General features: G+C 42.7%; 9 protein-coding genes across 10 annotated transcripts; 4 read left to right on the top strand and 5 right to left on the bottom strand.

The window, feature by feature from the left end:
- Positions 1-3,675: 3,675 nt before the first annotated feature.
- mzt1 (mitotic spindle organizing protein 1) lies at positions 3,676-5,140 on the bottom strand. The gene is made up of 3 exons (XM_070977851.1): positions 4,847-5,140; positions 4,531-4,676; positions 3,676-4,217 (listed from the first exon to the last, which is right to left on the bottom strand). Exons 1-3 carry the CDS (start codon positions 4,896-4,898, stop codon positions 4,194-4,196), a joined length of 222 nt encoding a protein of 73 aa, XP_070833952.1. The 5' UTR covers positions 4,899-5,140; the 3' UTR covers positions 3,676-4,193.
- Positions 5,141-5,246: 106 nt separating this feature from the next.
- bora (bora aurora kinase A activator) lies at positions 5,247-9,772 on the top strand. Its single transcript, XM_070977525.1, has 12 exons — positions 5,247-5,318; positions 5,623-5,777; positions 5,877-5,983; positions 6,165-6,210; positions 6,308-6,386; positions 6,498-6,542; positions 6,652-6,708; positions 6,835-7,100; positions 7,295-7,457; positions 7,596-8,179; positions 8,306-8,446; positions 8,649-9,772. The coding sequence occupies exons 2-12, from the start codon at positions 5,628-5,630 to the stop codon at positions 8,667-8,669; spliced, it is 1,659 nt and encodes a 552-aa protein (XP_070833626.1). The 5' UTR covers positions 5,247-5,318; positions 5,623-5,627; the 3' UTR covers positions 8,670-9,772.
- Positions 9,773-9,940: 168 nt separating this feature from the next.
- On the bottom strand, positions 9,941-16,659 carry dis3 (DIS3 exosome endoribonuclease and 3'-5' exoribonuclease). The gene is made up of 21 exons (XM_070977522.1): positions 16,345-16,659; positions 15,956-16,113; positions 15,504-15,700; positions 15,343-15,416; positions 14,997-15,164; positions 14,614-14,778; positions 14,285-14,398; positions 13,982-14,119; positions 13,669-13,815; positions 13,420-13,536; positions 13,235-13,336; positions 13,035-13,099; positions 12,814-12,898; positions 12,527-12,654; positions 12,180-12,266; positions 11,934-12,090; positions 11,398-11,612; positions 11,056-11,224; positions 10,756-10,914; positions 10,549-10,671; positions 9,941-10,311 (listed from the first exon to the last, which is right to left on the bottom strand). Exons 1-21 carry the CDS (start codon positions 16,561-16,563, stop codon positions 10,243-10,245), a joined length of 2,856 nt encoding a protein of 951 aa, XP_070833623.1. The 5' UTR covers positions 16,564-16,659; the 3' UTR covers positions 9,941-10,242.
- A 655-nt stretch (positions 16,660-17,314) lies between these two features.
- On the top strand, positions 17,315-33,143 carry pibf1 (progesterone immunomodulatory binding factor 1). The gene is given in 19 exon segments (XM_070977524.1): positions 17,315-17,728; positions 17,916-18,016; positions 18,085-18,283; positions 18,386-18,505; positions 19,374-19,507; positions 20,012-20,120; positions 20,249-20,368; positions 20,472-20,533; positions 20,665-20,790; positions 21,542-21,555; positions 21,558-21,636; positions 24,964-25,129; positions 26,334-26,484; positions 26,867-26,957; positions 27,520-27,622; positions 29,504-29,634; positions 31,056-31,140; positions 32,384-32,563; positions 32,841-33,143. Coding segments are annotated over 19 exon segments (2,286 nt in total). The 5' UTR covers positions 17,315-17,461; the 3' UTR covers positions 32,889-33,143.
- A 1,253-nt stretch (positions 33,144-34,396) lies between these two features.
- Positions 34,397-43,725, top strand: klf5a (Kruppel like factor 5a). The gene is made up of 4 exons (XM_070978371.1): positions 34,397-34,773; positions 35,852-36,995; positions 38,253-38,312; positions 41,126-43,725. Exons 1-4 carry the CDS (start codon positions 34,612-34,614, stop codon positions 41,302-41,304), a joined length of 1,545 nt encoding a protein of 514 aa, XP_070834472.1. The 5' UTR covers positions 34,397-34,611; the 3' UTR covers positions 41,305-43,725.
- Positions 43,726-57,471: 13,746 nt separating this feature from the next.
- Positions 57,472-81,421, bottom strand: pgbd5 (piggyBac transposable element derived 5). The gene is made up of 7 exons (XM_070977035.1): positions 80,447-81,421; positions 74,084-74,514; positions 70,308-70,442; positions 66,391-66,571; positions 64,080-64,277; positions 62,888-62,993; positions 57,472-62,396 (listed from the first exon to the last, which is right to left on the bottom strand). The coding sequence occupies exons 1-7, from the start codon at positions 80,817-80,819 to the stop codon at positions 62,201-62,203; spliced, it is 1,620 nt and encodes a 539-aa protein (XP_070833136.1). The 5' UTR covers positions 80,820-81,421; the 3' UTR covers positions 57,472-62,200.
- A 1,189-nt stretch (positions 81,422-82,610) lies between these two features.
- Positions 82,611-90,722, top strand: cog2 (component of oligomeric golgi complex 2). Its single transcript, XM_070978236.1, has 18 exons — positions 82,611-82,766; positions 83,169-83,330; positions 83,722-83,787; positions 83,876-83,956; positions 84,120-84,223; positions 84,563-84,671; positions 85,016-85,195; positions 85,276-85,400; positions 85,881-86,007; positions 86,148-86,287; positions 87,255-87,316; positions 87,404-87,555; positions 87,689-87,874; positions 88,026-88,098; positions 88,319-88,461; positions 89,518-89,657; positions 89,853-90,036; positions 90,152-90,722. The coding sequence occupies exons 1-18, from the start codon at positions 82,710-82,712 to the stop codon at positions 90,248-90,250; spliced, it is 2,190 nt and encodes a 729-aa protein (XP_070834337.1). The 5' UTR covers positions 82,611-82,709; the 3' UTR covers positions 90,251-90,722.
- Positions 90,723-92,140: 1,418 nt separating this feature from the next.
- agt (angiotensinogen) lies at positions 92,141-94,506 on the bottom strand. The gene is made up of 6 exons (XM_070978131.1): positions 94,081-94,506; positions 93,571-93,937; positions 93,012-93,136; positions 92,718-92,866; positions 92,401-92,557; positions 92,141-92,317 (listed from the first exon to the last, which is right to left on the bottom strand). Exons 1-6 carry the CDS (start codon positions 94,495-94,497, stop codon positions 92,141-92,143), a joined length of 1,392 nt encoding a protein of 463 aa, XP_070834232.1. The 5' UTR covers positions 94,498-94,506.
- A 25,392-nt stretch (positions 94,507-119,898) lies between these two features.
- Positions 119,899-124,293, bottom strand: ikzf5 (IKAROS family zinc finger 5). 2 transcript variants are annotated; one of them, XM_070978342.1, is made up of 4 exons: positions 123,858-124,293; positions 123,529-123,688; positions 122,636-122,809; positions 119,899-122,558 (listed from the first exon to the last, which is right to left on the bottom strand). In XM_070978342.1, exons 2-4 carry the CDS (start codon positions 123,659-123,661, stop codon positions 121,594-121,596), a joined length of 1,272 nt encoding a protein of 423 aa, XP_070834443.1. In that variant the 5' UTR covers positions 123,662-123,688; positions 123,858-124,293; the 3' UTR covers positions 119,899-121,593. The 2 variants fall into 2 exon arrangements, with proteins under 2 accessions (XP_070834443.1, XP_070834444.1); XM_070978343.1 differs by having other exon boundaries at positions 123,854-124,265.
- Positions 124,294-142,802: the final 18,509 nt, after the last annotated feature.

Here is a 142,802-nt window from a genome sequence, read left to right as displayed (position 1 = left end):
AAGTCACTAAAAGACTTTGGAAGTTTTTTTTTTTTTTTTTAACATATTTTGATTGCCATGCCATTATCCTGTCTAATGATTGTTAACGATCCTTTAAAGAGTTTATGATCCAATTTTCTTGCCATGAATTTAATTGGGATCTAAATAGTATAATCTTACAGTGTAAAAGTGTGGCCTGTATTTAATCAAGGGTGGTGTATTGCAGTCTGCTCTAACAAGGTCACAGAACTCCTCTCAGGGCAAATACAGTCAGTGAAGCTTCATACTGCTGAAGGATGGAGAGATGAGGGCCAGACAGACTTGATCAGTAACACAAATGTTAATTAATCAGTCATTTTAGTGCCAGAATACAGACTTATATATGTATGAGCTTTTCAGGATCTGCACTGCTCTAGGATATAAATAATTGGGTTTCAGGACAAAGAATGTGCTGCTCTTCACTTTGTTATGTCATGTGTTATGAGTGGTATTCAGATTCTTCACATGTAAAAATGGTTCCTTATATGTAAAGCTGTACTATTGAACTTGAATGAAGAAGTAAGAGCTTACAGAGCAGAGCTGCATGGTCTGTTAAAGCCTGCAGAGGTTTTGCTGCTGCAGTCTTAATTGGTCAGGTATGATCTGTATCTTATGGTGGCTCCTGTTCTGATTCTAAAGTGTTGGGACGCTCTGACGTAAATAAAAACAGAACGCACTCATTAGCGAACAAAGTGTGTTCCTGAGCTCATGTATTCATATCCTTTATCCAATCATGTGTTCACAGAGTGGTGAACCTCGCTCCATCCTCGCTTGTGAATGACTGAGCCTTTCCAGGATGCCCCTTACCCAATCATGATACACACCTGTTACCAATAGACCTGTTTACCTGTGGAATGATCCAAACAGGTGTTTTTGGAGCGTTCCACATCTTTCCCAGTCTTTAGCTGCTCCTGTCCCAACTTGTTTGAAACGTGTTGCTGCCCTCACATTCAGAATAAGCAGATATTTACAAAAATCAGTGAAGCTGATGAGGTCAAATGTTAAATATATTGTCCTTTTCTAATGAGTGCATGTCAAAAAGGACAAACAAATGATCATGTTCTGTTTAGTTTATGTTTTACACAGCATCCACACTTTTTTGGAGTCTGGGTTGTATACAAAGGATAAACCTTTTAAAACAAAATGTAAACAGGCCGTAAATAAACGGGGGACATTTTTGTTGTTTTGTGCTTCTGGTACCATTCCACTCCTCACGTTGCCTGACAATGGCCACCATTTAACGAAGGTCACAGTCTTGTTTAAGTTAAAGTATGTCAGTGTTAAAACTTTAAAAAATTAAAAGCAGTCATTATGCAGTCAAAATGGCCTCTGACAGTGCTTCATTATTATACAGTATATTATACTATTGGATCAGTATTGCTGATGCATTAATAAGTGAGCAGCATTTCAATGTCGTAGCCTGCTGCTGTGGAGCTAATTCAGCCCATAGCCCACTGTTGGGTGGTTAAATTTAGTGTAATGAATTATTACACATATTTTACATGTATATTATTGTTTTTAAACTCTTAATCATCACATAAACTATAGCTGTCAGATAAATGTAGTAGAGTAAAGAGTACTAAACAAATAATGATATTACCCTCTAAAATGTAGTGGTGTTAAAGTATAAAGTAATTTACAATTAAAATACTGGATTAAAGTTCCTCTGAATCATACTAAGCACAAGAGCAAATATTTGTTACATTCCCAGCACCTGGATTTATAAGACACAAAAAAACAGTCACAGTAGTGACACATTTTTTGTTTTATAATCATCCAACAAGAAGAATTCATCAGAAATAAAAATCTTCTGACTAAAGATTCTGGCCCTGAAATCATCATACAACGAAAAATAAAGCATGAACTGGACATAAACAAAGTCTTGTTTCTGCAGGGAGACCATTAAAGCTAGCTGTTTATGGCTAATGGTAATTAGTAATCTAAACATAACTGTGCACATAGAGATCTTTGACTTTCGGCTAAACTCTGCTTCACACAAGGCAAGTTGTTTTGGTGAGACAATATGTTTGTGATTTAGGTTTGTACAAACATCAACAGAGCATGTTTCCTTATGCATAAAGAACTTCTAATCAGTCCAGTCTAATTATTTTTGTAACATCCAATGCAAACACCTGGACCGTAATTGCAACACATACATCTTTCACTTTTAAATGAGACTGCCCTCATTTATCAGAAAAATAATCCTCAGCCTGGATAATTATCAGACATACAAACATAAACACCTTTAGAAGTTCTGATGTGAGGACCTGCTAGCCTCTTGAGTTTATACAGTCATGTGACCTGACCAGTGCCCTAGTTGAACACCTCTTAGATGTTTATGCATATATGGACGCTAATCTCTCAGTGAGGACTATGGGATTTGTGAATATTTTGTTTTACAGAGATCAAAGTAGCCGGCTAAGATCAGGAGAAACCCTTCAAACACATCAAACAGAGAGCAATGCATCCTGAATCCCACGCCCACAGTAGCCAATCAAGCCATGCATAACTCTTTTTCTTTGTAAAAGAAACAGATTCTCAATGTGGGTCTCCCTCCATCAACATCTCATGCAGGTCACCCCCCACGGAGGCCGGGGCTGATGGGCCATCGAGCAGAGCCACTGCACAGTATCTGTATGCCTCTCATACTTGGCTAACAAGATGCTGGTATTGAGGAACAGAGGAGATACTGTGTTAAGAGATCAAAGCAGCAGTACAGAGATTTAGACTCACAGCCCCGTCAGTCAAGATGGCGAGACAAAGCAGGAGAAGACAGAAATGCTTACACACACTCTCCTGCTCACTCTCTGGCTGTCTCCGTGGTGCGCCTGTGAGGGGTGAGGCGTTACTGTCAGATGGCTTAGGGGCTACTCATTTGTAGACATCTACAGCACTACATGAACTAAACTGACACACACACACAGAGGGGGACACACACATACATTCAAAAGATACCGATTGGAGCCCTCGCGGAGGAGAGGTCGCTTCTAGGCTGCAGACTGGCCTGTGGAGGAATGTTCTGTGCTCTCAGCATTTTCCCTCATCTCGAAGATGAATAGAGCTATTTTACAGACAGTGGAGAAACAACACAGCGCTGTGTGCTTGGACACATGATGTAGGAGCTTCGTTTCTGCTTGATCAAAGACATGTTTTTTTTGTGTCAAGTTTGCAATACATCTCAAATACTTTCTGTGGCTAGAGTGCGGATATAAAGGGGCAAAGATTTCTTTTCAACAGGACATCCTGCTGCACAGAATGACCCTTGTTAATGTCTTCTCTTTTGTACACGTGGATGTGATCAGCCCTGCGTGGTATGCGTTTGTATTATTGTGAAATGTTCTACCACAATCTTTGTCCCTTTCACCTACTCTGACAGGAAAGATCATTTCCTTTGTTAAATCTGACGGCTGTAAGAATGATATCACTGGGGAAAAATGCTTTCCTACATTCTACAGTTGGATCAAGACAACAGAGAAAAAGACAGCAATTTAATGGTAATAGGGGAAATGAGATTTTAAAAAGAACCTGATAAACTCACAGTATCTATTTGGTCTTAAACATCAGAAAAACTCAAGACAGGAAACTCGCATAGTTTAGAACCCAACACCCAGTGAACACCGATACCTCACATCAGAAGAATGACACAACACCACCTTGTGGCCGTCGACTGTAACATTTTAATTTAGACTTTGATCCATCCTTGACGATTACATGGCAATGGAAATTGCAAAAGGATTAAGATGAAAAATGCATTACGCTAACAAAAAAATTAAGGACAATTCAGGAAAAATTATAGACATTGCAAAACATCAGAACAAAATGTCCTCATGAAAAGTGCAACACAAGCTGTAATTTTACAAATCAGGAATAGGCTCTTAAATTAAGGCAGGACATCAATGCTAAAACCACTCTGACCTTCACAAATCTGTGAGAGACTTGAAGAACAATGGCTGAGCGTGCCCTCGTGTCAGGAGAACACTTGTGTTTTGGAAGAAGACTGAGGCTGAGACCTCAACTCAGAAACTTTGACACGAGTCAAAGCACAGACCAGGAACAGTTAGTCACCAAGGACACGCAGAGGAGAGAGAGCCAACACACAGACAAATCTGACTGGCTGGAGAGCCCATGGTAGGTTCGGAACCAGGAATGGGGCCTGAGCCCAAAAATCCCAAACTTCAGTTTGTGCAGTTTTCAGAGGCCTGAAAAAGAAAATTAAAATACAGTAGTGTTACGTTATCATCATTTATTAAAATCAAATTACAGCCGCTTCATGGGTGGGGTACACCTGTGCACAGGACAAGTTCTCTTTATTGACAGTTGTCTCAACAGTGATTGAAATGTTCCCTCACAAATAAAGATATATTACCACATCTGTGCAAAGAGCATAAAAAATCGTTATCTGCAATGCGGTTGGGACTTAAGCCACGATTTCAACTCCATCAATGCACACCTCCAAAAACATTCTCTGCAACAATATGAACAAGTTCTCTCTCTGGGATCCTGTTCCTGTACCTTGAGGGATTCAGAGGCTTTACGCAGTTCTTTGATGACTGCAGACAAAGCTTCTGGGTTGATGCCCTGCTCACACAGTCTCACACATATGGACAGAGACTCCATGTCCAAACCTGTGTTCAGCAACCTGGAGATCTCCAGCAGCACTGGATGAAGAACATGAGAGGTTACCCAGTTAGTTAGATTTTCTGGTGACATCTGATTACTGCACGTCCTGTGCGATGTTAGCAATACGATTACACACAAGCTGTGAGTTCGCAAAAATAGCCAGCTGATTTGCGACCGAATCAAAGTCATTTTACAAATATATATTTACCATCCATTGTCTCCCGGACTGCGTTTAGGTTTGCATTTGCTGCGCTTGCCATGGCGTAAATTACACTGGACACAGTTAGCCAACGCTTGCTAGCAGGCGGCTAACTAACAGGACTTGAAGAGGACTCTGACGCGAAACAACAGTAAGTTATTGCAACAGCTCAGCCAGACTTTAAACGTTTCGTATTCATTTTAGATAAGGGCTCTTAAAATCTTTAAGGGACAATATTAGCGGCTAGCAGCCTTGCGTGCTAAACTATCACTGCCCAATCCGTACGATACGGGAGGAGGAAGTGACGACATTTGGTCACTGATTGGTTCTCAAGAATTTCCTGCAACATTTCTATTGGCTAGCGGGGCTTGAGGCCGAAATTGAAATAAACGTTTGAACCCTCTCACTGTTGTTTCTTTGCAGACTCTTCAATGAAGATTGGTTTTAGCTGTGCGTTCAAAGTCCTGGCTCGTTAACAGTTGTAAGTACCAACGGCAAAACGTATATAACTAATATTTAAACATTTCATTTTTAAGTAAAGTGGTGCTTTAAGAAAGACGACAGGAGGAAACGTAATGTTTCGCTGTGACCAAATTCCTTCTACATCAATTGGTTCCTTCGAAGGTCGGTTAAGTTAACGCCATGGAAACAGGGAAGTAAAGGAGCTAACGTACCAAACTAACAAACTAAAACGTCGATTCACCGTACTACGACACAGTTTGTGTGAAGTTTTCCTTAGCAATTTTATTTTCCTTTATGCTGACTGCGATATTGTCTGTCGTCAGTTAAGATGGGGGACCATGTTGAGATACAGATCACTCCAGAGACTCCAGGCAGGCCTTCCATTAGAAATCCCTTTGAAAGTCCTAATGACTACCACCACCTCCACGAAGCCCTGGTGCCGAGCCCGTCTGTCTTCAGGTCCAAGGCTTGTAAAGCTGTAAGTTTGAACAACTCTCACCTGCAGCCTTTTAGACCTACTTCTGTGTGACACATCTCTTATTGTAAAGATTCATTTCCTCGTCTCTGTCTCCTGCAGACTCCTCCCAAGTTTAACTGGTCTATTGATGAAATGGCCAGTCTTCTCCCAGTACACATTGACCCGGAGGAAATCCAGAGACAGTCCTTCTACCTCAGCCAGACAAGGTATGCACTAAAACACAGTAGTCGCAGGAGATGGAGGAGATATGTAGGTAATAAGGATGATATTGTGACAAAGTGATAGTGTTGCTTTACTGAACTAAGCCCACCATGATTTATTAAAATCAGAGAGTGAATTAAAAGAGGAAGTTTAAGTGACAAAACTCTTCTCTATTCAAACATGTAGGATGGATACTGACATTGAGGAAAAGCGTCAGAACGCTATCGAGCAGGTATGGGATTCTAATTAAATCTGATCATACTGTATAACGACAGAGAAGTTTTTAGACTCATGATGTAATTATGTTGTTTGTTTGTTTCCCCATAAAGTTTTTCACCAAAGGAACCATTGTGCCTTCCCCGTGGGCAGCACCAGACACCCGTAAATGCCCTCAGATCTATATGAAAAGTAGGTTACTCCTCAAAGTCTTTTACAGTCACGTTTCCCTCTTAAAAACGTAATGTCGTATTCTGGTTTTGGTACATTTCATGTTACTGTACTGTGTCTTTCTACCTGTAGGTTGTGTATCTGCAATGATTGAAGAGGAGCCAGAGAAAATCTCAGGTTAGTGTGTTCCTTGAGTAGGTTTGAAATGACTTTCTACAAACAGTGTCCCATGACGTCTTTTCTCCTTCACAGTCCGCTAATTTGTTTTTGATCTCTCGTTTTCCAGTTGCTTGCCAGACAACTCTTTCCTTACCTTCGGCCTTTGATTTGGAGAAATTACTAGGTAAGCCTCTAATGAATGCCAGCACAATCAAATCAGAGGGTGTTATGAAAGAGTACTCTCCCATCAAGTCATCATGGGTTGTTTTTTTTTTTTTTCTTTGTCTGTCTCTTTCCTCCATGTCCTCAGGGGACTATTACCGCCATGAGGAAGCGTGTGAAGCTGTGCAGGAGAGTCTCAGTTCTTCCTCCTTAAGACGAAAGCTCTTCCTCGATGGCCAGGGCAGTTACAGCGGCTCTGACAGCTCCAGCCCACCAAGCCCAGACAGAAGCCATCCAAGACCGGAGAGGCCTTCTCTAAACCTGGGAGAGGGAGCTGTAGGAGGGCTTGAAGCTATATCGTCTATATTTTCCTCCCCTTTGTCCTGCGGTGTGACGGCTCCAACTCCCTCTACGGTGAGTGATCTGTAGTGTTGAGGATGATGATTACTGCGCCATGCTTTTGATGTGTCAGTTTCACACCACAATATCTGTGTGGATGTGTCTTTAATTTTGATGTTGTAGAATTTTTCTTAGAATATGTCACGCAATGCAATAAATTAACACTCGCACTGTTAACCAAAAATGTATTGGCATTGTCTTAACTACAGGGTCAGTTCTCCTCCAGTCCCATCCAGCATGGCTGCTTCCGCGACTGCAGCCTTGGCAGCATCACCAGTCCACTGTTCCCTGATAGGTCGTCTCCTGCTGGCCTCGTCTCCCCATCAGTCTCTCCTATTGTTGCAAATGTAGCACGCACACCCATAGGCTCAGGTACATGATTCATGATATACAAAGCATAATTGAAAAAAATTACAACAGGGTTTTTCTATATGAGTTTTTTCTTTTTAAATAAACTGTGGTGACGTTAACTAAGTTTCTCTTCACACTGAATCTGTGTTCTTTCTGCAGCTGAGAGGAAGCAGCTGAACAATACGACACCGCATGGTGCCCCCCTTGACAAAGATGTCAATTCCACCAATGAGAGCCCGTTTGTCGAGGGCTGTTCTCCCATTCGTAGCTGCTCCCCACAACGGCTCCACTGCCTCACTGGGCCCCAGCACAATGGCAGACCCAAGCCCCGGTCCAGAGTCCGCTGCTGGGCCTCCCCTCCCCTCATCTCCCCGATCCTCAACCCAAAACTCCAAGACAATCAGGAGGTTGAGGAACAAGTCCCCTGCTCCTCCTCTTCCTCCTCCTCCTCTTCTTCTCTCCCCCCTATGGAGCTAGATCCATCCTCGCCCATGGCCCGTGACGTTCATCCCGCTGACACTGAGAGAGTTAGCCTGGGTCCTATGGAACCTGTGAAAATGGAGGATGACAAGGACACAGGGATAGAACCGAGGTTGGAAGATGAGGAGGATGAGGAAGAAGGAAGGCTTTCAGGACAGCTGACTAGCTCTCGTATGGGCAATGTGTCGGCAACGGAAAGCTCTCAGATGTTTGTATCTCTCCTGGCAGAGGGAAGCAGCATACGCTACGACTCCAGCATGCAGGTTGGTGGAGCTGCTTTGTTCTTTCACCGCATGTTTAACTTACTCTTACATGAATGAGTTCTTGTTGGTCATTACATGTTTGCCTAATGGAATATTTGCATTGGACTGCTTTTTATGTGTGTTCAGGTGGACAGCGGGTACAACACTACCTCAGCAGGCACCGCCAGTCTTATAGATGGCATCGGCTCAGACTGTCACAGCAAAGAGTCCTTCAGTTCAAACCCAGTAGAAGATGTTTTCCAGGTCACTCGACACACTAAAGTAAAGGTACTATTAACCCTTCACACACAAGTACAGGGAACAGTTTGTCTCTTTAGATCTAATACAGTAGCTATTTAAAATACCTGTATAATGCAGACTTTATGACGGTATTGTGCATGCTGCAAGGCTGTATTAGTTTATTTTAGCAACTTAGTTGCTTTTTAATTTTCCTTTTCATCATACTAAAAGTTAGTTTCTTGTGTTCCAGGTATTTTATCCTCAACACTGAGCCATCTGACTGATGCATTCAAATGGACGCCGCTTTCAGTGGGAGCTAAAAATGCTTATTTTGCAATCAAATACAAGAAGTTTTGGGTTTGGGTGAATGCGGTTGCAATGTTAAATGAAATAGGAACAGAACTTTCACAAGTGGTTAAAAGGGCTGCAACTAACTTATTTTTGTTTGTTTTCACAATTAATTGAAGCTGGAACCAGCAAATGTTCGAGTAGCAAAATAGTTGGCAATTTTATTTGGATCTGCTAATTGATTAATTAGCTAATCGTTGCAGCTCTAGTGGTTATTGGTTTTGTTAAGGTTTAAAGTTCAAGTTGTGCTCCACCATAGTGTGTTTTATCACCGGTTATAAGGGAGAAGACTAAAGACACTGAAAAGCTATAAGTGATAAGAGTGGAGAAAAACGTCAATCCTGTATTAAACATGCACAACAGTAAGCTTGAATGCTGGACTGATGCTAATGCCATCATTTCAATTTTATTTGGTGCTCCACCAAATTGATCCTGACTATCAGATGACATCATATTTGTACTGTATTTATGTTTTTATAAAACTGTTTATCATGATGTTTTTATATGATGAGAGCGTTTTCTTTTATTGTGAGTCAGAATTGTTGGAATTCAGGTTACCTGTGGATCTTATTTGGATTGGTAGAGTATTTATTCCTGGCGAAGAGACACTGAATAATGCCACTAAAATTGAGCCATTTGTTTATCATTTTTTTCTGTACTTGAAAGCATGGGCTGGATCGTCGCATTAAATTAACTTGAATTCTTTGTCTGCCTTGAGAGGACAGTTATTTTTGAGTCGGGTGTTTCGACCATGTTTATTTTCAGCACTGAGTATTTTGACTTAATGAAATAAGACGTGATGTTCAGGGTCGAGCTCCAGATAATTCAATAACATTTATTATCACTCTGTAATTGCATTGTGACAGTTCTCATTATTGTGGTTCAGAACACTGTTTAAATTACTTTTGACCAAAATATGTCAATGTGAGATTTCAGTGGAGAATACACAGAATCAAATTTTTCAAAATGATTTTGGTTTACTGAGATTAAATCATTTAATGTTGGATTTTCTTAAATCTTTGCCACATATCGATTGAGAGGATGTTGTGATATTAATTTTATACATAATTCTTTATTCCTGTTGACAGTAACAACTTGTTTCCATCAGTGTTATGAACCATCTTCTGTACAAGTATTTCAGTTTTACAGATGAAGATTCGTAGTGGGTCGACAAAACACACCGAACCAAGTGGGTTAAGAAAAAGAAATCTTTAATGACTGAGTCGACTGCTGCACTGTTATTTGACTTCCAGTCCCTTGCGCCTGTCCTCGTCTGCGTACAAACACGTTTCACATAGTATAAAATGACTACAGGAGAAGCGTAACGTGTGAGGGGTCAGTGCAGCCTCACTGTGGCACATTTATTAAAATAGATACGCTCGCTTGCAGTTGAACAGTTAATTGTGTCAATGCACCAAACAGTCCAAACTCGTTCCTTTATAGACTTCTGGAAGATGAGTCGATGGTTTGGGTGAATTGCTGTGCTGGTTTCTGTGTCAGCGGTCCAGTTTGGCTTTCTTGGCCTGTGGCTCAACATCTGGAGCTGGAACGCTCACACCCAGGATCTGAAAAATCAATCAGAAATCAAAAATCCTGCAGTACCCGGAGGAACTCGGTGCTTGCTGTTAAAACTAAACCAAACTCACGAACAAAGCATTATTTATACTCATTTCACAGCACAAAGGTCCACTTGTGGGGCTAAAACATTAAATATTACAAAAACTGTATTTACAGATTTCGACATAAGGTAGCCATTACGTCATTTCGTCTGACAGTGAATGTTCCGTGTCGTCAGTCCTTACCACAGGCTCAATCAAAGCCATGCGGATCTTCTGGTGCTGAATATTGGAGTCGTCCAGGCTGATGGTGACCTTCACCCTGTCAAACATGCAGAAGGTGTGCTGCTCTACCTTCAGAGTGGGACCCTGAGCACACACAGAAAAGATCTTTTTAACATGACGGTTTCAGCTTAGCACTGCTGATCTTTAAAAAATAACTTGCGTTTATACCTCCTCATCAAAAACAAGGCTTGGGGTCGCCTTGTCTTTCGTGTCGAAGAAGACCATTCCCTCCAGGCCAAACTTCGGGATGAGTACAGTGATTGCGTTCTTCCTCACAAACAGAACATATCCTTCTTCATTCAGTATGCCTCTGCTCTTGAAGAACAGCTGGAAAGAGATCATTTGTGTTAAAAGCGTGATTTTTAGCAGAGGTTCATGGGGTTATCAGTGGACATTGTGCTGATTGTCAAAGTTTGACTTCTGGTCAGTCAAACTTTTTATGATGATGGCTCAGGACAGTGTGTTTACCTGTGTGTGGAAGGCCACAGATGCTCTCTGTGCGTACTGAGCCATTTTATGTCTGTAGTTGAGATTATTGGAGAGGGCTGACTGCTTATGTTTGTCCATCAAATCTGGGTAGGTGCTGTCTGCTCCGATGGCCACGGCCAGCAAACGGTGCACTATAATATCTGCGTACCTGTGGAGGAGAGCAGGTGAGCAGAGAGGAAGGGGGGGAGGTAGAGGTTTAGATAGACATACAGAGGTAAGAAAGAACAGTGATGTGGTAGTTTGCCAATTGTGCACATTTCTTTGTTAAAAAGGCCAAACCCAAGACATTTAGTTAAAATGTGTAGAAATCTGTTTTCATACCTTCTAATAGGTGATGTGAAGTGTGTGTAAATGGGTGAAGCAAGGCCGTAGTGGTGGAAATCGCTGTCCATGCCAGAACAAAAATACACAGCCTGCATCATGCAGCGAGTGGCCAGGATGCGCAGCAGCGTGTTAAAATACGAGAAGTCATCCACTTTTGCCACGTCAAGGGAGTCTGCAAGGGCTTTGGCCGAATCTGTGTGGATCTCCACACCCTGATGACAAAAGGAAACAAAGCGTTGACAGCTTAAAAGCAGAGTAAAGGATAAATGGCTAAAACAGTTGGCTGAAGGGAATGGACAAACGGTTGAAACAGTTAGCTAACAGTGATGGCTAAATGGTTGTAATTAACGGCTGTGATAATGAGGACACTTGAGTTCATTGGACAGAGCTGTGGTGAGGTACCATACTCCTGCCAAGAACTTTGGGAACCACTGGGCTGTTGGGATGTTTGCCTCTGTGTCGGATTTGTTTTGTGCCATCCAGCAATTTGCGAGCATATAACTTGAAAAGCAAAACTTTTTTTCCCCGCTCACCTTGGACTTCGCAGCCTTGAGCAGGATGTCGTAGTTCGACGGTGGTGGTGCTGGATGTTTCCTCAGCATAGCACAGTCTGAAAACTCGTCATAAATCTTCTGGGCAACGGAAATATTGGCCAGCAACATGAACTCCTCCACCATGGAGTTTGTCTCCCTGATAAACAAGACACAGGCTGATTCAACACACAGCATGACACACACAGACAATAGGAAATCAGCTTTCGTGGAGAAAAGGTTACTTACATGAGCTCTTTGGTCTGGAGGTCAATGGGGTCGTGGGTTTCACTGTCAATGTGGAAACGGACCTCTAAGGATGACAGCGTCAACGCCCTGAAGGATCAAATGCAACACAATTCATGTTTAATACAGACAGTTTAAATATTCAGCAGTTAATGGAGTTATGCTTTTGTATTTTAAGTTGCTGGTCAACTAGCAGGCATGTCTCCTGATTTTGAAGGCAACTGAGCCATAGATCTATAAAAAAACTCAAGTCAACAGCATTTTCCACCAATAGCATTAGAGTGCAGTACCATCCTGCATTTTGTAAATCTGTTCTTCTGCCTCTACTGCTCACGACTCCCAGTCCTTACCCTTTCTCTATCCTCTGCCTCTTGAGGATTTTGGCTAGTCTGTTGAGACCTCGTAGGCTCTTGGTGATATCGTCATTCTTGGTGGTGTCATCAATCCTCATCTGGGCCTCAGCGTAGGTCAAAGATGCCTGAACCAGACCAAACAAGGAATCATAAATTAACAAAAATCAAGCTCGACCCTGTAATTCTGTGTCTTACAAAAAGATAGTGAAATCAGGGGGTAGTGTTATTATCCTTTTCTGTAGTATCTGTTTTCTGTCGTCATACATTGTGTGTTGGCACTATACCTTGGAGTTAATGACGCTTTTTGTGAATCGGGTTTTCAGAATTTCAGCCTTGTGGTTCATCTCCCAGATACACGAGAAAGCCAGCCTGGTAAAATGAATGAATGAATGAATGAATGGCGTAAATCTACGAGCACTGATGATACTGATTACTGTGTGAGTGCAGGTACTGTGTGTGTGTGTGTGTGTGTGTGTGTGTGTGTGTGTGTGTCTCTGGTCCTCACCTCTCCACATTGGAGCGTAGAGAACAAAGATTGGAGCTGAGCAGCTCAGGCACCATATCAATCCTCTGATGGAAACACAATGAAACACACCATGTGACTGTAAAACCACAATGCTTCTGGAGTCTTTTGCTTATTTCTAGCTTTTAGGTTTGTAATGATGTTGTGAAAACACTGAAGTGTGTGTGTGTGTTTTTCCTTACTTTGCCACACAAGTAGACGGTGGTGCCGCGGTTCGCAGCCTCTTTGTCCAAAGCGTTGCCAGGTCTGATGAAGTGACTGACATCAGCGATGTGGACGCCCACCTACAGCAAACAAATAACACTCTGTAAAATCTAGACAAAAATAACTGAATACTATTACTACAGTGTGTGTACAATACGTGTACCTCAAGATTTCCATTGTCCAGCTCTCTACAGTGCAGGGCATCATCTATGTCTGTACATCCTGGAGGGTCCACACTGCACACTGTCAGATGCCTCAGGTCCTCTCTCTTTGCCATGTCCTTTACCACATACATCCACATTATGTCTTTACACATGTGCTTTCGCATACTCAGGTTGTCGACTCACTGATAGACCATGAACAAAACAGTGACAAAAATATTACTGTGTGTCTCAAGAACAGCTGCTAATACCTCTGGTGTGATGGCCCACGGCATCTTGGGAAGGAAACTGAGCACGGCCTGAGAGAAGGCCTGGTGGGGGACGTCATGCTCCAGTAGCAGCACCTCCTGCTCTGTGTCCTTCTCCCCTGCAGCTCCCAGACTGCGCACAAAGTGACCCTAACAAAGAGGGGGAAAGAACAACAAGATTTCTCTCCATGCACAGGCTGTTATTGTGCATATTATTACATGTCAATTCAATTTCATGTCACACTTTGGCAGCTGGAGATGTATCCACTCATAGGAGTTCCAAAGATCTGACATTCAAAGAAGACATTCAACTCACATTTGGGTATCTGGAGTGTCTGGGCCAGCCATCAATGGCCACGATGATCCTGTGGCCCGCCAGCGTGGATGACTGACGTGTTTCAATGCGAATGCGAGGGATTCGGCGGTCTGCTGGGGTGAAAAGATGTCGGGTTGACTGAATGAAAAAGGAAAGAAAAGGGACGGTCAGTGCTACGGGTTACAGACACTGAAGTGCTAGCACAGTTTGTACAGAGTACATAGAGAGACAGCTTCAAAATTTCAAAGCAAGCAGAATTAATCTGTATATGACAGACGGTGTTACAGAGCAGCCTACACTTACCTCTTTAATCTGAGAGACATTGAGCATGCCACAGAATGGCCTCCAGCTCCTTTTGATGATTCCCACTACTTTGCCGGTGGGCTTCCTGGCTGCTTCAGCTGCTGATATCCTCAACTGCTCACAAGCACAGGAATACATTAAAAAAAAAAGAAAAGAAAAAAAGTAAAGGCTCTCTGTTTGTGTCGTTAAGCACCCAGATACTGTCTGTCCATGCCAACAGACACCCTGGTGAATTTCATTCTGACTTGAGGAGGGGAAACAACCTACACCTCCTGCAACACTGAGCGGAGACAAAGCCAGTCTGATCAAAATCCAAAACCCGAATTCACCGCTTTTTCCTCGTCCTCTTCTTCAGCGTTATCGTCCTTTGCTAAGCCTTCATCCTGCAGCACGACTGAGGAAGGCGCCACCCACTGATTCCGTGGCAACAGCTGCACGGCAACGACATCCTGGTGCACGGCTCTGTTGAGGTTCTGAAGACCCTGGATGAGAACCTGGCAACAAGCCGAAGGGACAGTACAGAGCGTTTAACGAGTGCAGGCAATTTACTGTTACTGACAGCCAATTAACTTGCAGTAATTCCTCTAAGTAGAAACACACAACATGATGACTTCTGACCCAAACCCAGGTGAGGTCTGGACGATTCTTTCATTTCCAGATTTTGGATAACAGTTGAAACCCTGCACATTTACAAACAAATGTGCACACACACCTCTGTGCTATCTTCCCCCTCTCCCTGGACAAAGACTGTGGCCTCCAGATAGTTGTCCCTGCTAGCCCTAAAGGTGCCCTGGAGGAAGGAGCCACTCTTAAGTCCGGCTTGGATCTTGGACAGAGGGAGGTGCTCTGGGAATAACACCTTACTGCTCGTGATCTCATTCTGAGGGAGGAAAGAAAAAGACATCAATGGAAGGAGAAGGAAGAGAGAACGATGTCCAATAGAGATTAGGCACAAAGCAATGGCAGGGGTGTGAACTGGACTTACAGATACAAATTCTACATACAGTCTATGAATTAGTTTTTTTCTCTTTATGTAATTAATCCAACACCGTGTTTACCTTATCATCATTGGACAAAGCCAGACGATCCACAAGTTCAGGATTCGCGATCAGACCCCGGATGTACTCTTCGCCTGAATGGAAGGGAATGAGTGTTTGTGACAAAGTGACAAATACAACTGATGCCCCATATTTCCTTTCTCTGAAGACTGAACACTAACATTTGTACGCCAGCAGGCCGCTGTCCTCTGCCTTCTGCTTGTTCCCCTGGTCGTTGGTGAGGAGGACAACCTTGAGCCCATCTGTGCCGGACTCGGAAGTCTTCAGGTGCTGGCTGTACCAGGCTGCCGCCACACGGATGGCACGGTCATTGCGGTCATTGGCGCTCTCCCCCTGTTCACGTTCAATGAATGTCTCCCTGGAAGAAGAGACATTTTATGGGTGAATGTGTAACAAACATGAAGGCAAAAAAAATCTTTCAAGAGTACTACAAGCAAATGAATATCATGAGGTCTAATAAGGAGATTATTATGTAAAAATGAATGTAACTTCATATGCAAGTGACCAATATATTTAGTCACTGATTTACTTTCAAGTGTTTTTACATTTTATTACTATTGTGAAATTAAGATGCTGTGATGAAGTAAAAAAAAAGGCAACGGTGTCTTTGTACCTGTGGTGTTCGTTGGTAAAGGCGTAGAAGTGCTTCTCTTTCTCGTGTATGATGTCCTTCAGACGTTTATAGACTGGTGCACTGCGGTGGCGTACCTCCTGCAGCACAGTCTGCAGGATAATCACATTACGAATCACAGGATCTTCCAACACGTCAATCTGCAGGACACAGAAATTGTGAACATTAACATTAACATCAAAACGATCAGAAGACCTGCTAATCATTCAAAAATACATATCATGAAGGTGGTTAACCCCAGTTAAACGTTACAAAGGATACTAAATTAACCTTATACAGAGTATGGTAGACTGTTTGGTGATCAAAAGGCCTCCTTGTTTGAATGCACGTATGATGCTGCGTATCCAGTGGAAGTGGGAAACTCTTTTTACCTGATGCAGCACCACATTCGTGTCAGGAATCAGATAATGTGGATAAGAGCACAGGTTGCTCTCAATACACGCGTCTCTCTGCAGCACCGTGGACTCTTGTTTGCATTCAGTGCAACCTTCGCTTCCGCACCAAATATCATCTCTCAGATAATGTTCGCGTACTATTTTCATCACCCCACCCGACCGGGTCTTCTTAACGAAGGTTTTAGATTTTAACATGACGACGATAAAAGCTTCAAAGTGTTAAATCCCGATGTTTTTATCCCCCAATCTGATAACAACCAGTTAGCTACCCATGTGTAGACTAACTCTCTCGGCCAACAAAACCTTCCCAGAGTTTTGATGAACACGAAAACTAGAATTTCAGGAGTTCGTATTCAAAGGTATGTTTTTCCTTTATGTCAATCTCAATTTAGAAACCATGTTCGAAAATAAAACACAAGTTACGTATCAGGCCACAGCGACATTTTACTGTTTTTGTGTAAAATATTTTACGAGTCCATGTTTAATTTTGGTTGGCCATCTAAAGTCTCTTCAATAACAACAAAGCAGAAGAAGGCAGAAGAGGGACTGGGTGGCTGGTTTAATAAGAGGTAGTTAATTTTACAGCGACCCCTGTGTTTCGGATGAAGTACTGCATGATCTGTGCGTCGCAACGAATTACACACGAGTGGGCGTTGGTTGTATTACACGTTCACTACCATAGAAGGCGCTGTAATCAAGACCAATCCACCCTAGTCGAACAGTTGGCGGTTAGCAGGCGGCTAGGAGCGGGACCCTTGAAAATAAAAAGAGCTCCGAGATGCCACTTTAACGTTGTATTTAGAGTTTACATGTTATTTTCTTGAGTACGATTACATTAGGATTCTGTTTAAAGTATATAGTTAGACTGGTGCTGTGTCGGGTTTTGTTTTCAATTTTCCTTGTAACAAACTAACGTTAAAGTATCACATATGGCGATGTCGGTAAACTCTGAATTAACTAGTTAACTTTCTAATCTCACGTAATCTCTGCTACAGTAAGTGGCTCGAGCTAGCTAACAGCCTCTAGCTCGCCGTGTTAGTTAACGTTAGCTAGCTAAAAAGAGGACACAAACTTCGGACCAAAACAATACAAAATGCCTCCTAAGAAACAACAACTGAGGCCGACAGCAGCCAACGTCTCCAGCTCCTTGGACCTGGAGTCGGAGGACATTAGCCTGGAGACCACTGTACCTACCACAGAGGATGTCTCCTCGTCCGACGAGCGGCGGGACGGCTCCCAGAAGGTGACCCGCCAGCTGATCGAGAGGAAGGAGCTGCTGCACAACGTCCAGCTGCTGAAAATTGAGCTTTCTCAGAAAAACCTGATCATTGACAACATGAAGGCCGACCATATGTCCAAGGTAGAGGGGCAGGAATGTCAGAGATAAGATGGGCAGCGTTACCAACATAATACCATAAACACTGTGCATCTCGTATGCAGTTAGTAACACTATGAGAAGCAGCAACTGGAGATACAGGACCATTATCTGAATTATCATGCAAGAATAACCCTCTGATTGTTTCCATGCATTTGTTCTTATATGTCAGATTGAGGAGCTGGAGGAGAGGCTGAACGATGCTCTACATCAGAAACAAGTGTTTGCCCTGAGACTGGACAGCCAGCTAAAACTAGCTCAAGAGGAAAACAGGTGAGGAACCCGTCATCTAGCTGGTCAGGACGAATGAGAACCATCCTAACAAAGGTTGTCATCACCAGGAAGCAGCAGGTTCTGCGTAAGCAAGAGATGGAGGCCATCCTGCTCAGGCAGCAGCAGCTAGAGGAGACCAACCGTCAGCTGTGCGAGAAGGCTGGAGAGCTGCGGAGGTCTCTACGGGATCTGGACATCTCCCAGGACAGGTACCAGGAGCTCCGCGACCTCCCCGAAGACAAAATCTCCATACAGGAATACGTAGCTGTAAGTGCCGTGTCAAGCCCCACTGATGGTGACCAGATATGATGCAGTACACGATGAGGCTGGCAGTTTCCTGATGACCTTGTTTCTGTGTTGTGTGTTTAGATGCGCTTCTATGAGGTGGTGACTCCTCTGCGGGCTCAGCTGGCTGAGCTCAGTACGAAGAGAGGCAGTTTGACTGAAGAGCTGGATACACACAGAACCCAGATGAAGGCTTTGATGGAGGTACCACACACATACGCACACACACAGGCTTGTACTACACTTCTGTGTTGCTGTTCATTTAGCATTTTATCTGACTTGCATGCATTATTGTATTCTACATGTTTTATATTTTTGCTTTATTTCTCTTTCATCCCTATTCGCATCAAATGCTGTTATCAGTGTAAAGTTCAAATAACTGTTGAACTTGTTAGTGCAGCACATCAACAAGGCACTGCTTTTTTTGCTTGATATTTTCATTGTTTAAACTCACTTTAAGCAAACACTCACGCCCCCGGGCTTTGAGTCATGTGCTTAGAAAGCACAGACATGAAGAACGCAGAAAGGGTCAAGAGGTTCAGTTAGCTTTAAACAGCTAAGTGTGAAAATGGGGAAGACGCGTGGTCTGAGCCACCTGAAATTTGTTCTGTGTCAGTCACAGCACCCCCAGAATGATCTTTTTCACAGCCCGCAGTGCTCAGAATGAGAGTGGCGCGATTCACAAAATAATCCATCCAGTTAATCTAGTCAGCAGTGGCCCTGTAGGCACAAACGACACATTGATGAGATAATGATGCAGCACGCTGAAAGCAGGGTCAGAATTTCGGCAGAAAATAGTATGAATCCAGGCAAGGACTGCTTGAAGCATAATGGATATTTTCTCGGTGAACAGGGGACCATTTGAGACTAAATGAGTGTAATTTGAATACCACAGAGTATCCAGACTTTTTTACTGAGCAGGTGTTTGGCTTTGTTGTCTCAGTTTCTTTCACTTTGATTCATCCAGCAGGTTAAATACTCATCAGCTCAAGATGGTTCCAGGAAAAGGATGTGATGTTTCAGCATGAATATTTTTGGTAATGTAAATGTTGTCTGTTCCGTGCATCCACAGAGCTACGAGGAGGAGCGGCGGCTACGCACTGAGCTGGAGCTGAGGAGCCAGAGACTGACCCTCGAACTAGCCGATACCAAACAGCACATCCAAGAGGGAGACTATCGCAGAGACAACTACCCAAACATCAAACGGTGAGTGTTTATGTGCCTCCTCTGTGGGCCTGCTCATTTGACAAGGAGGGGTCAGCCCACCTTTGACTCCACTGAAAGCTACAGGACTGTTTTGTGGGCTGTGTTCTTTGAAGGAGGTAGTGCTTGAAATGGGACCCAGCTAACATCGAGAGAACAATACATGGAAACAACATACTCACACCACAGGTTTCTCTCTCCTGGATCTGAGACCAGCTGCAGATATGGAGTTTACTTTGCTTTATTTGAAGACCAGATTGTTGTCGTCAAACTATCTGCTACTTGGTGCATTGAGTATCTGAATTAAACTACATAACTATAATATAACATAGCCAACATTTTTGTTTGTTTTGTTATAGTTGTAAAACCTTTACTTTTCATTTTAATTAAATCATTTTTTTTATGAAGACAATAAATGTCATATAATGAATTCTAGATTTCCCCGACATTTAACTTCTGGATATGTAAACTCAAATGTATGTTAACCTTTTACGCTGTGGTTTATAGTGAGCGTGACAACTTTGAAGCAGAACTGAAGGAGCTAACGAGGAGATTTGAGACACTAGACTTGGCTCACACTGCGCTGACCAGAGAAAGGAACACACTCAGCAAAGAGGTGCTTCACACAAAACCAAACACACACGTGCACACGCGATGTTTTGCCCTCATATTACCCATTGACGTCTTTTGGGTGTTCTGTAATCTTACAATGTAATTTTTCATTTTTCTCTTCTTGCCCTCCAGGTGGCGACATTGCAGCAGTCAGTGACTCTTCTGCAGAAGGACAAGGAGTACCTCCACAGGCAGAACATGGAGCTCAGTGTCCGCTGTGCACATGAAGAGGACCGGCTGGAGAGGCTGCAGGTCCATACAGCTGATCAGATAGGAGGCTCATCAAATACAAAGGGTTGTCAGTAACAGGAAGGCCTCATCTAACGTGCGTTCGCTTCTTGTTTCTGTGGTCCAGGTGCATTTAGAAGACACTAAGAAGGCAAGGGAGGACGCCTATGAAAAATATGTAGCATCCAGGTTAGGCTCTGCAACACAGAATATCAGTCTGAGCGCAAACCATCGCTAGTAGAAAGCACCAAATGTTGACACTGATGGTTTCATCTGCCATAACTCTGTTCATGTTTGTTTTCCCCCTTCTTCCACTTCAGAGACCACTATAAGTCAGAGTATGAGACCAAGTTGAGAGAGGAGTTGGAGAACATCAGGTTAAAAACCAGTCACGAGATAGACAACCTGCAGAGAACCTCCAGGGAGATGTATGAGAGGGAGAACAGGTATCACTTTGGTTTTTTTATTTAACTTGTAAGAAACTGTGTGTTGGTAAAAAGTATGAACAAATATCAAGGTGCGCTATTCAAACCGGAGAAGGTTACACATTTTGTTAACACGCCATCACTTTTTAGCTCACCAGTTGTGAATAGAGGAAGAGCTATCACTCCAGATGCAACCCCAATAACAGAAATGTCGGGACACTGTAAAAATAAACATAAGTAAAACAGTAAAGGACAATATATTTAATGTTCTACCTCATTAGCTTCATTGATTTTGTAAAAATCTGCTTATTATTTGATGACAGCAACATGTTTCAACAGTTGGGACATGTTCTAAGACTGGAAGATGTGGACAGGAACTAAAGACTGGGAAAGATGTGGAATGGCTCAACAGCCTGTTTGGAACATTCCAAGGTAAACGGTAGTTCATCGGTAACAGGTGATAGCATCATGATTGGGTATGAAAGGGGCATCCTGGAATGGAAAGGCTCAGTCGTTCACAAGCGAGGATGGAGAGAGGTTCACTGTGGATAGGACTACAGACCGTTGTCAGTGAACAGTTATTTGCAGATGATTGCACTCTATTTCTATCCATGTTTTCCACAGCATCCAAGATTTTTGGATCGGACTGTCCTCTCGTTAAATTAAAGAATGCCAATAAGTGTTCTGCTACTGTACAATGTAACATGACCTGCTGATTCTTGTACAGGCTTAATTGATGGCATCTTTCTGCTTTGTGTGCATGTTTGACCAGGAACTTGCGCGAGGCCATGACAATGCGATGCTGGAGAAGGACAGAGCAGTGGCTGCTGAGAGAGACACTCAGTCAGACTATGACGATGCTGGACAGTGAGTTTTAACAGGAGTTAATCATCTGAACAGCTGAGTTTAATCATCAAAGCTGAAAATCAATGAATCTTATCTATCATAGATAGAAACCGCGAAGAAAGCGTGTTTTTCTGCAACATGGCTTGGCTCTGCAACATCTTCTGCTTCTCAAGAAGGATTACATTATGGGTGGCGTATGGCATGACGATAACATTTTAGCAAACACTGCCATGTTCGTCAGCTGCAGTGGCTCTTTATTGGTTGAACTCTACTTCTCACAACTGTAGCTGCTGCACTTCCTGGATGCCTTGTTAATAAGCATGTATCAGGGAAAGTTAAGGAGCTTCACCTGAGGGCCATTGTTCAGCTGTCATGGAAACTCAGGCCAGTTGGTACAGTTTTTTGGCATCAAGGTTAACCACACCATATTTTGAATTCATTCTTTGTTCTAAATGTGTGCTTTATTAGAACATAAGCTGTACATGCAGCATGAAATGGTCTGTATTTCTCTGAAAGCTTGCTCTGATGCCGATGCGTCAGCCATTGGCAGTCGTTCGGGACAATGTCTGTGGCTGTCGCATGTTTAAACCACAAGTGATTGACTCTGAAGTCATTCATAATTTTTTGTGCTTTTGTGTGCGTGCATGCCAGTGCATAGATCTCTGAGCCCAAACCAGTAGGCCTTAAATATTTGACAGCTAGATGATGATTTCACTCTGAATAATGTTTCCCTCTCATGGTCCTATCGGCTCTGATAAAGTCTGAGACAGCAGAGAAGATGAGAGGAATCAAAAGAAATCAAGAGGACTGACTTGATAGGCTACTGTCAACGATCAAAAAATGATGTAAATTATATGTATTATTGGCAATAATCAGATGGGCTGGCGGCTGCTTATAGTCAGAAAATAGACGTTGAAGGGTAAATAAATGCTTCAGGTTGCAGTTAAGCCTGTGAGACGCAGCTGAGACGTGAGTGTGCACGTCACCGTGTTTTGTAATGGTTCCTGTCCAGATCTGCACGCCTGGCGGACATCTGCACTTTACTGGGTGTACTGTTCTAGTTTTTTTTTCCCTTCTGATTTATGATCCTGTTAACTTTTAGTTTATTTTTATTCATTTCCCTTTTCCAAAGTCACTCTCAGTGATTTGTGTCCAAGTTGCTTGTCCCTGTCTCTGCTCGAGGCAACAAGGCCCATGTCAGTATAGCCTGAAAGGTGCCCCTGGGCCATGGCCTTGTAGGAAGTTTCATATCTTGCTTGGAAATTGCAACAGATATATTGTGAGCCCTCCTTCGCACGCACACACATGCACACACATACTTTGAGCCTGCTTTTTCTGACTGGAGGAGGTTTTCAGTCAGCCTCCTGGACCACTTATCCTGTTTTTCTGCTATGTGAATATATATCTAGTCACACAGAAGTATGCTGACAAATATGTTTCCACAACATGTCTTAGTTACGTCCTTTCAATGCTTGTTAGCTTTTTTAATTTAAAATTTTGTTTTGCAATATTGTATCTGCAGCAGACAGACAGTGACCCAGACACACAAACACCAGCAGCAGCAGCAGCAGCAGTAGTGTCCATGTCCTGGGTTACTACTACATGCCAGTCATTTCTCTAGATCCAAACCACCAGCTGTTGGTCTTTCCATGCGCGCGCACACACACACACACACACACACACACACACACACACACTTCACTCTCCCTTGCACTGTCTCTGCTGCGATCACATTCCCTCTCTGTGTCGCATCGCAAGCCAGCAACGACAGATGCTAGCCACAAGCCCTTAACCCCTAACCCCACGCATGCCCCTATTTTTGGGGCAAAGAATGAGGCGGACAAGCTTGAAATGGCGTCGGATGATTGCAGCATGGTGGGCCAGCTTGAATCTCACTGCTGTGTATCAGAGCACTGGCTAACGGGCCGGTTACGGCAATCAGCTTGTCCAAAAAAAAAAAAAAAAGACAAAGTGTTGAGTATGGTTTTCTTATGCTGTATTCAAAGTGCCTTCGGGAACCCCTGAGTCAGGCGCACTTACTTACTGTAAATATGCTGTTAAAAATGCCATTTGAAAGGACAGAGAAGGACCATGGCTGACTCGACTCCTCGGGAAAAGAAAGCACATTTCTTTTAGGAACACTTTCCTACTTTGCATCTAGATTGCAGCTGCCAATAGTAAAAGAAGGTATGAAATGTCCACCAAGTGTACATGTCTGTCACTGTGAGCACACGGCGCAGGCCTGCGCTCGATGGATGATGAAATCCTATCAGGTCAGCTGTAATCGAGAGTTATTAATATTATCCAACCAACCTCCACGGTTTGATGCAGTCTCTGTGTGTGTGCTTGACAGCTTCCTAAGGAAGAGCTGGGCTCGTCCGTGTTTTAGTTTTAGGGTTGCAGCAAATTTTCTGTTGATATGTTGATTATTTTTCAATTAATCAGGTAATTGTTTTCTCTATAAAATTTCGAGAAATAATCAAAAAAAGCATGCAGTAAAGTCTTCGAGTCGCTTTTTTATCCTGATGATACTCAAAGTAATTTCAAATAGAGTAAAGCAGAAAGTCCTCGTGTTTCGAAAGGCGTATTTCATGATAAACGAATGAAAGATAATATATAATCACAGAATAGATTAATATTACCAAAACGATGAACCGCTCGTGTTCACCTCGAGCTCTGTTTGCAGTTCTGTTCGTGCGCATTCAAAGGTGTCATCAGTGCTTTTTAAAGGCAAGGTGCTCGTCGCTGTCTCCACGTTGTGCCCCTCCACACGCATGTATATGACAAGGCTTTGACTTGGTGTCGCTCTGTGTCACCTGACTACAAAGACTGTAGAGTATGTTCTTCTCTCCTAATTACTGAACACTTAAGTCAGATCACCTTTCTCAGGCTGCAAACTACATTCATGACAGATCAAAGAAGGCCAAACATTGCTGCGAGCGCCATTGAGAAATACTCATCTGAAACCAAATGATTTAAGACTTGGCTTTCCTGCTTGGTGACTTGTTGTAACACTGTAGTTGCCAAGCTGTTAGGTGCCACAGAACACTATGAACAGAAAAGCTCAACATGAAAAATGTTCATTGCGCAAGGCAAACCAAGTAGTCACATCCTTGCCAGCTTTTCAAACAAACATGGCACCATGCAAATTATCAGGAAATACAATTGTATCTAAATGAAGGAAGACATTGTAACATTTGTTTGATTCCACCAGACATGCCTGAGCTCAACCAGAAGCCCAGAGCTGAGTTTACCCTCTGTGTGAGATTCAGCATCTAGACGTGTTCACATGATCAGTTTGCACCAAAACACAATATCTCACTTTTTTTTAACACTGCGTCCGTGCAGGTTTTGTCAGCTGCAGCTGGGCACCGACAGCCGCGTGGCAGAGCTGTCCAACCAGGCCAAGCTGCGCGCCTTCGAGGCCGAGCGCGCTCAGATGGTCAAGGAGGAGACGGCTAAGGCCTTGGCCCAGAGCCAGGTGGAGTGCGAGAAGCAGCAAAAGAAACTGGAGGTACTCTGAAAATCAGAAATCCCGCTTTGCCTCATTAGCAGCGTTTTCGACGCTCATCAGGTTAATTGGAAAAGAAATGGAAAATCACTTTCAACACGTGCTCCTGATGCAGGCCGTCAGTGATGTTCAGCAAACACGTCGGTGGCACATTCATTTATTCGACACCACTCCTCATTAACACTGTGACAGCCAGGAAAGGCGGCGGTGAAGTTACTCACCTGCTGCAAACATCGCATGAATTAATACAACCGAAAACTCACAGCTGCTCAAAATCAGTGCTGTGTCCATCGAGGGAAGAGTCGACCCACAGTGCTTAAAAATTAATGCTCTCCTCTCCGGAATATGTCTGTTCAGTCTTTGGATGTCAGTCCAGAGGCTCCACTCTTAACTCTGTCCACTGTAGCACACCCATTTATACAAGAAGTGAATTGAGTGCACATTGCTCTTGATGTTTGAATGCACTTAGCTCAGATCCACCTCTTCACCTGTCTTTAACCCTGCCCTGCTTGCCAGAGGGGCATACATGGTGTAATCATGTATTGCACATGATTATGAAAGGAAGAAGGAAGGAAGGACGACCTCCTCCGTCTCTGTGAATGAAGAGCTACTTTAGGTTTTGTTGTTTAGCTTTGATTTAGCTCCAGTGCTTTATAATAGTGAGGTTTAAAGCCAGTTTGGGATAAAAACCCTTTCATTTAGGTTTTTTTTCTCCTTTTTTCTTGAACTTCTCTCTTCTCTGTAAAACCTCTCTAAATCTCTTTGTGAATGTTTTAGTAGTCTGTGGTGGAAGTGTGTTACGGTAAATGTGGGAAAACGAGGAGTGACGTGTAGTTAAAGTAAACATTTCTGGGTAAATGTACACATCCATAATTTTCACATTTACCAAGACAGCAGCTCTGAAAGACAAACAAAAGTTTTGTTGAGTTTCGGATTCATATTTGGTTTGAATTGAATATTTTACTCATTTTGATTTTAATGTGTGTTTGTGTAATATATATGTAATAATATATTGAATAATCAGGGAAAAACACCACTCTGGAGATATGAATCCATTATCTGCCATTTTATTACACAGACAGAATATGACAGGTTTTGTACAAGAAGTGATTTTTCCACAGAAAACAATGCTGAAAGTGTTGTTATCTGCTCTCTATCCCCTCCTGCCTCTGCCTTTCGCTCGCTCTCCTCTCCTCCCGTGCCTCAGCTCCTGACCCAGGAGTTTTACAGACTGCAGACGTCATCAGAGAAGCTGTCGGCGGAGCTGCGAGCTCAGAATGCCGAGCAGGCGTCCCGGCTGGAGACCTATGAAAAACTCGAGCAAGAGTTGGACCAAGTCACCATGCAGGCTGCTGAAAGTAAGAACACAGCATTGGCTCTGCGGCACATTGCTCACATTACTTGGAAGCCAGGAAGAGAAAAGCGTAAAAAAGCGAAGCGCTGATTCCTTCAGATGTCCGGGTCTGGCAATAGAGAATACGCATAATAAAACTGACAGATAACATCATTTTGGATTAAGACATGGGAACAGTAACGGAAAAATCTGTAATAGCTATTGTGATGTTGTAATGATAGATGGAAAGAAGTTCAGGAGAACAGAGAGATGGTGTGTAAAAAAGCAGAATGTAACTGCAAGCAGGTCAAATTCAAGACAACCACAGTCTTCCACGTTGTTTTCATAACAGTGCTGGAGGGGCGTCGACAGTATTAATGTGTTGTATTTTATTTATCTGTTGCCAGTTGAGAATGAAGAGGAGGCAGAGAGGGTTCTGTTCTCATACGGCTACGGAGCCAACGTCCCCACGACGGCCAAAAGAAGACTGAAGCAGAGGTACAGTCCACGATACGCTGCACATCTCAAGAACAGGGCGCACTGCTACGGTGTGTGCTTCTGTCTAAATATATTGTATGCATGCTAATATGGTAGCATGCTGATATATCAGGAAGATATTGGACTTCATAAAATCTCAGATGCCCCTTCCTGACCGCGGCAACATGTATTAAGTGTCACCAACAGGCAGTCTGTCGATCTATGAGGCAGAATAGATATTATGAATGCATGTTCTACCTTATAAGATATTTGCAACACCAACAGATTATTTCATACTACCTATGATTGTCGTTGTTTCTCCAACCATTATGTTTTCAAGGTAAGGGATATGCCTGAATATACTCTTGGCTTCAAAGTACGTGTTCAGTCTTTGGTTGTATGTTATACTCCACACATTATCGTTGATTTGAAACACGCACGCACAGCCAAAAGCTCAAATTTGTTGATGTAACTCTTACATATCGTGTAGGATACACAGCGTGGAAGTGCACACGAGTGTAAACTTGTCGGTGTTGTGATGTTTTGGAATTTCCGAAAGTGTGTTTGTGCGGCTGTTTCGCAGCGTTCACTTGGCCCGCAGGGTGCTGCTGCTCGAGAGGCAGAACACATCACTGAGGAGGGAGCTGGAGAGACACAAGTCACAGGCAGGACACATATCGGAAGAGGTAACCGCACACACACACACACACACACACACAAACAAATGCATGCGTACAGTAATGAGGTGTTAGCCTGCCTGGGGACCGTCATTAATGGAATTACGTTCAATTTAACATAATTGTAAAAAAAAAAAAAAAAAAAAACCCCAAAGCTCTGCAAGCTGGTACCTGCAACACACACTTGTTTTCCCACCATCACAAATCTCCCACAGCAGCTCAGTTTATGGTTGCTCCACAGCTTCTATCAAAGCCGTGCTCACTTATTTTAACTGGCTTATACCTCTCTGATGACATAACAGAGCGATTATCACAGAGCCAAGCTCGATGGCTCCTCTCTCATCACCCACCATTTATCTTCTCACACCATCGCACGACGCTCTGCTACGAGAGTGAGCTTCAGCAGCGCATCTAATCGCTCTCTTAAAGACAGACTGCGCCGCCGTGGCATCGACCGCATTTGTAGTAACTTTTCCCTCTGATGGAAGAAGAATGGCTGACAGAAAAAAGGAGCCGAGCAGCTTGTGCGGCATCGCATGCAGTATGCAGTCAAACACACCTCAGGGCTCATTGATGAGAGCCTCCTCTGCTTATTTTTATCCTGAAACTTTTGTCCAAGTTTAACAATAGCATCGTGAAAACTCTGGATCTTCCTTTAAGGCCGTGCCTGGAAAATGACAGGTTGTTTAAGAGCGGACACAGAGCAGCGAGAAGTTCGAGCCTCAGTACCTGTCACACTTGTTGACACAGTGGGAAACAGTGCCAAAAGCCATGACGGCCACGCTCTTCACTCTCCCAACAGCTCACCACACCAATCATTAAGGCCTTTGTTGTGTTTGGCACACCATGTGCGTGTGTGTACAACGCTGAGACTTTAATTTTGGGTGTGTGATTTCTGTCTGCGCGTGACTGTGTGTGAACTTAACGTGTCTCCAGCTCGTGCTCTGATGCTAAAAATCACCCAGTAAGGTTTGAGACGGTGTGAGTGACAGCTGTGGTAGCCAGTGTGCTTGCCTTTTTTCCCCCCAACTCTTTATTGTATTGTCTGAGAAGAAGATTGTGCAAGCCAGGTTGAGCAGATTTCTGACTAAATAAGCTGGCCATTCAGCTGTCAGCTGTGATTGACTGGCACTCGTCTGGAATACCTCATAATTCCTCGAGTATGAAAGGAAAGGGTGAAATACTATGCTTTTTAGTCACTAGACAGAGCAGGGTGTTAACCGCTTCGCCACCCACACAGATGCCCTGACTAACTAACTATTGTCTTTACTCTCCCACCCAGTTTTACTCACTACTGCCTGGCCGTAAAAGTGGTTTAATGAGTAACAGCCTAACTTTATTTATTGTTTAGCGGATTAAGCTGGACACTGACAGGGCAGTATTGTATTGTACAGTGCATGCAAAGGTGTTTTTCTGAGAGTAATTGCAAGAAAGAGGTTGTTAAGATTGTGAATTGTCATTGCGTTCCCACTTTATGGCTTCATCTTTAGTTAAAGCGTACCACTCCGATTAATAAAAAGGACAGCTCTGATACACATTCACAAAACCTCACATTTACGGGCACATAGGCCACTCCTGATGACATCAGAGCTAAGATACAATCTTTATTGTGTTCGTTGCTTCCAGGGTCATTCACAATTCTCAACAGTATTGTCTTATTTTATAATATTAACCACATGTGAAATCAGTTTTAAAGTTCGTTAACTGCTGACATCAGTGATTACAAGTGAAGGTGAAAGTCATGTTCTACACACTGAACATCGTGTTGACATGTTTAGACTCTTGTTGCATCGTAAATTGTAAGTGTAAATGACCCATGTTGGCCTTGATTTGTATTGGTGAAGTAATTGTTTGTATAAATGCTCAATTATGCATAATTGTGTTCCTCAGTTGTTGGCAGCCAACCAGCTCTTACAGCAGACACAGCAGCCTTATAGCTACCTGATCGAGACGGTGAAGCAAAGGGATGCACAGATCAGCGCCATGAAGGAACGCATCGCGTCACTCGAGGACGACGTCAGGTACGCGTTCGGAGCGCAGAGTGACATGGAGGAAACGCCAGATGGAACAGACCTAAAAAGAAAATCAGAGCACATTTTTTAGTAATTGAAGATTGTCAGGCCTTCTGCCTCGCTTGCCAAACTCTCTCCGTGTTAGTTAAATTCTTAACATTTTGTATCTTGTAATTTACTCGTCGTGGCAGTACGCCATACTGTGCCTCCCTGCCCTCAGGCTTTACCTGGATCTGCCGTTGTCCTCTTGTGGCCCTCTCACACCTACCTCGCTCTGCCTGTGTGCAAACCTGCATGTGTGCATGCGTTCGTCTATGCCCAGTATGTAGAGTGTTCTTCATCAGTGCAACCTGGCGCTGACCTAAACCCCCCCCCCCCCGGCCTCCCACTGTATTTTAACCTGAGAAATATGCAAATTGACAGACTGCAGGTTTTCTCTTGCTGCTCACTACCACTGAGCGCTCACCTGGGGCGAGCAGGAGAGTGAAAAAAAATCCTTTAAAAGTCTCTCGAGCTTCTCATACCTCCCCATCTGACGGAGGTTTTGAAGTTTTCCTGTGGCTATGCAGTGCTATCTGTTTAACAGCAGGAGCACAGCTCACAGGACATTCTCACTTTATGTGCTACCAGTCTCTCTGTCTTAAGCATTCACAGCTTGTTTGGTGATATTCCAAATCCACTCTGCGCAAATCAGCTAACGACTCAGGCTGTTAGACTCGTGAGTTGAAATCTGTTTTCCAGGGCTCTCTGTGGCGAAGCTACCAAGCTGTTGTTTCAAGATTTGCAAGATGATTTGCTTTAAAGCACCCCCTTTACAAGCTCCTGCTTGTATGTTTCACAGCCCCGGGAGAAAACACTGGAACAACACCGAAGAGAGTAGTTGTATGGTCAATTTTAGATCATGACTTGCTTGTTTGCATGTTGATGGTTTCATGCCAGTGATTTATACCGACAGTGCTAGTAAACCTGCTGTGTAGGCTGAGTGATTTATAGTCCGGCCCTTTGTTTTGCTGGTTTTTCCTTGGAATACACAGTAAGTGCACAGTCGCAGATGAAGCAATATTCAAATTACAAATATATAATCATAACGCTTCATTGATCCCTGAGGGGGAATTAGATAAACACCACACCTCACACCTGATCCTGTGTTGACCTTAACCTGACCCCACACTAAAGCAAAGCAAAACACACCCTAATTTACAAAGGATGTCTACTGTATACAGTATATTACACCATGTCTGCGATCTTGCAATGTCCTGCCTTAAATAATCACATAGACTATTGATTTGCAGGACTGAATAGTTTTAGGAAGTGTCACACGACCTTATAACTATAACATTGAATTTCTAACTCACAGGAAGTATAGAAATGTTTTTTTTACTGTTTGCTCACTATCTGATCTCTCTACCTGTTTTTGGGTGGAACCCCAGTTCTCTGAGAAAAGAACGGACAGCTCTGCAGCAGGTGAAAAACAACATGGCCGCTGATCTGGAGCGACTCCTCAACCATAGAGAGGTACACGCGATGATGGTGTTCGCTGTTGGGTGTTTGTTTTGGTAGAAATTTGATGATTTCATTTTGACGACTGCCTTCAGTGTCTCTCATTCTATTCCAGTATTTTGGGCTGTTTCAGAAGAGCAAGAAACAGGAGCAAAACCTTGCTTTGAAAATGCAGATTTATTAGTAAAACCAGCGTGTTGCAGCACATCGGCCATTGTCTGTGTTTGACAAGTTCAGAATGCTAACCAGGGTGTTAACTTGTGCTCCTGTGGAAACACACCAATGCAACCACTTGCATGCCTCTTTTTCACATTTCAAAACGTACCCTGTAAATATGAAACCATTTTTTTTATTGTGGCTGCAACTAAAATTTACTTTTGGAAAATTGTACCAAAAAAATAGTCCCATCCCAATTTCCTACAGCCTTAGGTGATGTCATCAAATGTCTTCTTTTATCCAAAACCTTAAAATGTTTAATTAGAATTTAAGACAAAGAAAATGCGACTAATGTCACATCTGAAAACCTGAAACCGTAGTGACAAACATTTATTCTTAAAATAGTCGCTGATGAATTTTCTGCTCGTCATCCAAACGACTCATCGTCACAGCCCTACTTTTCATATTAAAAACTAATCTTTTGATAGACGCTTCCTTCAAGATTGTGTGTGTGCGTGCGTGCGCGAGTGTGTCACCCCGAGCCAGCCGTTTGCTGTATGAAGTATGTGCCCTGTCATAGACAGCTGTTCCTCAGCCTGGCTGTTTGGGATGCCACCAGGGTACGTGTGTGTGTGTGTGTGTGTGTGTGTGTGTGTGTGTGTGTGTGTGTGTGTGTGTGTGTGTGTGTGTGTGTGTGTGTGTGTGTGTGTGTGTGTTCGTGCGTGTCTGTGACATGCCAGGGCTCATGTCCTCAGGGGTGATAAATAGAACCGTGAAATGGCCCAGAGTCCTCCCCTCTGCCCCGCTGCCACCCCTGCAGACCCTTGAGCTTGTCAAGCTTATTGCAAGTCGTCCCATAGTTGGACTTCAAGAGTTCAGCTGTGTTGGCCTGCGCTTCAGGACAAACATGTCATCAGAGCGCGGCAGTAAAGATTCTTCAAAACATACCTTTTAAAGCAAAGGTCTCTCAAATTGCTTCAATAGTAGAATCTTCTCATTATGGTGTTTCAGTCATACCTGGTGATCCCACTTACTTCTCATAAAGATTCCCCTTTATTTTTTTTTCACATCCCTTTTTTTTATGAACCGTGTGATTCTCCAGGAGTTGGCGGTGATGAAGCAGGTCCTGATCAGCATGCGGTCCAGACAGGGAGATGCTCTCAACCTGCTGGAAACAGATAAAGCTGGTATCAGGACATCTGGCGCAGGAAAACACCAGCCCAAACGTATTAACAGGACCACAGAAGAAGAGTCGCCAAACAAACCCAAACCCACTGTGTTTGTAAGTGTCTTGACTTGGCAACACCCTTGAATGAGTCACACCGCTGTAACCTGCCTGAACGCAAGTTCAGACAAAGGAGCAGGAGGTTAACAGAAAATGACATTTCGTTTCATTTGAGCCTTTAACTGCGGTCAGCTGAGCACAGATATGCTTTCGTATGTGTCTTTGATTCATGAGGAAGTAGGTGAGAGTATCTTCAGAATCCAAAGCTGCTGCTGTCATGCACTTGCTGCTTTTCTCACCATCCTTTTCCCCCTCTGCCGCCTTTCTTTTGCAGACCAATAAAGAAGTTCCTGATTGGTACCAAAAGCTGAGACCCAAATGAACCGCCGTGTGTGTGTGTGTGTGTGTGTGTGTGTGTGTGTGTGTGTGTGTGTGTGTGTGTGTGTGTGTGTGTGTGTGTGTGTGTGTGTGTGTGTGTGTGTGTGTGTGTGTGTGTGTGTGTGTGTGTGTGTGTGTTACTACTGGTGCTATTGATTGTCACTCAGGGCTTTAACAACCTTGTTTTATCCTTTGTACTTTAAACATGTGAATTACACTCAAATTTCAACAACTTTTGAAATACAAAAGCAGAAACTGTTGCTGGTGTCCGAGTGTTTTGTTGATCTTATCCTTGGTTACATATTGTTCAGAGAGGAGAAATTTGCTGCGTACTGGTCCAAAACCAGAGGTATTACCTTCCACGGGGTACACATTCCGAGCTAACTGACTGCCCAAAAATTCCTCTTTCCTGGCAGTGGTCTGTTTTATTAGGTCTGTCTATCATTATTTCCTCATCTTTTCCAGGTTTGCAGATACAGACAAACACCGTTGCTGGAACCTTAGCATCTGATTTGCAAGAGCCGAGGCTCCTTTGGCTTTAAATATAGACATAGTAGGCATACCTTTATCATTTCAGACTGCGTTCTTATCGGTGTCATAGTAAACTCAGCCAAAGAACTGCTTTAAAGCTGGTTTGTCCTTTTAGTGAGCCTATAGTCCCTGGATCATAAAATACATTAGAGTCACTTGTGTGACTTTACACTTTCCGTAGTCACTGCAACATGTCCCTTTTACTTCTGAGTTGCCATGGCACAAAGCATTTCCCTTAATAAACTATGATAAATGTGGGGTATTGTGCATTTAAATAATATTGACTGGACAGGGTTTCATTATGTCTGACCATCACATATTAAAGGGTGACCACCAGTTTTGCAGATGAAGTCCATGTTATCGCTGTTCAACCTGTGAAGACTTGAATAATGTCTTCTATGAAGGAGCTCTCCAGAGTTTGACAAAATCAATGATCTCAGCTCGCACTACGAAATCAGGGTGTGGGGTTTGGAAGAATGGGATGTTTAAGAGAGATGTATTATGGGAAATGCACAATGTTTTTGGATCTTGAGGCAAATAAGGAACTAAAATATTCAGGAAGTCTCAGCCTCTGCTGGACTAAATCTGGCCATTCTTGTGTTAATAGGCTGCTTATGAGACCCACAACTCACTATACTATATATTATATTACATTACATTACATTGTATCAAATATCAGTAAGGTTGGTTTCCGAGAATTTTATCATGTGAATATTTTCTATAAAACCTTGAACTCATTCCAGATTTCTTGATTTCGATGTAATCTAACAAAAGGAAAAGAGGAATTTTTTTTATTTTTTATTTTTTTATTTTTTTTTAAGGGCTGGTGCATGAGTTGAACCTCCACCACCTCTGTGGCCGTCTGCGCGCTTTACGACAGTGTTGCTAATGTATTTAGATGGAGCGTAGGGCGGTGGCCAGTGAATGAATGATCAAAGCCTTTTTAAAGGTTTGGTGGGCGGCGCGTGTGCTGTATTTACACTGGGCCGCTCCGCCCTACGACGCGAGATAGAAAACTGTCTGCGGGCCGGTGGAGGGATGAAACAAGTGCAAGGAGATGTAGCAGACAGGCGCGCATTCATAACCCCAACACACGCACTACACCCCGTCGGCTCCTCTCACTCTCTCCCAGTGCGCGCTCGCATCCTCCCTTTTGCATAACAGGACGATCGTTTGCGGCGCTGCGTCGGAGCTTCATGGCCGCGACACTCACGATGAGCGGCGGCGGCGGGCAGGAGGATCCCTTCTATCCGCTGCAGAAGGCGACTCTGCCCGCTGGATTCCCTCTGGAGGACTCGGCGTTGTTCGGCTTGGATTGCAAGATCACAGACAAGACTGGACAAAACGACTACACTCAGGTAAGCCGGCCACAAATCCCGGCGACTTCACGCATTAGTGATGCGTTTCATTGAATGGGCGTGGCAGATTGCTTGTAGATCCAGGTTGTTTGTTTGTTTGTTTGTTTGTTTTCGCTGGCCTCCAAATGTCAGCCGGCCTTGCTGCGTGATGTTAACGAGCACTTTGTTTTGCACTATTTGCGGCGATAAGCGAGCAGGCTGCGGCCAGCTGGACGCGACGCCGAGCTGCTCCGCCTGCAAACGCATTCACCGCATGTTTTCTCTGCCAGCCAGTTGGTCACCAGTTGTTGGTCTCTTCTTGGCGCCCCCTCTCACCATCATACCACGCTGACAACAACTGACTCTAGCTTTCGGACAGAAAGGTCCCGGAAACTCTGTCCCACAGTGAGCAGGAAACTTGTGCAGCAGTGGAGAGAGTTGCATAGAACAGCTGGTCGGATCAGGAGCCTAGAAATAGCAGCCCATCCCCAGACTGCTGCTGCTGCTGCTGCTGCAGCGGACAGGGAGGCATGGGTGTTTCCCCATTCCCTTTCATGTTGCTGTTTCATCCTCTGCTGCAGGGCTTCTCTAACTTTTACACCAGCTACATGCTTCAGATTCGCAGGAATTAGAAAACAAAGCAGAATATGAGCGGATCTCGGTCTGGTGTAAAGTTGTTCGCCCGCAATGCCAGTTTTGATCAGTGACAGGCTGCTTCTTCAGTCTGCTCTCATAACTGCAGAATTTCCTAATATGAGCGGTGTTAGATCTGATCGTGCATTCGCACCAGAACATGGCCTGATCCTCAACTGCTGGCCTCAGGGCCGGTGGGTTTTTGAGTTCAGCCTTGCAGGCAGAGAGGGAATGTGGCAACCGCCTATTGATGACTACATGATAAATGTTTTCGCGGTGACTGTCCTATCAAACCTTTGTCTTCTCAAAATAGCGCCTCAGAATACTTTCGTGGTGGCTCATGAGAAGCACTCGCTGAAGACAGAGCTGGGTACATTATCATTTGAGCAAAGTTTACTTTAAAGCCATGAAACGAGATGTGTCTAATCCAGATGTTTTTGTGTGTTTTGTCTTCTTTGATCAACAGGAAAAGTGTGAGATGGACAGGTATCTCTCCCCCCAGTCTCTTCCCCTTCCACCTGCTGCAGACGGCCAGCAGAAGTCGCAGAGAGACAGTCAGTCAGTGGTGGATCACTTCTTCACCGACGATCATGCTGGGGCTCCTTACACCCTCAACATGAATCTGTACCTCCCCGACGCCGCCTACGTGAGGATGGGCTTGTGTCAGCAGGTGCGGCCCCCTCAGCACCAGAACCACACGGGTCTTACCCAAATCAAAACAGAATCTGCCTCCCCGTGTTTCTCTCCCAGCCTACAGCTGCACTGCCCCAACGCTACGCCCGCCAGTAGCTGCGGCACGTCCGGGCATGGCCCCAGCAGCGTTGCCATGGAAACCTCAGCCATAAACATGACGCTGACGGGGTTGCCAGACTTCACCAGTGTTTTCAACCAGTCGGGAGGCAGCCGCGGCGTCGATTCAGTGCAGGAAGTGTTCATCAAACAGGAAATGTCATCACAGTTCGAGCAGCACGCTCTCCACCACCATGACAACGGCGGCTCGCTCTTTCAGCTACTAAACTCTGGCTTGGACCATCACCATGGCAATGGTATGGAGGCTCAGCATCATCATCATCATCATCATCAGCAGCAGCAGCAGATACAACACACTCCCACTTCCACCATCCACGCACCTTTCCACGATTTGCCGGTAGCTTCTTCTGCATCTCAACAAGAGGAGACTGCCAAGCCTGCCTACTGCGGCCTGGGCGGCGGGGCGTACACGCATCCTCAGCATGCTCAGGCGCACCCCCATTTCCTCCAGCAGCAGGTGCCCTACCTGCCACCCTCGCCGCCAAACTCGGAGCCCGGCAGCCCTGACAGGCAGAAGGAGGCGCTCCACACCATGTCCCCGCCTCCCTCATACGCAGCCACCATCGCCTCCAAGTTGGCAGGTGGCACCCCTGGACTCGGCCCCGGCCCGGGACCGGGCGGCCTGGCCCTGCCCCTCACTACAGGTCCAACGCCGGTCCCAGGCCAAGCCGCAGGCCTTCCCCAAGCCCCTGCAGCGACTCCAGCCCCAACCCCAGCTCAGACCACCGTGCCTGCCCGCTACAACCGGAGGAACAACCCGGACTTGGAGAAACGGCGGATCCACCACTGTGATTACCCAGGTTAGAACGACAGCACAGCTGGGTATGCATGCTGGTTCTTGTCACTGTTGTGTGTATGTGTATGTGTGTTTTTTTTTTCCTGGGCTGTGGTCAGGTGAATGTCTGATCAGTCACAAAGGTCAGCATTGCATTTTTTGCAAATTATATGTTGTGTTTCGAATGACTTTCCCAGGCCTATGAGTCACGATATGTACCACAGCCACAGCAGAGCACATGCTGCACTGGAATTAAAATATTTTGGCAATGGAGATCGTCAGTCAGTACCTTTCAATTAACTGTCTGGTATAAAAACTGCTTTGCATTTATTATCACACCTCAAACAGCTCTAACACTCTCCTCCGTGAGCTCTCACACATTGTTGTGGGATTGAAGTCATCGCTGGTATAATTGTGTGTGGGTGTGTTAATTAGATAGATGTTCTCCTTAAGTCATTTGATCTTTTTACCCACATGCATTTACATACAGTCACACTTCAGATTGCTTGCACAGATTCTTTATTTTGGCATATACACACACGCACTGGAGCTGTACGATGTGCAGCTACTTGTAGGACATGTAATGTCAACTAGCCTATGGCAGCGTGCAAAATAGGCTTAAGCGGAGCCTCCTGCCGCATGTTAGCACATGTCTAACTTCTTTAAAGTCAGATGAAGCAGATTCATCATATCCACACAAGGACAGATCCACACTTTACCAAAGTGTATATTAGTCACGCTGCTGCAGCTGCTCACTGTTCCGTCTTTGCAATGCACGAAATGCTGTCATTCCCTCGTTTGAAGTCGTACTAAATCTAAAGAATGTCTTTGTAAATCATTCGAAATCTTACTGACCTTTTGACATTGTAATCTGCATACTGTGTGTAACAATGTCCAGGTTTTGTCATCCAGAACTCAAAATATCTCGACTCTGATGTCAAACTAACAGGTGCAGTGAACAGATGTTTCCAGCTAAGCAGCGTTCTGTGCGCTTAGCGCCACGCAGCTAAATGAATTTCTTGGTAAATACACCAAATTTAAGCAGCTTCAGTACCGAATGAGACTCTGTGGACCACCTCTTTAACACAGTCACATGTACTTTTTGAACAAAAACAAACTACCATTTACTATATCTCATTCCAAACAGCTTCTGCTCTTCATTACTTCACATTTCTGGCACACCACAGCTCAGTTCATTGGGTAAATGCATATCTGACACATGAATTATTTGGGTTTGGATTAAGCCTTCTGTTTGTGTTTATCTCCCTGTGTGTGTCGTCAGGCTGCAAGAAGGTCTACACCAAGTCGTCCCATCTGAAAGCCCACCTCAGGACTCACACGGGTAAGACATTCCTCTAATTAATGCAGCTTTTTTAAACGGGACCCGTCAAAAAGAATGACGCTGCCCACGTGGCTCGTATTTCGGTATCTGCACTGGCACCATGTTGCTAGGCAGAGTGTTGTGTTCCTGGCATGTGTGTGTAAATGTATCCTACCCCATTCCCATCCTCTGCCCAATATACTATTCCATCAAAACAGGTGGAAGTGACACACTTCTGCCAGGGGATGACTTTCAGACTATGTGGCCAGCGCTAGACGTAGTGTGGTGCCATCTCTCTTAGGACCCCAGTTCCCGTTCAGACATCGATGCTTAAATGCTTTGATGAGCTTTTCTGAGACCAGTTGGGCTCGTTTGCCACTATAAATATACACAAGATCTGTTTGTGCAGACACAAAAATACGTTAGGTCATGTGTGTGCGCGCCACCGTCCATTTTCCTTTGTCTTTCCCTTCGCCTTTCTTCTCCTCTTTCTTCTCTTTTCGCATTTAGATTTGTTAGTTTTGCATGAGCAAAGCCAACAAACAAGCGCTAAGGTGTTGGGCCCCACCTCGCTCCAGCTAACAAAACAAAGCTTCTGTTGATATGTACGCATTCCTCACTCATCTGGACCCACGCGCGCACATGCACACAGAAAATCAAAACTCACTTCTAGCACTGATCCAGAATCTGCTCCACTAATGAATCTGAGCTACTTGTTCAGAACATGGCTGTGGGTGTGCGTGCATTGCATTTCAGTATTGGGAACATGACACGACAATTAGATCTGGCGTCATTCGTGCTGCAGGCTGATTGTGGTTTTTGCAGTTATTACAGACCACAGGATGAGAACATGACACGTACGGAGGGATGTAGGAGCAGCTTCCATATCCTCTCTGCTTGTGTCAGTCACGCTTAGTTATTTTCTCCCACTTTTTCTATCGCTTTCATTCATCTAATCGCCCTCTTGTCTGCTTTGTGCCACCCGCCCACCTTCAGCCCTCCCCCCTCATTTCTGCCTCTGTCTGTTACTCATTCGACTTCTCTTATTCAGCGGCTTGAATGCGCACTTACACACTCGTACGCACACGCGCACACCCATCCGCACACACCTGTCAGTAATCTGTATGAGATGATTCCTAATGCGTTTGGGTCCTCGTGGGAGTTCCCACTCTAATCTCCATCAACATCCATTACCCTGATTGTTTGCGTGTGTGTGTGTGTGTGTGTGTGCATGTGTGTGTCTTGTAAAAACACTCCTCCCAGTTCACTCTTTTTTTTCTCTCTCTGTCTTTTCACCATCTCTCCTCATTGTGTTCGCTCTCAGGTGTGTGTTTCCAAGTTTGGTGACGCTCTGGTTAATTTCCAAACATGTTTACTTTGCTTGTTTGTTTAGTGACCAGAACTCGCTTTGCTTGTTTAAAGCAGAGTTGCTTCACACAGATGACAAAAAACATATTTATTTATTTACTTCTTGTGGTATCCAGCATGCAGATAGTCTTTATTTCTGCCTCCACCCCGATTTAATGGACGTGAATGGAATTATGTTTACGGTTCACAGAGCTTTGAAAAATGACATTAAAACTGTTTAACTGTTTTTTCCGGAACCATTGTCTTATTAGTCTGAACAAGCCGCAGAACACGCTGTCAACAAGTTTCACTATTTTTCTTCCATTGAAGTAGTTCCAGTGGGATCTGTTCACAGCGAGGTCTGTGGACCATCCAGACGAATGGGGACATTGTTTCTGGACAGACACGCTGCTGTCGGGTTATTATTTGAGATTTGCAGGAGGATTACCAATAGTCTGCGTATTTCTCGCCCTGTTTTTGATCATTCTAAATATGTGAATACACGTTTAGAACAAGGACGAGGAGAAGAAAAGACAAGCAGACAGCACAGTTTCCATTAAATTCCATTTTAATTGCACTGTGGCTAACACTTAAGGCGCTCTTTAATCAATTACACGGAGAGGCAGGAAACTTAAATAGGACGTTATCTCGCCTAACTTTTAAAATCCAAATAAAAAAGTGGTCAAAGAAAAGGAGACGAAGCGGAGAAAGAAGAAAAAAGGGGGATCTAGCTCAGCAAGAATCAAGTTCCTTCCCATCTGGCCTTATTTCTGAAGTATCCGTTGTTACCGGACAGAACTAAATGGCTTTAAGTGCCACAGATGAAATTCCATTCACCTCCTTTGTATTCGGGTGGTGGCAGAAATGTCAGAGGCAGATAAACCTTGACCTGTAAAATCCAAAATCATCTGCATGGATGGAGACCACGAGTGTGATTTATTTTCTTTTTAGTAATTTGGGGGAGCAAATCCTTTAAGCCTACCTTTGGGCCGGTGGACCTGGATTGGTTGTTGGCTGGCCGGGCGGTTGGGTTGCGTGGTTAAGATGAAACTGGGGTTGAAGGAGACAGGTCACACCAGTTTTTGCAAAGAGCCTGAGGCTGCAGCTGAAAGATTATTGGAATGGCAGAGTGACAGGGAAACAAACTACAACCATCAAAGAAAAATGCGCAGAGGCCAAGGCAGACAATACAGATGAGTCGTCCGTGGGAAACTTTAGTTCTGAGTGCTTGATGAATGCCTGTGGCTGTATATGTTGTTAGACTGCTTGACTTTCCAGTAAAGCCTGTTTTCCCAGTTCCTCCACCCAACTGCATGAATCATGAATCTCAGGGAATTAGTCTGTTCTAATGATAATCAGTATCACCGTACGCTGAGGACTTACAATCACGACACCTCTGCTCCGTCACAGACTGCTGGAGATCATGTGATCGAACCACTTTTCCAGAGCTGCCCTCCTCAGACTCTCTCTTTCCTCCCGTCCTGCAGGTGAGAAGCCCTACAGGTGCACGTGGGACTGCTGCGACTGGCGTTTCGCTCGTTCGGATGAGCTGACGCGCCATTACCGGAAGCACACCGGCGCCAAACCCTTCCAGTGCGCCGTCTGCTCGCGCTCCTTCTCCCGATCCGACCACCTCGCCCTGCACATGAAGAGGCACCAGAACTAGCGGCGTTTGCACACGCGCCGCAAATACACAAACACTGTCTTGGTACACGTAAAGCACTCACTCCGTCTCCCACAACTACATCACTACAAGCTGCCTGAAGCAGAGCGACTCTCACTGACACCGCAGCTCCTCCTGGTGCTGTATCATGTACTAAAGTGGTACAATAGCCTAAAAAAATGTGTTGCTCTTAACCCAGAGTGGGACACTTTGGAGGTTGTATAATAGAAAGATAAAGGCCAGATGAAGCTCCTGGTCCCTTAACCTGCAGATATACTTGGTATAGATTTCTGTGGACACATACAAAGAAGAAAAATAATAACAAAAAGAAAATGGTAGCTCCAATATGTGTCTCCTGTCCATTTGGACTCTTTTGTGTGATTGGAAAGAAAGCACTTATCATTCAAAACTTGTACATCTTCTGTCTCTGTTCTAATATAGAGCTGGCTTCATTTTTTTTTTTATAATGGAGAAGTTTATGTTTGCAAAACTAGTCAAGCCAAATCTTTGTTTACTCCTTGGTTTGTTAGTTTGTTTGTATAACTGGAATAACCAGATTGAATTTTGTTTTTTTAACCAAATCTTTCAGTTTGCACTAGAATTGGTAATCTAAGCCTGAGCCTTTTCGGGCCCTGGCGTCTAATTCACCACTGGAACGATCATTATCACTGCTAGACTGAATCTCTGTGAACGCCACACAAATCATTGCTGTTCAGATATTAAAAATTGAAGGCATTTATACTCTGGAGGGAGGCAAGATAGTGCAGGAAAAAAACGAGGGAGGGGTGGTGCTGGAGAGATAGAGAGATTTTTGATTTTAGAGAGAGGAGATCTGAGGACAGCTGAGGAACAGAGGGAGGTGGATGGTTGCTAAAGAGAAGCAATTAGCTGATGAATTATTCATGTTGTCTTTCGACAGATTCCCAACCGGAGAAATGTAAGCAGAACCCTTTGATATGTCCTACAATCCACTCAGTTAAAATAGAATCGACTGTATTTGATGCGCAAGCTTGAATGAAGTGTCTTCAAAAAACAGTTAGCGTCCGTCTGTCTCATCCAGCGTTTTACTTCTTTCGAATGTTTTAACCAAAGTATCATCTTCATCATCATCGATACCTTATTAAGTGCCTCCTTCTCTGGTTTATGTGTGTTTGTTCAGTGGTAGCAGAGCTGTGATCAATGTGGACAGTCCTTTTAAATACACATGGTGCTGTTTTTAGTTCTTAATCTATTGGATCTCTAGACTCAGCTTGGGAAAAAAAAGAGAAAAGTCTTTTAAATTGCAAGTTTACCCATCATTCATTGTAATTTAACAGCTCGGCTCGGGCCACTTCACGGACATCCTGACACGATGAGGAGCTTTTTCACTGAAGTGACAGTCAGTCCTTTCTCTGAGCGTTCTCTCGGACTCTGTACGCAACTAACATGCAACTCAGCTGCATCAGTCAGTTGAACATGGATGTTTTGTTAAAGGAGAGGTTTGCCCGTATGTCAAAAATCCTGGGTTGGTGCATGTGTTCCTCTTGACAAACTGGCCATAAAGAGATCCCTGCTTAAAACATCTTTAGCGCAAGTGACAGGAGACAAAATCAGCAATGAAATATAAAATGCATCGTGAAGTTCAGCTGAAGATAAAGCGGTATGGGCATCTTTCGAGGTTGGTCGTACCAGTGCAGCCCTCTCAGCGTTTCCTGTTCAGCTCTTATGAGGAATAACACAGAGAGGGCTATAAAGACTTTGGAATATCCCCATTTGAATTCATTATTAGCTTATAGCAACTTTGGTTGAACCTCAGACGTCATTTTTGCACAGGACAAGGATTTTGTCTCCCGTCGCCTGCGTTGAAATCTCTTCAGGAAGAGATCTCATCGCAGCATCAAGAGGAACACTCCATCAAAAACTCGTGCTTGGAGAAAAAGTGGACCTCTCCTTTAAAAAACACTTGGACATCCGTGTTGATGGCGTGATTTAGCCTGCGCCTATAACTGTATTTGTTCATTCACTGCAGGTAGCATAAAGATAATATAGCACTGTAATGTATCATGGTAAATCTGACTATTTATTTGGTTGTGTAGAAGTGGGGGTTGCATCAGATCAACCGTCTTTCTCCCCAGCAAAAATGCCTTAATGTAAATATATGCACTGTAAATAACTATTAATTTTTTTTTCCTCTTGTTATTATTTTGTAAACAAAAGGGCAAAAAGAGGAAAATGCCCGGCATCCAAAAAATATTTGAGCCTTTTTTTTTCCTTTGGTTTTGTTTTCTTGTCAAAGATATTTTGATGCCATTGTTTTATATATTGTCCTTCCTGCAACTTATTTTGTAGATTTGTTTTCTTCCTAGGTAAACGTTCCAAAGACAAAAGTTGTTTTTCTTCAACTGAGTGAAGCCGATCCTAATAAAGTCAACTGACACTTTTACAGATGTGCTCTTGTGCTGAAATCAATGGGGAGATTCCTTCTTCTACCTGCTAACAATGACTGAATCTCAGGGCTTAGGCGCGGCAGCCATCCAAGTATGTGGCACATTTATTTTTTTTGTCCATGAGGTTTGTATTAAAGCAGTTTTTGCAGAGTGGGCCGTGCAGATAGAGTGTGATGTCTGTGGGACCTTAAAACAAGCCTCGTCAAGGCCTAAATGAAACAAATGAGGCACAACCGCACTTAATCTTTTAAAATCCAAACATGGTTGCTGTGGAAGTGCTGATCCTGCGGATTTTCCGCCGAGATCCGACACGCTTAAAAGTTCAGTTTCGGCATAAGGAGATAAGAAGGGAAGATGTGGAGGAGAGGCGAAGCGCTCTCGTCCGGGACCTGCGAGTAACCTGCAGCACCCTTGCTGATCAACAAACAATAGTCCTTTGATGTCCCAGCGAGAGACAATGGACAAGAAAATAAATCTGACCACCACTCGGGGACCGGAGGGGAATCCCACTGCATGGAAATGGACGTACAAACATGTGCACACACGCACACACACCATATGTTCTTGATTTAAGTCATAAATGTGACCCGGGGTCTCTGTTGTAATCTACCTCAGATGTCAGAAAAGAGGGAGGTGGAAGGGAGAGAGTGAAAGAAGTGAAATGCAGAACAATCTAAACAAAAGAATCTCTGGGGGGACCCAATCAACCACTTCCGTCCTCCTACATCTCCTCGCGCTCTCCTCCTCCGCTCTTCTTATTTAATTTCATTTTCTCTCTCTCTTTGTCTTTCCATGCACCGTATCCCCCCTCTCCTCCCCGGTGGAAAGTATTGTATGAAAGTCCAGGGGCTCTGCTCCATGGGTCAGAGAGGAGACTGTTCTCATAACCTGCTCCGCTCCTCATCTTTTCCCCTTCTTTAATCATCCACCTTGTCTCCCCGTAGTCCAGCTCCATCTTTTCCTCCACCTAAAACTCAAGACTTTCTTTTCTTATCTTGATTCCTTTCCTCCAAAGTATACAGAATGTATGAAAATGTAGACTTGCAGGTGTATATCTGAGTGTGTGAATATTAAAAAGTGAGGATGAATGTTTCACACACACACACACACACACACACACACACACACACACACACACACACACACACACACTGCAGTGATGAGTGAGTGGGAGCTACCGGTTCATGTTTTGGATCAACTAAATTAATGTCACACATCTGGAAGACGGCTCCTGCCTGCTCCACCCTCTGCTGTGCTGCGTTGGTGTGATTCCCAGTTTCCCTTTGTGCATGTGTGTGTGTGTGTCTGTGTGTGTCTGTGTGTGTGTGTGTGTGTGTGTATGTAGGTGTAATGTTTCCAGTGCTCCTCTCTTGGAACAGACCACCCACTCAGAAGACCAATAGAACGACCACGGGGAGCCCGGATAGACGCAGACACACACACACACACACACACACACACACACACACACACACACACACACACACGAAACTCCCTCCAAAGTCAACCCTTCCCAATATTCTCAGAATAGAACATGTTGTTATCAGAGATTGAGGAGATACCAGAACAGCTGACATGCTATCACAAAGTTAAAGATAATATCAGAAATCGAGGAGGGCTTTATTCCGAGACGCTACGTCCATTTTTAAAAATGTTGCCTCAGGTGATCTGCTCAGAAGTTAAAATGTTCGAGGTTTGAAAACAAATATCAGAGCCTCATTGTGGCCGCTGAGATGCTCCGTAGCGGTTCTCTGTGGGGGACTGCGCCCTCAGGTCTTCTGTACTGAACTGCTATAGGGGAGTAGCTGTGTGGACAAACATGAGCCCCAGAGGGTAAATCCAAAAGTTGTATTTGAAGTTCTCATCATGATACTCTTCACTCTGGACGTGCACCCCGAGCGCCATCTGGACCACATTTTGGGTGGCTGTGACCAGGTAGCGGTTCAATCTCTTCCTCTTCCTTCTGTCCACATGTCAGCATGTCCTTGAGCAAGACGCTCAATCCCACATCGCTCCTGATCGTCAGGCCGCCACCTTGCACGGCGGCTTGCAGCCATCTGTGCGTGTTAATGGGTGAATTAGAGGCAAATAATAAAGCACTTTGGATAAAAGTTCTGCATCAGTGCAGCCCATTTTAGCATTTCACTCAACTCAGCAAGCCTCAACTGAAGATGAATTATTAACAGGGCAGTTAGTTTGTGGACTGATTAATTGCAAATTTGTTGGAAAGTATGGCTCCAATAAACTGAATATACAGTAAAATGACAGAGGCCTTGAGGCGGCTCCTGAAGTTGTATCTCTCTTTTAGGGGGCCCCTGAGGCCAGATTGACTTTAACTCCTTCACAAGTAGCATCCAGCTGTTGGACCAGTCTTTACAAACTGATGCTGCTTTGTCTGAGATCCCAAAAAGTTCATAGATACCAAATATATTGGGATAAATTTTAAGTCCAAGGCTTAAATACTTGACTTCATTGTAAATATTATATATACAACACAGTCTCACAGGGTGGTATGAGGGGATTTTTCCTACATTAACGCTACTTAAGGCGAAACAAAATTATTTTTTCAGCTGCTTATATGATTTAGATTTCCTCCTGTATTTGCCCTGAAATAACCAGAAACTGACTGGCTGTATCAGGTTGTACTCCAAAAATCTAAAACGGGGCTGGCTTGTCTGGTCTGCCACATACGCAGTGCACCTTTAAATGGGCAGTTTCTTCCATCTACACGACATACTGCTCCTTGGAATGATAAAGTGGAAAGGAAATTGCGTTCAGTCTGATTATCAGGCTAGGATAAAGGGGGATTAAAGAGACCCACAGTTAATTTTTGCCCCCTGACAAGTTGACCCCTCTCTGACATCAACATCATCATGTGTGGGTGACAGCTGGTAATCAATACAGAATCAGCACCGCTTCACCGATCGTTCAGAACATCAGCAGGGTCAGCAGGCACTACCTCAGCTGTAATACACTCGGCAAAATAGAGGTTTTTTTTTATGGCTGTAGTGATTTCATAATCTCTCATTTTGAAATGAAATACTTGAAATAATGATCAGCAAAATATTCCTAAGTAGTTTCAGCTGCTGCTCTGAAGGGTGAAGTCTTGTTTTCTTCACAATCACAAGTTGTTTTAGTCATTTTGTTGCAAATTCTTTGTCACTGCCTCAGCATGTGAAACATAACAACGTCGTATCAGTTGTCGAGGAGTTTTAACATCAGTCTGCAATGACTAATAAGAAAAAGATGACAAACCATACAAACCATAAAGCAGCCTAATAGTCCCAGATCGACAGAGTTCCTGATAAAACGCTAATCAGAGAAGCATTCTGGTGATAGTTGAACTATTCAGTCCAACTCTTGCAGAAATCTTGCATGATAGCCTTGAGCCACCCTGAGATACAGCGTGGTTATTCCCCGGGGAGGTTCCTCTGCATGTGAAATGAGTTCAGAGGACAAACCCATTAGGCTTCCCTCCATATCAGGCCAATATCTCAACACCTGCGAAACACTCAGGGCGACACCCTGAGTGGGCCTCCAGAGGAAACAACAAAACCCTTTTGCTTTCACACTTGAAGCGCGGAAGTGGAGGCCTTTTTCGGAGTTCTTATCTCGATTTGTGAAAAGAGAAAAGGGTCTGCAGGCTACATATCGTCCGTATAAATACACTTACTCAATGTTTGCTCACTGTTAACTCCTTGACTGTGGGGCTGTGCTGAGCGCCTCCCTGACCAAACAGCCAGCAGTTTCTTCTTGTCTTCTCACATGTTTTATGGTTTCATAGATTAGAGGCGATGAAGCATACGTGGCGGCTGATCGGTTAGTCACACTGTCTCATAACTGGAAGCCCACAGGTTCTTGACAGTCAGCTGGATGTGCGAGGCCGTCGCTCAGTCACTCATATCGCCAATTACGAATCTAGACCGTAACCACTGAATTGAGGCAACAAATGGAAAATCACAATGATATATATAGAGCCCTCATTACCAAAAAGTTGCGTGCTGTGTGAAACATAAATAACAGCAGAATGCAATCATTTGTTTTTGTTTACTGTTTCACACAGCTCATGTGGTAATATCCTTTATACAATCATGTGTTCACAAAGAGGTGCCTCTTGCTCATCCTCGCTTGTGAATGACTGAGCCTTTCCAGGATGCCCCTTTCACACCCAATCATGATACACACCTGTTACCAATCAACCTGTTTACCTGTGGAATGTTCCAAACAGGTGTTTCTGGAGCATTCCACATCTTTCCCAGTCTTTAGCTGCCCCTGTCCCAGCTTGTTTGAAACATGTTGCTGCATCAAATTCACAGTAAGCAGATATTTACAAAAATCAATGAAGCTGATGAGGTCGCTCATTAAATATATTGTCTTTGTACTGTTTTTTATGGAGTATATGTCAAAAATGATAAGCAAATTCTCACATTCACAACACGTTGTCTTGATTTAAAAGTGCTAATCACAGCACAGCGTGGCTCTGCTTAATCCTGAAAGTGTGTTTCCACCGCAAAATGTAACGTTATAGCCACTTCAGCTCCTCATCTGATTGATCAGTAACATGTCATCAGATATTGCAGCGTGTAAAGCATCAAATATTTATAAATGGGAGGGTGTGAGGGCCAAAAAGACTTTCTGTTGACTGAGGGAAATTATTTCCAGTAGAGCGTCAATGACTTGTCACTCAGTACGATACTGATGACTTAAACCTGGGAGTTAAGCACCTGATTGGGCTGTCTGGTGTTATTGTTTCAGTTTGAGGAATCAATTAATTCTGTTTCAATGTAAATCTTCACGGGGAAAACTTTAGTTCTCATTATAACAGAAATCCACAGTGCAGACGAAGAACAACGGCGTCATTGTTGAGTTTTTTTAAAGCTGATCACTCATTCTTTGGAGGAGAAACTCGAACATTTAAAGTCCCAGTGAGAGTGTTGAGAACTGACATTCATAATTAGGTGTATTTCTCCTGAAACATTATGCTCAGACAGGACATAAATCAGACATTATTCACAGTTGTGCACCAAAGAGGCATCAGAGGGAAAGCTGAGGTAGTTGGATGTTATGGGAGAGGTGGAGGGTCAGGACTTTAAAAAACTGTGGTGGTTTCATTGCTGGAATTTTGATTCTCAGCAGAAATGATCCATTGTTTCCCAGGAAGTGGAAAGTAATGAAATTTTGACGCACAAAAAACACAAGGAAATAAAAAAGCTTGGGGTGTTAAGGTGTTCACAGGTGTTAAGATGAGGTGCTTTGATTTGACCACTGAAGCAACTGGGACTTGAATCGTTTTCAGCTTTATTGTCGTCCCGAAGGAAATTTAATCACAGAAATGCACAAGAGTTTCGTGCATCTTCTCTCAGACTCTGTGAGACTTTGCTCCACTTTCATTCCACAGGCAGGTTGTGTGGATTAGAAACCTAATGGCTCGTAGGAGCTAATGCGTTTATCTGTGTGTAAACCCCACGATAAGCACCGTTACAGGCTTTGTGCTGCTGAATCCTAACAAGTAGTATCAGGTGTGTGTAGCCAAGGTTAATATATACAACACAGGAAAAAAATGTCAGACGCGTTTTACTCTGAAAACTTCTGCTGCATATCGATAGTTATCTGTACTGATTACTAGCTGTGATGAGCTCATTGTGCTGATTATCATTGTCATTTCATTTATTTATTAATTTATCAGTCAACCTCAGACACATTCCTGCCTGATACTTCATACATAAGCCAGTACAAAAACGCATTATGTCCAGTAACTGTGATGGAAATGGTGATGTTAGGTATTGCTTGTGTAATATTCATGACATGACATGTGCCTTCTTTTCTGATCTTAATTTAATGTTCATATTGTGTGCGATAGATTCACCCTTTGGTTGGACCTGTGACAAACTCGCGGCCAAAAATGTTGGGAAAAAGTTTCTCCAGCGATTGAAGAAAAGCACTAAAGAGGCACTAAATTAATAACATTCCTATCACATAAACCTCATACCTTTTAAAACGCCTACTTAAGCAGGCGAGTTGACTGAGAACACACTGTTATTTTCAGCTCTGGCCCGGAGGAGCGTTTGAAGTGGAAAGCGGAGGTGCACACACTCACAGACTTCAGACCTATACTACCGAGGCTGTGACACTTTTCATGAAGGCAGTTAAAGACACTAAAATTATACTCGACTTTCTTTAATAAAAAGCATAAATCTGGAGGAAGAACTGACAACAGGCGCGCACACACACACACACACACACACACACACACACATACACAGACATGCAGTCTCTTGCAGCTAAAGAATAAGCGCATAATTCTGTATGTGGAGACGTTGTATAATGAAAAGAAGTTCCTTTTGCTTGTCCTAACCTGTCTGACCAGATAGTACCCTGTATACACAATACTAACGTGTGTGTGTGTGTGTGTGTGTGTGTGTGTGTGTGTTCATGAGTCCTTCACACGTCAAACAGGTTGTAAAGTTTTGTGGGTGGACAGCCATGCCAGATCTGCTCTATGAAAATAATCAATCTCTCTCTTCCCCTTCTCATTACTCCCCCCTTGCCTCCCCCTTTCTTCCGATGAGATAAAACATTATCCTTTTACATGACGAAGGCCTCTCTCATGCCTGAATCCCCCTGCCGCAGCCAAAATATCCCCTAACACCTACACACAGTCACTGAACACATGGCTTAGGTGCACACACACTCATGCAAGGAGGCAAAGAATCACACATCCCCTACCTCTCAGCCCCCTCCTCCCTCTTTCTCTCTCTGCTTTCTTCTTTGGCAGCTGTGCGTCATTTTAACTGTTTTCTATGAAACCTGGTATTCATAACTGCTGGTCATGATTCCACCCTCGAGTCCTACTAACATCATAATGGTAATAGTTTAATCTGCATGGTCTTGACCCGGTCCTGTTGTTTAGATGTGACCTGAGTGGGAGACACACACACACACACACACACACACACACACACACACACACACACACACACACACACACACACACACACACACACACACACACACACACACACGCACACACACGCACACACTACAGCTGGGAGTCATTGTCTCCATGAGAAAGCAACAGTCAGTTCGACTCCATGTGGACGTCCATAAATTATCTATCTATCTATCTATCTATCTATCTATCTATCTATCTATCTATCTATCTATCTATCTATCTATCTATCTATCTATCTATCTATCTATCTATCTATCTATCTATCTATCTATCTATCTACAGTGTATAGTTAGTGCTCTCTTGACCAGCAGCGGAGCAGAAAAAATGACAGATAGCAAGTGAGTGCACAAGATTTTTAAAAAGTATGGAAAATGAATAAGTGAAGTGAAGAAGTGTGTTTGCTTAATTTGCAGTTAATTTGGAGTCCCTAGTGGTAATGGAAAGGTGTATTCACCTCATGTCATAGTACATGAAGTGGAGCCATGCAGTGTAAATGTACTGAATTCATTTAAATTAGATTTAACACATGGGGTGATTTTTCTTGCAGTGTAGCTGGTTGAAAACTGCACATTTACTACTGTTTGTTCTGTGACGCTTTATATTTTCTATGTGTGGTCCAAAATCAATAACACAACGGTTACATAAAACTGGTGGAGTCTGTTCTCCGCAGACAATACGAGCCTGCTACATAACCTCGACTCCACATTTCAAATTTTGTAAGTTTTGCTCTTTTTAATTACAGACTAGGATTTAATAATAATAATGGTAACAACAACAACAACAACAACAACAACAACAACAATAATAATAACACAATATTAAAATGCTACGAGATGAAATTGCACTATTACCAGTATACACTGCTTAAACTGCTTTTATTTTTGATACTTTCAAGTAATCTGTCTGTCTGTCTGTCTGTCTGTCTGTCTGTCTGTCTGTCTGTCTGTCTGTCTGTCTGTCTGTCTGTCCGTCCGTCCGTCCGTCCGTCCGTCCGTCCGTCCGTCTGTCTGTAAACTGACCCATGCAGAGAAAGGACGGTGACTCACGGGTGAGCAACCGCCAGGAAACCTGACAGAGAGACGTTAGATCCCCTCACACCATGTCACCTGACTGGAAAAAGACTACTTGCGGTCTGCAGAGTGCGTCTCGACACCTTTGTGCAAAGAAGAACTCATTATTGTTGAGGACTAATTAGCGTTATCCTCGCCTGTGTCGAAGTCCACCCGCAGCCTTATCTTTACGTGTTTCTTAAAGCAAATCATATTTCATGTCAAAATGAGGGTCTGACGTTTTCCAAACAGTTCCCCTCGAGGCACATGTGACAGTGTTGCAACAGGGCAGCAGCCAGTGAAAAGAAACGTGGTTAATCATTGCACATCACCGAGAATCAGCTCCTTTCTTTGATACATGAATACAAAAACCACCCAAAGGAAAAAAAAAACTCGTTGATGAAATCTTTCATGTGATTTCACTCTTTCAAAAATGGATGATACAACAGCGATGCATGTTCCCACAGGTGACACCTCATGACCCGACACTGACCTCCCAAGGCAAGATATCAAAAGAAAACCATAAATATAATCATTACCCTGGTGTCACTTAGACCACTGATTACAACATAATGACACAGGGCAGAGGTGTGTGTGCGCGCATGTGTGTATGTGTGTGTGTGCAGGGTTAAGAGCTTGATTGAAAGAGTGTGGGCTGAGAATGTCATAACCTTGCACACATACTGTAGGATGGGTGGAGACTGCAGACATTGTGGAGACAGAGGTTATAAACTTGGCAAAGACATTTCTTACGGAGCGCCATTGTTAGTCCACTTTTACTCCATTTTTCAGATGAGTAATGTTTTACGATATAGCTCTGAAAAAAACGGACATCTGAGTGTCGTTTGCACGGCTGAATGAACCAGGTGGTGCACTTGCGGGTGATGGGTGCAGCAGTGTAAAATATCAAAGTGTTTGACTAAACTGCAATGTAAAGTTTTCTCCCGTTCATATCGAGATAATAGATGACCTTTATCAAAGCTACAAGCTAAAACACGTCGGCCTCACAATAAAGTAAAGCTGTTTTTTAATCCGACAAGTGTTGCCGGAGTTGTGACCTTTTACAGTGAATCTGTTTCCTTCTCCAGGCGCCCGTGCCAGAAATCACACACTTCATAATGCAACAAGAAATGCACTTATCCCCTGAAGCACGTGGATCAATCAGGTGAGGCAGCAAAATATTTTTCTCACATCAAACGATGAAAAAAAATCTGCTCGTCGGTTGAGATGCTTCTTTTGTTCTTGGTGCAGCTCCTTTAGTTTAGGGATTTTTAGGGAGTGTCTGGACCTCGAAACTAGACAAAATAAACAGATTGCAGATTCATCACAGTCGTTTCTTAAATCATTTTATTTGCAGTGGTGGAGAGTTTTGTACTCAGTACAGTTTCAGGTACTTCTTGAGTATTTCCATTTAATGCTCCACTCCACTATGCTCTGGAGGCAAATATAGTTTTTACCACTCTTAATTTATCTTACAGCTTTAGCTACCTGTCAGATTCAAATTTCTGATGCCAAATATAATCAACTAATAAATTACCATGTCATATTGTGGATTAAGGCTGCCAGCAGTATATAAAGTGTTAGCTCCACCAAGAACACATTACTGCACCCACTGCTGTAATCCAATGATATATATGATACTGAAGAGGATCATTGTCATAATGACTACTTTTGGTACTTTGAGTGTATTTTGATGCTTATACTTTTGAATGGAGGACTTTTTTACACGGTGTTCTTATAAATGAAGCATCTGAGAGTCCTTCTACTGTTTATTTGCACTGTGAACAGTGTGAAAACCTCAGATTTTTTGCTTGTTTTACTGACCCTGTGGTATCCCGAATGAGCCGACAAGCATTTTGCAGTTCATCTCTCTGTCAGTTGTTTTCTTTGTTTGTCTCCGTTGAATTCAGCAGCTGTTTTACTGGCAGGATTCAAAGGCGGGAGGTGGCGAAATCAATTCACTCTCTACAGACTACAACAAACAAATGAGAACTGATTAACTATTTACAGTTTCAGGCAGCACCGCGGCCCATTCGACACTCAATCTGTCTGTCTCTGCACCGTTCAGGCCTCCTCATGCTTTCGTCCACCCCTGGGACCGTCGGTGGTTGTGTGAGCCCTGAAAACAAGCTGCAGCTCGGTGCCCGTCTCGACTGATCTTTTCTGTTGTGTAACGTCTCCACAGGTCTCTGTTCTGCAGAAGAAAAAAAAAAATTCAGTATAGGATTCTTCTTTGAGGCATGGGAGACATGAGAGCTGCTGCCAGGCCTCCTTCGTTCTCCATCACTTGCTCACCCTTTCTTTCTCTCCCTCCCTCTCTCACACACATTACACACACATGGTCCACCACACACAGTCAGAGGCAGAAATAATATTTTCACTGAAAGCTTCTTCAGCTCTGCAGATGGGATAACATGCAGCTACTTTTGCTCAACCGCCTCTTCCTGGAGCTTGCGGTTGAAGTTTTAGGAGGTCAGTCAGTCAGTCAGTCTGTTATGGAACATATTATCAATAAGGTGCAAAAATAATTCAATTACACAGTCTCACTTTGGTGCTCCGACCAATTATAATGCGTTTACCCTCAGTGGTTGATCAATAAGATGAAGGTCAGACTGGAGCGAGACTGTCTGAGAGAATTGTGATTTGCTGCCCTCTACTGCTTTTATCTTACATTGCAGCTATATCTTAATTGAATTGCTCACGTGAAACACAGCAGTCTGTGCAGAGGAGCTCATATCTGTCACTGCAGTGTCCTAATCACATCTCCAACTCATCACACTGTCTTCACTCCAACAGTTGTTAGCCTAGATGTTAGCCTAGATTTACTTATTTGTTATTGTTTTATTTATGCTGCTGGTTTTATGTTTGACCTTTTTTAGGACTGGTTGTTCAAGTTCAAGTTCAAAACATACATGGCTACAAACCAGGACCGGCCCCCTTCAGCTCATGGAAAAACCTGCTGGAGGACTTCAGTCATTTTATTCACTATTCTTATTTCATTTGCCAAATTGCACTTTATTTCAATCTTGTTTATCTGTATTTTACAGTTTTTATTACTTACTTTGGTACACGTCTCAGATCTAATTGTAATAAACATCCACACCATCTAGTCACTTGTGGCCATCATAAAAGCAGTTTCTCATTCTTTTGAACAAACTGCAAATGCTTTGGCGCATTCATGCGAACAATGATGTATTATCTGCTGCTTCCTACAGTATTGATTGCTTATGTCATGTTGATCAAAATGAATTATACTGCTTCTCTGTTTGTCTACATGCAAAATGGTTGAACCAGCTGTCGTAATCTGTTGTATCTGTATTTTTTTCAATACATTTTGACTAACTTGTTTGTGAGCAATGACACAAGGTCTTGTCATTCTGATGGCACTGAGTATTCATCGATGTAAATGTTTACCTTTAAGACATAAAGTGGGGATTTTGATCAAGTTACAGGCTTTTGCAGGTGTTTGTATGAATCATTCTGAGAACTGCACTCACTGTTTTGTAAATGTTAAGGATGATTCGAAAACTGTAACAGCACGACTGAAGAAATGCTGTTTAAATTATTACTGACATCATTATTAACAGTACTCCACTGTGCTCGCTGGTTTCTTCTGCAGACTCTACAGAAGGCCTGAGGCTGATGTGCGGACCGAATCCAAGACAGGACCAGTTTGTCATAATGCCTGCCTCTTCACGTTGTTTGTTGAAGTGTTGCTGTGGTGGATTTATGGGCTTCATGTAGAACTGTGTAACCTCCTGTGAACATTTTCTGCATGAGTTCATGTAAACGTCTCCGCAGAGCGAAGCAGGAAATGCCTGAGTCTGCTCAAAGATCTTTGTCAGCCTGACTGCTAATATTATTCTAATGAATTATTCTAAAGAAAATAAAGGTTTATTCTACTATAAGTAATTAGACTTTTAGGAAAACAGAAATATTTCATTTCTTACATGACTGATTACCACGACTGGACTGGATTATCCCATATTTAGTTTTACCTCATTTCCATTGTTCTTTCTTTACTATTCTATTTCCATGTTATGACATTTAAATGATACAAGCAGAAATAAAACCGTTGTGAGTGAAACGCTGTTCTTCAGTGGAGAGTCAGTCCAACATTTGAAATACTTATAATCAAAATACATCTCAGGTGTAATAAACCAGGAACATTTATTAGATACTGTGTGCAAAATGGTGGTGAATCTGCAGAGCTCAAAGCAGAGAGGGGTGAGACTCCAGACACAACCCAGTGAGCGTAAGCTGGTGAAAAGATTTACACATTAAGTTTTGCTCAGCTGTAGCTCTGACAGCTTCTTAAAGCAAAAGAAAAATACTCAGAGGGAGTTCAAGTGTACTCACGCACTTCACAACAACATCAGCCCTGTACAGAAAGAGCAGATAAGACAAGGTAATTAAGCGTCTTCACTCATTTCTTATGAGGATGATCTTATCTTATCTTATCTTAGGTGAACTTACAGGTTTGTCTCTTTGAATGCTGAAGGCTAATTCTCAGCGCTGTCAGAGGCTCGGAAAATATCACGCTCTTTGCCAGACCATCATAAAACTGCATTCCAGGTTAAACAACACACATTCTCCACAGTGCAGAGAGCCTCCAGCAGATAATAATAGATGACAATAGAAACAGATTTAACCTGTTAATTGTTTAGTCTGGGCAACTTTTAAATGCCTGCTGAGAGGCTTCATAACAAATAGTTAAATGTTTCATAAAAGCGGTATTTTAGCTCCGAATGTCGCTCTGTCGAACTGAACGCTAATGTGGAAAGATCATATCTTGCAAAGAAACGTCTTCTCATCATAAAAGCTTTGTAAGGAAAATGGACATGACGCACAGCTGACAGCAGATCTGTGCCTTCCTCCTGGTTCCCAAACACTCGCTGCGGAGTCATGAGCCTCCATGGGGCACCCACATGTGGCGAGTTTTAATGAAGACACATTTACACGACAACCTTGTACAACTCATCACCACACACATTTTAGAAAGTTATTTGGTCCAGCATACACCAGTTATTTTACACATATTATTCCACATTACATGCACATACACACGTCTTTCTTGGCCATCTGTGAGACTGGATAACACTTCAGTCCGAAGCACTCGGTCAGTCAACATCCTGCAGCCACCGTTACAAGCCAGAATCATATGAAGTGAAATCGTTCTACCACCTGTTAAGTTAAAGTTGCATTTGGTGCCTGGTGACATTAATATTTCTGACTTTTTAACCAGAAAATGTGAACTTCTGGTGTTTTCAGTCGTACAACTCCTGCAGTTTATGACTCGGGTGTTCTTTATTTGGTTGCTGAGTCCCCAACAACAACAACAACAACAACAACAACAACAAATCTAATTCTACTATTATTTGTACAGTCGTTTGATAGCACCGGATAACGTTATAGAAGTCCATTTAGTGTATTAATATTATTTCAATATGTGAATATAATGTACAGCAGTTAGTTATGAAGCCCTGAGGTCAGACATTTTAATTTTCCATCACATCCACAGCTGATCACTTGAATATATGTACTCACTCTTCTGACAGCCGTCTCACTCACCGGATATAAACACAGACATCTGTGAAGCACTGCTCAGAGATGGCACACCGGCACATACAGCACACCACATACACGGACATCATCTGACACACCACTGCGCTTCATGACCACAAAACGACCGACAGTGAGGGTGATTTATTTCATGGCTTTTTTTTCTTTTCTTTTTTTTTTTGCAACAGGCAATTTAGGGATCATCATTTGTCTGACAAATTTTGCAAATATTTCAGTATGTTGCTCCTTCCCATCTGCCTTTGTTTACTCCCATTTGCACATCTGACACAAATGAATGAGCATAAACGACCGGTATCAGACATCTCTGTTATTTGTAAAAGGAGGCAAAGTAGAAAATGGAGAGAAAAATGTCCACGCTGTTGTAATAAGACCATTCAAAGTGACATTTCTCCTGCGGTGGACATTTTGGCTTTTCATATTGATGGTTGCAATTTGTTTTAAGGCTATATTTGGTGATGGGATGCTGAGCTTTCTGACTTTAGTGGGGCTCACCCATCCTCACCCTTTCCTCCAACACGCAAACTAGGCTCCGACATGGTAGTCTTCCCACAGTAAACAAAAACAAGACTGACATCCATCACTGGGATCTGCTGTCACTATGATTTCTTCCAAACAGGTAAAATGACTCAACATAGAGAGGAGCTTTATTTGGACCTATGAATGCTTTTGAGTGTTACTCATAGTAAAGGATGTTGATTCTAGTTGTGTGAAAGTGTGAAATATTACTCGAGGTGAGTCATTACAGCAATGGGACGAGAGCACAGGGCTGCATAAAACAGTATTCAGGCTAAAAATCTGCCGCAGAGGTGATTTATTTCTCTAGTCTTTTATTCACACCATGCTGGACGGGATTTTACCATATTTATTTTGTTAGAATCTAAAATCTGTTCTAGTCATTCACATCAACTCTATGTTAGGACGCAAACAACACTAAACCACTGCGATGAGAGGAAAAAAGGAGCTGGAAAAGGCACTATATAAACATGGTGATTCATGGCTGATCAATAGAGCCGCCTGGACAGAATAATTGTAAGAGATTGTTTTCGGAGGTGAACCTGAGAATTTAAATTGAAGCCATGTCTGTCGGGCTAAACCCTCCTCTGAACTAAATGAACAAAAGGACCCTCTGCCCTGTCCTCTGATAGATGATTAAAAAGAGATGACACGAAGCCGCTCACCTCTCAATCTGCAGTTGCGGTGATAACAGCATTACCATATGGGCAGAAAAACTTCAAATACTACCCCTTTCCCTCTCTCCCTCACTCATATATAATTTGTTGCCAAGTAACCGTGGCCTTGCAGAGTCCCTGGTGCATAATCTCTTCCCATTTGAGATCCGAGCAAAATAAGCACTACAGAAAACCTCTGCGGATGTCACACACATCCTTGGTGAGCGCCACCGGACTCAGTCCACCACGCGCTGCAGATTAAACGCCCGTTCACAAACGCAGCCGTCACAGAGGCTCATTTTTATACACCTGTGACACACTGTGAAGGAAAAATTCACGCTAGCTTACTCTTGACAGTTCCTTCATCATTTTGTGATGCAGTCCAAGGGTTATTTTGCTTTGAAGAGCTGGATTTTCTTCTTCTGGGGTATTCACTGTCCCTCAACCTGCCTCGTCTATTTCTGCCTCGGTTGGTGATGATTGCATCCACGCTCCTAACTCGAGCCTCGCAGGGCCACACGCATGCATTGAGGCCATCTGAGGTTAGTCTCGTTGGAGAAATTGGTTTCACTGCCCTGAAATGAGATGGGGTTTTCTCCCTGTATGATATAATATTTTTTATTTATTTTTTTGCATTTAGGGACTTTTTCCCCCCAAATTATCACTGATATTTTAGGAAGATGAAACCAACAACATCCTGTTGTCCAAATGTAGCCAGTTATTGACTGGGATAAAATTGTGATATCAGGCTGTTTTGCTTTAAAGAGCCACCTCACTCTGCTGCAGTGATGTAGACGTGTACTCCAGGGTTCGTCAGTACACTGTGACATCACTGATGGGCGTGTTTAAAGGGGCAGCAGAGCACTGAGCATCAGAGGTGCAGCAGACTTCAACTAGAGAGGGAATTAAGTACCTCTTTAACTGTTTTACAGGTGTGTGGCTTTTTCCTTTAATCTCCACCACAGGACATCTGCAGCCTAACGGACAGGATGGGTTTCTAAAAGGGCCACAGCTCTACTTAATGCAAATAATATGACTCAATGAATTCATACTGAACGTGTGTGTAATGGTCGATATCAAATATTGTATTAAAATCATGAGCCGGCGACTACATGACATGACAACGGTGCCTGCTAAGATTACCAGTGTTACTTCGAGGTGAACAGTGATTAGATGCATGACGACAACATTCAATGGTACACACACGCACACACACAAGAGCGGCAACGATGCTTTGGATTAGTGAAAAAGTTAAAAAAATCACAATCTTGAGTCTCAGTGACAGCGATTATGGACACACACTCACAGTAATTTGTAAACAAAATATACACATACATACTGTACCTTCTACTCTAAATCTACAGTGGAAATCTTTTCTGTTTTGGTTATAGTTGTTAATTTTCAGTCTTATTTCATTGGTGTTTTTTTATATATAGTCCGTTTCATTTATCTATGTATATTTACAGAACTTATCTATTCATATTTTCCATATTTTTCTGAGAGCAGTGGGTTCAAAACTAAAGGATTATCTAACAAACATGTCGCTTACTTTACAACGCTCCTCAAAGTGCTGAATTGTAATGGGGGAAAGTGCGTGAGTCCTACCAGCGATTTACTCAACAACTCTGCTCCACCGGCGTTAAGACTGTCATCTCACTGTAATATGCATTCACACATCAAGCCATGCTGACTGAGCAAGCACACATCGAAACCTTTCACTTAAAATCTTCAAAGCATGAATCCAGCATGACAGCACACATGCTGGCTGCGTAACAAAGCAAAGCAAAGTGGACTGTGGAGTCCTCATTAAAGCTACAGACAGCAGTGTGGTATATGGTCTGAGGACAGCAGGTCGCCTCTGCACTCACACTTTCATTGGCTGGACATGAGACGGCAGGTCTGAATCAGCTGCTTGGCAAGAAATGTGCGACTGGAAGAAGTCAGCACTCACATCAAAATGCTTCCATTTCAGACGAGAAGGTTTTCCTAAAGAGTGCGCCCGTAGGTTTTATTCCTTGCAAATGTTCTGAAAAATAGTAACTAGTGATAAGTTATAAAATCATGTTTTTTAAATCTGAAAGTAATAACTGTCAGTTTACTTCTCCTCATGAGATTTGGGCACAAAATGAGAAAACAAGTCACGGCTCCAAAGCCTCTCATCGACTCTAAGATTTGTTGCAACATTTGCCCTTCTGGGATGTCTTATAAGCCACCAGTGAGTCCGTTTTTACTTCCTGGACTTAAATCTTGCCAGCAATATTATCCAATCTCCTGCCCACTAGCCAAGACTGTACTTGTTGCTTAGCAACTCCGGCTTATTGAAGGACATTTTGATCTGCAAAGCCAAAGTACAGTTAACTACACGAGCAATAAAAAAAGTCAAATTAGAAGAGTTCATTTGCTATTAAAAGTGTGGTTAAAAGTATGCTGCAGATTTGATGCCGTTTATTGTGTTTAAAGACCCTGAAAACCTGTTTTCACAATCCGCTTCAGACTCTGAGCCATGAGATCCTACGTGAGCACATTTTCTGCCAAATATTGGAACATTTGGCTCATTTGGTGAGAGAAATTTATGGATTTGTGTTTTTGTCTGTGCTTTTCTCCTACTGGAGTATTTTGCAATATTTGAATTAAATCTGATGACAGTTATGGGGTTGTTACCTTATGTTGTCAGTAAAATAAGACCAAACCGCACCCATATAGTCACGATGAAGGAGATTAAATGAGTTTTTTATAGGAGTATCACAAACTTTTACTTTTTGCCTTTTCAGCCATTAATGCTTTCAGAGAAATACTCAAAATTGGAAGTTTTCAGGGGCTTTACAACATCTGAAAGGCTTGTTTTTTTTTATATATTTTCTGGGTTTTTTGGAGTGGGAGGCTGTGAATTGGTGCCACACTGCTGGGTGTGGCTTTATGTCACCTGACAGTCTTCCTTTAGCGAGCACAGTATTCAGCAACACGACACACCTGGTCACAATAGCCATACATTTACATCCCGGGGCTCAACGTTGCGCACACAAATGGCAGTTCCACTTGCTAAATACTTACATACACACACATGAAAAAAAAAGTTTCAAAATCCACCTGGAGCAGAAATCATTTTCACACTGAACAAGAGAACATCACGATCCAGATTCTTTATGCATGCAGCGTGTGAACACACCATAGTCCTGGTTTACTAAGCTCACTAAGGGTCACAGGTGTTTTTGCAGAGTGGAAATGTGGAGCTACATGTAGCCTTTTAGCCCGACGAGCGCACGTTTGAACAGTCACACGGGAGATTCAGGTTCATATCAACAATTTAACTCTTTCACTGGAGTTCAGACTTGAAGATGACATCGTTTAAGGGTGAATTCGTCCCGGCTTCGTGGTTCCCGCCTGCATCTCTGCTCGTGAAATAGCTCCTGCTGACACATCCTTAGTAAATCTGTGTTTAAAGTTACAGTGGAGGGATGTGAACTGTCCCATGGCTCATGATTCTCTACTGTGTTGTGTGCAGTCGTGTGTGAATGACTATTTACAGTACCACAGAAAACAACTAGAGGAAGAGAGACATAGGCTTGGCACTGCTTCAGTATCATCACATAGACACAGACTGCACGGTCTGTACAACTGTAATGAAGAGTGTAAATGTACGAGTGGGGATTGTGTTTGTGTGTGTCAGTGTGTGTGTGTGTGTGTGTTTGCTGTGCGCTCCTGCTGTCCTCCTCCTCCTCCTCACTGTGTGGGGGAGCAGTCGTCCAAATCCAGCAGCTCTTTGACCAGTCTTTCTCCGAACTGTGCTCGGCTGTAGCGTTTGACTGTGTAGGCATCAGACATCTTGTAGAGGATGTACGCGTTATTGATGGCGATGCTGATGCTCAACCAGAACACCTGCTGCCAGGTCTTATTGGGCTTATGGAAGATAAAGTACCTGTGGGAAGAAAAACAGCTGCTTACTCCAAGGTTTCTAGTCATAGTTTTTCTATTAGATGAATGAATACAGTTAACACTCCACTGTAAATAATATGCCTTAAAGTGAGACGAAGCAACTTTAAGTCTTAAAAAACTTCTCATGAGCCCGTTGCTTCAGACATCATCGTTAGGCTGAGATGAGACCACTTTTATTTGTGTGATAAAGCATTAAAATATCTATCTGCGATATGCTAAATGTCATGTTGCAGTAGAAAAGCAGAAAATGACTAAACAATATGAGTAATATCAGTTAAACAGCAATATCTGTCTAAAGTTTGCTAACATTAACTAACAGACTCTCATTCGTAGGAGAGTGGCGGCGTGGTTTTTATTTCAAACAATACACACACTAAGGGCAGGATACGCCATGTGATGTGATTCATGTGTGATGTGATTCAGGCTTCTAGTCGCCAAGAATCCACTGCAAGACATGAAAAAGCTGGTACGTACTTGCTGTACTTGTCGTCGTATTTGCAGATGTAGCTGAGGTGCGCTGCAAAGGCCTCAACAGCTAAGGGACATGGGATCTCCCCACTTTTCCTCTTAATGATCATACCTGCCACAAACACACATACCACAGACTGAGAGTGAGAGACACACAGCAGAGAATCCCCCTGAAGGGACTCAGTGGGGAGGAAAAGAAGCGCTCCTTTGCATGAGGGAGGCTGCCCAGATGCGGCTCTTTACTATTTATGTTTTTAGATGGTCTCTTCGTTCTTTGGTCCCTGGAGGGATGCTGTGTTTAATGGTCCTTTTTCGAAGCAGAGTTTCACACTCGTCACTGCAGGAGGTGTAACTAATAACATTAACAATGGCTAGGTTCCATTTATGTCCCAGCAAGCCACAACAGTGAGCCAGCACGCACAATATCCTGGTCCTTACACAGCCATTAAGTTATTAGCTCCATGTGTGTAACTAATAATGTTTCCTATTGTGACTGGTTGAATGCTGGACTTTGTGCACTTCCACTGATTTTGCGTCAGATTTCTCCATTACTGTCTGCCACTTCCTGGGCCCAGATATACACAATGCACCACGGGTGAAACCCACATAACAATCACTAATCTTAATAAGATCTATTTAATATGTCATAATAAGACAAACCTGCTGTGGTTATTGATGGGATCGCTCGTTTTTATGCAGACACTTCCACACACATACCTTCGCACAGTAGAGGGGAAAGGAAATCAATACTGTACTGTAACGTTTTAACTGATCTGGGGCTTCGCTTCCACACGTTTCATTCACAGAGCTGGAACACACTGCAGCCCTTCAACCAGGTTTAAAACCCAAACAAAACGGTTTAGCTGAGAGAGGCTTATGCTATAAGAGGAGGGGAATATCATGATCCTGTCGCCTCCTGGAAATGGATTATCATGGATTACAAACTCTCATTGATTTTCCCTGACGTGAATGCTTAACGATGCAAACTTGCATCCACACAAGACAGTGCAGTTTATCTTATTTTCACTGAAATTCAAATATAATGCCACATTTGTGGTTTCCTACAATTGTAAATTCATGCATTTTGTGCACATTATGTGTATCGTCTCCCGTCTGTATGAAAATTCTTAAAATATTTAGAATCCAAATAAACACACTCGCAGAGTTTTAGTCCAGGGTGCATCAGAGCAACATGTACCTTGCTTTGTTGGGGAGTAGCTGTTCGTCAGGAACCTGAAGTGTCCCTTGTTGTACCAGCTGATCAGCGACATGCTGCCTTTCATCATGACTCGTGATTGGCCGCGCTGCGCTGGCGTGGAGCCGCAGACCAGCATGTTTTGTGGTAAGCCCGTGCAGTCGCTCTTCCTGGTGCTCAGCAAACCACAGCAGTAGATATCTGAAGAACGACAAACACAGAGACACTAAAATAAGCCTGAGAAATATCCTGTAGAGGCACTTATCTACTAGAGGTAAAACACCAGATGGTACTAACAAATAATTACTGGTTGCAGCTTCTCAAATTTAAGTATTTGCTGCTTTACATATTTTTACACTGTTTTTTGGACAAAAAAGACAATCTTGTAAATCTAGAGCTGAAATGATTAGTTGGTTAATCAATTAATTGATCTGTAGTTATGTAGTTATTTTGTTGCTTGTTTCATTGTCAATGTAATCTTTTTAAGCAAAAATGTAACTGCAAATGAAATGCATTTGGGTTTTAGACTGTTGATTGGACGGCTGATGACATCACCTCAGGCTTTAGGAAAGAAAAATTGTTAGTTGCAGCCCTACTTTCATCAGCCCCTGCAGTGACATACATTTATTATGATTTTCATGCATTCTGCTTTCTGATGTGGACTCACAGAGCGAACCGCTGCAGACTGTTTATCTCCCTCAAAGCTGCATCACTTCTTCTCTGCCTTTCTGTCTTTCCACCCATTTCATTTCTTTATTTCTCACATGGACGAGCAGCAGCGAAACAATCCTGTGGCTGACTGCTGCTGATTTAATGTTCTCAATTTGAACAATGATCGCTATCTGTATTGTATGCATGCGCGTGTGTCCACAGTAAGTGCTGAGGGTAGCGCAGGGTAATTAACTCGGTTAATTAGTCCAGCATGATAAATCTGAGAAAAATGTCGGACAATGTTTTAACAAGCTCAAAACAGATTTTTTTCCAGCTGAAAGCCTTGTGGTAGCTTCACCCAATTAGCATGAGAAAATATTGATTATATCTCTGGACTTCTTTTTCTTTTCTTGGCGTAATGCAGCTCTGCCCGTTTGACTTTAAATTCGCTCTTCTCTTATTGTTTAGTGTAAAAGCATTTGTGAGAATGTAAAAACTTTTCAAGTTGTGCTGATGATGTCGTCAAAGGAGTCTGATCTGTTTGGCTGAGTATCTGATTCGCTCCTTTTTAGCCCTTTATGGGCTTTATGACATTGTTCCACATCTGCAATTATTATAACGAAAGAAATCAGGTCAGAGAAGAGAATTCAAATGTGAGTCACTCCTCCAAAATAGGATTATGGTTTCATAATAAAAGTTGCCTTTGGTATAATGAGCATGGAAATCAGAGTTCTGTGGAAAACTGTTCCAGATGTGGATTATCAGCATAAAATATCGCATTTTCCTCCAAAATAAGAGCAAGAATATTTTTCAACACCTCCTGATAAAGCATCCCAGACTGGCAACGTGGGCTATTTGTAACAGCAGAACAAAAAAAACGTGTTTGGATTCTGAATTTGTAGTTGTCAGATGTTAAGTGAAGTGTCCACCACAGTGTCCACTTCACCTATTGATTTCTTCAGCTGTGACAAGGCTAAGCACTCCCCGTTGAGCCTTCCCTGATTTATTGCGCAACAGTCTATTGAAGTGCAATATTGAAGCGTGGAGCCACACAAGCCACTTAGTGTCAGATTCTGGCATCAAGACGCATTTTTACGAAAATAATTTTAGGGATGTAATTCTGCTTCTTTCGTCGTGAATGTGATTATCTGGAAACTGAATGCCGCAGCTTTGCGCGTTTGTATACAATTACACTAGCTGAGAAAACAAGCAAGTCAGATGTTACTACATGTCACACAAATACAAGAACAGTCTATCAGCTGATGTTTTCATTGACAGAGGCGTATTTGTGCTTCTACACATTCCCATGTGGTTAAAGATGTTTCATCTGCAGCGAAAGGACAGATGAAGATAAGGCAATGAATCACTCTGTAGGGCCGCGAAGCCTCATTTGAAGGTGCAATGCGACAGACTGTCTTCCTCTCTGTGCTGTTTAGCCTGGGGATGCTATCATCACACTGTGATAAAAAATAAATAAACAAATAAAAAATGCAAAAACGGAGGGAGATGAGTACAGAGATTACAATGTGTACATCAAAGCAGAAAACGAGGACAGGAGATGACAGAGGAGGAGGCTGGCGGGCCGATAGAAGAAGAAAGGTGTATTATTTGGGCAGCAAAGACCAACAGATACAATATCTGCTGTTGCCTCTTGTCTGTGTACCTTGTTTGCTGAATTCGGAGAAGAGGCTGAGGCTCGTGATGGATGGCCCGGTGAAGATGATGGTGTTCTTGCCAGAGATGTTCTGGCAGAGCTGCTTGGCCACAAGGCTGTGGAGCTGAGGCTTGTTCTTCAAGGTGGCCAGACCGTCTGTACCCTGGCCCTCCTTCAGATGGACTGAGATCTGCAGAGTGGGAGGGAAGAGACAAGACATGTCCATAAAACTGATATAGAACCAGCAAGCTCTATTTCAGTTTTCAGTACCATTTCATTGTCTTCTACGGCAGAAAATCTTGCAGCAACAATATAAGTCTAAAGTCTGTAATGTTCATTTAACAAAACTGGCAGATGGAGCAGACATGTTGATGATTTGTCTTGAAGACTTGTTTGTCCTGAGGCGGCACAGGAGAAAAGCCCATGGAGTCAAAATCTACATGACTCATGAATGCCTTCAGGAGACTTCACAGTAACATGCGGATTAGAGTAAATATCTGGTGGATGAGGATGACATTTTGGAGCCGACAGTTTGGTATTTCAAACCTGGCATACTTCCCATTACGTGACTCTTTGGGTCATGCTAACTTTGCACTTGCCACCTCCGATGTAGAGCTTTGGGGAAACAAGGCCTCAGCCTGCAAGTAGACCTGGCTGTAGATCCCTTTGACATATATGGCCTGCATAATGGTCCTTTCACAGGGGGTCTACCTTCTGTGCTTAGTTTTGGTCGCGCTCAGACAATGATTCATGTAAAAATCATTTTTATTTGGAAACCTGTAGGAAGCTCACACAATAAAATACATGAAATACATGAAAATTCTCCAAAATATCTCTAATCTCCAAACTTTTAGGGGATCTTGTTGCTTAAACAGTGCCGACGGGGAGCCATGAATAAAAATTGAGATATGTTGCTCTGGATCAGGTGGACTGAGCTTTCTGGCTGGACTCACTGGTGCATGATGCCCTTGAAGATACAAGTCTCAAGAGGACCATGAGGAAGAGCTTGTCCTCTATGGAAAGCCATGATCAAATGTAGAAATGTACACTCACAAACAGCTCACTGTCCTTCTTGCACTTACATTTCTGCGCTGTTCACGAGCCGAATGACATTATCCTGATTAGCCAGTGTCTACGTCAGGCCTTTGGCTATTACGCTAAGTGGTCCGTCCATGCCTCTGTGTGTGTGTGTGTGTGTGTGTGTGTGTGTGTGTGTGTGTGTGTGTGTGTGTGTGTGTGTGTATCCCTGTGTGGTGCGCTGGCTAATGGAATCTCATTGATTCACTCCATTAACTCGTTTTATTTCTTAGATTTTTTCTCTCCCTCGACACAATTAATTTAGAGAGCGAAGATCTCAGAGCAGGCACGGATCAGCGTACAGCCGACTTGTAAAGACTGAGCGACTGCCAAACGGCCACAGTCAGTATGAGTGATAACGCTTATTTGTTAAATGGATGGGGTAATGGAATATGGCTTTAAATGACAGAGTGTGATGCTTCTAACTCGTTTTAGGCAGGAGATTCGGGATGACGAGCAAAATGATGAATAGTTAGATTGATCAGTTATTTTAGTTCATGGAAACCAAAAGGACAGAAAATAAGCAAATTAAAATTCTGATTGTGGCCGGTCCGGTGGTCGGTCCTTTTCCCGCTAATGTAATTCTGGACTACATCCAGGCTAAAGAAGGAAACACTATCCCTGCAACGCAGTCTTATGCCCGAGATCCATCTATTTATGGGTTCAGTGCAGTGAAAAGCCCTTTCTTCCCTTCAGTGTATCGTACCAGACTGAAGATAAAAGAGTTTGCTTAGCTTAATAAAAAAAAGAACATATGTTCTCACTTGGACAAACAGAACTACTTTCTACCAGTGTTGCTTTCGTCAATGAAAATTATGACTAAATATTGTCGTCAACGAACCTTTATCACGTGACGAAAACGAGACGAGACGCAACGTAAATGCTCGTCATGTGACGATAACTATAATTAAACATATAACACAATATTGTTGACGAATAAAAACGAGACTAAATGTGATCTGTAAAATAGAAAATCTGCTAAAATGTCTCTTCATTTTCGTTGACTAAAACGAGACGAAATGTTCTAACGTTATTTTGTCTTGTTTAGTCGCGTTGTTATTATTATTTTGCAGTATTTCTGTTTCCTGTGTCTCACCTCAGGGGCTGCATCAGGTTGCACTGCGCAGTCGCAGGCGACGTCATGGCATTAGTTCCCGCTCGCGGCGTTATTTAGAAGATGCAGCGTTAACGACAGACAACTGGCACAGAAAACGGGAACAATGGCCATCCAGCCAGCTTTGCTTGGTAAAATAAATATGATGTAAATTCAAATCAGAGCGTCTTCGTGTCTGGAATGGATGTATTCCAGAGTCTCTACGGTAACAATAATATAATAATAAGACAACCTTGTTTGAATTGTGAAATGGGTTTGGCTAAAAGAAAATTTTGGTTTTGTCTAAACTACGAGGTACTTATACTATACTGACTGGGTTTAATAGAGTGGCATTACTAAAAAGAGACTAAAACACAATTTTCATTGACTAAAACTAGACTAAAATGTCATCAGTTTTTGACTAAAACTAGACGAAAACAGTCACGGATAATTCTGACTAAAATAAGACTAAAACATTCAGACTTTTAGTCGACTGAAACTTGACTAGACTAAAAAGAGTGAACGTGACTAAAACTAATAAAAACTAAAAAGACAGCTTGACAAAGACAAAGACTAGACTAAGACTAAAATTAAAACAGGCCACCAAAAACGACACTACTTTCAACCAAAGGAATAGTCCCTCTGAAACAGTGGTGTCTCTGGGTAACAGGGACTGGATCATGACTGCAAAGAAATGTTAATGCTGACTTTTTCATTGCTGTGAGCACCACAAACAAAATTACATTCGCCTCAGATGTATTTGGAAATGAGGTAAAGGTGGACACAGTGTAGCTGCATAGCTAGATACCACTGGAGGTAGACATGTTATGCCAGCAAAGGCCTTCCTCAATATATCAGTGCAAGCGTTTGTGTGTGTGTAACTGTGTGTGTGTGTGGGTGGCTCGATGGAAATCCTACACAATGTTTATGCAGCGATATAAAAAATGACTTTCACAACCTGCACTCTGGTGGAAAATGTGCTTTCACTCACAGTTTGACTCAGCATCCTGAGCCACAAATACTGGGTATTTGTGGCTCAGGGTAGCCTCCTGCAGTTGTGGTTTCTAATGTTTTCTGCTTTGTCCTCTGTAATGGTCAGAGTTGGGCAGGTCTGTCTGTTCCCGTGAAGTGCCGGGCCCCAGTTAAATGCTGATGTTACATAAGCAAATGACGTTCGTGTGGAAGGTTGCAGTAAGGGCAAGGTTGTTAGTGAGCAGAGCAGGTCTGCCTGCCTGAGATGTGACAGCACAGATCTAAACCTGAGCCGGGAGCTATTCCACTCCAAAACATCAAAAGAAGAAACTGACAATCAATATTTTTCCCCGGCAGGTGTTTGTCATTTCTAGATGAGGTTGATCACTGCATTTTCTGCATGTAAGGCCGGGCAAATGTTCACAGTGAATTTATTAAAAGTGATTTTATTCTCTGCAGCGCAGACACGTAATTGGCTGAATTCAAAATGAACATCGACAACCTGAGAATGAGGCTTGAAGTTGAGCAAACATCAAAGTTTCACAAAGGGCTTTTTGACTTCAGGCGGACTGAAGACTTTTTCTTGCATTTTTGATGTAAAATATTAGATTTCTGTCGTGAAGTTGAGATTAAAATACCCTCAAAGCAAACAACTGAACTTGTACTCGTTCTCTCTCATCTCTTCGTTCTCTCCTGTTTCTGAAAATCAGACCTGAAACAACTGCGATTTCTGACCGACGATTCCCTGCTTCTCTGTCTCCATCACCATGTTGCGTGCTGCTACCTGACAGATGAATCCGGTGGAGGTGCACTGTCGAACCCAGAGGCTGAACTTCCTCTTCTTCCTCTTCCTCAGCTCTCTTTCCGTACAGGTGGTGATGAACACTGGATCCTCGTCTATTAAGGGCTCGTGCAGAACCTGGAAACACACAAGCGATGTTACAGTACAGTTTGTCTTAGTGGGTTTTTATATAACCATGTCACAAGTACAAGATGTGTTACTGGAAAAATAGCTGCCCTTAACAAGGGAGAAAACAAAGGATTTTCATGTGAGGGATAGGAGTAAGGCTGTGTATTATGTAACGTTACGGCAAAGAGTTAGAGAGAGAAGGAAGCCAATCGAAGATCCTCACAAGTCTTGTATGTGTTGTGAGTGTGATACTGTGGAGAGAAAGCGCGCTCTGAATCGTGCAGCTGTCTGCAAAACCCTACGCAAAAATGCCTTCTCCCTCGCCAGTTTCACTTCTTCTACCGTTTCAGCTTTCTCCTTCACTTCTGCATTTATAGGTTATCCCCTTCTTTCCGTCTGTCTGTCTGCATCTGTCTCTCTGTAACCACCAGAAAACAAAATGAACAAAGTAGAGCTAGATCTGTGCTTCACATTAAACCCCATGAAAAATAAACAAAATGAAAAATTCATCTAAAGCGAGAGACAAGGCGTGACTGAGGCGAAAGCAGAGAAATGTGCTGTTTAATTCTGTCTGATGCGGGAAATTCATTGGGCAAAGTCTTTGTGGCAAAGAATTTATCAGAAAAAACACTGGAGCAGCTGTCTGCTGAGCAAGTTTATTAACATAATCATTAACACAAATACATAAAGACACAGAGTTTCAAGTTACCTACAGGCTTTTATGATTTTCCACCTTTAAAACAAGCACACCAGATTAAAGCTGAAAAGATCTGTCAGTTAATCATTTTTATTCGAAGCCATTTTTCAGGCAAAAATTCACTTTTCAAATGTAAAAACTGCTTTTGTTTGTTTGCAATGATGTCAAACTGAGTGTCTTTAGCAGTCACTGGTCTGTGGTCAGTGGAGGCATAAAAAAGGGGCTGTATGCGGCGTGACATGCCAACCTTACCATCAAATTTAGGAACATCATGTAAGAAATAAGGTATATTTCAGCAGCACTGTGAACTGTGCCGTCGTTCTCCTGAATATTCGTTATTTTCCAGGTCTGGGTCAGATCAGGATGAATTTCTCAGTAGGGAATGGCACATATTCACAAATCCAAACGCGCAAACAGAGGAATTAACAGAGCACAAATATTTTCTCACCCTGTCTTTCTTAGACAATAAACAATACACCTAAATCTGGCCAAATATTTCGCAGAGACGCTTTCGACCACGTAGCAAATATTTGCATTTCAAATTTCTCTTGGCCCTCGCTTCCTCCGGTGTCTTCCCCGCCTCCTCCTCCTGCTCCATCTTGATTTGACTAAAACTAAAATGAGCAGTGACCAACAGCTCTCCCCTGCTCCACGACCGAGAGCAGCAAGCCATTTCCAAGTCAAATACGAGAGTGGTGGATTAAACAAGTGGAAAATTAATGAGGCTATCTAGCCTTTGGATGGATGACATCACCCAGACCACAATGGCCTTTTAAGAAATATTTCATCCTGCAGCTGCCACATTAGCACGGCTGCTGCAGCACGCCTCTCTCCTAACAGCTGAAAACAAGGTGGTTACATTTGCACATGGATGCTTCAAGTAAATCATTTGCATGGGCTCACTTGTCCTGTATTGAACAAGGGAGGAAGAAAATCCATCCGTCCGCTCGCTTGCTGTCTTGCAGTGGATGTTCTGTGACGACAAACGCTCTCAGAGATTTAACACTTGCAAATCAATACAAAGCAGTGTCAACAGATCATCGTAGCGACTGCGAAACTGTCAGACTGACACAGGGAATGTGTCAGATTCGCTGTCAGCGGGAGCTAACATAACATGCTAATATTCCGCTCTGATATTCACACATTAGCGCTCATATCTGCACAGGCACGCTCGCATCATGTTGAATAACACGAAGTGGCAGATGAATCCAGGTCATACAGACTCACGTGGAGAGAAATATCCCGTGTTTGAACAAACATTTTTATGACTCACTTCCCTTCCTTGTTCATTGTTCGTTGTTCATATCTTTACAACTAAAAACACAGCTGAAATGATTCGGCGATAAACTGAAAATTAAGCAGCCACTATTTTGATCGTTGAAAATGATCTTGTCCCACTCTCTTAAATGTGAATATTTGCTTGTTTTCATCTATAATATCTCATTTAATTTTGCAGATTTTGGATTGTTGGAGCAAAATATGTGAATTTCTTGAAAATGCTACCTGATGATTGATTGATTAATCACGAAAACAGAGCAACAATCATTAGCTGCAGCCTAAACTCAACCCACTGCATCACCTTGTTTCCTGCCCTGTGTCAGTCATTAAATGGGTAGATTACTTTCCACCGTCCGTGGAGCAACAGTTTCAGTCTCTTCCACTCTCGCTATCTGGGCCCACTCTCTGCCCCTGGCATAGAAGCTAACAGATAAAACAAACTGGCCTAGATACACACATACCCACTGTGAATGACACACACGCACGGTGTCTGAAAGCTGGTCTGCCCTCGTTGTTAGAATTCAGTCATTTTTAGATCCGAGAGCAGTGATGAGAAACTGCGGTTCACCAAACCTTTTACTACTTCACAATGAAACGAGCTCATCAGCAGTTACGTTTAAGTTGTTTGGACGGTGAAATTGCGTGGCTGGACGAGATGCGGATGTGATATGAGGAAGGGGTTGCTGCTAAGAGCATTTAATCCCAAATGCATCTCGGCACTGACATCATCTTTCACAATCAAGACGATGTTACAGCTCCTACTGCAGGACGACCAAAAGCAATTTCATCATCTACATCCCAGAAATTCATTAATTTTTAAGAGTTCAACTGTGGCTGCAGGGGTGGCACCAGATCCCACTGGAATGATTAGGCACCCCGGCGCCCTCGTCCTAACCAGACTGTGAATATGAATATGATTTTGTAGTACCTAGAAATTAAACACGGAGTCTTTCATTCGCTTCTGTGACTTGCCACAACACGGTGTTACCCAGTTAGATGGATTTCATGCTAGATTTTCAAGTAAACAAGGCTGAGCGACTGCTGCGGCGAATTTCCTTGTTTTGTTTTCTTTTTTGCGGTCACACACAGACGACACAGCGATCGAGTTGAACAAGGGCATAGCGGAGCATTTCATTTAACAGATTCTACTTCAGTCGCGTTGTTTATTCCTTCTTTCTTTAAAATCGGCTGTGCTGCTGCTCATCTAGAGAGGAAAGTAGTTAAAGTTGAATAAACTCCAGCCCACCCAAAATAGAGTAGCGAGGCTGGCGCTCCACTGCCCCAGTTGCATAAATGTAGATCTAATGCATACAGTGTAAGTCCTCTGGAGGGGAAGCCTGTTAAAAAGGAGAAGATACTTTGTGTGCAAACAGGTTTTGACCAGACACTCCTTGTGGGCTCTATTTGATTGGTTCGCCCTAATTCAAGAGCAAACAGCTAGTATTTAAAGTGTATATACTGTGTACGTACCTATGCTGCGGACCAGATGACTGAGAAAACGGTGATTCAACAAATCTAGCTGACTTTTGTCTGCTGTTTGGTAACGACCGCTCACCACTTTCAGTTGTAACTACACCAGTTTGGCAAAATAAATGATGCAGAATGTAGTACCTAGCTGTCCAAGAATATATAAGATGCTTTAAGGAGACCCAGAACTGGAGCAGAGGGCACACACCTGTGTCTGTGAAGGTCTGAAGGTGCAGCTGAATGACTGCTGCAGTGAGTCCAGGAAGGGCTGGATCTTGTACAGGCCCTGGTTGCTTCCCTGTGACGGCCGGAAAGCCACGATGTGGAAGTACTTAAGGATCTTCTCGAAGCGTGCCTGGCTCATCTTCAAGGCGATGCTGCGGTTGCTGAAGAAGCCCGAGCTCCATATGCTGAGCACGGACTCGCAGCGGTGCACGCTGGTGGAGGTGACGAAGCCCAGGAAGGCCTTTATCTCCTGCGCCGTGACCGGACGCCAGCCTTCGTCTGAGCCGAAGCGCTCCTGGAACTTCTTGGCGTACATGTTGGTCTGGATGACCATGTTTTGGATGCAGTTGTCTGGGACAAAGAGCTGGAAGAAGTCCAAGGCTGTGGCGGTGGCTGGCATCTTCTGAGCAGGGCCTGGATCACGACAGGAAGGGAAAAAAAAGTGTGAAAAATTGCGACAGAGGACAGATTGACAGCTAACTCGCAGTCACTTAATCCCACTTTTTGAACCAGGCCTTCACTTTGATTGACTTTGCAGAAACAAAGATTTCTCTTTTGACACTGTAAGACGCGTTAAAATTAGATTTTGTTGAGCTGTCACTGTCATGGCTGTGTGGGATGCACACTAACTGTTTCTTGCTTACATAAACTCTATTGTCATCTCCTAAGAAGAGAGCGAACAGTAACAGAGGGAACACATTAACTAAAACAGTCTTAAACTGTCTTAAGTACATTCACACAATCGCTGCTGTGCAACCACCGCAGCTTTTGGTGTGAATGTCACAAGCCCAGGGCAGTGGTTAGACTGTTTATACAACATGACAGCCACCACACTGTGATCCCTGTCACAGCGTGGCGTTTCCATGCTCGCGGAAGTTTCCACTGTCTCGTTGCTTTAGTGTTGTGGCAGCCAATGAGTGAAAATCACGTTGTGATGTTCTGATTTGACGGTCAAGTCAGGAGGGAGCCATCAGTGAACGGCGTCTGATGTTATACTCTCTGTGAAGCATCAGCTGATAAGAGATTGACCTTTTTAACCAAAACAATGGATGCACCTAAACCTGTGCACACATAGTATGGATGTCATATAACAAAGCTGTGAACTCCCAACCAGGGGTACTGGCACTTCAGGGGGTGCTGCAGTTGCTTGGGGGTACATAGAAAGATGGAGGAGCAGCTCAACTAATTTTAAAAAATGGACCAAAAACAGTTGAAATACCTGGTTGAATTAAAATAATAAACAGTTATCTTAAAGTAGGTTTATTAACAGTAAAAATAAAAGTAATAAACAATTAAAAGAGTTAGCTTGCAGGGGCAGGGTGGGCCTCCTGGTTGAAGGGGGGGGCCACAGCTTTGTTTGGGTGCCCCCTTCCTATGATTTTATAAATAATGCACATTTTTTGACATGCATTCATCACTCACTGTCACTGTCAAGATAGATACCTGTCAATTTCATTGTATATATCATTATTTCCTTATATGTGGACACATACAAAGCCAATTCAGATTCTGATAATTATGATTCTTTTGCTCCTAGAAGAGAAGCCATCCCTCTTGTTAGCAAAATGACCAAAATGCACCCCCCTGGTTAACCTGCCAGCCCCCCTCTCCATCCCCTAGCAGCAGAGAGAGTGCAGGGCAGAGGGGCTGTTAAGCTGAATATGTTAATCTAGTCTGCCTGACTCACTGATATCTGACTGAGCTTTGTGCAAGATAGAGTCTGTGGTCTAGACCGCGACGCGAAATATCACTGGCCTAACTGTGCTGAATACGTGCTGCTAAGTACTTCCACATATTGTAGCCTTCACACCTTATAGAGCGGTTTCACCTTCACGATCAAGGTGGCAATCAGCAAAGAGTGAGAGGATCACAGAGACACACTGCTGCCCGTAGTACTCCTACAACTTTTCTACAGTCATTCAGTAGACCAAGCCAGGAGTCCAGAGTCTCCAGAAAAGGGGAAAAACTTTGCCTCCTTTCCTCTGAAGCTGTTCTCCCTCTTCCATCTATTGTTATTCACTGGTTCATTGAGGGGAAGTCTACCTCCCATTTAAAAGTTCTCTGTCTGTAAGCTTTCAGGTGCTGCTCTACGTCCCACAGTCAATACACAATGGTTTGCTGTGTTTGCTCTAGTAATTAAGAGATTTTCTCAGTGATTGCTGGATGCGTTGAGCAGAACAACTTTAGGCTCAATTGAACAGCACGATCTCATTATCTCTGAACAGCGAAGAACAAGGTTTTCGCTTTCTCTCTCTCCTTTTTCTAGTTCTGAGTTTACGGCTGCGAGCAACATGATGAAGGACATCTGATTCAGCCTTTTGATGTCGAGTTCAAGATATACAAGGCCTGAACCTAAACTGTTTAAGCAACATGAGGAGGTGGGCGAGAAGAGGAGGAAGGACAGAGCGGAGAACAAGCACGCCCACAAAACCGATGCTGGTGGCCAAGACAGCAGAAGTGGCCGGGGCATCTCTGGAAACCCACTCATTTGCATTCCATTAGACTTGAAAGCTGAATGTAAAATCCAGCCTGACTTCCTCGGAGCGAGCCACTCCTCGATAAAAACATCAGACAGTCAGATGGACGGTCCACCGAGGCAAAATGACTCACCGAGGCTCATCTCGGGAGTCGGCCAAAAATACAAGCTGAGGAAGAGCTCATCATTTTCACGGATAATGGATATTGTTTCCGTGTCAGTGAGAACTTCCTCCATAGATTTTTCTTCGTGCATGCCTGCCAGCTGATCCTCAGTCCAGCCTACATCACTCTGATGAAACTGGACATTAACAAACATTAACAGTAATTCTTTCAGACTATTGATATTAGCAGATTCGTCTACAAGGGAAGCTTTGAAATCTGAAATTCCCACATTATTCATTACAAAACACCACCTACAGTGCACATACAGACAGATGCATAATCCCTCATGATTATCAGCTGTTGTAGTATTTCTATTGTCGAGGGACAAACATCTGCCTGGTGGAGTTATTATGGCTACGGTTTTAAGAATGAGAGATTACTATGGGAGGATTAACCCTTCATGTAGATGAAACATGCTCAGTTTTTCGCAGAAATTACATAAAGAGCACAAATTTCAGAGCAATTTATGTCTATTTTTTCACACAAAGTCCAGTTATGGCTGGGCAATATACTTAAATTAATACTACAATATTCAAAAAAATAACTTGCTGATGCAAAATCACCAGTGTTCTGCTGCTGCGCATCACATCGAGTATATAAAAAGACTTCAGCGGCTCATTTTGTTAGTTTTTTAATTCTAGCTTGCTTGTAAGAATTAGTGAAATAGTCACACAGTGTGATTATATATGCAGTTTTCTTATCTGCAGCATCCATTTTCCATGAAACAGCTCAGCAAAACCTTGAAATATTCTGGTGTACAGGTGATTGTTCACCAGGCCTGGAAAAGAAGGCAATATGGCTAATTTAAGTAGCATTTATTTCAATTTGTAGATTTGATATAGGCAACGAAAACCTGAAAATCTGATGGTGAAAATTGGTTTCCTTTATTTTTGGATGTTTTCAGACAGCCAGTAATCATAATAGCAGCTTTCTCTATATATAAATGCTTAAATGAGAATATGATCCAATGTATTTATTTATTTGTGTGTCTTTCTAAGTATGTGCATTTTCCACAAGGCTCTGCAGAGAGACGACATGCAGACAGTCAGAAAAACATGGGTCAGGCAGATAAACTGACATATGGAGAGTACCACTAATCTATCAGACGTGCTCTGCAAAGTGAATGAATAAATAGCGCTTTAATTCCCTCCAACATCACGACAAGGTGGTTATATAATCTGAGATGTGGATGTATGCTTCATAATCCTCGGCTTGGTCCTCTCTTGCACTGCAGGGGAAACGCTCTCACGCTCACCGCAGTTTTGTACGAGCTAAAAACTCAGCGTTGTTTCAAACTCCTGCGACTTGTTTGAAACCAAAGAGGAGCTGCTGCTGTAAACGTAAACAAAGCCCAAGCACAAGCCCGTCGGAAGGAGCTCGTGTGAGGTTGAGTCCGTGCTTTGCGATGGTGGCTGATGATTTATGCACGGGCTGCGCGCTCTCCAAGGCGCGGAGCTGTCACATCAACACTGCGTCTGTGCCAGCACTGTCACCGCACAGACAGGGAAATGGACGGGAAGACAGACAGGCAGATAGGTAGACAGAAAAATCCAGACACGGTAAAAATACCGCTGATATTTCCACCGTTGACCGACTTAGTGGAAACCTCATCTATCTTAAGCAGCTTTAAAATCAGCACTGAAACATTTATGCAGATATGCTGGAGCTCAGGATGCAGCCAGTCTTTACTCTTTAGGCCAATTACATCACGAGTACGCTCTTGGCTACTTGAGGTCTGGAGTGTGATTATGCTCCCAGGGAGTCCTGCACCATCCAGTCAGTTAATCATCCCAACCATGATGCAGGATGGTGGGACTACACCCACAGCGGCTGTGCTTGTGCAAACAATCACTAACTGTATCTCTGCAAACCACACCAGACTACTGAAAGCAGACAGGCACACCTGCTGCCTTCTGAGCTTAAGTCAACAGAGCAGAAGCAGTCAAACAGATCAGGACAGAGCAGGATGTGCCCGACAGAACATCCTGTAACCTTTCTCTCCCGAAATAACCTCTTATAGTACAGTATAGTTCAGATTATTTTGGATAAGTGAACCAGGCTCCACTCCTATATCCCATATCTGGGCCCTGCCTTGCAAAGTAGGATTACTGAAGTTAGCCGGATAAGTGGGCTGAGTGGAAATCAAATCTGGAACATGGAAGTAAACAGAGCTGTTTGTGGTTTTGTTTGATGTCCTGCTCAGTAATCCTGCTTTCTGAGACAGCAGGCCAGTGCAACCACCTGCAATTTGGGCTCCAACAGCAGACACAGTCGTTAAAAACTGAAGAATCATACCTGCGCTTTTATTTTGAAGTCTGAAAGCAAAACAAATCCTCTTTGCATACAATCAGTGTAGTAGTTTACTTAATTTCCAATGGTTTCCTGGTACCTTGTGCCTGGTCAATTCTCTGCTTTTGTACATTTGGATTATTAATTATTCTTATTATTATTATTAATGCTCCAATGTGTGTTTCATGCTTGTTTTGAACGTGTGAGCAGACTGAGGCTTGGTCCATATCTGCTACTGCCATATGCTGGTTCACCTCCAAGGGTGCCACTGTGCGACATGTAACAGTGGATTCAGGATGGCATTTCCACCAATCGCCTTTGCTTCAGCTGGAGGCAGAAGAGACGGGAGAGGAGGCCAAAAAAAAACAAACGAAGCCTGACAGACGGCGCCACACTATAAACCCAAAGCCCACCCTCTGATGCATACTGTACTCAGTGATCGCTACATGGATAAAAACTATAAGAGCGGAGAAACGGCAGCGACTGTAGTTACATATTGCAACTAGCAGCTGGTTTTAAACAATGTGAGAACAACTTGTGAGGTGCTGCTTTTGGGCTTTTATCACAAAGAGAGACTGAGGCAAAGAAAGAGGCAGAGCCCTGAGACTGCAGGGTGCTGTTTAACTGTCACGATTCACATACACACACACACACACACACACACACACACACACACACATAAAGACAAGTCTCCTGTTTGCACACACACACTAGGAGAGCAAGTGTGCAACCAACATCAGGGTGCCTTTAGCTTTTGTTTCATGTTAATACAACTATGTGTCCTGTAAACTGCTGCAGGAGGACAAAGGCCGACATGTGTGCATGTATTCTGCATGCACACACTCCTCTTTATGTCAAGTATGTGCATACATGTGTGTAGAACCAGGAGAGACCTCGTGCTGCTTCTCTAAATTAAACAGCATGTCTCCCAGCACTGCCCTGAAACGTGAACGCGCGCGCGCGCGCACACACACACACACACACACACACACACACACACACACACACACACACACACAGGACAGCATGTGTACCACAGCACCAAGGGGAGAAGCATCAAAGGCTAAGCGTTTGCTATTACCTTAATTCAGCAATTACCGATGCCGAATCATGCTTCTCTCTGCCACTCACTACACACACGCGCCCGCGCACGAGGAGGATGCACACACACACCCACTCAAACACACACACACAAACGAAAATGAAACAAGCCTCCAGTTGTCCCAGAGCAATAGCCTTTTGTGTGCTGCTTTGACACCACACTGAGAGCCACAGAAACGGCCTGTCTGACCTGAAAAACCCGAGCGTGGACCGCACTGTTTCTGCCTGTCTCCATCCACTCCATCACCTTACATCCACCCAACTATTCCCCGTTGCGCAAATGACCTTATTCATCCTGTCGTGCATCACGTCTCACCATATGTCTCTTTGTACGGCGGCACCGTGACATCCTGCAGGGTCTCCGTCCAGCCCTCCTCCTCTGCCTGACTACGGGACAGAGAGCCCGGGGGACCGGCTCCGCTGCTCCCGCCGCTGCCACCTCCTGCTCCCCAGCTCTGCCCGCTCTCCTTATCGCTCCGTTTTTGGTGGTGTTGGTGCTTCGGGTGCTCCTCCTCGCCCACTTCGGCTATGTAGTTGTCGGAGTCGGAGTCTCCGGAGGTGCTGTAGAAGGGATTGTCGCTGCTGTCATCCCCGGACTCGCCGAACACGTCGTCGGATATCTGCAGGCTCTCATACCGGGAGCGGGCCGCTTCCAGGAGAGACAGCGCCTTCCGCCCGCACTCCGCCATCTCTCTCTGTGATGGTGCTTCTCTGCTTCCCCCTTGTCTCTTTCTTCCTCCCTCTTCCTCTCTCTTCCACTACTGCGAGTGCAAGTAGTCACGACGTGTTTGCGTTTAATGTGGCGGCTACACCCTCCCCAGTCCTAGGTGTGAATTATGATCCCCTCCGCACTCCAGGCTCGGATGCGGACCCCGGCGGTCGGACGCGTGTGGATCCGGGGAGAGCTGTCCGCCTCAAGGGTACTGAAATATTTCCGCCCCCTTGCTCTGTCTACAGCGCTGCGCACTGGGCATGGGCAAAATTATCGATAGTTGTGGCACAGCATCCGGGTTGAGACACCAGTGATTTCTGCCCACAGAGAGGAGACAGAGGGAGTAGTGGCTGCCGCTGCATCACCTGACACCAAAGCCCTGCCCTGTCATCCAATAAGACGCGCTTTCTCATCCAAACTCAGAGAGGAGCGGCTGCCGGCAGCTGCTGGAGCCACAATGAGGAACAGTGATGATGATTAATGATAATCTAACATATATAGATTCAGAAAAGGACAGCATGGACAGAAGTAATGGATATCTAATCTCACACAAGCACCTTCCATAGTCAACAAAATAATGATCCATATACAGTAGAAGCTATTAGGAGCTGTTTGATATCACCTTCGCAGATGGAGTTTGCTCAGTTGTCATGGAATTGCAAATGTTTCCATTTTTAGGTCTGTTTTTAGACTCTGACAGTATTAGTTTGTCACCTACATTTTCAAAGGCGAAGAATTAATTTTAATGTCAACCTTTAAGCCTACAGGTGTTGGAAGGCCTTAAAGTGCTTGAAAAAGTTTTAATTTGACATCTGCACAGGGTCAGTCTGCTGATGAAATTCATGTGATTCGACCTGAATGGACCTTCTGACGAGGTTGATTTGTCAACTTTTCAAGCCTGAGGATAAACCTTTCTTGCATATCACTTTCTTTTTTGTCTGGTGTTTGCTTTTACCATATGCTTTCACTAATTAGGTCAAGAGAACTTTATCTGGTGGACAGAGATTAATGTGCATGTGTGAGGTTTTAAACAACCTCTCATCTTTCTGTGCTATAAAACAAAGCAGATGGTATAGTTCAGTCAAGGTTTTAATTAAGGAAAGACAAACAACAGCTAAAAATAGGCCCTAAAAGGAAGTCTCATGGATAATTAACGTTAGGATGTTCAGACTGGTGCAATCTTGCTGTCTCAGCACTTGTACTAAATGGAGTTGAATCTATTCTCTACATAATCTAATCTGATTTACACATTTTAAACCTAATGCAGCTTTAGTTTGAGTTTAAAAGCTGTTAAAGTACAGGATAAACTTTAAGAATTTACTATTTGGTAAAGTCATTATGCAACCCTGTTGCCCTGCTGTCAGGTCATTAGTCTGCCCACATTTATTTGACATTCTGTAGACGTTATCTAACATATTTGGAAATGAGTTCTACTCAGTGTCAAAGCTGGGACAATTTTGGTCACAGTGGAAACGGAAATGGAAAACCCCTTATTTATTTATTTATTTATTTATTTATTTGTTGCTTTGTTTTCTCCACTGAAGGCCTGAGCTGAACCTAAATATTTCCACCTGTCCCCAATAATATCCTACGACAGCATCTTGTAATCCTGCAATAAACTCACCACCCGTTTGATGGAGTCACATGTAATTTGAAGTTCATTACTCTATTGAGAAGCTTCAACCTCGCCTTGCAGCTGTACATTTACCTATTGTTCTCTCTAGGGGGAGCTGTAGTATTGTTGTAACCCAGCTGCGTCTTCTTCCTCGTTGGTGCGCTTGCCATGTTTGCGGAAGCTGGGTTACAGCAGCTAGCTAGCGGCTAGTGACTTCTGTATGTATGTTGTAGCTGTTTTTTATAATTCAACATGAATCTACCAAAGGGACCAGATTCTTTGTGCTTTGACAAGGATGTTTTTATGAAGGTAAGAATCCGTTAACGTTATAAGCCTTTTTTTAACGCGCTAACGATAGCTTATGCTGTTAAAAGTAGCTAGCATTAGCTAGTTGACTGTTAATACTCGTTATTTGATATAGATACTTAATCAAGTTAATGAGCGTTTAAACTACCATACCATACTCCCTAATAGCAAACGGCGTTAGTAATGACATGTGGTCATTTAGTCTCTTTGATCTGTCTGTTTGTAAATTACATTTGTCGATGTAACGTTGCTTTCTCCTTTTTCTCATAAACCGTGTCTGTCCATGTGTTAGTGACACTGGATGTTGTTGTATACATGGCTGATTACCAGGGGCTCTTGCCTCAATGTGCGTGGACGCTTCTGGTCTGTCTGATCGTGATGCCTGTGTTGTTTCTCTGTCTGCAGGATGACTTTGACGTGGACCAGTTTGTGGCGGAGTGTCGCAAGCAGGTCCAGCTGGAGGAGATGAGAGAGGACCTGGAGCTCTACTATAAGCTGCTGAAAACGGCCATGGTGGAGCTCATCAACAAGGACTACGCCGACTTTGTAAACCTCTCCACCAACCTGGTCAGTCGTTGTTAATGTTGCCAGTTAGCCACAACAACCAGCAGCTACAGGAGAGAGGGAGGGATTCCAGTAAACAGTGTTCATTTCTGTTGAAAATGTCAATAAGGCAGCCTTTTATTGTCCACTGTCATGCTCAATATCAGCTAAAACATTACTTTTTTTCTAAATGAGTTGATTTGTCCTATATTTACTGTCATCTTTTGGTATCTGTGGTGAGAAGAATATTTGTCAATTGTTATCTAATTTGTATTCTCGAGTATCGATTTTCACATCAGCTGACTCTGTTAAGTACTGTTGGCTTCTTACAGTATGCTGGTGACAAATGAAATGGAGCACACCATACCAATAGTCAGAAGACTGTTTCTAATCTCAGAGCTATTTCTCATCTCAGGTGGGGATGGACAAAGCCCTCAATCAGCTCTCTGTGCCACTGGGACAGCTGCGAGAGGAGGTTATGGTATGTGTTCTGACTGAAAATACTGCCAGCTTTGAAGGATTCCTGCCACAGTGTGTTCATGGATGTTTCTGGCTGTTATTTCTTGCAGAGTCTGCGGTCCTGTGTGAGTGAGGTGATTCAGGCTATAGACAGTCAACTGTCCAAACAAGAAGATCTGCAGAAAAAAAAGGTCGGGCTCCTCATCGACCTGACAGACTTCGTCCTTTGATCATATTTTGTACATATAATTAAATGTTTTTCTGATCACCTTTGCAATGTTCTGCAATAGTAGACAGTTATCTCTTGGGATCATCTCAATTAATTATCACCATTTTTATTATCCCAACCCTCAGGTGTGTGTACTGAGGCTTATTCAGGTGGTGCGCTCGGTGGAGAAGATTGAGAAGATCCTCCACTCACAGAATGCCAAGGAATCCAGCTCTCTGGAAATCAGCAGGTGAGAAACTAACATGCTAACAAGCTCTCTGACATCACCTGGCAGCTAACCTGTCTTTGAATGAGGGCAGGTTATTCATCATGTAAGTGCAATTTCAGTATTTTCTTTTTAATATGCGGCTGAGCAGGAGTCATAAATAAGATGTCCTGGTTATAAATGTGTAGGTGTGTCATTATTGGAGTAGCAAACAAAAATCCAAATTACTGACACAAAGCGCTGCAAAATCTTTGGAAACCGTACTTGAGCGCACCAGAGGTTCAAATAGTTTGAGCTGGATCACTGCAGGAATGTAGTACTACGCTTTTGTGTCTTACTTCATGCCTGTCTGTCTATGTACAGTCCCTTGTTAGCAGGTCAGATCTTGGAGAGGATTGCTACAGAATTCAACCAGCTGCAGTTCCACGCTGTGCAGAGCAAAGGCATGCCCCTACTGGACAAAGTCAGACCTGTAAGTGTTAACGTGTCAATCAGTCAGACAGCTCATAAACCAGCAGCCACACAGTGAGTCGATCAGTTTGTCTGTGTGGCTGCTTTCCTGTCAGTCCATCCATCAGTTATTTGACAGTCAAAAGATAATCAGTTCTTCTGGTAAGTGCTTCTCTCTTTCTGGAAAAAAAAAAAAGTCAATACTACCATCTGTGCTGAGTAGACAGGAAAATCCCTGCACAATATGCGACGCTCGCTTTCGCATTGATTCATGATGGGTTTATGTGTTTGCTGGAATATGCCATGTTGGGAATATTTTCAATAATTGTTTAACTGTGTATGTGACAAGGTTCTTTCCTCTGCCAGCGAATTGCAGGGATCACCTCCATGCTGCAGCAGTCTCTGGAGGGCCTGCTGATCGAGGGTCTGCAGACGTCCAATGTGGACATGGTGCGTCACTGCTTGAGGACATATGCCACCATAGACAAGACTCGAGATGCTGAGGCCCTGGTAGGACAGGTGCTGGTCAAACCATACATGGACCAGGTAAACATACGTTTTGATCCAAGAGCACTTACATTAATTGATAACTTTTGCCATAACAGCCTCTTCTCTCCTTCTTTTAGGTGATAGTAGAAGAGGTGGTGAAGTCCAGTTCGAACGGTCTTCAGTTGATGTACTCAAGACTGTTGGAGTTTGTTCCTCATCATTGTAGACTGCTCAGAGAGGTGACTGGAGGAGCCATATCCAGGTATTGATGCAAATTCATTCAAAGCATGCATAGATCTTGTGGGGCTCTGAAATAGAGCTCTACACCGGGATTGGGATTGGGAGAAGGTGGTTTAAACTTCACTGCAGGTGGGAGTGAGCTGTCAGAAAAGAAACAGCTGGATTTTTGCAGGATGAAAATTGCAGAAATTAGTTCCTTTGTGTGTGAGTCAGTGAGTCACTGTCTTGAAATAACCAGTGGTTTAATAAGAATAAACACCACACGAGCAAATGAGGCATTCAACCAAGTCCTCTTACGTGACTGTGAGCTAAACTGAACCCGAGGACATTCCTTGGCCTTGCCGTGGTGGCTCATATTGAACAAACAGTGAATGTAAATACCATGCGTCATTCACTCATAGAATAGTCCCACACTGTGTGCATGAAATGAATCAGTGGGTGAAGTCGTGACTAATGTAGATGATATAACATATTTTTGATGCACTGCTGCCTCTCCCCTCAGTGACAAAGCTGACACAGTGCCAGGTTATGATTTCCTGGTGAACTCTGTGTGGCCGGAGATGATCAAAGGGATAGAGGAGAGGTTGGCCTACCTCTTCAACCCTGGAAACCCCGACATATTTTACGAGGTACAACCACAGTGACACAGTTAGTGTTTGTATGCATTGACTTTGGTTTGTCTGCTGTATACTGTCACATAATTCAATGCTAGATTCAGCAGTGTCACCTGTGTTTGTGTTTTCTGTTGACTCTTAATCTCCTTTTCTAGCGTTACAGCGCGAGTATGGAGTTTGTGCGGAAGTTTGAGCGTCAGTGCAGCTCACAGGCCAGTGTGAAGAGACTGAGAGTGCACCCTTCGTATACCAGCTTCCACAACAAATGGAACCTGCCTGTCTACTTTCAGCTACGGTGCATATTACCTCAATACAGTCTATACTCGACATGCTACAGCGTGTAGATTAACTATGTAAAGTATGCTGTTTTGGATGATGTGTTGTCTGGCTACACGGGCAGGCAGAAGTGTTTATAACTGTTTTGAATGGCCACACTCTAAGGCAAAGTGAAGTCATACCAGCACTTCTGATGAGGCAGCCGAGCTTTCTTGGTGATCAGAACACTACAACATTAAGTTTATGTAATTTTTACTGGCATGCAGTGGGTAATAGGTGGGTTTGAATCTTTTGAATTTTGACCTCTCAGCTAAAACGAATACGGTCCGACGTTGGTGAAGGTGGAATTTCTGCGCCGCATGTATTTTGAAGAACTGTCTCGTCTTGCTTTAATGACTCAAGAGAAAGGCTTTGATTAAAATTACAGCCTGTCAGCATTTTCTGAAGGTAAAAAGACGAGTTGGCACACGATCAGAAGTTGAACAAAGCCCATTTTTGTAGGAATCTGGAAAATTGCTAATGGGTGTGACATTCATGCTGAATGATGACCAGAAGCAAAATGTAAATTTAGGATGTGTGTCAGTGCATTCCTAAACATAGCCGATAAACATGACACTGGACCTTGACTGAATGGCCATTGATCTGTGTGAAAAAGCAGAGAAGTGTTCTACTGTTTGTCAGCCTCTTCCCGCCCCCACAAACACACACACACACACACACACACACACACACACACACACACACACACACACACACACACACACACACACACACACACACACACACTCTGTGAAGATTAGGGCTTGTGTCCTCATTTCTCAATACAAACCTGCAGAATTCAGCTTGATTTGGAAAGTCCATAATGTCTGGCACGCACAGTGTGTATTCACGTCATGAGCATGTGTGTATCAGAGCAATGCAAGAAGTAAGCTGATAACACATTGATTTGTCCTTCCGCTCTCTGCATGTCTTTTCTTGTTTTTCAGGTACAAGGAAATAGCAGGATGTCTGGAGAACGCCATAAGTGATGGACTAGAGGCAGCACCGGGTAGGAATTTATTCTCTGTTATGAACGCCAGTGTGTACAGACTACTTTACCTGCAGTAACTGTGTATCTGTGTCTCTTCACGTCCAGCTGGCAGTGCATACCACCTGCAGGTATCTGAGGTGTTGTGGTCCTGTCTAGTGAGATGTTGGTCAGACAAAGTTTACCTGTCACCTCTGGCACATCGATTCTGGAAGCTCACGCTGCAGCTCTACGCACGATATGCCAAGTTTCTAGATGAGGTAAACCAGAAGAGGTCAAAAAGGATTTAGAGATTATTTTTAAGAGCAGTAATTCCAGCAGAGCACTATGCAAATGAATATCCAATCTGCTGTTGCCTGCTGCTGCTCCTCATCTTGATCCGTGTCGGCACAGGTGTTGACGAAGACTCCAGCCCCTGAGGTGACGAAAGAGCCAACCAGGCCTCTGCCGAGCTCAGCCTCCTCCACATCCAGCCGAACGTCAGTGGATGAGGGTGGCAGTGAGAGCGGGAGTCCGGCCTCCCTTTCCACCAAACAGCTTGTCTGCATTGCCGCTGATATCCAAAAGCTGCAGGAGAAGGTGCTCACACACAAGCTAAATATGTGTCTGCATATGTAGTTTCAATTTACTTACATATGTTACATTAAGCTTTGCAATTTCACATCAGTGACAAAATTTGGAGAATTTTTTAATGGTTTCCACTGAATTGTTTCCACAATCTTTCTCTCAGATACCAGAGTTGTCAGAGATGGTCAGACAGCGGTTAGAAGCCATCGGATTCAAAAACTTTGCTATTGTGGAAGGTGAGTTACAAATGTGGGTCACATGTAGGTGATCTTAACTTTTCCCTTCCTTTTCCAAGACATGTCAGCGCAAACGTACATCTGATGCTCACTGACATTTAACAGAGTTTTCAGCATCTTCAAAGACAAAATTGAATCCTTGCTCACAGTCCCCTGCTTTAGCACAACTCAGGTTGTGTGTGTGCACATGTGCATTCACTGGTGTTCTCCTCTGTGTCAGATGCTCTATCAGACTCCAAGGCTTGCCTGTCACGTAGCATCCCCACTCTAAACACCAGGATGACCCAGCATCTGACTGAACGCTGTTGCCGCTTCCTGAAAAGTGCCTCTGAGGTTCCACGGCTCTACCGCAGGACTAATAAAGTCAGTGAAGCTGCAAACACGCACATGTTTTCCTGTATCTCATTATATCCTGTAACATATCTTGTCTCATTTAGACAAAACCTGGAGGGCTAATGCACTTGGAACTGTGTTGTGACATTTACTTCTTTTTCCTGATAGAAATGCCATAATTAAAGGTCAGAATTTCACATTTTGAAACGCACTGACTGGTCAGCTGGATTATGCATGTTAATACATGAATACATTAGTAGTCACAGTAACATTGCGTATTAACAAACTAAATAATGTTTCAGTATCAGGCTGGGCTCACTTTTGAGAGACGTGAAGCGGTTCCAGAAAGTAATGTGATCTTTGAGCTTCAAGGTTAATAATTGACAATGGAAATGGCAGTTTGACAAAAATTCAGAGTCTCCTTACTGGACTTACTTTCCAGTTAGTTGACCTTGTGCTAGGAATCTGTCAAACACTCATTATTTCATTGATTCCTCCTCTCACTTGCTCACCACAGTTAGCCTGTCTGACCCTCAATGGCTGCCAGCATCACCTCTTCACTGCAGTGCTGCTGTTTAGCTCCATCTTCAAAATTGTTTTTCCCAATGAATTAACAATTTCTGTTTAATTATTGGCAAAATACTTGATGTTGGTAATCACTATTGCAGGTATAGTATAGAGGAAACACATACAGGTCACAGCCACGCCAATAACCAAGGATGTCCTGGTCTGCTGATTCAGAGTCTCATTCTTTATTCCTTTTTTCTTGCATAATAGAGCTGCACAATGCACACTTTAACTCATAAAGCAGTTTCAATATGGGCAACAGCTGCATAGCTCTGCATTAAGAAAATGTAGCCCGAAGCACAGTTTTTCTTTGATAGATCGAGAGGAATGTAAGTCTGGAGCTGCTGCGGCAGAAAGGTTTGGACAGGATATGAGGCACCCCTGCATCCTCAACTCGAACAAAATCTTAAACTTCAGATTCAGTTTTCTACTAATCTTAATCTTTAACACAAGCAAATATTGAAATGTATATCCTCACACCTCGCTGTGCAAACAACAGTCTTCTTCCTCCTTAAACAGGATCTGCCGGTGCGTGCCTCAGCCTACATGGACAACGCCTTACAGCCGTTGCATCAGCTACTGACTGACTCTACGGGGCTGGTCACCCCCTCAACGCCGCAAGAGTGGCTGCGAGTTGCACTTTCTGAGTGCACACAGAGGTAACCTGACACACAAATACACACCTGTAAACATAATTAGATCCAGATGCAGTACCAGTGTTAAACAATTAAAAAATATGTCAGTGCTTTGGTATTAAACTTCCACTTAATATACCTGAAAAGCTGCATTTCTTTCATTTTCTAAAGATATCATTCTAGCTGCAACCCACAAAGATTTCCATTTCTCATGCTCAGGTACTATGAGACCATCTCAGAGGTGCTGAGCTCAGTGAGAAAGATGGAGGAGAGTCTGAAGCGACTGAAGCAAGCCAGAAAGGGCGCGACCACGACCACGACAGCAGGAGCAAACGGTGGACCCACAGACGACAGCAAGATCCGGCTCCAGCTAGCACTGGATGTGGAATACCTGGGGGAACAGGTAGGTGGCGTGTGACGAGTACGCAAACACATGCAGACTAACAGCTACCAAGTTCAGTGTCATCTGAGGTACTTTAGATTGTTCTTACACTGCTCTGGACTGTTGTGTATCTCAGATCCAGAAGATGGGTCTTCAGCCAAGTGACATCTCCATGTTCTCCACCCTGATGGACCTTGTGAACGAGGCCCGAGAGCTCGCTGAACAGAACCAGTAAAACGGTGTCTCCATATTTAACTGAAACCTGTTAACATGCTGCACTCAACCCTGCATTCTCTGAAGACTTGTGAAGGAAAACAAGAGATTTGTCCCGTTGCGGATCAAAGTCGTGGTCTGGTAACGGCTTATGATGATCAGAACAGGAAGAATGTAGGACAAGAACTGACACTACTGACACTTCAACCTTTTGTAAAGAAACATCTCTATTTAATGCAGATTTTAGAGCCACAGTGCACAAACCTTTCAACCTGCTTGAGTTGCATCAGATCAAGTTGTAAATTAGTGATGGAATCTGAGAAACTGCTGTCTGTTTCTGCAGAGTGGGCAAAAGGGACTGCCTGGTGCTGGCATGTTTAGAGTCTGAAGTCTGAGTTGCAAAGAGAGAACGTCAATCAAACAATATTTGTCTAATTTCTGCTGTTTGGTGAAGGATTCATTTTGAATAAAGAAGTCTGTTGGATACAGTGTTGACTTTGTGTTTCAATATAAAGGTCATTAACTAGCTATAAGTGGATATACATTGTATTATTTTTACCTTCCCCTCAAAACTACCATGAAACCTGCAGGACTGAGCATTGTACCCATGCCAACAGGTCATTATTGTCACTCTGAAAGGCCACAGATTGGTGAACCACAAATACAGTGCAATGTAATGAATAACTGGTTTTAGATCAAAAGCAAGAAGACACTGACACCAGTCACCATTAACTAATGCTGATATGCCTATTCCAAATTATTTCACTTGGTAATTCACATTTCTATTCTTTTATCTCATAATATCTACAAGTATGATATAATATACAGTATAACATGCCACTAAAATGACCATATTTTCCACCAGGTATTGTAATATCTGAGTTACAGATAGCTCTTCATATCTATAATTCAGCACCCAATACATTTTAGTTTCCTGCATAGTTCCTTTGTTGCTTTGACTAGAAAGCTGAATTATCTTTTGTCTTTTATCGTCATGTTACAGCCCCGATTCCAATGAAGTTGGGACACTGAAAAACTAAACTGAACGTGATCATTCGCTAATCCTTTCTGGGAGTAAGCACGAGAGGCATGTAGTGATTTGTCATTTGATAAATTAAAATGTTATATTTTAACTAGCAACAAATTACTTGATGTCCTGAAGTTGATGAGATTGTCTACATTACTGTTCTGTATCTCATCCCAATTTCCACCCTGTCAGCAATAAATGTACATAAACCCAAACCAGAAAGTTGAATGACCTTGAGTGCAGCATTTCCCTGCAGTTAAGGTTTTGTCGGCTTCTCTGTCCTGACTTTTTGTTGATGAATATAAATACAAGGCTCATCTGAAAGCACTGAAATAGTAATAACTTGAAGAACTGATGAAAAACATTGACATTTTAGCTACATTGGGATACAGATGTTTTATTACAGCAATCACAAATCGCAACAAAACAAAAATAAACTCTTAGTTACAATATACAGTACAATGTCATGGTTACTGTACCTACTCTCCTGAAACATACTGTACAGAACTCTGCTATAATAAATTTTACATGAAAACAACAAACAAAAATTAGGATTTTTAACAGGCTGCTTGAAAACAACTCAGCTTTACGTAACAGGTTTTCATAAATACTGTTTTCAGAAATCAGGTGAACAGGAACTACAATACTGTTGAATGATCCTTCGTGAGCGAGGTTGTGCTTCATTCCTCGTGTGCTGCATGTGGCCATTATGTCAGTTGAAAAACAAAGACATGATCTAAATGAAATGTCTGTTGAAGGACTGATGTCTGCACCCGCAGAAACGTAAGCTGGGCACGGTGACGCGCATTGTGAAGAAACGGGCCTTGGTACGTTGAATCATTTGTCATGTCAGAGGTTTTTGTTGGGTTCAAGCACAAAATAACTTTAGACTGTCGGGTTGATGATCTTTCCCAGCATGAGGATGGCGTTCGAATCTCCTTCTATGACAGAAAAGAAGAACGGCCGGTTGATGGACAGTTTCAGAGGGACGCCTGCTTCCTGGGTCTTGTCCTGAGGCTCCGCTCCTTCCTCTGACATCTCAAACATCACCTTGTTGACCGCCTGAGAGGAGACAAATCTGTTAATGATGCACACATATAGTGGTTTTTTTATCACATGACAAGATGACCAATCATCTGCTTCACCTTATCTATATTGAAGGGTTTTGTGTTGCTGAGTTGGCTGAACTCAGCCTGGGAGCCCAACAGCCTGGCTTCAACTTCTGGATCCATGTTGGTCAGTAAGTCACGCAGATCAGTCACAGAAGACATGGAGAACTTTGGGAGGGACAGCTCCAACAGGCTGGGTGGATGGACAGACAGGGAGACAGATTTCAAATTTTAACATGACAAACCGTTGAACTGAAACAGAACTGAGTCTTTATGCCTTTAAAATCCCTTTGAAATGTGCTGCTGCAACAAATTTAGAATAAGCATATATTTACAAAAATCACAATACTCACCCTTCCTGGAGGTTCTGGTGCCAGTCAGACATGACGTCAGTTCGCAACTTAGACTCTATGTCCTGGAGGTTGGACCCTTCATGCGGCAGGACCAGCAGCATGTAGGACCTTTTGCTCAGAGACAGCTTGACAACTGTGCACCGCCGCACCTTCATGGTAACAAAAGAAAAATTTACAAGGAGTCCAGCCAAGTATGTTTCATATCTTACAGCAGCAAATATGTGTGTGAACAGAAATACACAAATGTGCCAACAAAACAACATTAGAAAATAAATCTTGTTAACTATGATTTACCTTATCATTCAGGTAGTGGTACTGACCCGTGTGGGTCATCAGTGGAGCCATCACTATGGTTGCTGCATCCACATGAAACTCCTGCAAGGAGGTCTTCTCTGGTTGGAAGGCTGTCCTCCAGTTGCCTAAACAGACACAAGCCAAGGACACAGTCAGGTACTGCTAACTGATGGTATTCAGTTTGGTCTATCAGCATCTGGCTCAGCTTCACAAAGTCTGTGAGTGTGTGTGGTACATGCAGACTGTATGATTAATGTCCTGAGAAGTTATTGCAAACCCGATAGTGATCATAAATGGTCCAGTATTCCATGTTCCGCAAAACTTCAATGTAAAGACCTGCAAAATGTTATCTGTTCAAAATACATATTGTCATATGGTGCCACACACACTAGTTCACCAAGTTTGCCAACTGATTTAATACTATCATCCTGGCATTGTGATGATGTGCTAGCTGTTCTCCTAAAATACAAAGCTTTACTTTTAAATCATGAATCTCAATCTGCATATTCTGTAAAATCAACTGAAGTGAGGTCTAAGCAAAAGAGAGGACGAGACTGACCTTGGAAGTTGAAGGAAGTAAGAAACAGAAGGTCGCTGCTGGAGTTCAGATCTTTGAAGATGCTCTTCACCTTTCCATCAGATGTCCTGTCCACGAAGCTGTTCACCAGCTGCTCAGCCTCCTGAGGGCTGGAGAAGTCCACACTGCGGATGAACGATGTGTCTGAGAAGTCCTGCGTGCCTTGAATAAAGTCCTCGGATAGCTGAGCACCCTGGCGAGTGAAGGTCCACACCTGCGTAGTGATTTCATCTTTTGGTCCATCGTCCACCAGAGAGTTAATGCTCTGCAGGGTCTTGAGAACCCTGTGTCCGTCCACTAAGGACACACAGTCCTCTGTGTCAGTGCTTCTGCTCAGGCCCAGTAGAAGCTGGAGGGAAAGGAGTGAATTGGGACAAAAGTTACGTCTTTGTATGAAAGTACAACCCTAATAATCACATAAGACTGCATCAATCATCCCCTCATTCAGGACTAATTTTCTCTCTGCATTGAGAACAAATCAAAATCTATGACCTGGAATGAGCTTGCTGTCTTCTTGGAGGATACCAGGTAGAAGGTGACGAGGGATCCGTAGGTGTTGACCGGAGAGAGGAGAGTGTTGGTGCTGTGCTGCTTGCTGCTGAGCCCCTGGTACATCCTCAGGCCCAGCGTGTTCAACAATTGTGCCAGAACCGCCGTCCTCTCTGTGATGTTCTGCCTCTGTGCATCCAGATTGGATGGGTCTCTGCTGTCAGGTGCCAGGACCTCATTATCAAGGGGGGCCACAGGAAGTGTCTGCAGAGGCTTGGATGTCGGGGCCTGCAGGGTCTCACAGCTGACATTCTCAGCGGCAAAGAGATGAAAGGGGTGAACGTAGACGCGGTTGGCTTGGCTTCCTGAGAAGTAGCAGCAGAGCAGGAGGGCTAGAAGAGGCAACTGCAGAATCTGCATTCTGACCTTTTGTTGGTGGTCACCTTGAAACGATTCCTTCTGTGGAGGAAGACGGATATTCTTAGCTTACGATGAAACACCTTGAGTATACCAACCTTTCAGCTGCCTCATAAGCCTTGGTGAGCACTTAAGATTGGGCTGCCCGTGAATGATATATCACTATTAGTGCGGCTTTCATCAGAAATCTGGCTAGATCTGGTTTTCCGTCTCTGAGAGGATTGGCTGGCAGGAACATTGGACATAGAGCGGCGTGTCAGTGATGGATTGATTGCTCTTTGTGTGTCTTCTCTCCTGCTGGTCAGTGAATGAGAGCAGGCCTTACCCTCTGCGACATAGGTCGCATAGATAATGAAGACGCATCTAAGAGCGTGAATTTGTTTGTGCTCTCGGACTAAAATAAGATGGATGTCTCATTTGGATATTGTTGAAGCGGCCTTCAGACTGAGCGGAGGCAGTCATCAAACAGATTTACATGCTCAAATCGTCACCACACGAGATAGAGCTCCTCACTCTGACACTTGGACACTGTGATTGGACAAATATAATACTTTGGACAAATATGGCTGTATTTATGTTGTGATAACTGTACAATTAAACACATACTTTGAATGAATGAATACAAATAAGTAATAAAACAAATTGGGCGTAGATAATATAAATATCTTCCTTATTGTCAAGTTCACTGAAATATTTCACATTTTCTCAACTGTAATTCTGGAGCTCTTCATGAGTAAACACAGTTTAGAGCTGAACTGACAACTTTCTCTCCTTCATGAACACTTTCTATGCATCTAGATGTCTGTGAAGGAGAATAACTTGGGTGAGTGCTCTTATGCAAAAATAGGACTTTATCCTTTGAGTTGAACATGCAGAAATGTGGACTGATGGACTCTTGGAAGAGATGAGCAAACACGAGGTTTTACTCTGTTTGGACATGTACCACAGGACATGGCCTTGGTCGCTTATCAATAAAACTCGCTCAAATGTTCTTATACACAACCAACCCACCTGTGTACCAGATGACTCGATGACAGAGGTCAAAAAACATGGCTGATTCATGATCACTGATATTTTCTGTCAGATTTGACAAACTTTCAGTCTTATCTAATCCATCATAAACTTGTCTGCTAGGACTAACTTTACAGAAATTAGTAATACGATTCGTCTTTACACTAAAAATCAAAAAAGACAGTTTGACAAAGGAGCTTTCTTGAACACCACTTTTAGGCATTTCGAAGACAATATTTTGTTTTTTAATAATATAACAGACTTGTCTCAGACACTCAAAAGGCAGTTACTGAGATAAAGTTTGCTCTTACCGTGTGTGTGTGTGCTGCTGCTGAGTGACGGACTGAGTGAGGTCCTGACTCCTCTGCTCCCCTACTTTAACCCAGCCAGCCACCCAGCCAGCCGCTGTGCTCATACTCTGGTTACTGATTAACCAAAGCAGCATTGAGTCAGGGGCTCTGCCGCCATGACTCACAGCCCGCTTTGTACTGATGTGCTTTTGCTATAGATAAATAGGCCTGACAGAGAGAAGAGAGAGACCACCCAGTGTCCCTCTACATGTTGACTTTAGGAGAATGATGCAAGCGCATCCTGCAGGAGGTGAAAGGAGAGCTCAACTTCCACAAAGGAGGAGTGGGAAAAGAGGGACAGCAGGGCTTGTTTGTGTTTGAGAGTGATGCACTGAAATGTCACCACACTGTGGAGGTGTTTATTTGTCAAAGGGGAATAGTACTCTTGAATAATTGCGTATGTTCTTTGAAATTTTGCTCAACTTGGGGTCAAACAAGTATTAAGTAAACAAATCTCACACCTGAATCACTTAAAACTAAGAAGCAAGAAAGACGGAGATGTGCATGTTGTATTCCTCTGCTATTATTGTTCTCATGTTAGACATGTTATCCTGTCATCACCTGTATTCACTTGATTACCTTCTCTTTCTGATGTAAGCCATATGAACCATTATTCACATTATCCACTCCATGTCATCATGTCATGTCTCCACATCATCTTGATAATCCTTTCTGACACAAACTCAACTGAAAAGAGTACAAAGACAATATATTTAAAGTTTTCCCTCATCAGCTTCATTGATTTTTGTAAAAATCTGCTTATTCTGAATTTGATGCAGCAACATGTTTCAAACACGTTGGGACAGAAGCAGCTAAAGACTGGGAACAATGTGGAACGCTACAAAAACACCTGTTTGGATCATTCCACAGGTAAACAGGTTCATTGGTAACAGGTGATAGTATCATGATTGGGTATGAAAGGGGCATCCTGGAAAGGCTCAGTCGGTCACAAGCGAGGATGGAGCAAGGTCCACCACTTTGTGAACACATGACTGTATTAAGGATATTACTACATGGGCTAGAGCTTGTTTGCTAATGATTACGTTCTGTGTTTTATTTGTTTCACATAGTGTCCCAACTTTTTTGGAATCAGGGCTGTATACGTTTACCATGTTGACTGAAACCAGGGGAAACGCTACAGACATCCCACTGACTTCCATTTTTCAATTAATGAGCCCCTTCAAAAGCAAGAACTAATAACATATCTGATAAATACAAATGTGCAGAATAAATACTGTCTTTCATCCATACTTCATGATGTTATGACTGAACTCTGAGGGATAACAAACACAACGTGTCCAAGGAAAAGAGCAAACACCTTTCAGATGTCTTTTACAGGCAGTCAGATAATTTTATTAAGCAATGTAATTCACATTTACTGTCAAAAGGCGACATCCGTGAATATAATGAGGAAAATCCTTCACACACACCTGATTCAACAGGGCAGGCAGCACTAGATTTTCTCAGCAGTCAGAGAAACATCGTCACATCAAGTGTTTAACAGCCCTGGTTTTATCTTTTATAAACATTATTAGAGTGGTAATAATTGATAACAGGAAGGTCAGAGAGCGAAAATGAAAATTACTTTGTGTAATGACGGACCGAAAGTCCAAATCAACAACGTTCATGCGTCTTTTCTGGTCTCTTACCAGCTTATTGTGATTTGGGTTTTAATTTCTTAATGGATGCTTGAACATGTATTTTGGAATAATGCATTTTAAAGATTAAAAGTTCATCATTCTAGTATTTGTGACTGATGAATGGTAAGATTATCCAGAATTAATACAAGGTAAAGTTGGCCCACAGTATTTTTGATATTTTACAAAAGAACTTAACATTAACAGACATTTTTGACAATGCTCAAATTTGGTTCTGAAAGAGTGCGCGTGCCTCACAGCAAGAAGGTTGCCGGTTCCCGTGCATGCGTGGGTTCTCTCCTGGCACTCCGGCTTCCTCCCACAGACCAAAAACATGCTCATTAGGTTAATTGGTGACTCTAAAATTGCCCTTAGGTGTGAGTGTGAGCATGAATGGTTTTCTGTCTTGTATGTTTCCCTGCAATGGCAACCAGTTCAGGGTGTACCCCGCCTCTTGCCCGTTGACAGCTGGGATAGGCTCCAGCCCCCCACAACCCCGAAAGGGATAGTCGGGTATAGACAATGGATGGATTCTTCTTCTTCTTCTTCTTCTTCTTATTTGCTACAGCAGATAATTATATTAATTATATTATTATTATATATTAATTATATTATTTTGCTACAGCAGCACAACTTACACTTAACAATAAAATTTACTATCCTATATGACAATAATAGTATAAGATGATGGTAAATTGTGAACAGTATCTCCCTTAAAATACACAAAAATGCAAATATGGGTAAGATTTATCAAACTTTACTCTAATACATACAATGACAATAACATATTATAACATAATATGTAACAATACAACATGTAAAATATTTACCCTACATTTGTCAGTGAAAAGATTTAAATATCCTGACTTCCAGTAAAAGAGTCTACACAAATAGCCACTGCTCACTAGTGTGGCTAAAATGTCAAAAATTAAATGCATACAATTTTGTCAATTGACTATGACAGAAATGTGGCACATGTATTTTTAAGAATATGTGAATCTTCAAATGTAAAAAAAAAAATTATGCTTTTTTTCAGTCTATAAAAGGATAATCTAATCTAATCTAATCTGATCTAATCTAATCTAATCTAATCTAATCTAATCTAATCTAATCTAATCTAATCTAATCTAATCTAATCTATCTGGTATTTTTGCATGTTTAAGGGGTAGCTATAAGATACTATATGGTGAGGTTTTATTTGAAATATCCCAGGCTTTAATGTACAAGTAAATACAGCATCAGTCAATATTTTGCATGTTCTTCTTCTTCTTTTTAAGAACTTCAGCCCTTTTCACTTGCAAAACAGACATATTTAACATATTTTCTTGTAAGTTATTTAGACTTTTTCTTCTCTCTTACTACGTGTATTGTGACAGCTATGTACCAAATGACCAAATCAGGTTCCTGACATGTGAAAGCCGACTTGGCAGTTAACCTGTGTCTCATTCTAGTTTTTCGATTAGTTCAGATGTTTAATGTTCATACTATTTTACTGTAACAGGATTCCCAGTACTTTAAGTACTGTAGCAGATGTGACACATGTTGGATTATAATCATCATTTTCAAGTTCCCAAAAACCCTTGTGAAGTTCTGCCTGTGTGTCTTAAGCAAATATCTTAAAACACACCCTGAAGCCAGAGGTGAACAATCTTTGCGTAAGATTTATTATAGTTAAACAAGTGTCTGTTTCTCATGCACAATTAATCCACCACGACCTCGCCTGCCAGCATCAGAAATTTTATGGGTCCTGGACCAAAGTGCTCCCGGCTATATAAACTGCCCTGTTCAGCATCTGAAGCAGGTTGGAAGGTGAACGAATCCACCATGTGGACTCTACTGGTCCTCTGCACTGTGATCGCCTCATATGGAGCGCAAGGTATTGTCCACTTTATTATTGTCATGTTTGCGTCTTTGGTTTTGGATTATTGTTATTTTATTTGATTCACATTGGCAATTTTGCATTTCAGGGTAGTAACGGATGACATTAGATTGAGCACTGGTTGGAGAGACTAGCTATGCATTTTTAAATTTAATCTTCATGACAGGGCTTTTGGCTGTTGTTACCCTTGCTGTCACTGTCTCAAAGTGGCTCATGTACTGACATTTTGTCTTGTTTGTTGATTTTCCTCGAACTCCATCAGGGGATGAACGCTTCTATACAGTGGATTACACGACTTCAGCAATAACAACAGGTACAAACACTGTTGCTAAAATAGAAAGAATAAATTGAATTGTCCAGCATGCATCCAATATGTTGTTTGTCTTGTCCCGTCTCTTCCTGAATGGCTTGACAGATGTGTTGTTGTTCTCAGATGGTTTTAACTGACAGTTTCAGCTAAACCACAGCCTTTTACTGAGTGTGTTAAAATCGACTATTGGGATAACTAACACTTGTTCTGAGTCACAGAATGTTTTCTAAAACCCTCCAGTTTCTAATGCAAATGACAGTATAGTATTGTCACAATGATTATGATGAAGATGTTTACGCGTTTCAATGACGCCAAGGATTTCACGAACATTAAAAAACAGAAAAGTCTCATTGCAGCCATGTAGAGAGGGGCCGAAACTGTATGGTTTCAGTCATGTGAATTGTTTACCAGGAGGTAATCAGAAAATATTCCAGAAGAGAAAAGCACACTTTCATTTGTAACCTTGCTGTAAAGTAAACTTACTAACTGCTTATCCATGTCCACAGACGAAACACCAACACCAACAGCAGCAGGTAATTTAATCTCCCAGGAAAAATTCCAGAAGAGAAAAGCACACTTTTATTTGTAAGCTTGCTGTAAAGTAACTTACAAACTGTTTATCCATGTCCACAGACACAACACAAACAGCAGGTAATTTAATCTCTCTCAGGAAATATTCCAGAAGAGAAAAGCACACACCACTGCAACAAAATATTTTAGGGGAGTCATGACTACAGATTATCATTATCAGATCTCATTATTGGGATAACAAACACTTGTTTTTGATCTGTGACATCACTTCCTGATGCAAACTACAGTGTACTGGTACATCTTGCTTTGTTCAAATTCTCTCTGTCACACAAAACTGAATTACCCATTTATTTCTTATTCATTTAATATTATGTTTCTCACTTGCATTCTTTTCACCTGTTATTTTTTCATTCCTTCTGAGTAATTTATTTTTACATTTTCTATGACCTTGAGCTCCTTCAAATCAACCATGTGGTGGCTACCTGTATAGCAGCAGTGGCACTTTCTCCAGCCCCAACTATCCAAACAATTACCCAATGAACGCAGACTGCACGTGGTACATCAGACCAGGGCGACGAATCGTGCAGCTGGAGATCCCCGTTGTAAAGTAAGTAATGCTCGGCATCTCCAGGAGGCCCCTGTGGTCACTAACTGCTGTTGCCAGGCCCGCCGATAGGGGGGGACAAACGGGTCTGCTGTCCCGGGCCCAGGGAGAGGGGGGCCCACAACTGGGCCCTCATTAAATTGTGGAATTAAAAAAATGTCAGAATAGTCCTATTTGTGGAAAACTATTATTTCAATCACATTACAGTTTTTTATTTGTATTCTCCTAGTTGTCCTTGAGAAATAGTGATCATGAACCCTCCCACCTCAAACACAAAAATGGTTTGGCCTAGATCAAACTTTGACGTTGTTATTAATTTGAAGTTGAGAAGGCGCGCGGGTCTACGATCAAAATGTCTGGTAAGCACAAGTCCGGTGCCCAGAAAAGGAAAGAAAAGAGAAAAAGAGAAGAGGACAACAAAGGGTTGAGAAATATTCTAAACAAATATTTAAAAAAATGTCCCGACAGTGAAGCTGGGACGAGTGGAATAGAGCAAGGTAAGTAGTGCAGCCAACCTTGTAACGCAGCCTAACTGACTAGCTCTAATGTTAACGGCCATTAGCCTAGCTTGTACAAAGCCTGACAAAACACGTTATCTTTGACAGAAACAGAGAGGAGGGAGAGCGAGCAGCAGTCAGGTGTCAGGAGTCAGGCTACGGGTGACGGAGAAGAGAGAGGGGGGTTGTGTCACGGTGGAGCCGAGGGGCAGAATGAGGCTGCCGGTGACGGAGAAGAGAGAGAGGGGCTGTGTCACTCTGGACCGAGTCCGGAGCGGCAGAGTGAGGCTATCGGTGACAGAGAGGAGAGAGAGGGGGTGTGTCAGTGTCACGGTGGAGCGGAGGAGCAGAGTCAGGCTGCAGGTGACAGAGAAGACAGAGAGAGAGAGCGGGAGCTGTCCGCTCCTAAAATGGCTAATTTATTCTTCCCTGGTCTATTTTTCCTGCATGTATAAGAATTAGAAAATGTGTATGCACAACTCTTAATAATATTAGCAGGTCCTTTGTGACAAGTATATAAATGTCATATTTAACAAAAATCTCAGCTGCCATGGAGAGCTAAGATTTTTCCCTCGTATAAAATACCTTATTTATTGCATTATCACAATATATCAAGCATAACTGGTGATGTTTAGTCACAAAAAAAACCCGGCGGTGGTGGAGGAGAGGGCCCATCTAACATTATCTTGTCCCGGGCCCAGACAAGACTGTCAGCTGGCCTGGCTGTTGCTGTATTATCTGTAACTTTAAATTCAAACTTTTGTGCTTCTTTCACAGCATTGAGGTTCACCAGAATTGTTCTGTTGATGGCATTTACGTCTATGATGGCTCAACCACCAGTAGCAGGCTTCTGGGGGTGCTGTGTGGCTGGAACGGTGCCACCTTCTACTCCACCGGCACTTCTTTGACTGTGCACTTCAAGAGTGATAGCAGCATTAGCCACTCAGGATTCCGCGCTTATTACCGAGTTGTGGGTAAGTCACAATGATTATGATGAAGTTGTTTACACATTTCAATGACACCAAAGATTTCAGGAACATTAAAACACAGAAAAGTCTTACTACAGCCATGTAGAGAGGGGCTGAAACTGTGTGGTTTCAGTCATGTGAATTGTTTACCAGCAGGTAATCAGAAAATATTCCAGAAGAGAAAAGCACACTTTTATTTGTAAGCTTGCTGTCAAGTAATTTACAATCTGCTTATCCATGTCCACAGGTGCAGCAACACCAACAGGTAATTTAATCCCTCTCAGAAAATATTCCAGAAGAGGAAAACACACTTTTATTTGAAATCTTTCTGTAAAGTAACTTACAATTTGCTTATCCACGCCCACAGCACCAGCACCAACAGCAGGAGGTAATCTAATCTCTCTCAGAAAATATTCCAGAAGAGAAAAGCACACTTTTATTTGTAAGCTTGCTGTAAAGTAACTTACAAACTGCTTATCCATGTCCACAGAACCAACAACAAACACACCAGCAGGTAATTTAATCTCTCTCAGTAAATATTCCAGAAGAGAGAAGCACACACCACCACTGCAACAAAATATTTTAGAGGAGTCATGACTACAGATTATCATTATCAGATCTCATTATTGGGATAACGAACAGTTGTTTTTCATCTGTGACATCACTTCCTGATGCAAACTACAGTGTACTGGTACATCTTGCTTTGTTCAAATTCTCCCTGTCACACAAAACTGAATTACCCATTTATTTCTTATTCATTTAATATTATGTTTCTCATCTGCATTCTTTTCACCTGTTATTTTTTCATTCCTTCTGAGTAATTTATTTTTACATTTTCTATGACCTTGAGCTCCTTCAAATCAACCATGTGGTGGCTACCTGTATAGCAGCAGTGGCACTTTCTCCAGCCCCAACTATCCAAACAATTACCCAATGAACGCAGACTGCACATGGTACATCAGACCAGGGCGACGAATCGTGCAGCTGGAGATCCCCGTTGTAAAGTAAGTAATGCTCGGCATCTCCAGGAGGCCCCTGTGGTCACTAACTGTTGTTGCTGTATTATCTGTAACTTTAAATTCAAACTTTTGTGCTTCTTTCACAGCATTGAGGTTCACCAGAATTGTTCTGTTGATGGCATTTCCGTCTATGATGGCTCAACCACCAGTAGCAGGCTTCTGGGGGTGCTGTGTGGCTGGAACGGTGCCACCTTCTACTCCACTGGCACTTCTTTGACTGTGCACTTCAGGAGTGATAGCAGCATTAGCCACTCAGGATTCCGCGCTTATTACCGAGTTGTGGGTAAGTCACAATGATTATGATGAAGTTGTTTACACATTTCAATGACACCAAAGATTTCAGGGACATTAAAACACAGAAAAGTCTCACTACAGCCATGTAGAGAGGGGCTGAAACTGTGTGGTTTCAGTCATGTGAGTTGTTTTGTTTGTTTCGTCTGCAGCTGGAAGTTCCTGCAGATACAACTGTGGCTACCACGTTGGAAATTGCTCTTGCTCTTCAAGCTGTCAATACAGAGGGGACTGTTGTTCAGACTACAGAGGTAAGCAGCGACAGAGAGTAATTAAATACAATTAGTCAAGTAAGTTTGGAGGTATTTGTACTTTACCCCAATATTTGCGTTCTACCATTCTTTATACTTCTACTCCTCTACATTTCAGAGGGAAAATGTAGCTACACTTCAGCTACAATGGTGAAATGCTGCTGATGTATTGCTGCATCAGTATTGGCAATAATGTAATATATGATATTATATTGTCCATTTTTTTTTACATTTACAATAATTGGAGTACAGTTTACTGTTGGCACTTCAGAATTTATGTAGGATGATGAATGCAGGCAGGACTTTTACCTGTAATGGACTAGTTTTACATAGTTGTATTGGTACTTCAGTTAAAGATCTTCCTCTGCCACTGGGGGTGAGACCAGACTGGAGCCATAAACTGGCCTCTGGTTAGAGGAAAGAGTGTAGCAGTCTGGAAGAGTGAGCTAGGTTCACATATTAACCATCTAATGTCTCTGTCCTACAGAATACTGCTCATCCAACGCCACAGCACCACCACCACCACCAGGAACAACAGGTAATTTAATCTCTCTCAGAAAATATTCAGGAAGAGAAAAGCATATTTTTATTTGTAAGCTTGCTGTAAAGTAACTTACAAACTGCTTATCCACGTCCACAGAAGATACACCGACACCATTAGCAACAGGTAATTTAATCTCTCTCAGAAAATATTCCAGAAGAGAAAAGAACACTTTCATTTTTAAGCTTGCTGTAAAGTAACTTACAAACTGCTTATCCATGTCCACAGACAGAACAGCAACACCAACAGCAGGAGGTAATCTAATCTCTCTCATGAAATATTCCAGAAGAGAACAGCACACTTTTATTTGTAAGCTTGCTGTAAAGTAACTTACAAACTGCTTATCCACGTCCACAGACGGACCGACACAATCACCAACAGGTAATTTAATCCCTCTCAGTAAATATTCCAGAAGAGAAAAGCACACTTTTATTTGTAAGCTTGCTGTAAAGTAACTTACAAACTGCTTATCCACGTCCACAGACGGACCGACACTATCACCAACAGGTAATTGAATCTCTTTCAGTAAATATTCCAGAAGAGAAAAGAACACTTTTATTTGTCAGCTTGCTGTAAAGTAAACATTTTCTCCCAGCTCCTCCCTCCTGTCGTTACAACTGTGGTCACCACCTGGGAAGCTGTTCCTGCTCATCATCTTGTCAGTACTATGGCAACTGTTGCTACGACTACTACTGTACGTGTCCCTCAGATCTCAGGCTTCAACAGCCTCACTGTCTCACTGTTATCAAACCCTCGTATTTACCAGAAGAGGTGAAGAGAAAGCTTTGAGATTCACTTCTGTTACTCTCATCTTTCTTTCAGATTACTGCCCAACAACTTCGGTATACCCAGACACCACCACAGGTATTTAAAAAACTGGACAACAAATACTTTGAGGGGAGATGCCATTCCCTCTGTTAACCTGCTGTCCCACCCTCTCCATCCCCTAGTAGCAGAGAGAGTGCAGGGCAGAGGGGTTGTTTTGTTGAATATGTTAGTCTAGTCTGCCTGACTCTTTGACCCTTCATCTGACAGACGTTTCTGTAAGTTAGAATCTATGGCCCCGACCATGGATCTGAAATAGAAGGAGCATAACTGTATTGACATGTATTGATAAATCCATAGGTTGTCTGTGATTTCAGGAACATTAAAACACAGAAAAGTCTCACTACAGCCATGTAGAGAGGGCTGAAACTGTGTGGTTTCAGTCATGTGAGTTGTTTTGTTTGTTTCGTCTGCAGCTGGAGGTTCCTGCAGATACAACTGTGGCTACCACGTTGGAAACTGCTCTTGCTCTTCAAGCTGTCAATACAGAGGGGACTGTTGTTCAGACTACAGAGGTAAGCAGCAGCAGAAAGTAACTAATTACATTAAGTGCAGTAAGTTTGGAGGTATTTGTACTTTAGCTCAACATTTCGATTCTATCATTCTTTATACTTCTACTCCTCTACATTTCAGAGGAAAAATGTAGCTACACTTCAGCCACAACGGTGAAATGCTGCTGATGTATTGATGCATCAGTATTGGCAATAATGTAATATATGATATTATACTGTCCAGTTTTCTGCAGAAGGAGTACTTTTACAATAGCTGGAGTACAGTTTACTGTTGGCACTTCTGAGTTTATGTAGGATGATGAATGCAGGCAGGACTTTGACCTGTAATGGACTAGTTTTACATAGTTGTATTGGTACTTCAGTAAAAGATCTTCCTCTGCCACTGGGGGTGTGACCAGGCTGTAGCCATAAACTAAAAAGTGAAGCAGTCTGGAAGAGTGAGTTAGGTTCACATATTAACCATCTAATGTCTCTGTCCTACAGAATACTGCTTATCCACGCCCACAGCACCACCAACACCAGGAGTAACACGTAATTTAATCTCTCAGAAAATATTCCAGAAGAGAAATGCACACTTTTATTTGTAAACTTGCTGTAAAGTAAACTTACAAACTGCTTATCCACGTCCACAGACACAACAACAGACCTAACATCACCGACAGGTAATTCAATCTTTCTCAGAAAATATTCCAGAAGAGAAAAGCACACTTATTTGTAAGCTTGTTGTAAAGTAGACCATTTCTTCCAGCTCCTCCCTCCTGTCGTTACAACTGTGGTTACCACCTGGGAAGCTGTTCCTGCTCATCATCTTGTCAGTACTATGGCAACTGCTGCTACGACTACTACTGTACGTGTCCCTCAGATCTCAGGCTTCAACAGCCTCACTGTCTCACTGTTATCCAACCCTCGTATTTACCAGAAGAGGTGAAGAGAAAGCTTTGAGATTCACTTCTGTTACTCTTATCTTTCTTTCAGATTACTGCCCAACGACTACGGAATACCCTCATTTCACCACAGGTATTTAAAAAACTGGACAACAAATACTTTGAGGGGAGATGCCATTCCCTCTGTTAACCTGCTGTCCCACCCTCTCCATCCCCTAGTAGCAGAGAGAGTGCAGGGCAGAGGGGTTGTTTTGTTGAATATGTTAGTCTAGTCTGCCTGACTCTTTGACCCTTCATCTGACAGACGTTTCTGTTAGTTAGAATCTATGGCCCCGACCATGGATCTGAAATAGAAGGAGCATAACTGTGCATTGATATGTATTGATAAATCCATAGACTGTCTGTGATTTCAGGAATATTAAAACACAGAAAAGTCTCACTACAGCCATGTAGAGAGGGGCTGAAACTGTGTGGTTTCAGTCATGTGAGTTGTTTTGTTTGTTTCGTCTGCAGCTGGAGGTTCCTGCAGATACAACTGTGGCTACCACGTTGGAAGCTGCTCTTGCTCTTCAAGCTGTCAATACAGAGGGGACTGTTGTTCAGACTACAGAGGTAAGCAGCAGCAGAAAGTAACTAATTACATTAAGTGCAGTAAGTTTGGAGGTATTTGTACTTTAGCTCAACATTTCGATTCTATCATTCTTTATACTTCTACTCCTCTACATTTCAGAGGAAAAATGTAGCTACACTTCAGCCACAACGGTGAAATGCTGCTGATGTATTGATGCATCAGTATTGGCAATAATGTAATATATGATATTATACTGTCCAGTTTTCTGCAGAAGGAGTACTTTTACAATAGCTGGAGTACAGTTTACTGTTGGCACTTCTGAGTTTATGTAGGATGATGAATGCAGGCAGGACTTTGACCTGTAATGGACTAGTTTTACATAGTTGTATTGATACTTCAGTAAAAGATCTTCCTCTGCCACTGGGGGTGTGACCAGGCTGTAGCCATAAACTAAAAAGTGAAGCAGTCTGGAAGAGTGAGTTAGGTTCACATATTAACCATCTAATGTCTCTGTCCTACAGAATACTGCTTATCCACGCCCACAGCACCACCAACACCAGGAGTAACACGTAATTTAATCTCTCAGAAAATATTCCAGAAGAGAAATGCACACTTTTATTTGTAAACTTGCTGTAAAGTAAACTTACAAACTGCTTATCCACGTCCACAGACACAACAACAGACCTGACATCACCGACAGGTAATTCAATCTTTCTCAGAAAATATTCCAGAAGAGAAAAGCACACTTATTTGTAAGCTTGTTGTAAAGTAGACAATTTCTTCCAGCTCCTCCCTCCTGTCGTTACAACTGTGGTTACTACCTGGGAAGCTGTTCCTGCTCATCATCTTGTCAGTACTATGGCAACTGCTGCTACGACTACTACTGTACGTGTCCATCAGATCTCAGGCTTCAACAGCCTCACTGTCTCACCGTTATCCAACCCTCGTATTTACCAGAAGAGGTGAAGAGAAAGCTTTGAGATTCACTTCTGTTACTCTTATCTTTCTTTCAGATTACTGCCCAACGACTACGGAATACCCTCATTTCACCACAGGTATTTAAAAAACTGGACAACAAATACTTTGAGGGGAGATGCCATTCCCTCTGTTAACCTGCTGTCCCACCCTCTCCATCCCCTAGTAGCAGAGAGAGTGCAGGGCAGAGGGGTTGTTTTGTTGAATATGTTAGTCTAGTCTGCCTGACTCTTTGACCCTTCATCTGACAGACGTTTCTGTTAGTTAGAATCTATGGCCCCGACCATGGATCTGAAATAGAAGGAGCATAACTGTGCATTGATATGTATTGATAAATCCATAGACTGTCTGTGATTTCAGGAATATTAAAACACAGAAAAGTCTCACTACAGCCATGTAGAGAGGGCTGAAACTGTGTGGTTTCAGTCATGTGAGTTGTTTTGTTTGTTTCGTCTGCAGCTGGAGGTTCCTGCAGATACAACTGTGGCTACCACGTTGGAAACTGCTCTTGCTCTTCAAGCTGTCAATACAGAGGGGACTGTTGTTCAGACTACAGAGGTAAGCAGCAGCAGAAAGTAACTAATTACATTAAGTGCAGTAAGTTTGGAGGTATTTGTACTTTACCTCAATATTTCCATTCTACCATTCTTTATACTTCTACTCCTCTACATTTCAGAGGAAAAATGTAGCTACACTTCAGCTACAACGGTGAAATGCTGCTGATGTATTGATGCATCAGTATTGGCAATAATGTAATATATGATATTATACTGTCCAATTTTCTGCAGAAGGAGTACTTTTACAATAGCTGGAGTACAGTTTACTGTTGGCACTTCTGAGTTTATGTAGGATGATGAATGCAGGCAGGACGTTTACCTGTAATGGACTAGTTTTACATAGTTGTATTGGTACTTCTTAAGTTAAAGATCTTCCTCTGCCACTGGGGGTGAGACCAGACTGGAGCCATAAACTAAAAAGTGAAGCAGTCTGGAAGAGTGAGTTAAGTTCACATGTTAACCATCTAATGTCTGTGTCACACAGAATACTGCTTATCCACGTCTGCACCACCAACACCACCACCAGGAACAACAGGTAATTTAATCTCTCTCAGAAAATATTCCAGAAGAGAAAAGAACACTTTTATTTGTCAGCTTGCTGTAAAGTAGACATTTTCTCCCAGCTCCTCCCTCCTGTCGTTACAACTGTGGTCGCCACCTGGGAAGCTGTTCCTGCTCATCATCTTGTCAGTACTATGGCAACTGCTGCTACGACTACCACTGTACGTGTCCATCAGATCTCAGGCTTCAACAGCCTCACTGTCTCACTGTTATCCAACCCTCGTATTTACTAGAAGAGGTGAAGAAAAAGCTTTGAGATTCACTTCTGTTACTCTCATCTTTCTTTCAGATTACTGCCCAACGACTACACCATACCCATATACCACCACAGGTATTTGAAAAACTGTACAACAAATATTTTGAAATGAAACAGCGTCATCAGATTCTGCTATCCTGATGGTAGCAGGTGATTTGAGGAGGGATGGGGAGAGATGCCATTCCCCTTCTTAACTTGATCATGATCACACATTGATCCTTTATCTGACAGACGTTTCTGTAAGTTAGAATCTATGGCCCCAACCATGGATCTGAACTAGAAGTGGTGTATATAAAGTATATATAAAGTTGTATATATGTATAGTATATGTATTGATAAATTCATGGACTGTCTGTGCTGATGAAGTAGCAGGCAGATTTGTAATTGTGCCTTTCTCTCTCAGTCCCACCCTTCAGCCAGTTTCATCTTGGATCTTTATGATCTAAACTATTTCCTATAAATACTCAATCCTATACTATATTGCAGCCTGTATGCTGTATAGAGTGGTGTCACCTTCATGATCAAAGCAACAAGTCGCAGCATGTAGTCCAGGAAGAGTGAGAGGATCATAGCGACACACTGCCGTCTGTGGTATTCATGTAATATTACTATGATCATTCAACAGCATCTATGCTGCTGTAAATACACCCCGAGCCCAAACCACCACTGCAACAAAATATTTTAGGGGAGTCATGACTACAGATTATCATTATCAGATCTCATTATTGGGATAACGAACACTTGTTTTTGATCTGCGACATCACTTCCTGATGCAAACTACAGTGTACTGGTACATCTCGCTTTGTTCAAATTCTCCCTGTCACACAAAAATGAATTACCTATTTATTTCTTATTCATTTAATATTATGTTTCTCACTTGAAAATTTTCCCCTGTTATTTTTTCATTCCTTCTGAGTAATTTATTTTTACATTTTCTATGACCTTGAGCTCCTTCAAATCACTCATGTGGTGGCTACCTGTATGGCAGCAGCGGCACTTTCTTCAGCCCCAACTATCCAAACAATTATCCAATGAACGCACACTGCACATGGTACATCAGACCAGGACGACGAATCGTGCAGCTGGAGTTCCCCGTTGTAGAGTAAGTAATGCTCTGCATATCCAGGAGGCCCCTGTGGTCACTAACTGCTGTTGCTGTATTACCTGTAACTTTAAATTCAACCTTTTGTGCTTCTTTCACAGCATTGAGAGTCACCCCAGTTGTTCTTTTGATGCCATTTCCGTCTATGATGGCTCAACCACCAGTAGCAGGCTTCTGGGGGTGCTGTGTGGCAGGAACCGTACCACCTTCTACTCCACCGGCGCTTATTTGACTGTGCGCTTCAGGAGTGATAGCAGCGTTAGCCACTCAGGATTCCGCGCTTATTACCGAGTTGTGGGTAAGTCACAATGATTATGATGAAGATGTTTACGCATTTCAATGACACCAAAGATTTCAGGGACATTAAAACACAGAAAAGTCTCACTACAGCCATGTGGAGAGGGGCTGAAACTGTGTGGTTTCAGTCATGTGAGTTGTTTTGTTTGTTTCGTCTGCAGCTGGAGGTTCCTGCAGATACAACTGTGGCTACCAGGTTGGAAACTGCTCTTGCTCCTCAAGCTGTCAATACAGAGGGGACTGTTGTTCAGACTACAGAGGTAAGCAGCGGCAGAGAGTAATTAAATACAATTAGTCAAGTAAGTTTGGAGGTATTTGTACTTTACCTCAATATTTGCATTCTACCATTCTTTATACTTCTACTCCTCTACATTTCAGAGGGAAAATGTAGCTACGCTTCAGCTACAATGGTGAAATGCTGCTGATGTATTGATGCATCAGTATTGGCAATAATGTAATATATGATATTATACTGTCCTTTTTTTTTCTGCAGAAGGAGTACTTTTACAATAGCTGGAGTACAGTTTACTGTTGGCACTTCTGAATTTATATAGGATGATGAATGCAGGCAGCACTTTTACCTGTAATGGACTAGTTTTACATAGTTGTATTGGTACTTCAGTTAAGGATCTTCCTCTGCCACTGGGGGTGAGACCAGACTGGAGCCATAAACTGGCTTCTGGTGAGAGGAAAGAGTGTAGCAGTCTGGAAGAGTGAGCTAGGTTCACATATTAACCATCTAATGTCTCTGTCCTACAGAATACTGCTTATCCACGTCCACAGCACCACCAACACCAGGAGTAACACGTAATTTAATCTCTCTCAGAAAATATTCCAGAAGAGAAAAGCACACTTTTATTTGTAAGCTTGCTGTAAAGTAGACATTTTCTCCCAGATTATTCCTCCTGTCGTTACAACTGTGGTCGCCACCTGGGAAGCTGTTCCTGCTCATCATCTTGTCAGTACTATGGCAACTGCTGCTACGACTACCACTGTACGTGTCCATCAGATCTCAGGCTTCAACAACCTCACTGTCTCACCGTTATCCAACCCTCGTATTTACTAGAGGAGGTGAAGAAAAAGCTTTGAGATTCACTTCTGTTACTCTCATCTTTCTTTCAGATTACTGCCCAAGGACTACACCATACCCATATACCACCCCAGGTATTTGAAAAACTGAACAACAAATATTTTGAAATGAAACAGCGTCATCAGATTCTGCTATCCTGATGGTAGCAGGTGATTTGAGGAGGGATGGGGGGAGATGCCATTCCCCTTCTTAACTTGATCATGATCACACATTGATCCTTTATCTGACAGACGTTTCTGTAAGTTAGAATCTATGGCCCCAACCATGGATCTGAAATAGAAGTCGTGTATATAAAGTATATATAAAGTTGTATATAAGCATAGTATATGTATTGATAAATCAGTGGACTGTCTGTGCTGATGAAGTAGCAGGCAGATTTGTAATTGTGCCTTTCTCTCTCAGTCCCACCCTTCAGCCAGTTTCATCTTGGATCTTTATGATCTAAACTATTTCCTATAAATACTCAATCCTATACTATATTGCAGCCTGTATGCTGTATAGAGTGGTGTCACCTTCATGATCAAAGCAACAAGTCGCAGCATGTAGTCCAGGAAGAGTGAGAGGATCATAGCGACACACTGCCATCTGTGGTATTCATGTAATATTTCCACGATCATTCAACAGCATCTATGCTGCTGTAAATACACCCCGAGCCCAAACCACCACTGCAACAAAATATTTTAGGGGAGTCATGACTACAGATACAGTTTTTGCTCTGAGGTCAGGTTTAGGTAAGAGCGCAGTACTCTTTCAGGAGTACTACCAGGGGCACAGGCTGTTGGGGCCTGTGTGGATCGAACAGATATTAAAATAGATATTAAATATTAAGACCTTTTTTTTAAAATCAAATGATCCTTAAGAAATCAAAAGAAATTCTTAAAAAGAATCCTTTAAAAAAACGGGTTCAAAGTGTATGTAGAGATGCAAGGTTGACTGGACAACAGTGCAGGTTGGCAGTGGGAACTTTGTTTATTAACCAAAGCCCCCCAGCTCTCCAGGGTATCTGCAGTACCTTCTGGGGTAGTTATTTCTTAAAAAAGGATAGTGAGGGCTCTGGTTGTGAACAGAAGGTGATGGGAAGCCTCTTGTGAGAAGAAAATATTTTAATAGGAAATAATACAAATAAAAATGAGGTTAATAGTAAAATAATTAAATAATGGCATAAATAAGTGCATAAAATAATCATAAAATCCAAAATTTCGGAGAGTAAAATCATATTTTAATAGGATCCAGTCTCATCCATCCTGTCAAAGGTAAGTGCAGGCATAGAGTCAGGGCCATCCCTCCTTGTTAAACATTAACAGATCAATTACTGCCTGACAGACAAGTGTAAATACTTCAGTAAGACTCTGTCCTCCTGTGTCTCTCAGGTCACGCCTCATGTCGGTACAACTGCGGCATGCACATGGGAAGCTGTTCCTGCCAAAGCTCATGTCGATACTATGGCAACTGTTGCTATGACTACAACTGTAAGTGCCAACTCTATCCAATCAACAGTGTGACAAGGTTTTGCATCCCTCTGAGGAAGTCAGTGTGTCCAATCCTCAGTGCTTTCACAGACATAAACAAGAGGTGTATGGCGATCTTTGTTTTACACAGCAAGACGAGGTGATGAAGACAGACATCATTTTATTCTCCTCTCTCGGTCATGTAGATTACTGCCAGTCAACTGCTGACGTATTTCAAACCCCAATGACTAGGAAGCAGGTCAATAAATTCAACAAAAACGCAAACCAAACAGAGACTTGTGGGAGGGTGAGCCCGGTGAGGGTTGAAACAAAAGCAAGGATCCCATACAGCTCAACAAAATCCAATGCAAAGGGAGCATAGTCCAAATGTCCAACAAGCAAGCAAGGTCCAGGGGATAACTAAGCAAAAGTCCACACTGAGAGGTAATCCACAGAAATGCTCATGACCAGACGGGAACTCTTGACACAACTAGCAGACAAGTAATTTTTTGTCATATTTGCTAAAACTGTCCGTATGCCCAGACAGTAGTACATGAAACATGTAATCTGTGAAAAAAAAACAAAAAAACGGCTCCATTGGTCCCACCTACTGCTCCAACTGTGATTTGCAAGAATACACCGCGCCCGACACAAAACAACCAATCAGAGCCAGAGGAGCATCTGAGGGAGTGTCTGACATCTGTCAATCACTACTCACACATGCTGCGAACCGCCCCCTCCCGCCGCTCAGCCAAACAGTTCGGTGAGCAGCGTCAGGAGGCAGGTGAAAGCTATGGTGGAGCAACAGCCACCCACAAAGGAGAAACTGCCCATACTGCCGCTGCCAACACTCCAGCGGGTACGGTATGTTAGCGACTCTGATGTAGCAGCTGGGCAGAGTTAGCTTGTTTCCAATGCTAAGGCTAACGTTACTGGTTGTCACAGCAGCTGTGCAGATGCCTCAGGGAGGAGGGGCTTGGAGGCAGGGCATGAGTGCAGCGGAGAGGGAGGGGGAGTGACGTGGAACTCGATCTTACCTACTGCAGCTTTAAATAGACAGGGGAGGAGAACTAAAGAGGCACAGGTGAAACAAATCAAAAAGCAAGGGCGGGAACACACAGGAAGTAAAGCAAAATGTGACAAACAACCATCGAGATCAAAAACTAAATAACAAAACTAAACAGACCGGATCATGACGTGTTGTCCGACCATGTAGGGAGGTGAAAGTGCAAATAGCCGCTGTGAATGACTTGAAGGTGGAGTAAGAACTGTCCACCAAGGAAGGGGAGAGACATGCTGCCGTTTAAAAACGTGGAGAATGAGCAGGTTTCTGCAGCCTTTTGACCATCCTTAAAGCAGTTCTGGTGGAGTATACTGGTGCACTTACCTTCATGCCAAATGTATCACACTGTGGTTTAAACAGTAAGAAGAGACGTAAAAGTTTGTAATCATTTTATTCTCCTCTCTTTGTCATGTAGATTACTGCTCATCAACTGCTCCACCCACAGGTATGGAAACCTCTCAGCTGCTGATATTTGAAAGAATAAAACATTAAAAGATCTTCAAATGTTTTAATACTCTCCTGTGTCTCTCAGCTCAGGCCTCATGTCGATACAACTGTGGCAGACACTTGGGCAGCTGCTCCTGCGCAAGCTCTTGTCAATACAATGGAAACTGTTGTTATGATTACTACCGTAAGTATCACATCCCTCAAGGCTCAGCAGAGAGGCTGCTGCACACTATGATCACAATTTGAACTAAATCTAATGTTTTATCTCTCTGATACACACTACTCTAGTATTAGCCCTCATGAAGGAATTACTGGATTATTATTAAGCTTCCATTGAAATGGAGAGTTCAGTGATACGAACTGGCATCTTCTCCTCCTAATATGGCATATTTCCTGTTGAAACAGAATGTCCGGGCTGATCAGAAAGTTGTATTTGCTGATGCTAACTTTAGCATGGTGTAGAAGAAACAACAAATGTATCAGACTATGTTTTAAACAGTAAGAAGAGACGTAAACAGTTGTAATCATTTTATTGTCCTCTCTTTGTCATGTAGGTTACTGCCAATCAACCACTCCAACCACGGGTATGGAAACCTCTCAACTACTTACAATATATCAGAATAAACTGCTATTCTGCTTGCAGGATGTATGTCTGAAATGTCTTAATACTCTCCTGTATCTCTTAGCAAAGCCTTCATGTTGTTAGAAGTGTGGCAAAATCCTCAGTGTGCAAAAGGAGCCTGCTGCAAACATGATTCACTGCAATGATGCTCCTGTTATCTTGTCCACCTTTAGCAACCCCCTGTGGAGGTTATCTCTTTGGCTCTGGCACCTTCTCCAGCCCAAACCACCCCGGCTACTACCAGGACAACTCATACTGTAGGTGGCAGCTCAGAGCTCCGAATGACCAAAGAATCTTCCTGGATTTCACATACCTGCAGTAAGTGAAGAATAGACTGCTTTTTGGAGGTCATTAGTGTATAGTGAATTAGCAGAAGACTTCCAAATGGAGAAATGATGTGATGAAATTACAAACAGATCTCAAGAGTATTATGAACTAACCCTAACCCTACCAATGGAATCGGGATCTAAATTAATAATATCACAGACACAATGGGAGTGTTTTTTGAGTTTTGTTTCAGTAAATCAATAATTTATGGTGTTTATCATCTTTTAAAAAAAACAGGTTGGAGAACTGCTGCTCCTGTGACTACATTTCAGTCTACGATGGGTCGTCTGTCAACTCCCCATTTCTGGGCAAAGTGTGCAACAACAGTCTGAATTCCTTCCACTCCACCTCCAACTACATGACTGTGGTCTTCAGGTCTGATTATTCTGTGGTTGGTCGAGGGTTCAAGGCTGAATTTACAAGCTCTCTAAAACCAAGCTCAGGTACAGCAATGGTATATCTAATAGTGGATGCAACACATCTAGTTTTGATTTTGCCATTAAATATGTGTTCAATGTTTACTGTGGACTCATTTAGCTCCTGTTAAAACAATGTATAATGGCTGCTGTGACTTGCAAAGGGTCTAATAAAAAAATGCTATTGGTTGCTTTGTGGGTAAGGTAGGATTCAATATTTTTGGAGCTTGACTTTCATACCAGGGACTAAACGTCAGGATATTTTTTCCTCTCCTCCTTCAAATTTGGTAATTCTCTTTTTGAATCTTTCTCTTTTGATTCCTCCAACTTAACTCAAGTGGAAAACAATCACTGCCCCTTAATCTCCTTCCTAATTGTACACCCTAGAATCAGCCAGAATACTATAAATTAGCATATCCATATCCTCTTCTGTCAGGTGGTCAGTCACATTTTTTGCGTGACACAATATACAGTTCAGGCTGAAGTAAGTGTCAATTGTTTTTGGTTAGAAACAAAAGTATTGGACAAATGAAAAATTTGACCTGATGATGGTGCTACATGAAAAGTGAAGGGGTCACCAAAGTTATTCATTGTGATACATCCAATAGATGTCAAGGCATTTCATTTAAAAAAAATGTCAACCTCATAGCTAGAGAAAAAATCAGCAAATCACCCAAGTCAGTAGGTTTCATCCTCTGGGGACCATGAACAGAACTGTACAGAATGGCCGTACAAAATTTCATGGCAATCCTTTCAATAGTTGATAAGATTTCTGGACCAATGTGGTGGACAGGCCAACTAGCCGCCCGACCGACTGACCGAGCATGGCTAAAAACTTAAACATTGTGTAATCTTACCCGTTTATCCTGAAACCAATTAAATCTTGTGAACCCTATCTTTCGTCAGGTCGAGTGACATGCTCCTCAAACAGGATGCACATTGTGATTCAGAGGTCCTACCTGAACTCTCTTGGCTATAACAGCTCCAGCCTGTACCTGAACGACCCGTACTGCAGACCCCAGGTTTCCTATTATCAGGTGGTCTTCAATTTCCCTCTTGCTAGCTGTGGCAACATTAACAAGGTAGGCAAATCATCACCCTCTGGAAAACATGAACAGTGTACAGTGCTTCCTAATAATTATCCCACAAATCATGGGAGAATTACATGTCAGTGGAATCTTGAGTGTGACTATTTTTTCAATATCTTCTACTTGAACAGTCCGAGAATGGCAGAATCACGTACACCAACAGTATCCGTGGCTACACCTCCGATTATGGAGAGATCACACGCCAGTCTCACCTGAAGCTGAATGTGATCTGTCGAATGGACCAGGACTCTTCAGCCCAGACTATGTACCTTGTCTATCATAGTGGCAACAGCAGCATTACAGGCACAGGCAGATTCAACATCACCATGCAATTCTACACATCCAGCAGCTTCACCTATCCGGTGTGGATATTAGAGCGACTGTGCAGAAACTTCCTTTTGTAAATACTTCTGCAACATGCTGACATTTTGCTTTCACACTTCAGGTGACCCAATTTCCATACGAGGTGACACTCAACCAGCCCTTGTTTGTCCAAGTGGACCAGGTGTGGCGTGACGACAACCTGGTCCTGTTTCTTGACACCTGTGTGGCCTCACCATCACGCCATGATTTCCAGAACAGAGCTTACTATCTGGTCCGTAACGGGTAAGGTGAAAGCATGCATTGCTCCCCATGAACAGTGTTGATTAAGTCAGTAATCTGACTAGGTTCCTGTGCCTGTTTTCAAAGTAAGAGCAGGCAGTTAATGCTGAAATATCTGGTGAATACCACCAAACATCAGTGGTGGAAAGTACATTTACTCAAGTCCTGTGCTCAAATACAGTTTGAGGTATTTGAATATCTTCATTCTCTGATTTTCAGATTAAGATTTTACATTGAAACACATATGATAAGCTTATAAAATGCATTGTTACAGACACAAGAACACTGTTTGGTTTGTGCCTTTGAACAAAAAAAAAGCAGCTTGGGGCCTCCTGTCAACTTTCACATGTCCATGAGTTCTTAGCAGTTCCATCAAGGAGACATTTTCCCAGTAAATGCAAACAATGCAAAAATTATCCAGTATTTCATCAAAAAAGGAAAGATTAGAGAAAGTCCTAAAAATCCAATATAAATTTGTGCCTCACAGCAAGAAGGTCGCAGGTTCGATTCCCGGGTCGGGCCTTTCTGTGTGAAGTTTGCATGTTCTTCCCGTGCATGCGTGGGTTCTCTCCGGGCACTCCGGCTTCCTCCCACAGACCAAAAACATGCTCATTAGGTTGATTGGTGACACCCTAGGTGTGAGTGTGAGTGTGAATGGTGTGTGTATGTGCCCTGTGATCGGCTGGCGACCGGTCCAGGGTGTACCCCGCCTCTCGCCCGTTGACAGCCGAGATAGGCTCTGGCCCCCCCGCGACCCCGAAAGGGATAAGCGGCATAGAAAATGGATGGTCCAGTAATCATCTCACAACCTCTCAGATTTACCTGGTGACTTTGGAGGAGGTCGGATCCTCACGTTGCACTGAACTACCCAGCTGTAAAAGCAGTTAAAAGATGGACCTCACCCAGCTACAGTTGTACAATGCTACTTATGTGTTGATACATCAGTATTAACAATCTGACAATGTACTGTTTGAAAATATGTCAAAGGCCATTTTTCTGCAAAACCAATCATTTTACTTTTGATACCAAGACTTTGCTGATTTGTACTTAAGCAGGATTTTAAATGTGAGACTTTTACTTTATGTTATTGGTATTTTCAAGTAAATTTTATATTAAAAATAACAAAATACTTTGTGAATATAGGACTTCTCTCTTCAGTTCCGTTGTACTGTCCAGTAACACTGTATGTGTTTGATGTCTAGACATCAGAATGACAGCACCTACCATGATTACACGAGTGGCACCAGTCCCTATGCCCAGTTCACATTTCAGTCCTTCAAGTTCCTGCGAGCCTCAGAGTCGGTGTTCATCCAGTGCAAGGTCCTGATATGCCCAGCCTCTGACAAGAACTCCCGCTGCCGCAGACCCCGTGTGGCCAGAGACCTGGAGTCAAAACACCACAGCCGAACTGTGGTTCTGGGTCCCATCACACTCAAAGGTTTGTAGCCATTTCTGTCTGGTTTTGAATTGAAGAATTATATTCAGTTAGTCATGAGAGAATTCATTGTGTTCTCGTGATCTTGAGAAAAGATTACAATAAAAGACATTTCTCTATTTCTCTTCAGCGGACCCTGAGAAAAAGGAAGAAGGGACTCATGAGCAGAACAAGGCTTAGCTTGATACTGCAGTGAGCTGCTTCAGTCTTCTTTAGCAATCATTACATTTCTCACTATTCTGTGAATTATACTCACCGTTTCTTCTCTCTTTATCACATTACCTGATTAAAAGCATCATCAAAAGACAATCTGTGTTTGCCTATTTCATTGCCATCCTCTTAAATGAACATTAAATATTAACATCCCATCATAATAGGACTGTTAATGAATATAAAGACGACGGAGAAAAAGAAAAACAAAAGACAAAGTGCAGCTCAGTTAGAAAACACTTTACTTATAAATTAGTTTGATTAATCCATGTCACAATAAAATGATTTGCCACCCCAGAGGGAGAGAGTGATCGCCCAAAGGCTTTAACATTCACCATTACCTATGAACCTACGACACACTGAGAGAACATAAGGCAGTCATTACTGGATGCCCCTATTACTGGTAAGCATGGTGACAAAGAGGTGGTCCTAAAAACAGTAACTATGTTCTCCATTGACAACATTACCCAAGACAAAGAACAACCCTGCTAAAGTAGCAGTCTTACTGCAACATGATTTTGCTTTTTTGACACTGAACATCTATCCAACCACTCAATACAATACTCAGTAAATATTCAGAAAAGCCCTGGGGCCCGTATGATAAATGGGGAATCTCAGTGTTTGTTATCACAAAGGCTTAAACGTGGCATCCCCAGCGTTACGTGGCAATTCTGAAAAAGTGTTCACATGAGACACAAGACTTGGTGATTCTGTCCTAAACATGGAGACACTGGATATCAAAGTGACTTCATACAATATCAAAACATCAGAATGTGACATGATGTCATGAAAAGGATATGCAAAACCCTTTTAACAAAATGAGTGAAGTTACCACGATGCTGGTCAAAGAAGGGCACTGTGCGGAGGGACTTCAAAACAAAGTTTCTTAGCAGCATTCGTGGAGCAGAATTTTGGTGGGAAAAAAAACAAACAAAAAAACAAAAAAAACATTGCTACCATAGAAAACTAGAATGGCTAAACTTGTTTTTCTAAGGTTCTGGGCCTATCCATTACAGTAAGAAGGGGATATTGCGAAAATATCCATTAATCTTCAAAATAACAGTCCTCTCTATCTTGGACACACAAGAAAGTGACTTTGTCAGGCACTGCAAATAAATAGTAGTAATGCACCAAGCACTGAAATAATTTCAACAAGGCTTAGGTAAGATCTCTCCAGGCCAACAGCATCACTCCTGTGTTAGTATCTTCAGAGCAATCTTTGATAAAGTACCAGGAGTGTTGAGAATTTACTTGGGCGTCCCACTCAGAGTTGCCCTGCAAAAGACAAGTTTCTTCAGCTTTTTGCATTTTGTTTTTGTCTAAAAGTGTGAGCAGGTCCTCCACGCATAACTCCCTCAGAAGGCTCAGGTCATTCAGCATTCTTCCCCTAGTACGGCTGTTATCACTTCATATATTCATAAGTTGGTTTTAGATTGCTGTATGAATTAATTCAAGTGTTCACTCATTCCGATGTGAAGCCATTTAAACTGTATAAAATAGCCATTTTTAGTCAAGTTCATGTACTTAAGGGAAGCTCCAACATAAGAACAGCATTACATTTGAAGCTATGCTTATTAAAAAACAACCCAGGAGACAAACAAAATTAAGCAATATTGCAAATTTGATAACCTAAGGTTAATTAGTTTGACTAAGCAGGGAAATTGTTGAGGTGAGCAAAACTCCACCACCACAAATAAATTCTCAACCTGTTGAAAACACTGATCATCCCTTTGTAATACACTTGAATGGGCACCATACAATATGAAACCATCTGAATGTTGACATGTTCCTCTATCAGTACAACTTTCAAAGGCTAGGCTACATTAAGGCCAAGTAAAAGACCAATAAATAAAATTACTATGGAATTAATAAAACAAAGCTGTCCGTAAAAAGTTCTGTCGAGGACTTCCTCGTTCATTCATCACTTGTGCTGCCCGCGGGCAAAGTGGCAGGCAAAGTCATACTTGCTCTTGCACTTGTGGCCGCAGATGTTGCACTGGAATGGGTTCTCGTAGCCGTGGCAGCCCATGTGGATGGTGTAAAGGATGTTGTCTGGGAAGTAGATGTCACAGTGCTGGCAGTGATGCAGCATGTGGGGGTCCTGCAGCGGGGCAGACAGGCCTGGGGCGGGCGTACTTGGTTGGCTGTTGGAGATACTAGGGGTACTGGTGCGCCCGCTGTGCTCGCTGCACGGTCCACCTCCAGGGCTGCAGTTGCTGTGGGGAGGAGCCCGGGGCTCTGGGGTGATTGGGGAAGAGGAGGAGGCATGGGTCATGCTTGCTGTGACTGCCACAGGAGCTGTGGCAGGGTGGGGCTGTTGGATAAGGAAGGGCTTCTCATCGACGATAGACTCCGCTCCTGGAGACATGGGAGGTTGAGTCTGAGGCTGAGACTCTGAAGGGAGGCTGGCCAACTGGCCTGCTAGAGTGGACAGCTGGTTCAGGGGGTTATCCATAACCATATCATGGTGGTGGTGATTTTGACCTGTGGAGTGCCCGTCCTCGATTGCTCGACTCTGATTATCATAGGTCTCCTGACGTAAGTGAGGCAGCTCGTGGGAGAAGTCGTTCACATTGTCAGCCTTGTGCACCACCATAGAAGGGGGGCTGAAGTTGATGAGGAGTCGGCGGCCATAGCCCAGTGAGCTGGCCTTCTTCTGTAAAACACTCAGCATCTTCTTATGGGAGAGGGAGCGAGCACCTTTCATTGGCAGGAGTTTGTGGCGTCGGCGTCGGTGGTGCGACAAGTTGCTACGATCGCTGCAGCGGAAGGAGCACAGCTCACACTTGTAAGGCTTCTCACCTGTGTGTGATCGCATGTGGGCCTCCAGGTGGCGCTCGTAGGCCGAAGCAAACGGGCACAGGTGGCAGCGGTGAGGTTTCTCTCCTGTTTCATGAAGAAGAACAGGCCAAGTTTCAAAAGCGTGTCGATGCTATCCCCTGAAATGAACTATTAACACTTACCTGTGTGAATCCGAATGTGCTCAATGAGCCTTGCCGTGCCTCTGGTGGCATAGTTGCAGTAGCGGCACTTGAGCTTCCCGTCATAGGTCCTCTCAAAACCATCCACCAGGATCCCTGAGCTGTCCTCCAGGGACATGTCCACTGAGGGGTGATCCAGTCCATTCTGACTGCAGTCTGCACACAGGGACATTAGCAGGATTTATAATTTTAAATTAAGATTAAGCTCCATACTTTTATTAATCACAACATGCCATGCATCGGTGAACACAGCAACACACACAACATGCACATGTCATGCTTAAGGTGAAATTATTTCTCCGCATTTGCCCATCCTGTAAAGTCCTTCCTCCGCAGCAGGCTAGAAGTGGTGGGCTGCCAGCCGACGGTGGCGCCCAGTTCCTCTCGTCACCATTGGTCAGGTGATGATCTTCCTGCAGGGTTTTAGTGTTTTATTTTTTAAATGGAGGACACCCCAGGTGAACACAGGGAGAACATGCAAACTCCACACAGAAACCTCGAACAGGCACCAAAGTGGAGTGGAGTTAATGGAGGACACGCCCCCGGCGCCCACAGCGGGAATCGAACCCGGGACCTTCTAGCTGTGAGGCGACAGTGTTACCACCAATCCACAGTGCCATCAGACAGTAAATATGAAATAACACACCATACAAACTCTGACCATACTTTGTCTGGAGGAAACAAATGATTCAGCAGTGATAATATTATTTCATGAACACAGTAGCAATGCATTTCTACATTCAAGCTGATTACAAAATAACATGTAGTCCCACACGTTGGCCACACTTGTGTTGACCTGCATACAATAACATTTATCACAGAGTTATTGAAGGATCATATGGCTTTAAGAGAGTAATTGACACAGAGGTAGTTACCTGGTGGCAGCTCGTCCGCCTCCTTGACGCCGCTGACAGAGCCTGATATCATGTTGACATGTTGAGTCTGCTGGCTCAGATACTCCTGAAAATCCTTCACAAAGTCAAGCGTGTCCGGCTTTTCCTCACCCATTGAAAGGAAGTGGTGCAAATGTCCAACCTACAACAATTACAATGAAGAGTCTAGCTGAAGCGGTATGAGGTCAGGCAATGTACTACAAAACCAAAATACTGTAAAAAAAAAAAAAAAAAAACACAACCGCATTTCAAAACTCAAAGGGGCTCTATCGTCATTGTTAGCTAGTCGGTTTTCAGAGATGCACACCTACCTCTTCGAAGATAACTTCCTGGTTAAGTAAGACCTGTTTTGTTTGTTGGGTTGGAAAAGCCGTCTTGTAGCTATCCAGACACAAAGACAGGATAATCCTAGAAATCTGACAGAGAATCGGCGCGATCCGATGTCTGGTCGGTCGCTCCTACACACCGCTCCTCATCATCGTCATGTTGTTACCAAAGCTACGTACGCTACGTTAGCCGCACAGCTAACGTTAGCTTATCTTAGAGAAAGCATCGTAGTCAACAAAAACGCCGCGTATCTGATCGACACGGTATCTGTTTACATCATCTATACGTGTCTGAGTAAATCCTCAACAGCATTACCAGTTAAAAAAAATCTTTCGGTCGACCCACTCACTAAAATTCACACGAAATCACAACCTGCTAAATCAAAACAATAAGACAGTTGGATGGGTGAAAGTTCACTGTGCGTGCACCAGTGAAAATCGTCCCGCCACAAGCTCCATGTACCTGCGAAGAAAGGTTCCTACGACTACGCTCTAACTTTGGTCGAAACACAAAGTGCCACAGTTGCCAGCATATTATTAAATCAACAAAATCATTACAGCTCAACATTTGTACAATAGTACAACATCGACAACGCGCCAACTCGCCATCTTTCTGTGCCTAAGGACCGAAGATACTCAGTTTGACCGTCGACAAGGCCTAAGAACGTGTTGCAAAAGATTGGGTGAGATATGATTAATAATACATTATTTGCAAATACAATGACCTACTCCAGTGTCTGATTTATGGTTGGTCGCGGACGGGCGGTTAGTTACTCATTTAAAATGCATGATATCGAAATAAATGCGTGAAACCGGTTTCCAAACATCTACAAACATACTGCCCAACCAGCTAAAACGCACTTTCGACAGAATATTTTAACACCCTTCAACCCGATGTTACAGTGTGTTATTGACTCTTTCATATAATGTTTTTGGGTTATTTTAATCAGGATTATTAAGACAACAAACACGGTCCCTTAAAGTCTGATTAGTTCACAATGTTGGAGGCCCTACCATTGAATTGTTGTTTTTTCTAGTATCAGCTTATACTTTTATCAAAAATCTCTTTTTAGAAAGCACCTTGGATTAAAATGATTAAAAAAATGATACTGTCGTTGCTTCATAATTAAAGGATTGAAGCGTACCATGCAGGCCTTAGAAAATGCACTGTCATCAAAGCACAGTGGCTTTATTTTCCCACAGATATGCAGATTGGAAACACCCATCTCTCCCCACCAGCTAATGAATTTAACTGACAGCATATCCACTCACATCCGTGACATGACACACTTCCAGATGTACTGCTTGCAATTATGCGCAATTGGCAAATGAGGCACAACAGTTGCATTGCTTTCAAAAGATATTGACTCATTCATGTTTTATCACAATCAATAATTTACCAGTAAGCGCTTGGTGAAGATCGCATTGCCCCATTTGTGTCAAAGTTGTAGGAAAACCACTGAGGAGAAGATGACAAACGACCAAGCTGAGTGAGGCCGCTGTATCCTTTTACCACATTACAACTGCAACTGTCTGAGCAGTAGAATTAGAGCAGTAATGTAAACCTGCCACCACTGAATTCTTTACTTCGTAACATGAGCAACACTCATTTGGTGTTGAAAATGTTCCTCCTCCTCTACAGTGTAGTCTGTGCAGTAACTGGACTTGTGTCTGATGTGTTTCTGTGTCACTTAAGAGAATTAACAGGGTCATTTTAACAAGCTATTCTTTCTTTGGCAGGTGCATTTGGCCCCGCATGAAGGCCTGCTGTTGCCGGATTACAGTTCAACATCTGGACGCTAGATGGCGCACATGCCTCAGTGGTGAAACAGGTGCTTCTCCTACCACGCGCTGTTTAGAGACACGAGTACACCGCATGACACAAGATACAAAGCTAACACATGTAGGCTGGTAGTGTTTATTAGTGCTAACCTTACAGAAAAGGCTTTACTCATCAGGATTACACAGATCATGGCTATCACTGTACAGACTCTGAAAGCTCAGTGTACAGTCAGCTAGTGAGTCCTGTCAGCTGCCAGTCCCCAGGGACAGCATGTACAGGACCAGTGCAAGACGTGACAGTCGACCTCCTCAGTTGAACCATGACCGCTGGAGCGGCCAATTACATCACCTCCTAACAGCCTGTCCACACTAATGTTATTTTATTGCAATTTAATTATGCTCAGGTTTCCACCGGGGCCAGATCCTGTTGAATAATTTACACACAGCCACAATGATTTGTCGGCACGAGAAGAAAAAGTGGGTGCTTCTTGGTGCGCTCATTTGTTTCAATAGTTTTGTTTTTATTCATATGATATAAATCATTAATACAATAATCTCAAGTTCTATATCCAACTAAGCATTTGTGCACTTAAAACCAATGCAGCCTCTGGTTTGAAGGACATGTTTATTAAGTCTAAAAATACTTAAGGGGAATAATTGGTCTGGTCAAACTTAATTTTGCATTAATGATATGTCCACTGCACAATATATTAGGCTGTTCTTTTAAAGGGCAGTGAGCATGTATTAATGAGACTGAGCTGGTAATACTCTAATAGGGCTTACCAGGGCTGGCATTTACACCCAGTAATGCTGTGGTCACACTGATGGGAACTTGCACAGAAATGACTTGAGTGTTGCTGAAATACTTTGTTGGCTGGATCCAATTGAATAATATCTAATGTAATATAAATCAAACACACTAATCCAGATTGTCTGTCTGTTTTGATGTAATTGCTCATATACTTAACATTATATAAAGGTCTGACTTGAGCTCAAAACCTTTATAAGACTAATCAAAATTATAGGGGTGCGTTTGATTCTACACACTGCCGCATGTAGAATGGGCTCTGGGACAACACCTGTCTTTGAGAAGGTTGCAGTGTTATCCACTTGCTGTGATTCACATTTAAAAGGCCTGAATGAAAAGGTTCCCTTCTCCTCTTAACCGCTTGATTTACAGGCTGTTTGTGGTTTAACGCCACACAAGACAATTGATTTGCGCCTCCTTTCCTGAAAGAAATTGGAATTTAATTTAGAGAAGGTCTTTAGCAGTTTTTAAAGACTTGGTGTCATTTGTTGGGCTTGTGTAAAAGCTGCATTTGAGATTACCCTCCTGGAAAAGCTTTTTAATCCCAGACAAGTGCAGCCATAGTAACGGTAGACGGGAGCCTCTTGGAGGCAGAAAGGTGAAGGGGGACTTTGACAAGATTTATTCTTCTCTTACTGAGACTGTTTCTTTCTTGAGGTCTCCCGCTCCACAAGGAGCATTTGAAAAAGAACTGAGAGGTGGGGGATAGGATAAAGGAGGTATATATTAAGCTTTTCTTTCCTCTCACCACTTAATTTCCTTGCAGGCGCGCCTTGCGCTGTTGTAATGAATGTAATTGCCGCCTTTGATGAGAATGCTATTATCTGGATCACACTTTACATGGGCAAACAAGACTGCCCCTCCCTCCACCTCCACCTCCCATTTAACTCAGCAATGAGACCCCCCAATTATGCAGGGAACAAGTGGCTTTTCATAAAGCCAGCGTGTCGCTCTTGATTGGTGAGGCTTGGAGCCGGCTACATGTGGACAAAGGATAGATTAAATGTGATATAGGCACACCAAAAACCCCATTTCCTTGATTAATTTCCTGCATGCCTCACAGAACGGGCCCGCTGTCTCTCCCCAGTGAATTCTATCTCTCCTTTAAAGACAAACTTTCATCTTTTGATAGATGTGGCAACTCAATGGACAGACAGACATTTTATTGACCTAAGTTTGACCACAGCTGCCTGAGCTTCAGGAGGGAACAGGAGCGAAAAGAGAAATGATTCACTTCAGCGTGGGAGGATGGGCTTATTTTTCTTATAAAAAGCTCAAAATCTTTGTGGCCCTTACAGTATTCTCCTGCCCTCGGCTAGCATCAGATCACTTTTCATGCTGATCTCCCCCTGCTCTCATGTCATCACCCTCAGCACAAACACAGGTTGTTCACTCATCCTCTCTCTCTTTCACACACCCACACACGGACACACAGAGGCCCGCTGAACAGCCATTTGACGATAGTGGCAAACAGATATGATGGGACTTTATGAGGCGATGCGCGATAAAGCTGCTGTCACCTTAGGAAGTCTAAGTGTTCTTCTTACTATCTTATTACCGTATTAAAGCACCACTCGACAAATTCACACACACCTCAGCCCGGCTCTGACAACCAGGCGTGATTCTGTCCAATATTCCCACCAGGCTGAAATATCGAGAACGATCAAATAGACTGTCACAAGTGACAAATTATACTATTACTCCTCGAAGATTGTCATCCTTGAAATGTATTCATAGCCATTTCTTCTTTATCGGTGAGTGATTATTCCTCTAAGCAAGCAATTCCCCCAGTGATAAATTGGTAATCAATTCATTTGACTATTATGCTTTGAGAAAGGCTCCAAGGGATCAGCAGCTTTGGTCACTCTTACCCACTTGCATATATATCCAACACTACCTCATGGTCCTGTTGGGCCTGATGGATGCCAGCTGCGCGACCACCTGACTCTTAAAGGTTTATACCATCAGAAACAGGTTGCCATCCGGACCCAGTCACGGCAGAGAAAGAATTGGCCAATATTTTTGACTGAAGTGGCATTTTAGCAGTATTTATTTGATGGTCCCACTACCAAAACCAAGGGCCACAAATAAAGAAGATGGTATAATAGCTTTTGACTGGCCAGCGAGCTCCCGACTTGAAATGAAGTGTCCAGTTGTGAGTTATCGCGGCCAAACGTCATTTGTACAGCCTGAAAAGTGGGGACATTTTTCTAGCTTGTCACTCTGTGGCTATAGCTCATTGTCCTGAATGATGCCTCTGAACGCACAGTTGCCCTAATACGAGTATTTCACTCGCTGCACGAGAAGGCTGGTAATTGATTAGCCTGTCCATAGTCAGATAATATAGTGTGTCCACTGGCACATCTTCAAACACCAATGGGTCACAGGTAGAGTATCAACTCTCAGCATGTCTCCCACACAGCTCACGTTTAGTACTGATCATGCCCGTCATCCCATCATCAACAAAACAAAGATTTTCTTCAGCGTACAACCAACAGTTATTTGTGTCGATTAGTCTGCCATTTAGTTTCTTGATTCACTGATCAATCAGTAACTCATCTGGTCCATGAAATGTCCAAAAATGATGAAAAATGTGCATTAACTACACTATCGAAAGACATGCAGTAAAGTTTGACATAGTTTTCTTGAAAAAAGAAAACTAGAATTCTATATAATAATTTTCTGTTGATCAGCTAATGAATTTTATTGGTTATTATTGACTAATCTTTTTTTTTTTTAATTTCTTAATTTTGTCTGTAGTCACCTAAAATATGATCCATGAAGAGTAAATTCATCAATAAGTCAGTAAAGCTTAATTTCGTTTTATTAAATGAAAGGTCCATACATGTGTATTTCAGAGACACATGTACGGACCTTTCACTGGCTTGACTTTCTTTATCTTGTCTGAATGCCTTTTAACATCTTATGCAGAGTTTGAATTGCCTGGTTGTTGAAAGGTGCCTCAAACCAGAGGAGTGAGGTTTATCGGAAATTGCCTTGTTGTTGGAGCACTAAATTGCAGTATTAAAACAGAGCAGTCAATAAGATGGACTTTTCAAAAAATGTCAATCACCTTAAACACAAGAGGTCCTTCAGTATACAGTCATAAATATGCACAACACATATTTCAGTTATGGGTACCAGATGCATGATCCCCTTACGCCTGGCAGAGGTAATAAGTGCACCTTATTAGGGGGCAGATATTTGCAGTTTAATGAAGGAAAAAGAAACAAAGTCTTGTGAAAATAGGTGTATTTTTGTGAATTGAAACTGCATAGTAACAAACCTCTAAAGGTAATAAAACACTCTGCATCACTTTCATGTTCATGAAGATCTTTCAGAAGGTGCTGACTAAACTTAACGGTGCTTTTCGGTCATAGGGAGGAATACCAGTTTTGTTCAGCTCACAGCGTCAAAACCTCCAGCGCACTCTCAATTAGCTGTTGAGTTTTGATCTCTGTATGGATCCGCTGGAGTAACGAGTGCTCTGAATTGGACAGTACCGCTAATGCGAAGGAAGTTTTAGATTAATGAGGCTTCTGCCCTTTGAGGGTATTGATCAAACCCAATCTGGCCTGGAACGATTTGCTCCCCTGCTATAATATTAATAATGTATCAATATCATGAACAGAACTGGTCCCAGTATTCCTCTGGGAGCTCACAACATTAAAAACTGAACCGCACTGTAAATTAGCTGTTGAGCTTTGATGTCTATATGGATCAGCCGAAGTGGCTCTTGAGTCTGAATAAAGCGGGCTCCGATTTGGACAGTTCTGCTAATGTGAAAGAAGTTTTAGATTAGGCTTCTGCCCTTTGAGGATATTGATCAAATCCAATCTGTCCAGGAATGATTTCCCATGCTCCTCTGCTGAAATATTAATAATGTATCAAGATCAAGAACAAAACTGGCCACAGTATTCTTCAGGGCGCCTACAGGATAAAAAAAACCCTCAAAGCTCCCAGAAATGAGAAGCACACTCAGAATTAGCTGTTGAGTTTTGATCTTTGTATGGATCTGCTGGAATGGATATTGAGTCTGAGTAAGGAGGGGTCTGAAATGGATAGTGTCGCTAATGTGCGGGAGGTTTTAGATTAATGAGTTTTTGGCTCTTTGAGGACAGACTCCTAAATTCTTTAAAATTTTCATTTCTTTTGGTGTAAATAAACCATGAATTATACAGGCACACCGTCAATACAGAGGAATAAAAACAAAATGTCTTCATAAAGGAGAGCAAGAACAGCTCATTTCATTTTGGAGTCACTGAGTGTCTTGGAAATAGACATTTAAATCAATTGTAAAGGGAGAAGCAGGTTTTTAGCTGTGATCTTTTTTGTTTCTATTTAGAGACATCAGACAACTCGACGGCTCATTTCTGCAGTCATGAAAAATAACACATTGACAAGAATAAATAAGGTCTTACCAGGAAACAGCATTATAATTAAAGACAATTTCTAAACAACTGCAACAGCAAACAGCATCAAAACCTCCACAAAGAGCAGCAGTCCACAAGAGGTTTGAACGAACCTCTGCATTTTCTTATAATTATTTAATGGCACGCAAACTGTTTTCTTGAATATCTGAGACAAATCCTTCCAAAGATAGTGCGGGATTGATGGAAAAAAAAAAGCTTTTCTTACTGAGGCGTCATTTAAGAGAAAAGGCAAAGAAAAAAGTGTCGAGAAGGTGTTTCAATCTCACAAATAACACGTAACACTCTTGGGAATCACATCTTTTACACCATTAAATTATTTCTAGTGATACAGTGCTTGTACATTGACAAAGTAATCATAACATTTCAAAAAAATATAGCCATTGTTTGTGAAATTTGCCAATTTAATGGTAGTTTCAGCATGTCGTTCAACAAAAAGTGAGGAGCTGTGGTGAGAGAGACCGACTACATTTTGAGCATTTTCTATCCAGTTTATTTTAAAGTTGAAATCCATAGAAATGACATCTGGACAGCAGAGAAGCTCTCTATCAATAGACTCACAATTACTAATTAAACCACTGTGACCAGGAACGATTTCCCATGCTCCCCTGCTGTTCTCTTTGTCTTTTTTGTAGTGAGTCACTAGATTAGCCAGAGGCCAGCTCTGCAGATGCAGCTGAGTTTTTACATTGGATCATTTAAGTTTGATGGCAGAAATCTTTGTGAAATGATGCAGTTTACAAATGATAACAGGCAGCAACACACTGTCACATTATGCAGTCTTATTCAGCTCTGCACTGTTGTTCTGTGAGCTGGAGATCTGAGTCTCCAACCATGGTAAAGCTGGTTGGACACTCCACCATATGCTCATGCAGACATTTACATGAACAGTTTCAAGCTTCAACCCCAGAAACCACACCAGCCTCAGTCTGACGCTCCACGAGCTGCTGCAACTCCCAGCAGCGGCTCCCTCTCTGGCCCTCCTGCAGGCATCGTTAGCCAGACGATGATGGGAGCTACCTCGGCCATAATGGGAGGGTTGACTGACCCCTGACCCCTTATCGATCCGCTGCCTGTGTCCAGCTGGGCCTCCCCAAACCCAGTCAGCTGGAGAGGTGTTTAAAAGCTAACACCCCGGCTCCCATCCACTCCGCTACACAGTCATTAATTACATCATTTACCTGTGACAGTGACAAACATGCCCGGCCACGCCGCAGTTTATTAGGGTCACTGTATAAAGCCCAGGCCAAACCCAGATCAAAAGTGTGTGTGTGTGTGTGTGTGTGTGTGTGTGTGTGTGTGTGTGTGTGTGTGTGTGTGTGTGTGTGTGTGTGTGTGTGTGTGTGTGTGTGCAATGGGGAGTGAAAGTCCCCATCTCATACAGTATGGGATTATGAGTATAGATGCATGAGTGTGACTGCTTTGTCCTGGCCTGTCGAGCTGCTTAGTGGGGAAGTTTATTTTGATTTATTTGATATGTTGAAAGACAAAGATTGCCAATTTTCTTGTACAGACAAGAATATGAGTATAGATTCTGGAAACACGGAGGGGAAAAAAATCCAAAACAAAACCCTCAGCAAAGTTTATCATTGTAGCCCTTGTAAAACACCTCGCAGGCAATGGCATATGACATGTTTTTGGATGAAATATAAAATCTTGCAGATTTAAGACCACTTTCTTTTTATGTCTTTTCTGTATTTACTTTCTATGCCAATTTGCTGACTCAGTTCTTGGCCGGTCTTTGTTGTCTTTTCTGCTCCCGAGCAGCTGGATGTTTGTGGTCCATTCATTCCTCAACTTTTGTTGCTGCCTTTGCATTGCCTCTTATTTCTGCATCCACCTTAAAATCACCCCCTTTCCCCTGCCCTCACCCCTCCATCGTTTTTTCCTCTTTCAGCATCCCCCTTCCTTTTCTCTTTACCACAGCCCTCTACACAATAAAAGATCATTGGTTTCCTCTTGCCATACCTTTCCCACTACACACAGGTATTTCAATCTTGACTCAATCGAGAAGGCTGACCTGCCGACATAAAGAATTGGCTTTAAGGCTTTGGAAATGGAACTAAATCTGCTGCAGGTCACACTGGGGGAAAATAAGCGGCAAATGTAAGTAAGCATGAAATAGTTTTTCATAAATAATCCAAATGACAGCAGGCTTTCTAATGGTGCCAGGGGGCTGTAAAAAGAATATGTTGCCAATTTCTCCCCTATTAAAGTGAAATAGAAAGCCAAATACACAACGGTGCTGACGGAAAAGTTGCATACCTGGGCCCGTTGGAGGGGAGATTGAGGACACAGTTGGGTGTTAGAGGTAGTTGTAGTCGGAGGTAAGGTGGTGGAGTGATTGCTAGCCTTACAGTCAAGGTCTTTGCACTGCGGGAGAAAGAATGCCCCCCTTCACATCAGATCAATTGGTCAATAACTGCCCCCTTTTTCCTGCGTGTGCACAGGTAGGCAGCTCTCATCTGTCCATGTACAATGTTGATTTGATTTGCACTTATGTTTTTACAAATAATCAATGCTCCATTTTGACTAATACAAGGGCCTCTAACAGTGTACACCGTCAGAGAGCGAAAAGCAGAGAGACATGGAAAGTAAGAGCCTCTAATGGGAATGCTATTGACAGGAAGGATGAATGCCAACATAGAACAGTCCTGTGTGTTTTTTTTTTTTTGTCCCAAAAAACAAAACACACAAAATCATCTTAGTTGTGTTTTAACGGTAACCAGTAGGAGTACTCAGATCAGATATTGCAATTCTGCAGTATAAAAATACTCTGTTAAAATAAACAGCCCCTGTGAGAATCATACTAATTGTTTTTACTGATGCCTCATTGTGCAAGAAGCATTTTACTGCTGCAGTTGGCATATTTTCTAGAATGTTTGCATAGTTTAATCCATAGCTCATCATATTTTTGTATCTCAAAGCTTAATCTGTAAAAGGTAAGTAAAATTGTGAAATTAATGCGCTGGACATGAAATAGGAATACTCAAGTAAAGTACAAGTACCTCAGATTTGTACTTCAGCGCAGCATTTGGGCTGCTGTCTTAGCTGGCAAACATTTGATTGGGCCCTTTTAGTGTTAATACATCTCTCTCTCTCTCTCTCTCTCTCTCTCTCTCTCTCTCTCTATGTGAGTGTGTGTGTGTGTGTGAGAGAGAGAGAGAGAGAGAGAGAGAGAGATAGAGGCTGATTTGAAGTCCCCTTGAGTCAGAATCTGTTATTTATTGCTATTAAATGGTTAATTTTCCCAGCTGCCCCGAGGACTTTGGGGTGCATTAAGATGTGAGGAAGATAGAGTTGTCAAGGGTTGGTGTGAATGCTTGATGTATTACTGGTGTGTTTCCCATTTTCCCTTAAATAAAGGGAAAATTATTATGTGACTGATTATTTTTTTTTATGTAATTTTATATTTTGGAAGTATTTGATGCAGATTCTGGGTTACATACTGCACAAAGAAAGTATTCAAATGTGTGTGTATATTCTTTTTTTTTTCTGGATCTATATGGCCAAACTCAGACACCAGAGGCCTCATTCATCTACTTGCTAAAAAGAGAAGTTTTGGTCTTCAGTGAAAGATACAAATAGAAATCATTTACTAAATCCTACATGGGTGCAGTGCAGAAGCAGATGTAAGCACGCAGCGTCTGAGACGTTTTCTGGACTGAGAGTACAGAACATGTAAGGATTTTTGTTTTTCAAGATTGGACACTGGGACAGACGTAGGTTCAGTCTGGTCCTGCTCTGTGCATACCAATCATGTGACTGTCCTGTAAGGAGGAGAACATTGGATGAAAAATGTGTCTTATCCCTCACAGTCAGCAAAGAATAACTAAGTGTAATTCAAAGGAGTTTGATCAATACAAGCCCTGAACATTACACCCTTATGTGATTGCTTAACATCTCATTCCTAAAGCTTGGGCATTAATCTGCAGCTGTAACAGCCTTCACTCTTCTGGGAAGTCTTTCCACAAGGTATTCGGACGTGGCTGCAGGGATTTGCTTCACTGACAAGAGCATGAGCAGGTTCGACACTGATATTTGGCTGTAAAGTCTGGTTTGCAGTTGTTGTTCCAGTTCATCCTAAAGGTGCTGGATGGGGTTGAGGTCAGGGTCCTGTGCAGGCCAGTCCACCACACCAAACTCCGAAAAACATTCATTTCAGGACCTTGCTTAATGCATGGAGGTGTTATCATGCTGAAACAGGAACGGTTTTCCCCAAATTGCTGCAACAAAGTTGGTTTTGTACCAAAAGACAGGGGTGTCTCTTTGTCTCTCCCATTCACTCTGTGTAAGTAATTCATGTACTGTACATGTGTGTCTGTCTTGCGTGTGTGTGTGCGCGCGCAGGCCTCTCTCCTCAAATTTCCTCTCATTTGGCAGTCCTGACAGCTGCTGGAAGAGGCAGAGAAGCCATACTAATCAGCTGACAGTAATAGCACTCTTTACCACCCCACGACACAAGAGAGGGAGAAAAGAGAGTAAACAAACACCAATTACTGTCCGTCACGACAGTTATACTCACAGACCAAACAAGAGGGTCAGCGGAGTTGTGTCCACAGCGAGGATGCGAGTATTAGTGTCAAGTGGGGAAATGCAATTTTTGTTCTCTGACCTTAAGAGTGAGACTCTTGTTGGGTTTAATACTCTTGTTCCTGTTTTGTGTGTGTGTTTCCTTTGTTGTCCTCTTCAGTTTTGGAGCGTTCATCACCCCACGCGCCAGATAGCTGCAGGTCTTCTGCTAAGCTGATGGAAAAGCAGAAACAAAGAGGCAGCTAAGGTGCTATTAGTTTTGATTGGTTAGTAATGGGCTTTTATTCGTTAGCCAATCTATTGATCCATCAGTAATCAATTTTGGCTCCTTCCCAACCCATGAGCTGAATCTCAGTCCATTTCCTGAAACGCCTGAGACGAGACAAAATTGACGGCAGCCCCTTCACATACCAGATACTGACGAGAAGATCTGGTTCCTCTTGAAGGTATAGTTCTGTCACATTACAGTGGAGCACACATCAGTCACATGTACCTGTTCTGGGCCACTGCTTTCAGAGGCTGTCTGAGAGATCCAAGCTGGGGGGGGGGGTTATCTGCTGTCTCTGGCCTGTGGATGCACACCGTCTGTGGTTCTGGTCTCACTCGAGTCGGTTCCTCTAGTATGCTTGCTGGAGGTCTAGGGTGACACTTTCTCATCCCTCTCAGGGCCACATCCTTGATACCAACAGCTCCTCAATTATGCAGTGACACAGAGAGATCAGCTGTCTCTGTGGATGTAGACAAGATAATATGGTGACACCGAGTGTGCATTACGCTTGTTCTCTGGGTCAAGGCTCTGGGTTTGAAGCCAAGCTCTTTAGAGGACAGTACAGCCAGTTAACCTTATGCGAATGTGTTTCTTTGAGGCTGGTGTTTGGTGCCCTCTGTTGAAATTTCAAATCAGTTCGGGGATTCAAATCATGTGTTCAGTCATTTCAGTGCAAAGATTCGTCACTGATGTAGTTCTTTCACTCGTTTTTTAAGCGAAGCGATTAGGTCACCTTTCAGTCGTACCTTTAGTGTTTTGTTCTGTACAGAAAAGCTTTGTTTGCATCCTTTTTTCTTATCTTTTGCCTGTTTTAAAGCATCAGTGAAGCCTGAACAGCCAGACGGATTGGGATTACAGTCCTGTAGCTGTGCTGGAAGCCATCCCGACTCCTCTTGAGGAGTAGTAAACAACTCGCAACAACGCGCGTGTGTTTCTGCAGGCATTAAAATGAGTGTGATTGGGTGTTGCCTGGTTGACGCTTGCATTCCACTGGAGTACTTTGGCATAAAGAGCCCCTGTGATGTCATTGGAGTCTCTGTTTTTTATAATCAATTGAAATCAATTATAAAAACAGTTGGCAACTAAATTCGTCATCAGTTTCTGAGTTTATGTTATGATGCACGCCACGCGCTGTGGCAGCGTCTCCTAAGCCGGGGCAGTAAGCCAGCCAATGCTGCGTCTTGTGTAGCTCACGTAATGAATTACAGGAAGTGACACCATATCCTTTGTCTCTGGGGTAAGCGTTCGGAAAATGGAGACTACTGGAGAAACGGCAGATTACAGACGCTGATTTTTTTCTGTTTCCTCGTTTTGTGATGGATCAACGTTGTCGGACCGCAAAAAAAGCGGTTTTAAAGCTAATGCCCCTGATAAAGCTTGAGAGCAGAAGAATAAGAATGAGAATAACTGTATTTACCCAAATGTAAAACTATTTCTTTGATATTTTTTCACTGATGAGTTTACATGAGTCAATGATGTGGGTAATAAGATATGAAACAAACAAGTTCCTGTTTTAAGCCGACATCCTTGGTTGAATGGGTCGCCCGGGTCACATTTAGATATTGTTAAGTGGCTTTGAATAGCTCCCTTGATTTCACAGTTCCAAATGACCCGCGATAATCAGGTCATTAAAATGAGCCCATTCTCCACATCTGACACACTTCCACTCCCGCCTCATCTGAATAACAAATCAGCTCTGGAGTGCTTTCTCAAACAGAAAGAAAAAAAAGGAAAGAGAGAAAACTGACTTTCTCTTTATTTTCAGGTTAACCTTATCTCTATATTCAGGAGTAAAGATGGTAAGTAAGCTAGAGGGGGGAAAAGGTCCTGTCAAAAGTGCCAGTGCCTGTGTGAAAGTACCCGGTTTTCTTAATTCATCCCTTAGGACCGGATAAGTCTATCAATCTGTTAAATTGGAAAGCCATTAGGTGCCCTGGTTTATGTGTTTCAAGCTGTTAACTAGAGGCTGATTGATTGTTGTTCCTTTGATGGGATATGCTGATCTAATCTCACTGTGTGCACGTTTGCAATAAATTACACAATTCATTTCCCCCATTTAGAGGGGGGGAAATCACACCTCGAGGCATGCCTACGCTCTGCAGGCAAAAGAGCAGGGAACCTATTTTATGGTGCCATTTAGCCAGCAAGCTTTCAGCGATCCCAGCCTTCTTTCTAACCCCCTCCCTCGCCCTCTACCCCTCCAAAAAATCGAAGCATAATCAAGGTGTATGTTTAGAAAATTTATTGTTATAATTTTCCCCCATAATCTCTTCCATTTTCCTGCAGCCACGCTGACATAGATCATCATCTAAAAAGAGAAAATGGATAGCAGTTTAAAATTTATCGGTCTTTGATTCTCAATTATACGTGTTTATGACTTCATCTGTCTTCAGTGACTTCAACCTTTTCCATTATGGTGGAATATTGTTTGTACGGAATCCATTAAATTCACAAGGCAGGACTCTAATGGTGGGGCTGCAGCGATTTGCAGAGGGAAAAGTTTTGAAAGGTTGGCTTTAGGAAAAGCGCGGCTGTTATGACACAAGAAATTGCTTTATTGATGGTCTGCTCTGCTGCCTGTGCATTTGGCCATTTGTTACCCGGCCCATATCTATATCTCAGGCTGACACTGATGAGAACTTTTCTGTTGCCCTCTCCAGATTATCGAGTTGTAATGACACAGACAGGCAGGCTGGGTAAAAGCTGACGATCCGAGGGCAGAGTTTCTGGAGGTACAGAGGCTGGATATTGAGGCTGGGTGCCTGCAGGGCTCGGACGAAGCCGCTCATAATAGAGAAAAAGGGCTACATTGCTCCTATGACTGTTTCCATCCAAACCTTACAGAGGTCATCATCTCTGCTGAGAAACAATAAAGGAAGAGAAGGGGTGATAAAATGTGAATAAAATGAGAGCAGGAGAGATAAAAAAAAGGAGAATACACCCTCTGTGTGCCCACATCTACTCATAAGACACATGCTAAGTGACATATTTTCAAATTATTTCCAAAAGGGAGTGATCTAAGGGAATTTTACAGCCTCCTGTGACTAAAGTACATTTGCCAGAAGAACTGTCAATCCCCTCCTTAAATACATGTTGTTTCCTGTTTACAGAGGAAGTAACAAGACTCCCTCTAGTCAAGTGGACTCTGAAGTGTTCCAACCTGGATGACATTGAGCTCCTTCGACTGGCCGGTGCGAGGAGCCGAGTAAAAGCTAATCAGGCTGTAATTCAAGATTCGCCTGGCCACTTACAATCAATACTTGCACAATCCCAATTAAAGCTTGCCGGGTCAGTGGAGGGCCACCAATTCCCTTTCAAGTTAAAAGCAATACTTAAATCTAAGCAATCTCTGTGTGGCCTTCATTGGTTTAATGGCTCGTCCCAACAGGAGTGTCCAGTTGAAAGTGGAAGAAGGACACAGGGTGGACAGGTTACAGTGATATGTGCTGCTGCCTGTGTGGATGCAGTTTGACACCAAGATCATGTTGACAGGATTCTCTGCAGACTGTTTTAATTCCTCATACCAAATGAGAACAATATGTTACGAAAGCTTATGTGCATAGATAGTGTTTCATCAGCTGACATCCATGTTTGCCTTAGCCAGGGTCAAGTTGAGTTAATCATTGCATGACATTGTGTTAAGTCTGTCATAACAGAGGCTCGTGATACAGCAGAATGTCATCAATATTACTGCTAACATAGGCTTCAACTGTGTTTTCTTTAGTTTCACTGATTCTTGAACCGTACGGCGCTTAAGTAGAATTTCTGCATTTCCACTTCATGCCAGGTTGCTTCTACTCCATTACATTACTCCAATACATTCAAGACATCTGGATTTTTTTTAATACCACGCACTGTTATTGGTGAAATGACTGCTAACTGTAAATCAAAGGGTTAAAATTCATCTTTTTGCCTCTTACTCAATGCATGAGCAATAATAATCTACTGATATATCATATATAATACTCACAGGGACCATTGTTATGTATGGATTACTTTTTCTTTTGATACTTTAAGCACATTTCTCTAATAATACATGTTTTTAAGTATCATCTTAAGTGCAGCACTTCCCTTGTAATGGAGTATTTTTACAGTGTGTTAAAGGATCTGAATACTTCTTCCACCACATAAAAAATGTCATCAATTCATAAAACATGATGCAAATCTATGAACTATAAAACAGTTTAAAATGTTAAAATTAGCTCCACCTTGACCGTCTACAACAGTAAAATGCCACTTTAACATGAATGCATCAGGAACAATAGTCCCATATAAAAATATGATAATACTGTTATGGTGTTGCTCATAGGGCCATTTTTTACATTACGAGTCCTTTACTCATTTTGCCAAGAATGCTTACATGTAAGTGATTATTTTCATATTGCAGTATTGCTTCTTTTACATCAGTGGAGGATCTGAGTTCTTCCTCCACCGCTGCTCAGAACTCAAAATCCCAAACTTACAGTCCCACCATCAACATCCCATACCCACCTATTTTTCCCATTTTCCTTCCAGTCTTCTCCCACTGAGCTTTTGCTGTTGCATCCATGTCTTTTATCACAATTTTGACCCACAGAAAGGAATTCTCACAAGATATCAAAACAAAAATCTATATTTAATATGGGAGCAATTACAAAGCGAAGTTGGCTGCACAGGGCCGTTGTCACCAGAGCGCGTGTTTTTCATCAAATAGGTCATTAGACGATGATGGATGTAAACCTATAAAGTATCTAAACTGGACCTTTTAACAAACCACGAGCAACACTATCATTTCTCTAATAGAACCTGCTGACCGTGTCATTCCCTCCTGCCATTTGTCATTTTTCCTTGTGAAATAATCAATATTTGGGCGCTTTGAAATAAATAATATGAAAGTCATAGTAACCTACCCGAGGAGCAACAAAAATAGACTTATGGAACGTTCAGAAGGCCTTTATGGCCTCAGGGCAGTGTCTACTGCATGTTTGGAATCAATGCATAACATGAACTGCATTTTTTACACTACAGACTGCAGGATTTTAGGTTGTACACTTCATTTTCGGGGTTTGCATCTGCTGTGTTCTTTTTATCCTCAAGTACAGTAAGCACGTTGGATTGCCATAGTAGCAATGCTTTGTAGTAAAGTGCCATAAACGTTACTGGGCTCTTAAACAGTCCCTATTCAACTATTACAAAAACACAAGCTGGGAATCAGGCCAATGTGACACGTGCAAGGATTATCCAAGGATTAAAATAATAATACAAAGAGGAGAGTCATGATATGGTGTATAAGTATATTGTGCTGGAGTTTTCAATGATTTCAATACTGTTAACATTATTAAAGAAATGCTCTTAGCCTTAGTGTGTTCTGAAAAGGTATCAGACATGTGAGCGAATCCTGACTTCACTAATTTACTTCAGGGAGTCAAGCTCTAACAATAAATAAATAACAATAATAAATACTTTTTAAGTTCATTGATCCATGCACACTGTCCACAGTGATTAGTAGCAGTTTCTTCTCTGCATATCAACAACATAAATATGACACAAAAAAGGGTGAAATTCCAATCAGTAAGGATTTCTGAGAGGTTTCAGACCTTGTTATCCCAGAAATCTCACAAATCCTGGCAGATGCATGTTGGAATAATGTGAATTCTTTGCATTCTGTGCTAATAGAAGCTCCCAACCAAATACAAACATTTCACACCTCAGTCTGAGAGTGCCGAGTACCTGTGATGATGACCACGTAAGGAGAGGCGGTAATCACATCACGGTAACAGGATATCTCCACATGAGCAACTCACTAAATGAATAACACGTGTTAATTACACGAACATGCCGGTGCATGTAAGAACTCTACAGCTGAGGAGGGGGAAAGAAGCACTGTGGCACCCAGTGCAACCTTTACCTTGTAACTGACACCCTTTATTATGGCTGCATATCACATGGCTAATGAATGTCTTCAGGGAACAGTTGATGAGGATGATGATAATGAAGATGATGATGATGATTCATAGCTGAAACAAGGACATAGCTCGGTCACACTTGTGATCAAAACGTTTTAAAGGACAAATATGCTTTACTTAGGAGAACTGTCTTTTCACTGTCTTGGTCTCATGCAAGACATTCTCGCATTCATTTCTGGAGACTTATTCTAATACAAATAATACAAAACCTTTAGCCTGAAATTTAATGGTTTGCCTTTTGGAGACCTGCTTTTTGCCCCCAAACTGCAGTGTCGTGCGATTTTTGTCCCCACAACGTTAAGACAAGCTCCCGCGCACTCTCCCCACAGTGCACACACTTGCATTTCCCCCTCGTGACCCACAGAGGGCGCTGCCTCCCCGTTCTTCTCCATCAGCCTCCAACCAGTGGACTTTCTTTTTTTTTTTTTTTTTAAACAAGTCAATTAATATCAATGAGCGAATATACATAGCACATTTACAAAGAGTGCAATCTGAGGGATGAATTAACAAAATCGATTAGGGGGGGAATAAATGACTGTGCGACCCGCAGACTTTGCGGAAGTGGCCCTCGCTGAAAATCAATGAATTAGAAATATGAATCTAATCGCCCGTTGGTGACACGTTGAGTAGCTGCAGCCTGATCTCAGGCCTGTTTCACATTATGTCTGAGAGTCTGTGACGCAAAAATTTAGAAACTAATTGACGATCATTGAGCTGGCACCCGTAGTTACTTTTAATTTTGCATTGTCGAGTTAGAATGACAATTTCAACTATTCTGCACAAGATTTGATAACAAATCACGTGATTTTGCACAATTTAAGTTGGTATTACTGTTATTTTATGTGTTTGCATGGTAGACACATGCACGCAAACACATGCATTTATTTATATATTAATGTCTTTTTATTCAGTGTAATCTTTTTTGTCTCACTATATAAAAGCATCACATTTAGGCCTCAGATAATCAATGCAAGCTTTAAGTAGGGGCTTCAGGCCTAATAGGCTTTCAAAACTCTTATTTTTTAAATACATAGATTATGGTGATGATTTTAGATTTTTAAATATAGCCTAAAATCCCCCCCCCCCCCAAAAAAAAATCAGAAATAGTCCATTTAAAAAAAATCCTTCACACACTTGCAGCACGACTCAAAGTGGTTCAAACAT

Source organism: Chaetodon trifascialis, chromosome 13, assembly GCF_039877785.1.
Source record: "Chaetodon trifascialis isolate fChaTrf1 chromosome 13, fChaTrf1.hap1, whole genome shotgun sequence".
Taxonomy (NCBI): Eukaryota; Metazoa; Chordata; class Actinopteri; order Chaetodontiformes; family Chaetodontidae; genus Chaetodon; species Chaetodon trifascialis.
The sequence above is the reverse complement of the archived record's forward strand: the minus strand, read 5'-3'. Positions and strand labels throughout refer to the sequence as shown.

Excerpts from the sequence above, each read along its gene's own strand:
- mzt1 (XM_070977851.1), bottom strand. The coding sequence starts at position 4,898 with ATGGCAAGCGCAGCAAATGCAAACCTAAACGCAGTCCGGGAGACAATG. Across the intron at positions 4,677-4,846 it reads AGTCCGGGAGACAATGGATG|TGCTGCTGGAGATCTCCAGG; the intron begins GTAAATATATAT and ends TTCTTCATCCAG. Across the intron at positions 4,218-4,530 it reads AAGCCTCTGAATCCCTCAAG|GCCTCTGAAAACTGCACAAA; the intron begins GTACAGGAACAG and ends TTTCTTTTTCAG.
- pgbd5 (XM_070977035.1), bottom strand. The coding sequence starts at position 80,819 with ATGGCGGAGTGCGGGCGGAAGGCGCTGTCTCTCCTGGAAGCGGCCCGC. Across the intron at positions 66,572-70,307 it reads CCACCGGATTCATCTGTCAG|ATCTCAGTCCATCTGAAGGA; the intron begins GTAGCAGCACGC and ends CCCACTCTGCAG. Across the intron at positions 64,278-66,390 it reads CTCCGAATTCAGCAAACAAG|ATATCTACTGCTGTGGTTTG; the intron begins GTACACAGACAA and ends GTCGTTCTTCAG.
- dis3 (XM_070977522.1), bottom strand. The coding sequence starts at position 16,563 with ATGTTAAAATCTAAAACCTTCGTTAAGAAGACCCGGTCGGGTGGGGTG. Across the intron at positions 15,165-15,342 it reads CTTTGTCCAATGATGATAAG|AATGAGATCACGAGCAGTAA; the intron begins GTAAACACGGTG and ends TTCCTCCCTCAG. Across the intron at positions 14,779-14,996 it reads AGGGGGAAGATAGCACAGAG|GTTCTCATCCAGGGTCTTCA; the intron begins GTGTGTGTGCAC and ends GCTTGTTGCCAG.
- agt (XM_070978131.1), bottom strand. The coding sequence starts at position 94,497 with ATGCAGATTCTGCAGTTGCCTCTTCTAGCCCTCCTGCTCTGCTGCTAC. Across the intron at positions 93,938-94,080 it reads AGACAGCAAGCTCATTCCAG|CTTCTACTGGGCCTGAGCAG; the intron begins GTCATAGATTTT and ends CTTTCCCTCCAG. Across the intron at positions 92,558-92,717 it reads CACCAGAACCTCCAGGAAGG|CCTGTTGGAGCTGTCCCTCC; the intron begins GTGAGTATTGTG and ends CCATCCACCCAG.
- ikzf5 (XM_070978342.1), bottom strand. The coding sequence starts at position 123,661 with ATGGGTGAGGAAAAGCCGGACACGCTTGACTTTGTGAAGGATTTTCAG. Across the intron at positions 122,810-123,528 it reads GGCGGACGAGCTGCCACCAG|ACTGCAGTCAGAATGGACTG; the intron begins GTAACTACCTCT and ends CCCTGTGTGCAG. Across the intron at positions 122,559-122,635 it reads GCACATTCGGATTCACACAG|GAGAGAAACCTCACCGCTGC; the intron begins GTAAGTGTTAAT and ends TTCATGAAACAG.
- bora (XM_070977525.1), top strand. The coding sequence starts at position 5,628 with ATGGGGGACCATGTTGAGATACAGATCACTCCAGAGACTCCAGGCAGG. Across the intron at positions 5,778-5,876 it reads GGTCCAAGGCTTGTAAAGCT|ACTCCTCCCAAGTTTAACTG; the intron begins GTAAGTTTGAAC and ends TGTCTCCTGCAG. Across the intron at positions 6,709-6,834 it reads TGATTTGGAGAAATTACTAG|GGGACTATTACCGCCATGAG; the intron begins GTAAGCCTCTAA and ends CCATGTCCTCAG.
- cog2 (XM_070978236.1), top strand. The coding sequence starts at position 82,710 with ATGAATCTACCAAAGGGACCAGATTCTTTGTGCTTTGACAAGGATGTT. Across the intron at positions 84,672-85,015 it reads TACTGGACAAAGTCAGACCT|CGAATTGCAGGGATCACCTC; the intron begins GTAAGTGTTAAC and ends TTCCTCTGCCAG. Across the intron at positions 87,317-87,403 it reads TGGACTAGAGGCAGCACCGG|CTGGCAGTGCATACCACCTG; the intron begins GTAGGAATTTAT and ends CTTCACGTCCAG.
- klf5a (XM_070978371.1), top strand. The coding sequence starts at position 34,612 with ATGGCCGCGACACTCACGATGAGCGGCGGCGGCGGGCAGGAGGATCCC. Across the intron at positions 36,996-38,252 it reads CCACCACTGTGATTACCCAG|GCTGCAAGAAGGTCTACACC; the intron begins GTTAGAACGACA and ends GTGTGTCGTCAG. Across the intron at positions 38,313-41,125 it reads CCACCTCAGGACTCACACGG|GTGAGAAGCCCTACAGGTGC; the intron begins GTAAGACATTCC and ends CCCGTCCTGCAG.